A 136,579-nucleotide genomic window follows, 5' to 3' on the forward strand; every position below is an offset into this window, starting at 1 on the left:
AATGTTGTCGATTCTAATCTCATTGTGTGGAATACCAGCCATTTCAAATCACACATCAATAGAAATTTCATGACATGTCAGTAAGAGGTCCCACATCTTGCATCAAGAAGATCAGAATAAGAAGGTCCATAGCAGATGGAAACATGCCAAGAATGATCTTGATATATAAACTGATATTGTCTCTGAAATTGTTGTGTTAAATGTCAACCGTTTAAATATTAAATTATAATTTCCAGTACACTCTGCCAACTTATACAAGAATATAAGTTCATGTTTTTTTTGTTTTTTTTTTCATTGACAATAACACAAAGGATTCCATTTGGACATAGTCTGTTTTAATTATCTGAAGACATTTCATTAAGTATGTGATTTCGCTTTCTGTGCTTGAAATAAGAAATTTTTACTTATATAAAAAAAGTTCTAGACTTGAAGTTTGATAGGTAAATATTGATATTCTAGATTCTAGCACATATTTACTCATAATAAGTAATATTTTCTTAATATTAAGCTTTTATATCTTACTGAGATAATTAAGTACAAAAACACTTAAAATAAGAAAAATATTCTAACATAAATCCCTCTTGGTGAGAAAAATTATCTTGTCAGAAAGAAAACAAGAAAAATCTCCTTAATTTAAGATATTTAATCTTACTAAGATTTTAGTTTTTGCAGTGTATGGCCTGAATTTTCCCTCATCGTAATGCTTCATCAATAAGTCGTTAAAAATAAATTTGCATGGACTGGCACAATGTTTCTTTTAAATCAACTCAGACATTTTAACCCAGCTCATCACAGGAAAAGGCTTCTTAATAAGATTTATATTATTTTCTCTTGTACAGTATTGATCTGAGTTTTCAGCTTTGTGTCGAATTATGCCAAGCCCATTTGAGCTTCTTGGAAGTTTGAAACTCATCTATTTATCTTTTTACACCCAGCTAAGCAGCTGTTCTGGTTCATCTTCACTGCTTTATTCCCAGCCCAACCTGCAGCCAAGCATATAATCTCCTGGGCGAAACAATAACTTTTGCCTCCTGGGTGTACCTTCACGTTTCTCATCGTCCCTTTATAACCACAGCTTCATTTCCCCATCACTGAAAAAAGAAAACATTAATACATGAAAGTCAGAACCATAATAAACCTCAACAGCCTCTCAATGACTGCTTTTAAAATCCCATACGCTGTAATTTTAATAATAAAATCTTAGTTATTTACATTTGACTTCCTTACAGTAAAACACATATACAAACAATACAGAGTTTCTTCATACAAAATAAAATGTCCAGTTCATCCAGCTGCTCATCAGTGATCATTTACAGTCCAGTTTTGTCCAATAAAATCCGCATTTTAGCCATTTTTCTTCAAATGTGTTCATTTTTATCACAGTTCCTCCCTTTACGCTTTAGTTCCTGCAGGTAGCTGTTGATGTTTCACATGTAGTCACACCTGTGAGCCAAAACAATATGGCCACAGATAGTAACGTGAGTAACACTGCTTTTGTTCTGCAGGGGAAAATGCGTCCTGTACATAAATCAAGAGAGACATTTTAATGAGTAAAATTTGTCGAGCTGCAAAACCCGTTTGACCCGTAGAAAAACAATAAAGATCATATAAATCTAGCAAAATATGTACATTGAAAAATATAGTTTATGAAAGACTAAATATAGTAAACTCTTCTATAGGCTTGGGCCAGCATGAGATTATCATATCTGAATATTTACACAAAAATTTAAAATATTGTCTCTGTTTTAGTTTAAAACAGGAAAGCAATAATTACTCCAACTTCTGCTAAAATTACTCTATTATTACATTATTTTTTACATACATCCCACCTATTTTTAATATTATTTTCATTTTGATGCAAAGACTGAAGTGAAAAATAGATTTAACCCAAGCTAAATATAATAGTTTTTAAGTGCTTATTGATTTTCAGCTTGATCTGGTTGGAAACATTGAACCAGTCAATGAACGGGGCAAAAAAATCAACCTACTTATAGAAAGTATAAGAAATCCCAAATATTGGCATAGAGGAACAGAATAATAAACCTAAAATGGTGTTTTAGCAAATCTTTAATCTGCGTAGAACAACCCAGCTCACGTTTGACCACTGACACAGTTCAGATTCTAGATCAGAGCAAATTAAATATTCCAGCGTCTTTGATAAATAGTTTAATAAACCTTTTAGCTTTTAGCCATTTAATCATCCACTTCTTGTGCTCGGCCATTTTGACTGCAGTGCCTTCATTGTGTAAAACATAAGAAAGAGCCCAATTCCCATTTACTAAACATGAAAATAACCAATAGAAAACTTGTTGGAGGTAAAACTGACAAAACTGTTTCTTTACTCTCTCTGGAGTGTCGGTGCTGCCCCATGGTGGATGACGCCCTGGTCAGAGAGCCATTTTGTTTACATAAACTACCACTGATGACAAGGTTAGTTCTTATTAGAAATACACACTAATATTGCATTTCAGGCACTAAGGCACTGCAAGGTTTCCCTTAGTGTATTATAAGCCTGGCAGGCCACCAGGCTTAACTTGCCCCCACCAGGCTAAACGTGGTTTGTTTATTTTAAATACGTTTTTTATGTACAAGTAACATTGACAGTACAGAGAAATTAAGCTAGGTTTATAGCTGGCGCATTGAACTGGACACCAGAGGATGCGCACCAAGGTTCCTACACCTCCTGGTCGGTCTCATGCTATTATTTCCAAATTATGATGCCCACTCATGGACCTCCAACTTTTTGTAATTAAAGATTTTTTTAACACAAAAACACGTTTGTTGATGGACTGCTCTAGTGCCCCTACCACCGTGATTAGCAAGTTTTCTAGGGAAAACCATGTTCATTGATGCAGGGTGTACAGTACAGTGAGTCAGTAAACATATAATAAATCTGTTTTAATAATCTTTTATCTCTGTAGAATAATCCAGTTAAACTAATGTAAAGTCAGTGAAACTAAAGTTTGTAAGATTATTTGATGACAGTGAGCGTTCTCATTCAGATGATCTGATGCTTAGTTAGAGGAAACGTCTCCAGTCTCTGAAGATCTTCCAAGATTCAACGATTCCAGAGTCGAGGAAGCTCTCTTCTTTTATTAAATGCACAAAAAATATCCCAAAGTATTTAAAAAGATCCCTGTTATTGCAAAGTAAGAATAGAAGTTTAGGAGGTCAAAAACAAATAAAATTGTCTTTGTTGGCGTTCTGTCCATAGTAGTTAAATATTTGTTTTTTTCAAAATAAAAGTCTCTGTCAGAGCAGAAATGCTGACAGGCTTTTCTCATTTCCAATTATGGAAGAAAGTCAGAGGTTTAGATAAGTTGTGGTTTGTAATAATTTTGGCTGGGCAGGAGAATGGCGTTGGGATTCTCTCTGGGCCTGAGGACCCCGTTGCTTTCATAAAACATTTTACTGAGAGTTCCCTGAAGATAATGCCGTCTTCTCCCTTCGTCATCATCGTGTTCCTCTGTTGTGGAGGATTCAACGACCGAGTCGTCGCCTGGGGAAGAGTCGCCTTCCTGTAGGTGACCCAGGTCCGACTCTTTATGACCGTTCCCATCGTCCTGCTGGACCTTCAGGGGAACCAGTGATGAAGGAAGGCCTGAATCCTGAAGGAAAAGGCAAAACAAGTTACATTATTTCTTCTGCTTAAAGGAAGTGATGAAAAGACACAGCTTAGTTTGGTCTGTGAAAATCAAAGTTCCTCATGCGAGGAATCCGTTATAACTGCTTGCATTTCTAGTTTCTTCTGCTTTTAGTTGTTCTCATTGCTAATGAATTAACTGTGATTTAGTCCCACTAGTCACACACCAGGCCTGACTACTGCCTGACCAGTGCAATTAAACTTTAATAGAGGTGTCGGGCAACATGAAAAAGGCTAAAGATCTCTAAAAGCAACACCATCATGCCCAGATAGGAAGAAATGCCACTCAAGTACTGAGGAAACTTTTAAAATGTCGCAAAAAAGAAAAAAATCAAAAGCACATTAGCAAGCAATGTCAATGAGACTTGAAAACCGCTGCAGCTCAATTTAATTTCTCCTAAAAAGAAAAGTGGACTCAGTTTCCTCCACAGCAAAAAAAATATAATAATAATCTGACTACCAGTTTTTGTTTCTGTGTTTCTCCTCCATCTCTATGAAACCACATTAGAAACATAAACAAACCATCACATTGCAAACAGAACTACATCGCGCCTAACCACTCGGGCGCTGACGCATACCAGCGACATGTTGCTGTTCTTCACAAACGACTCCACCCGTTTCCTGCGCTCCTCCTTCTCCCTGTTCATCTCTGCGGCTCTCAGGCACTCTCTGTCTTCGGTCCAGACGACGGGACGCCCGTATTCGTCCCGTGGCACCTCTACTGTGGGTCCCCACCTCCCACCCAGAGTGGACTGGCTGCCCTGATAGTGGGGGGGCTCCTGCAAAACAGGGAGGTGGACGTTTTAGTAAACACCCAGCAACCTGGAGAAGAATTCATTTGTCTTGACATTTTGTCATGTTAAAGCCACAAATTTTAATGTATTTTATTAATATTTAGTAAATTAGACCAACACAAATATAGTGCATATTTACAAATGGTTAAAACCTGCTTTAAATATTCCCACTGTTGTGTTTCAGGCTGATTTACTGTATTCATGATGCTGTTTGCACTACAAAAACACAGAATCTTACCAAATATTTTTGGTCTACAAATATCTTTACAAATATCATTCTACACATAAATTAAGATAAAACTAATCTAAAAGTAACTTCTTAGCATGATATACTGGTTTGTTTTATAAGTCAATAATTCCTTAATATTAATTAAAACTTCTAGTCCCAATGGCAGATTTTTCACTTAAAACAAGACATTTTCCCCATTTTATAAGTGAAAATAATCTTCCAGTGGAATTGTACTTTTGATTTAGCATTTTTAAAAATAATTTCATAATTTTCTCTCCATCTTAAATAGATTTTTAGATTCTTTTCTCCTCCTTCCTCCTGTGTGTTTGTCTTTGCATTTTCTGTGAAGTGTAATTATTTAATTATTAAGTGATTTACAAATCATTTCATTCTCATTTCATTCTGTAAAACGTAACTAATTCATAGGAAACTAATATAAAACATCTTTTTTGAGTCCTGCTAATCCAGGATTTAATTCCTTCTCATCCAATCAAGAATTTTTCAAACTCACCAGAGTCATTTGGCTGTATTTAGTGCAGCTGTCTACTCTGAGTAAGGCATAATCTTCAGACTGCAAAATATGGAGAAAATATTTAACAGATATATGAACATTTGTGAACATAAGTGCAGAAAATTAAAGCAATTCACTCTGAGTTTCATGTACAGCAGAACTCCATCATGGTTTGTGTGAAGCTGCAGCAAACTGTAATTGCGGACTTGCACAGCTCCACCCAAACCGGACCCGAGTGCCAACCTGCGGTTCGTCTCTGATCTCTGAGGCATCAGGTGGATATTTTATACCTGAATTCGTGAAACTGAGCCGGTTGAGTTCAGTCTCCTGAAGGAGGCTTGTCTTGAGAGACTGTTAATTTCGTCCCTAGAAAAGAAAACAAACAAAACGAGCCTATTTAGAGGATTTATGGAACAAAACGTGTCTGAGAATGTGACAAGTTAAGCACTCGAAACCAAACGTTTAACAGCCAATCTGTCATCTGTCAATGAAAGCCTCATTTAGTTTCTCGCTCTGCTAAAGAAAACCTGGCACAGCTTACTTTGTTTCCTGGAGCTCCATCTTCAGCTTTTTGGTTTTTCTCAGGTGGCGCCGTTTGACGACCAGAAACACGACGAGCAGCAGCAGAAGCAAAGCGCCGGCTGCCGCGCAAACGATAATCAGCACCAGGCTTTGCTGCGACAGATTCTGCAGCGGCAGGTTCCGCGGCTCTGCCAGGAGAAAGTTAAAGCCGTTAACACCCTGAACGCGTTGTGAAAGGTGTGTGTATATACACATTTAAATGATTTAATATTGTACATGTGTACAGTGACAAACAATAAATTAAAATTCAAAACAGGCTTCAGATTAATGTTTCTCTGAAAAACTGTACATATTAAAGACAAATAAGTGTCACATATTTTTAACTAAATTAATTTCGTACCAATAGGTGTTAGTCTCAATCTGTTAAATAACTATTGCCCCATTTCTAAACTCTACATCCAACCTGAAATGCTTGAGTAGTTTATAAATAATCAATTTAAATAATATTTTTTACTGGATAACATTCTGTCTCCTCATTCATTTTGGTTTCAGGGCGTTGCATAACATTACTGCTTTCACTGCAGCTTTTTAAATGGTTTTGTTGGTGTTGAGCGACATGGATTAACATGCTCCACTACTTACAAGTTTGTCAAAATCCTTTAACCCACTAGATCATGACAAGTTTTGCCTTCGTTTCTGCTCATAAGCAGAGAGTTCACCTCCGTAATCTGTACTGTGGGCAGAGTGTGTTGTAGTGGTTGATCTTTTTCATATTTCCTCACATTGGAGCCACATAATTAAATGTATTTTATCAGGATTGTAGATGGACGGAGCAACACATGTGAACAGGAAGGAAAATAATACGTGAACTTAGAAATGTGTTCCTAAAAAATCAGAAAAATGTGGCAAACATTTGTTTCTAGCCTCCCTCAACGCTTTGTAGAACCGCCTTGTGTCTTTGGTATCATCTGTGAACGGATTCTTAGTTGGATTTATTTCTAGACTTCAATTGTAAATTCAATTGTTTATAAATTCAATTGGTAAAAAGAGTGGAGCTCCTTCAATCAGTGCTCCTCCGCAGCACTGATTAGCTAAGCAATGTAACGTGATCCTCTGCAGCAAGTGATGGCAAAGCGGGGCGTCATCACGACTTTACACAAGTGTGTCTTTACCTCCGCGGCAGAGGCTCCGCAGAACCCCTGAGACCGACTCACCGAACCCCTGGGGTTCAATCGAACCCAGGTTAAGAACCACTGTTCTGCAGCTCTGACTGGAAGTTTAGGATCCTTACAAGTTTCAAGTCTTTTTGCCTCATGTTTTCTTTGCTCCAACCATTTCCCCCCTGCATGATGCTGCCATTTTCCCTCCACTTTTTGCTGTTGCTACACTTGATGTTCCATATAATCGTGCAATTTGACTAAATTAATTTGCTAAATAGAAACATGCAAATTCAGAAAAAAAAAGCTATTTTGCCAAAAGGATTTTGGATTTTGCAGTATTTTTTTAGGTATTCTTTTCAAATTTGGTTTATTTTGCACACAAGTCACATGATCAACAACCAGATGTTGCTACTGGTGCTAACCATGAAAAAGAAATCGACAGGAAGTGGGAGGAGGATGATGGGGCTGGATTTTTTTTAACGTCTTATCATGTAAACACAGTCATTCAGATATGATTTTAATTGTGTTTCTTATTTAAATGAAACACTGTAACTGCAAAATTGTGGGTTTTTTTACATTATCAAAATACTGACAAGCTTTTGTGCACATTTGTAACAGAAACTCAGTTACTGATGTTGCAGGTTTTACCTGCTTTAGTTGTGTAACGTCAAATGATATGGATCTTCAGCTGCTCAGTCATTCACATTCACAGTGCTAAAAGTATGAACTACTTTCTGCTGTGACTGCGGTTCATTTACCCTCCAAAAAACAAATCCAAACTTTAAATAATCATGTTATACTTCCTTCTTTTTTTATTTTGCTTGGTCAGACATATAACCTGAATATGACCTTGTAACTTGTAAAACCTCTCACAAATTTTTTCCCTTGCCTGTCTGATGTGTTACTTTAGTTTCATGATGATTTTTATTCATTTATGTTCTCTAATAAACCTCAGACACTTTCAGCAAATAGATAAATTCACACAAAATTTTAAATAAAGTTTAGTAATTTGGAGATTTCTGAAGGCAATTGATCACACTTGATTTCATTAACAGGTATCAGAATAAAAAGGCTTGAATACAAATGCATGCCACACTTTTCAGATTTTTATTTGCAAAAATAAATTGAAAACCTTGTTTTATTTCTTTCTGACGTATTGGAAATTTTTTTGCCTGAATATATTGCAATCTTATGGAGCCCCTAAGGGGATATGGAGAAAAAAAAAAAAGGAAAGAAATCCCAACTTATTATCTCGAGATCCTGACTTTTTTTTCTCAAGATCCCGACTTATTATCTCGAGATCCCGACTTTTTTTTCTCGAGATCCCGACTTATTATCTCAAGATCCCGACTTTTTTTTCTCGAGATCCTGACTTATTATCTCGAGATCCCGACTTTCGAGATAATAAGTCGGGATCTCGAGATCTCGACTTAGTTTCTCGGGATCTCGAGATAATAAGTCGGGATTTCTTTTCTTTTTTTTTTCTCCATGTCCCCTAAGGGGCTCCGTACTACCTTGTATGTACTTTTCTTTAAAGGTGAAAAAACACATAATACTTTAAATCTTATGCAACTATATCTGTAGATACTACAGATTCACCACAAGGGGGCAGCGATTCCCAGGTCTTACCTGATATATGCAATCTAAACTCTGTTTTTCCAGATCCCACGGTGTTCTTGACCGCGCACTCATACGTCCCACTGTCATTCAACTGGACGGGCCGTCCGAAAACGAGCTTTTCTCCAACCACAGACACCCCATCCGGCAGAGCTTGTCCTCTCCTGATGATAACCATAACAAGAAGAAAATGTCAGGCCAATTTGGAGAGATGTCAGCGAGGGGTGAACCACACATAATCCGTGAGTCACAACTTGAAACAACAAAAGGTGTGACTCGCTTCAGCAAATGGAAAATGAAGAAGGAGGCAGAGGGTAAACATGCATTCCAGTTTTGGCCTTTGTTGAGCAACAGCTTAAAACGTAACAATAGTTGGTTTATATCACGGAAGAAATCATTCCAAATAAACACAAACGATTATTTGGAGTAGTTTAGACTACCCCTAAACTATTGCTTTACATGCACCTGAACCAAAACCTGCAGCCCAGCCATCCAAACAGACTTTATAAAGACCAGTGGCTGCATGCAGACTGGATACTGTGCAGCTGAAGAGGCATCACAGTCACATAATGGAGCGCCAGTTTCTGATCAGGTCCACTGAGACGGTTCAGGTTGCTGAGTTGGTTTCCCTGAGCTGCAGTGGCTCTTTAACCACTCACTGCTTTACCCCCCGCTAAAACTGGAGCAGGCTCATGTTTCGCCCCTCAGAGCCCCACCTAGCTTCCCTGACCAGCCTTTTATGACAGAGCCACGCAAGAATATTTTATCTGACGAATAATCAGCAACTACCTGGCATCTGGACTCACAAAGTTCATCTTTGACAGCGACTTATCACCACATCGGGGTTGGAGTTTATTATTGTGCGCAGCCGCAAGTGAAACCAAGCGGTCAGTGGAGCATTACTACAGGATACGTAGCATTTCACATCAGCAAATTCACAGTAAGGGTCAGAAACTGTGAAGCTGTTGCATTTTCTGGGTTACAAGTCATTTCATGCTTCTATAAACCATTCAATAACTCAGTTTTTAAACATGCAACAACAAGATACTGGATTAAAATTTGACTGTAGCCTCTTTTTGTGGACTGTGCATGTTATATACTTGCATATTTTGTTTTTTTTGGATGATCTGTTTTCTTTGTATAGTTCTAAGCCTTGTGTATTACGGTAAATTGTCATTCTAAATATCTTTTATGTGTGCAGGAATGATTCTCCATCTGTGTGATGGAGAAATAAATCACTAATTGACCCCTGCAAGATTAAGCAGGTGTAGGAAATGGATAGATGGATGTTTTGCACATGTGAAATCTCATGTGCAACATGCATTTTTTTTAACTGCCTTAATAACTTTTATTAAAGTTAGATTTTTAAAGACGCAAAATAAAAACACTCCAGTCAAAGTTTTTGTAGAGAGCAAAAATGTGAAGCAACACAAACAAAAGGAGGAGGGAGGAAACTGTGGTGCTTCACTGCAGACCTGCAAAGCCAGACAACCAAGTTTGACAGAACATTTTCCAAATATTGCTTTACTTTGCAGTAGTTTCACTTTAAAGTTATGATACCAGAAGTTATACAGTGTTTATATATGAATGTAATAACAAATGGTTATGATTAATTTAGGAACATTCAGAGTTGATTCTGTCAGTAAAGTCAACTCCTTACACATGTCGTTGGTCTCCCTGCAGTCTGTGCAGCAAATCTTGTAAAATTACAGCATATTTATGTGTCTACAGCTTACAAAATAACCATAAACATTATTTTATTGAGTTTACAAATTAGGCAGGGTTTTTCAATCTTTATAAAGATTTTCCCATTGAAATAAAAGAGACTGTAGAAGCTACCTGAATGCTTCAGGTTCTTTTAAAAATTAGTTTCATCAATTTACAGACAATTATAATCAAAAAAATTGATAACAGATAAAAATTGTGGTTTTACAGTGTGGCCAGTTTGGAAATGGTGTACATTTGTACACCATTCGGTCCTGATGGTCTGTGGGGTGATGTCTCTCTGGACTGCCCTCGTTTCTCCACCAGTCTGACACCAGATGCCTTCACAGACGGTTTTGAAGGCCTTGTGAAAATCCCAAACCACTTTTGTCTTCTTAAAGCATTTCTTAAGAAACCCAAAGCAGTTTTGTTCAGAAAAACTGTTACAGTGACAACTTTGGCTGGACTTTAGGAAGGGCTTACGGGTTTTGTAAAGAATGCATGTTTCAATATTTAATATAAAACTCCAATATTTTAAAATTCTGAACTTGTAGTTCATCTTTTTTGGGACCAACATGGAGCCATCTCACATGGGACATTTTAAAGTGCTTGTACATTTTTCTTTGTGTTTGATTTTGTAATTACATATTTTTTTGGCTACAGAACCAAAACTGGCTCTAGTCCAGACGTCACAAAGCTCATCTGACTGTATGTCACAATAATAAAAACATTAACCCATAGGCTAAAGTAAATTTCTGTGGATCTGGAGGATTGTGACAGAAAGAAAAAGGCCAAACGTTTTTCCTCATTCCAAAACGAAAGAGTAGCGACATAAATATTCTTCCTGCATCTGCTAAACAAAGAGCCTCAGTTATTCGGCTGCAGCCTTAGATAAATGTAGTACTCCAGTAATCAGACAGATGAATGACCATGTAGATAAAAGCTAGCTGGATGACACGGAGGTCAGTGAATCATTTTGTTGAACTAGCTAAACAAATTTAATGGGTTTCACCCTAACAAAGTTCTTACTGTGCTGGCTGCTGCAGCTCTGTGTCTGTTTCTGTTCACTAACTGGAATCTACAAGAAAATGGATATGAAGCAGGAGAACAACTTTTTTTTGTATATTTTGTCCTCAGTTAACTGGAACTGCACTGAAAACAGAGTAGCATTAGCTTAGCTCTTCAGCTAACTGCACAACATGAAAACAATCATTAGAAGGAGGAAAGAAATGAATTTATTAGGCAATGAAGTTGTATGTGTTGCATCAAATATATCTAAAGAAGGGCATTTAAAAGGTTTGTGTGTTTTCCGGGATGAGTTGCAGGAACAAACAAAGAGAATATTTTGAGATGTCCAACTCTGTGTTGGAGCTGCATTGAAGCTAGCTTACAAAGCTCTGTTTATGTTGAAATATCAGGATTTCTGCAGGGTTACAAAATTATTTAATTCATAAATTTCATTTCAGAGTCTTAAGAAGTCTTAAATAATTCCAGGTTTTATATGCTTTTATGTGTTTAATATTAAATTAAGCATGTCACAAATGCATGTTGCACCTGTTTTCTTTTTACTTTTAAAAATGTTTAAATAAGCAAGTTTATGCTCCTAAAAAAATATTGTGCATTTAGGCGATTAAAAGCAAAATTGTTTTGTTACATTATCCTCTCTGTCATTAAGAAAAGTGTGCATTTAATGAATGTCAAAATTTTCTACTGTAAGTTGCAGGACAAAAACAGAATAGTGGCTTTGACAGTGTTGGAAACATCCATGAAGAGAGACTTAGGTGGGATATAATCACTATTCTTATGTAAACGACACTGAAATGCCCCAATTTTATTAAACTTTAAAACCACAGAGTTCTCAAACACATCCAGTACCATTCCTTTATTAAGATTTGTGCATGATCTGATTAGGACTCAATATCTGCAAATGTCAAATCTTAAATCACTCAGATCTTGACTGGAACATCTTCACTTTGTAATTTCTGAAGTGTGATAGATTTTTTGCAAAGATAAGGTTTTTCAAGCTTATGAAATCTAAAATAAATAAAAAAATATACTACGTAAAACATTTAGTTACCTATAAAAATTACTGTAGAGGAGTGAATAACGCACAAAAAATTAACCTAAATGGAAGACGAGTCAGAAAAGCTGACAGTCTGCAGTCCTTCCTTCAGCAACAGGTTTAAAAATATAGAATTGTAAACTTAATGTCTGCAGCCTAATACAACGTTAAGCTGCACCTTTTCAGATAAATGTACTCATTTTAAATAGAAAGCAGGATGTGCAAGTTCAATATTGCATAAGCTTTAACATTATTATCTCATTTTAGACTAACTTCCTCATAAACAACGACATATTTTCTTCTTGAAACACATCGGATTAAATCTTAAAGGTGGAGTTTGGCAGACCTCTCTGCACTGGTTATGTAAGAAGACTGATAATATTTTTATATCTGATTACTGATGGGCAAGTTGGGACGTTTGCATCTGATTATGTCATTCTTTTTTAGTATCTAAAGGTTGTCTCTTGTTTAAAGATTTTACTGCATTCGACTGCTCTGCGCACATGCAGAGATGTAATGGCTGGTGCGGTGTCTCTAATTAAAGCACAGACCCTGTGTTTTTACCAGACATTAGAGTGATATTTAAAGCATCGCTCTGTGATTAAGTGCTTAGTTTGCGTCTCCTGCTCTTCCCCATGTCGCTGGTTCCATCCCTCGTGTGAAAACGTCTCCTGCCCCAGAAAGTCTCACTTCACGTTTCGCAACTCGACACCAACGGCTTTTGATTTCCGCAGCGAATCGAGCAGAAAAAGTCGTCCCACTTTAAACTCGAGCGCTTTGTTTTGTACCAGTGTGTAACATATAATTGTTTTCAGCCGCATTCCAGCAGCACGTAAAGAGCAATTTAGCACTGCAGTGTGCTAAATTAACATGTAATTGGCAGAGGTAAAATGTAGGTTTGTGTGATATGATGATGGTACCGAGTCCAGATGACGTTCTCTGGTGTTGGGTTCCCCCTGCCTTCGCACACCAGCTCGGCCTTCTGCAAACCAACCTGCCAGTCACTGGGGGAACTGGAGATGATGGGATCTGGGGGGTCTGAAACAAAGAAGCAAGCATTGTAGCTTTAAAAAATTAAACTGCAACTTCTTTCTAAGAGAGAAAGAATTTTCAGCAACTGAGTGAAATGAAACTGAAACAGTTGTTGAAGTAAAACCAACTAAAAGAAAACAAAAGTAAGGAATTATAGAAAAAAAGCTAAACTTTGTGAACCTTTAGGAGAGGACAAGTTTTAAAGTTGCAGTGTGTAACTTTAAAAAAAATCTGTTTTTTACGTGTTTGTTAAAACTGTCACCATGTCAAGACAGTGTAATATGAGACAGGTAATCTGTGAAAAGATCGATCTACTCCACCTTCTCCCTGAGCTGCTAATGACGTCTCAAGAAATGCACAAAAACAACCAAACAGAGCCAGGAGGCGGGTCTCAGTGTCGTCAATCAATCTCATGTACTCGCTGCTGAATGTGTTAATGAAAGAGAAACGACTTATCGTTACAGAAAAACCATCTATCGACTAGCTTAGCATTCACAACATGCTGTGCTAGCTGCAGAGAGCAAAGGGATGAGAGACAGAGAGCAGCGCCACACTTTGGAGTGATTGACAGCACTGAGATATCCTCGTTGTTTGTGTGTCTTTCTGGTTTATATTTAATTTGTACTTCATATTTTAAATAAGAAAAATAATCATTTGCAACCAGTTTTTACATTCCATAGTGAAATATTTCATTTTCATCGCTTCATTTGAATTCCCTCCTATTTACTGATTCTGCTTAGACTGGAGAACTTGATCTCATCCTTCTCTCATAAACCACCACTGCAGCTTTACCTGCAGCCAACTCTTAAAATAGATCCTTGAAGGAAGTTTTCATGATGACTACCTGTTAACACCAAGCCTTTCCTGCGGCTGCGACAATACGGGAAGATCTGTTCTGCAACATTTTTAAACATTCAGTCATGCAAAGTTACAATATCATGTAGTTTATGAACTGAATCTTGCTGTTAAATCCCAAGTGAAGATCAAATCTTAAGCATAGTGGAGGAAAATCACAATACAAATGCTCAAATTCTGCTTTCATCCAATCCGCACTGCAGTTTGCCAGTCTGGAAAATCTTTGTTCAGGTAGAAATCCAGGAAAACTGGATGTTTGATTTTGATATACACTGCTAAAAAAAATAAAGGGAACACTTTAACATTTAAGTGAACACTGAAGTGTTCCCTTTATTTTTTTGAGCAGTATATTTTACCAGTTCATGCTAATTTCTGGCGAACCAGAGTGGGAAACTCCAAAGACATCGAGTTCATGAGTCACGTCCACACCTTTAAAGTTGCCAGTCACATCAAATCCAAAAACCAAACACTAACTATGACACAAAGATGCTAAAAAGTTAGCATGGCTACACACACAAAAAAGAGTCAAGGTCGGAGCATGGTCCACATTTTCCCTGGACATAATCTGATCTGTCATTACCGGCTAACGTTTAGTTCTCACTTACTTCCACAGACCGACAACCGAGGCTGAATAAACACGATTCAAGGACAGAGGGTGATCTTTTTTCAGAACAGGAAGATCTGAACAAAGCTGGCTCAGAGCCTAAAGAAAGGTTTGAACAGTCGCTCAGTCATTTCAGACTCATTTTCCACCCTTAGGTTTCGCTAAAGGAAGAAAACACCCAATTTGATGCCGGCTGCAGCCAGATTAGTACGTTAACGCAGTCAGTGTGAAGGCTGAAGCCTCTATAAGCTGCTGATGCTCCAGACTTGATCATCACTGAGGGTTCAGCAGGCAGGATTCAGTTCAGGAACTACAGCTGGGAAAAAAACTGAGACACTGAACCACATTATAAACCTCCTGGTTTCTCCACCAAATATTGATTCCTGAACTCTTCCTGAGTTAAAACATCAGTGCTGTCGTTTCTAAATTAATACGAACTTGTTTTCTTTGCACCATTTGAGGTCTGAGAGCTCTGCATCTCTTCCATTTCTCATTTCCTGCAAATAAATACAAAATTTTTGCTTGAAATTTAAGAGACACGTTGTCAGTAGTTCATAGAATAAAGGAACAATGTTCCTTTTACTCAAACATAAACCTATAAAAAGTAAAATCAGAGAAACTGATCATTTTAAGTGGTCTCTTCATTTTTTTCCAGAGCTGTAAATGATATTCGTTGCATAACATGTAAAAATGTAGCGGAACAAATCTTCTCACTTTGCTGTGACAACAGAAAAAGTTTGGGCATATTTGCTAAAAGCAATAAAAAATTCCTTCTAGGACTCCGGCTGTGAACTCTAGTTAATCTAAATGCCAACAAAGAGGCAGAAAAACATAATTTGCTGTTTTGTTTTGAGAGACAACAGCAGGTAAAACGACACACTGAATCACGCGATGGTCACAACTTTACGAGAGAAAGATGGATCTCGATCTCAAGTCTAACATGAATCAGGGTTGAAACAATTAATGGGATTAATTTAGTAATTTATTAATAGTTTACAGATTCTAAAAATGCCAATTTCTGAAAAACAACGTACTGAAAGCAATAATTAAACTTAAAAATGTAAATGCATGACCTTTGTCTGTGAATACAAAGGTAAGGACTCGGCCTGGTTTTAGCTTCTCCTATTAAGCACCTTTTATCCAATTATTAATCGATTAATTAAAAAAATAATCAACTGATCAGTCTTGAACCGTATTGATAAGTCAAGCAGGAAGGGTTGAGATTTTCCCAATACTGGAAGGTTTTTCCACTGCAGATGCATCCTTTGCTACAAACGATCAAACATTCACTAGAAGAATGATGTTATTTCATTTTAGGGAATAAAATGTTTATTGTATTATAGAAATAGGATTTAGTTATTTCTTTATTTGCATTTTTTCAATGTATTTATAATATTGCATAAGATAGTTTATGCCCACTGATTGACTTAACAATTGGGAGGTTCTTAAAATCGCTCATTTTCCAGACACCAAAAACGTTTTTGCCAAAAAAACATCCTGTTGTTTTTTTTAAGCACTTTGCTGTTTTAGAAGCAGTAGAAACTCAAATATAAAAACATATCAAATGTTAATTGTTCATAATGGACCCCCTTTAAGTGATTCATGTTTAACGATTTGACTTTGTAGCCACTTCTCCGTAGCATGGAAGTCCTAACTGGACTGGTTCATCGGTTCTGTACTCACACTCGACCACCAGGGGGTTTGCGATCCTGCGCGGCTCCTTCAGGCTGGGATGCCACACCAAGCAGTCCAGCTTCTTGCCGTTCATGCTGCGCAGCGGGTGGAGCGAGTATTGGATGAACGTTTTCCCGTCTTCCCCGGTGTGGTTCCTGGAGTAGCCGGGCAGCTCGGTGTCCCAGGACAGCCCGGGTCTGGGGTAGCCCACGGCCCGACAGGTGGCGACAACGCCGAACGCCTGGCCTTCCACCAGGTTCTCCTGTTCCACAGAGGAGATGGGCAGCACTAAGGAGAGCAGGGAGATGTTTGCTGGTTAGTATTTTTAAGCTCATGTTTGTTTTCTAAGCTTTAAGTGATACTGCAGGGCGACACTGACCAGAAACACGTTTTGTTCTATTTTAGGGTTTGTCCACAGATGATGCATACAAATGGTATTCCTGGCTTTTCAGCCAACATAAGGAGGTTACTGTTCACATTTTAGCCCCATAGATCGTTTTCAGTGCAGACACAATGGCTGCTGTTCACCTAAAGGAAGTTCAGCTTTAGGAAACAATGCCCAGTTTGCAATAACACACCTGCACCTGCCCTACTTTACCACAGTCAAATGTCTGCAGTGGAAACTGAAATATTATATTAATGGAGGGTTTTTTATTGGTGTTTTAACTACTTTACTTATTTCTTTACTTTATTTTCATTACAATGTCTTTATTTTACTTATTACTTTTTATTATTTGTTTTCAGAATTATTGTAATTATTTTTTTTTTGAAGTAATTTTCATTATTTTTTGTTAGTATGTTAAGTAGTTTTTATTGTTATTTTTTTCTTTATTATTGTTTTTTTTCATCTTTTTTTCCATTATCGTAATTTTTTATTATAATTTTTTGTTCTCATTATTTTTTTAATCATTATTCTTACAATTTTTCATTATTATTATTATATTATTATTATTATTATTATTATTATTATTATTATTATTATTATTATTATTATTATTATTATTATTATTCACCTATACAAAATAAAAACCCAACACATCACATCACAAAAAGAACCCAGATACTTCAGTGAGGCATGGTGGAGGCAGCATCATGCTATGGGGTTACCTCTAATGAGATAAAACTCATGAGATTTTATTCACTTTAAGTTTCACTTAAAGTAAATAAAATCTTTAAGTAAACGATTTTATTTTTACTTAAATAAATCTTTTACTTAAAGTAAAACTTACTTGAAGTAAGTTTTACTTACTTTAAGTAAGTAAAATTTATTTAAGTTGTACTTAAAGTGAATAAAATAAAGACTAAATATCAGCCAGTTTTGACACAAAACCTGCAGTTGTCTGCTAGACATATTCTATAAAAAATTTATTTAATGCTTTAATTACTGAAACATTAAATCTTTGCTTTGAGTCCAAGCAAAACGTCCAAATCAACGTTGACTGGAATGTTTCTCAGTCAAAATGTTGTCGGTCTCTTACCAGAGAAGACTGAATGCTGAATGTATTTTAAAATGTGCTTCTAAAAATGAGGATGTTCACACTAATTAGTAGTTTTGTTGTGCAAAGTGTTTGTCACATCAATATGAAATGATTCTCCTTTTTTTAGGTCACAACACTTTAAATGTCCACAAGAATGGGGACAAAAATCCTTTAAAGGCAATTAAACAAGAAAAGAGACAGTAAAGGATTCATCTTGTGTCTTCACTATGAATAAAAATAGTTGGGTTTCATGATGGTTTTTATTTACATTTCACACAGATTTTAGGCTTGTAATCTGAACGAGTAACACCAGGATTTAATTACAAAGGTTTCTGTGAGGTTTAGGATTGAGTTTCGTCTCATTTCAGCAGTTTCAACAGAAACTCGTTCACTTTTTCCTAAAAGCTCATCAGATTGAACTCTGGGCAGGATTTTGCAGCATAACCAGATGTATTTACACGTAAATACTTTTGTTTTTATTTTGAATCCAGCCAGCTGTGACTCACAGGAAAGTCATGATCATCTGATCAATCTCTGCACATGCCTTTGGATTATTTAAAAAAAAAAAAAAGCAATAACAACAAAGGCTGTTATGGTTCAATCTCTTAAAACCCAAAATAAATCACGTCACATCTGCAAAATAAACCCGCAGCCAGCAGACTGGTAGAGATCACGTGTCAAACTCGAGGCCCAGGGGCCAAATCTGGTCCACCGTAGCTTTTTATGTGGCCCTCAAGACTCCAAATTACATCAATAAGTCCCTCCAGTTTTTCACAAATCCTCAAAATTCACATAAAATTATCAGATCCCCACATTTTTTATGATTTTACTGCAATTTTTTCTCAAAATTAGTCAAAAACATTGGGTTTAATTGACTGCTGCTTCAGCCGGTAAGTAATAAGTAACATTTAACATCATATATGTAACTTTGATTACAAAAAAAAAACAGTCACAGAATCCTGGAGGGACAGCTATTTATTAATATTTTAACAGTTTAACTGGTTTTATAAATACATCATGACGCAACCGGCCCTTTAAGAAAATTCTGATTTTTGATATGGTCCAAAATGACATCTGTGGTATAGATCAAAGGTTTGACTGCAGAAAAAAAACATGTAAATTCATACATTAGCCTAAATTAAAGTGATGGTGTTTATATTCTACGGTCTGCTTGAGCAGGTTGGTTCAGTTCCAGGTTGTTATAACGTCTTCGTCGGACGTTTTACATGCAAATTATCGAATGTTTCAACTCTCAGGCATGTTGTTCAGGACTTGAGGTTGTCAGTTACTGGTCTGTGTGGATTCGTGATGCGAGGCGTGCCAAAACAAGCCCTTAAGCTCGGAGCATCGCTGCCGACGATGACTGGCAGCAGAAGTGATAACATCGCGTTCCCACAGCTGCTGTGATGATTCAAATGTTACCTCATGTGATCCACTCAGGAAGTGGAAACGAGCCACAAAAAATGTGACACCAGGTGAAAAAAACAGTAAAATCACCTTTATAAATTAGTTTTCCTAAAGAAAACACTGGGGCACAATGGCAAAGCCTTGCCAAAGAAAACCAGTTTCCTCCACATGATTTTTTCTTTTCTGTAAATGTTTTTATTCTTTCAAGTTGCTTCAGCAGCAATAATATTTCAGTAAAGGGCGCAGAGGTTGGATTTTATGTGAAATGTTTGAAAATGACTGATTAAACCAGAATCCCACCGCTGTTTTAAACACTGTCCTCCACGTTTGCAAGCTGTTTACTCCAGATTTTCACCTGGCAAAAGTTTTTCTTTCATTTGTTTCCTATTGCTTCATGTTACAATAAGCTAAAATAAAAACTTAGAAGTGTGGCACGCATTTGTATTTACTCCCCTTTACTCTGAAACCCCTAAATAACACCCAGAAGAAGTTTCCTAGTTCATCCCAGTATAAATCCAGTTGGTTTGTGAAGGTCAAAGACAGAGTTGGGTGTTAACTAGTTACATTTACTTGAGTAATTTTTGGAACTAATGTCCTTTTTGGACTATTTTTTCTTGAGTAATTTTATCATGAAGTATCGCTAATCTTGTTTGTATGAAATTTCTGGATCCTTTCCTCACTGTGAGTAATTTTACTGAATGAAGAACAAGATCGATTTATCAATTATTGCTCCCAGAAGTTTGAATTATTAACAATAATGGATATTAACTGAATTCCCAGGTAGGGCCATTAAGACATAAAGGTACCGTAATTTTTAGACTACAAGTCACACAGGAAAAAAAAAACACATATAAGACAAACTTTGGAAAATGTGTCTTATTGTCCAGAAAATACAGTAACTGTAGAAAATATGTATACTTAATGTTTTGATTTGAAGGAGGGCTGCATCCAAATGCATGCCACACATTTCAGATTTTTATTTTTATATTTTTAGGATAAATTCTGCAGTTCACCAATAAATAAAATCATGCCTCAAAGATGCCCGTTATTATAAACCATCCAACACGTCTTTCTTGGAAATTAGATGAGATCGTAGATATTTCTCACAGTTTTTTCTCAGGCAACATTTTGCAATCATTCCAGACTTTTTTTTCACACACTGTAGCAATGAATTATATAAAAATAGAATAAATGCTTCTAGTAATTTATGGCCCTGATTGTGAAATTATCAAACCGCACTAGTTCTTCTCTTTATGGTTTTATCAAACAACCCAAACATGATTAGCAAGATGCCTCAGAGAAATGGAGGGTGTGAAACTTACTCCACACGGTGAGCTTGATGGTCCTGTCGAAGTTTCCCAGGGGGTAGGTGACGATGTGGCACCGGTAGATGCCGGCGTCCGACACCTTTGTGACTTTGATGAGCAGAGCTGAGCTCTCAGAAATCGGGCTGTAGGTCTCAAACGTCACCCGATCAGAGTTCTCAGCCGCTGGAGGAAAAAAGGATAAAAACAAGTCAAACTGAGTAACTTCAGCCTTTACAGGACAAAGCGAATCTTATTTTACACCGTTAGTGAAAGAGTTTAACTCTTAAAAAATAAATAAAGGGTTAAACCTTAAGAGTTTGAGTTTAATTAATGAACACACAAAGATTAAGTGAACTTTTCGCCTTATTTCAAAAATTCCTTTTTACACAACAATAAAAGCCGTTAAAGAAGAAAATTCTGGAGTTTTTTGTTCATTTTTATGTTTCAGATTTGCAATAATTTGCAGATTTCTCTTCTACAGAAATCAGACTTCGTTTGGTCAAAATATTGTGCCTAAAGTTCATTGTTGGGCAGGCAAAAAAAGAAATGTTTCAATATTTTTTTTACATTTTTAATTTTAAAAAATTGACACGTATGCATTAAATGAGGGGCTGCACAGTGGCGCAGTTGGTAGTGCTGTTGCCTTGCAGCAAGAAGGTTCTGGATTCAATTCCCGGCCCGGGTCTTTCTGCATGGAGTTTGCATGTTCTCCCTGTGCATGGTGGGTTCTCTCCAGGTACTCCGGCTTCCTCCCACAGTCCAAAAGCATGGCTGTCAGGTTAATTGGTTTTTCAGGAGTGCTACTCCTGAGTCTCTGCAGAAATGCTTCTGCTACATTTATTTTTTGGGGGAATATTAGGGATGCTAGTAATGGTGACATACCTTTAATCCCTTCAGTAAAGTGGGCCGTGATGATTTGCTTGCTGGTGCCGTTTGGGAACACCTTTTCCCAGGTGACCTGCACCATCCTCTGGTCCGCCTCCGGCTGGTACCAGCAGGGGAGTCTGGTCTGTGCGTCAGTGAACCCCTGGAGGTCGGTGTTGGGCTGCGGAGGCTCCTTGAAGTCCCCTTGAACACATCCTGCTGAGGACAAAACAGAAACGGGGCATTGATCAGAGATAAAGGTGTTACGTGTTGATAGGAGGAATGCTTGAACTAGGACATCTAGACAAACCGAAAGATAAAACCAGGTGTAGCAAAATTCAGATAACTGAACTTATTTAAAAGGGAAAGGTGGCTGCAGTTTCAGAACTGTGGAAATTTAATGTTTTTTGAATAATATTTATTTATTTCATTCATTTACTGATTAAACTGAATATGTCACATGAAGATATAAACAAAAGTTTGAAGAAAAAAAAGTAGCCATACTTTCAAAAATCATTTCACAAAACCATAAACAACCAACACAAGCAAAGTGTGTATATATAAAGGTAATATTAAGAATACATATATTTTATATTTGCAATAATACAGAACTCTAATGAATCATTATACCTTGATAGAATATTATATTTCATTATTTTCTTAACAGTAAAAATTGGCATATTGTTCCTTAAACTGAAATAAAATGTTCAATTTGTCTACATCTGATTTGGGTTTTTAAAAAGCATCTCTTCCTCTCAGATCATAAATGCTGTCTCTCTTAATAAATCTTTTTTGCAAACTGATAAAATGATGTTTCATATTCTAAATATAACTTGCAGAACATAATAGTCCTCCAAGTCATGAAATTTCATTCAATTTAAGTTGAAGAACGATGAATTTGTTGGATCTCTGCAGCGTTTTCCGCTTATAAATCTAATGCCTGTTTTCTGCAAAATAAAAGCAGAATTTGTAAATGCTGTACAGGCATTACCCAAAACTTCTGCACAAATAGAAAACAGGAAAGATCAGAGAATTGCATAATATCGAAAATGCTTCGTCACTCAGTGAGTTTTTCACTTTATATCAATGCAAATCACAGAAATGTAACATCTACTATAAAACAAAGAAAACTTGATCTGTTAAGAGTCACTTTCTCCTTCAGTGCTTTACAAAGGAAGTGATGCAAAGGCTCAACAGATTTGTTTACAGACAAACACTCCCAAAGGCCACGGCTGAAGCTTCGCCCAACCTGCTTGACTTTGACCTCAGCATCATGGAGAAAACACGCAGGATCCTACAACAAAGGAAGGGAAGGTCTGCACGAGCGCCAAGACTGAAGCACGGCTCTTCAAATGGAGTTGAGTCTTTTATTTTAAGACGTTTTAAGGTTTTCCTGCTTGAAACCGAACAATACTGCAGAATGTTTACTGCTAATCCTGATTTCCTCATCCATAAGTGACTGCTGTGGTTTTATCTCTGCAGGGTTTATTACAGTAAAAACATTTTATATTGCAGAGTTTGGCTTTTTTTGGTGATTTTTTTCAGTATTTAGTCAATTATCACTTTAGGGAAACAATTTATGAACCTTTCAATCACCTGTTGCACAATTTTCCCCATATTTGACATTAATCTTCATCGAACGGATTGCTTCCTTCCCATTTAAACCGTCTGCAAATCTGTCAAACAGGAAGTGAGGTCGATTCTCAGAATCTAAACGATCTTGGCGCACCGCCTCAGGATCAGGATGTTTTGTACCAGCTAATGTTTTTCTCAATAATTACTGAGACTCATAAGTGTCTTAATGTTTTTACTTAAATGAAAAGTTTCCTGGTGTCTAGATATTGTCTCTTCTGCTGAACTTTGCAGCTCCATCAGCTGCATCCAAGCTGCACAACGGAGCGTCAACAGAGATCCTTCCCCTTCCAGCAGCTGGTAAAACCCAACAACAGCCACTGCTCCCAAAAGAGTCAATAATCTTCATATCCTTGTTGGTATTTGTGCAGTTTTACTCATTTTGAAAAACATTTCTGCTCTTATTTGTCGGAAACGTTTTATCGTCACATGTTGTTACCTGGGCTGCAACTAATAATTACGTTAGTTGATTATTATGATAATTAATCAAATAAAACTTGGCACATTTTGCACTTTAAGTCTTAGTTATGCAATATTAGAAATAAATTGAAAAACAAACAATTCAAGTCATTTTTAAGTAAGAAAATAAACATTTTATTGCTGAGAATGCAGTAACAGCATTCCTTGATGATTTGTAGCAAATGATGAATCTGCAGCCAATAAATATTTAATACTTTACATCATCATGTGAAAAGCTCAGCGCTTTCTGCTTGACTTAACATTAATAAGTCAGGGATGATCTGTTGTTTATATTTTGGATTAACTGATTAATAAATGGATAGTAAAAGGTGATTAATAGAAGTGTTTTTTCATTTTGTTTGTTTTTTTTACACCTCCCTCTTGAAAATGAGATCTGGATCTCAATACGGTTTTACCTGGATAAATAAAGGAAATAAAACAAAAATAAAATACTTCAACCAGGTGAAGCTAAGCTTGTGTAGCTCCTGGTTGAACTTTTTTTACAGATTTTCTCTGGTTTTGTCTTAATTACTGCCGTTATTCTCACAGAAATTTGCCTATTTTGAGTTTCCATAGCCTAGTCAACGATTAATTGATTACTGAATTAGTTAATTATTTAAATAATCAATTCATCAGATTAATCCTTTTAGCCCTTATTGTAAATAGTCTGTTTTTAATGTACAAATATACCTGGCATTTTAATCATTTAAAAAAATTATCCAACAGATGTGCTAAGAAGAAACTTCCTGCGTTGTGATGATTTTGTGATTTCACATCATAAATGTTCAACCTGAATGAATACGCTTGTAGTTTTCTTTAGTATTCACTGCATAGACATGACATTTGTCTCCTTTGTGCTTTTCAGAAGGTCTTTTGCAGGTTCTACTCAGTGTTTTACATACTCAAATTTATTTATATGAATTCCTTTTTTAACTTTGCATTTTCAGTAAAGCTGCACAAACAGATCAAATGTTGAACCCAATAACTAAAACACAATCATTTAACTTGATTTTATATATTTTCAGTATTTCAACCCAAATTTGAAGCTCTGGTGACATTTTCAGGCAAGTTGCAGCTTTATTTCTTCTTTCAATTTTTTTAAAACTGACGGAAACTCAGCTCAGTTGCTCATTAGTGGCTTTTACCAGTTAAAGGTTGCATTTCACCGTGAGAGCGGTGAATCAGAAACTCAGACCGGAAACACCAAACAAATGAACTTTGATTTCTAGGACGAACACGTTTATTTCTTCTCTGGTTACTGATTCACAAACCCGATAAATGATTACAAAGTTGCCAATATTGGGCACAAAATCCCACGGATCCTGCAAGGACACAACCGTCCAGATGTCCCACAGAGAGACGAAACGTTAGTCTGCACTGCAAAAACACAAAATATTACCAGGGATGTTTGTCTAGTTTCTAGAGCATTTAAAATAAGACAAAAACTAACTTATAAATACGTTTTCAACAGGAAGTAGCTGCTTGATTTACATCAGTAATTCCTTAACATTGATGAAAACATTCTAGATCTATAGGTAGATTATTTCACTAATAATATGAGAAAAATGTCAAGTTATAAGTGAAAAAATTATATTCCAGTGAAACTAAACTACATTTTCATCAATGTTAAGAAATTAGTGATGTAAAACAAGCCGCTATATCTTGCTGAAAACTTACTTATTAGTTAGTTTTTTTTCTTATTTTAAGTGTACCAACATATTTTCACTAGAAACTAAACCAGAGTTGGTTGTAACTAGTTATATTTACTCAATTACATTTACTTGAGTAACTTTTTGAAAAATATTACTTTTGGGAGTATTTTTACTACACCGTACGTATTACTTTTACTTGAGTAACTTTATTATGAAGTATTTTTACTCTTACTTGAGTAAAACTTCTGGATTTTCTACCCACTGAATGAAAAACAAACATTTTTTAACCAGAAATTCACCAAACACAGAACTGCAGTTTTTGTTAAAGTTTCATCAGTTTTTTATTGAAAGAAACTGATTTGGAAACATTTTCTTTTGCTATTTTTTATCATTTATATTAATTATATCCTTGAAATACCAACATTTCCTCTTAACTTTATATTTTGTTCCATCTGATTATGTATTTTTTAAATATTAACTGATGATTTGATCAGCTACTCAGAAGTTGAGTAAATACTTTTTGACTCTTACTTGAGTCATTTCTTGGACGGCTACTTTTTACTTTTACTTGACTAAAAATATGTTAAAGTAGTACTACTCTTACTTGAGTACATCTTGTGGGTACTCTGTCCTCCCCCGACCAAATTACTTGGTTAGATTTTGTGTTTTTGCAGTGCAGGAGAGAGAGAGACCTTGGATGGACAGACTCAGATTAAACGAGGTTTTAGAGGAAGCCAAAGACGAGATAAAAAGATAAACAGCAAACAGAGAGAAAGAGTTAACCCCTGTTCACACACTCTAGACAAACACGACTTCACAAAGCTGCCCTTCAGGCTTTCCCAGTTCCCTCAGAGTGACAGCAACTCCATCACACCTGAGATTATCACACCTGTTGAAACCAAGCGCCTGATAAGAGTATTTTTTCTTCTAAATGGAGCGAGAGTCTCGGACCTCGTTTCTGTTGGTGGCTTTACGCCACACAGAGGAGGGAAACAAAAGAGGCGAGCAACAGAATTAGTCATGAAAACAGGAAGATGCCGGTTGCACAACAACCTCTGATTCATGTTTAGAAGAAGGAATGCGCCCGAGCCGCATTCTGTCGTACCTTCAGACAATTTCCATCGTCTGAACTACGTGGACATGCACCACTTTACAAGTAGGCGTCTGAGTTCAGACAGCTTCAGCTCAACTCACAGTTTGATGGAGCGCGTTTACGCTGATCTGAGTAGAAAACCGTGTTTTATTAACAGCGCTTGCTTTAAAGCAAGTGAACAAAATGTCTTGTAATATCTTCTCATAAAACAGCTGAGTGAGTTTTCTTTAGTCATTTTCATCAAAACCGCAAAACTAAAGAAGCTTTGGGGTTATCATGATAACATATTTAAGCCAATCAAAGAAAAAACTTCTTATGAAGAAAAAAAATTATTCTAGATACAGAATTTAACATTTTATCTGGAAAAAAAAATTATAAAACATCTTCATGTAAATTCAGTTTTTATAGCAGGAAGTTATTTTGTCATTGAAAGATTTCTATCTAGTTTCTAGTGTAAATATCTTAGTGAACTTTAAATGAAACAAAACTCACTTCCAAGAAACTTTTTAACAAGATATAAGTCTTGCTTTAATGTCAATAACTCCTTAATATTGATGAAAAAATACAGATTATGTCACTTATACCTAGTACTTTTCATCAATATTCAGAAATTATTGACGTTAAAGCGACATCTATTTCTTGTTGAGAAGTTTCTTCCATTTGGGTTTTTGCTGCTTCCAAAAACATCCAGATGTTTTTTGGTGTCTGGAAAATCAGCCATTTCCAAAACCTCCCGATTGTAAAGTCACATCCTACGGGGACTGTGCCGTTTCCTAGAGACTCAGAAGAGTTTTGACTTTTGGTCAGCTGGTTTTGCTGCTGTATGCACTGTACAATGGCTGCTGGAAAAGACAAGTTTGGAATTTGCTTACCATCCAGAAACTACTAGCTGCATTTTTATTGGTTAGAGTAGGAGGCTCCACTTTTGCTTTTCGGTTGTAAAATTGTGCATCTGTTTGCAGACATTATCATGTATGAATGTAAACGTTCTCATTATCTAAGAATGGTTTTGTGTAAAGTGTAATGAACATGTTTTCTGCAGCCCACAGACCTATTCTGACCTGTTCTTAATAGGTCACCTTTAAGTTGAAGACAAAAACGCCATAGGAATGCAGTGGGAGTAACAAAGCAGGAATGACCAACTTCAACAAAATAAAGCACTGATTCTTTCAGCGTCGATCCATCATCCTGTCAACAAGGGTTGATTTCTCAACAAAACATTCAGAGTGATGTTACCTTAAGAGGACATTCTGCGTTTTAAAGTCTGTTTTAGGTAAACAGCTCAGAGTCTCACAGCCTTTCAAATTCAACTCAAACGTCTCAGATATTTCAGATCCTCCTGAGCTGGTGTAAAATTTAAGGGCTGATCCTTGAGGTTTTGAAGCACCTCGGCTCAGTCTCCATCAAACAGAAGTCAAAACGTCCTACTAAACATCTCCACTGGAAGCATGAGCTTACTGAACTGCAACACCAACATTTCTGCGTTCAGAACCTCTTCAGGACACGAAATATCAGGAGAAACAGCAGATTAACCCTGCTGATAAATATCCCTGTGTTGAAACTACACTAGCTACTAGAATATAAATGAAAACACAACACAGAAAAATCCCACCAACCTGCACACAATCAGCTGCTACATCTCAACACTGACAAACACATTTTTAACCTCCCTGTTGATTTTACTTCATGTCAGGGTGGGAAATGTCAGCAAGAGGACGTCTGCATTCTTCAACGCCTCCCACACAATGCAACATTAGGACATTTCAGCAGCGAGCGCTGAGAAAAAAAAAAACTAAAACAAAGTTTCTCCAACAGTCTGCTGCTTGGTTTTCACCTTTTTGATCCCACAAAATTAAACATATTCCCCTAATTCTAACCGGTGTTTATTTTCTCTGATTCATCTTTACATTCACTGAAAAAAGAGAACAGATGATTCAACTTAAATATGCTGCATTAATTGGTTACAAGTAACCAAAATACCTTTATCCAAGTTACTTTAGTTGCCTAGTTAAACAAAAACAAAGTAAGTTTGATGAATTTTATGTAATTACTTGGGACCAATTAACATACATTTTTTAGGTTGAAGCTCCGTTTATCCATGATTTTGTCTTTGCTGCCCTCTGAACTCTCAACCAGCCATAAAAACATGGCCGCTCACATTTAGCCCAGCTGCTCCTGGAGGTTTCTACCCGTTTAATGTTAGTTGTTTCTCTCCCCTTTCACCACATGCTTGCTCAGTGGAAGAGAATAACTTAATGCAACAGGCATTCACATTAAATAATCCTCTGAATTAAAAGGTAATATTTTATCACTTGGGTTGAACTGGACAGTCTGGGCTGATTTACATCGGCTCTAAATTAATTTGACTTATTATTTAAGTGCACTGAGATCATTGTTCTGAAATGGTGCAGTAAAAATGCAGTTATTCGGAAACATTTGCATTGTTTTTAATGTAAATTTGCATTAAAAATATACTTATTTGACATTTTGAAAACATATTGTTAAAGGTTTTAAGCTAAATTCCCGTTTTATTTATTATTTTTGCTCAAATTCTGAGCGAAAGAATTAAAAAACAACATGCAAATCCCAACTACGAAATATTAAAATTTCCTTAAAAATTCAGAAATACTCTGACCATTTATAATGCAGAAGATATCTGTGCATATTACAGTAAAATAAACATTTTTTTAAAGAGAACTGGTTATGAAATGCAAAAGAAAAAGAGCAAGTCCAAACTTCGCTCTAAAATATCTCCAAGATGTTTTTGCTCCCTGAGGTAATTATGATCTCTGTGCAGCCACACCTGAACAAATGCGGGATTTCTTACGTTCTCACCGCAAAAATAGAGAATATGCAGAATTTCCTGAACAAGAACAACTCACAACAAACGTCACAGCCTGGAAAGAGCTGAAGATTAACATAATAACTATAATAAGAGCTCGAAACAGGCAGGGAACTGCTTCAGACAATACAAGCAGAAAGCTTTTTACAATACTTTCTTTCTCTTCGATCATAAAAAGTTGGCAGGTACGTCAGATGCAAGAATAAAATAATAAGTTAGGAGGAAACAAACCTCCCAAACTGGAACAGAAAGCCTTTCAGTAGCAGCAGCAGCAGCTTTTTATGAGCTGCAAAAGTTGTCAAACAGGCTGAGAGTTTGTTTCTCTACAAAAATAGATGCGATTCTAAAACAAAGCAACTGAAAACATGTAAGTTTAACTTTAAAATTCCTTCAAATGAAGATTTAAAACATCCCCAGAAGCCTTTAGACTTAACTTTATCTGAATAAAATGCGTGCAAATCAAAATTAAAAACCATAATTAAAGAAAACATGTCAAGTTGAACTAAAATTAATTTAGAATGAACTTTTCAAACTTCACTAACAGCCAGACTTAACCAGAATAAAATGCGCTGAAACCTAAATTAAAACCAAAGTAAAATGAAATTGAGTTCTTATCTTAATAGCTTTACACGCCACGCAGCGAGTGGCGCAACTTTAACCCCCACAGCGCTGTTTTCTCCTGAAATGACCGCAGTCTGCGTGTTTTTTTATTATATGAAAAGTTGTTTCTGCTGAATATTTGCACTAAAATCAGATGAAATCTAAATCCTTTCCAGTGGATTTAGATTTAGAAACAGGACTACATGGCTCAGAACCGGTTTAATCAGATTTCCAAAGAAAACTCACCGATAAGGAGAAGCAGAAGAAGCAGAACTCCAGTCATCGACTCCATCTGTACCCCGAACTCTAACTTTTAGTTTCTCTTTTTTGGGCTGTTTAAATGATCATGTTAAGCTTTCATAACGTGCCCAGGACGTTCTCCCTCTTCCTCAGCTCCTCTTCGGGGTTTTCAAGTCTAAAGATCCACATTTGCCCACGCGTGGACGGGAATGTCGTTCCTTTGGAGCCGCGCTGACTGCATTACAGGTGAATGCAAATGGCAGCAGGAGCGGAATAAAACTGTTATAACAGCAGAAAGGAACACGGTGCGTATTTGTCTAACAAAAACCTGTCCGCTCGTCACGCAGAGGCGCACCGCAACCTGCGCAGGTTGGAGCCGCCGCTACACCTGTCGGGATAAGCCCCGCCCACCTGGAAGGATACTTCACGCCTACAGATATGACGCGTTCAAGTGTCTGTGAAAATTGAAGTGTTTCTTACAATGAGGAGATTCGCTACATAAAAGCCGAGTGGTTAATTTTAAATATGAATGAAAAAATATTTTCAGTATTGATTATTTTATCAGTTATTCATCAGAATGGTGAAATGTCACTTAAATGCAGAGTTGGGTAGTAACTAGTTACATTTACTCAATTACTTGAGTGACCTGTTTGAAAAAAATTACTTTGAGTTTTGTTTTTTTTTTACTTTTCTGTACTCTTTACTTTCACTTGAGTACTTTTATTACAAAGTATTTTTACTCTTGCTTGAGTAAAATTTCTGGATTTTCTACCCACTAAATGAAAAACAAACATGTTTTAACCAAAAATTCACCAGACACACACCTGCAGTTTTTGCGAAAGTTTCATAAGTTTAAAAAAAAAAAAAACATTTAGAAAAAAAAATGTTTCAACTGATGTTAATTTCTTGTTACTTATATAATTATTGTCTTTTTCATCCTTAAAACACTAAAATTTCCATTTAACTTCATTTTTTGCTTTGTGATGATGGAATTTTTGAATTGATTGATGACTTGATCAGTTATTCAGTATTTGAGTAAACTTTTCACCAAATACTTTTCTACTTCTATTTAATAAAAATACATTGAAGTAGTGCTACTCTTGAGTACAATTTTGAGTACTCTGTATATTTTTTAAGAAATGCATGTAAATAGTAAAGAAAAAAAGTTTGAACTGCACAAAGTTTCATCTCATATAAAGTTTCTATCTTCTTGGATGGAAACTTTTTGAACTGCTTTGAATAATTAACTGAGTTTATTGTACTGCTTGATAACTAACTGGAATATGAATGATTGAATTAAATTATTATCATTATTATTTTGTAAATTGTCAAGATTATATTTTTGCGAATTGGCACAAATTGATGCAGATAATATCTTCCCATCTTGAAGAATATAGCTTCTATATATCATTTTTATTTAAAGCATAAATGTGAATTAAAAGTGATGCCACTGACATGAACAAACTGTTATTTTACATAAAATGAAGATTTTTGCTCACTAAATGTCTGCATTTCTTACCTAAATACATTATTTTATGCCTCATTTTATCAATTTCTTAAATGTTGGATTCATGTTCAGGTGTATTTAAAGACATACATTTGATTTTTTTTTTTTTTTTAATATATACAAAAAATGTTTAATCAGAAATCTTCTAAGAGAAACCTAAATTTCCCAGGGGCAGTGAATGCATCATGATTTGGTTTTGCCAAAGCATCAGTTGCTTTGTGTTGTTTCAGTGGCTTATCTGTTGCTTCAGGGGTTGCATGCAATAAATAGGCGTCTTCATTTATTCATACAGATGTTTTGCAGCACGTGACGCTTTGTTTTGTCCCAGATTAAATAAATACAAACTGACTGTGATGTTGATTCACTCGCTCCGTAGTAACAACAACCGCAATGAAACATGCTGCTTCACCGATTAAGAAATGTTCATGTTCCACCAACACACTCCGGTTATCCTGTTGCATTAAGCAACTCTTTTGTTGCACAGCTTAATACACACATGCATCATAAAGTGGTTTCAAAGTGAGGAGCCTGGAGGCAAACTGTCAGCTGCTGCTTTTATGCGTTTTGAACATGTTTCCAGTTATGTTTATGCAAATCCATCAGAAGGAATGAATGAGAAAATCACATCCCAGAAACGTGGATGCTCAGAAATATTCCTGCTGATGATCTGCAGAAATGTTCAACAGCAAATTATGATGACCATTTGGACAAAGAGAGGAAGAGTAAAAATCTTCTTCTGAGTTTTAAAAGTTGGAACATTTGCTAGAAAAAAATTCAGGAATATTTCTAGGAATAAAACCCCTGAAATTTTAAAGAGTTAAAAAAAAAAACATGAACATTTCAACTTTTGGAAATTTTTGGTCTTAAAAGTAAAGTTTGAAAAGTTTAAAATTTGCCAGAAAAAAATGAAATTTTGAGATTAATCTCAGAAATGCTCTAGAAAAAACCTGAACATTTTTGAGGTTCAAAAGATTACAAATTTCAAGTCTCAAAAGTAGAAAATTCCTGTTTTAAAAGCTTAACATTTTCCTGAAAAAAAGTGAAATTTCGAGATTAACATCAGATAAATTATTTAAAATAAAATGAAATAAAAATAAACATTTCAGATTTTTGGTAAATTAATCTAAGAAATTTTCTAGAAAAAAAACATGAAAATTTATTTTAGGTTCAAAGTAAAAAAAAAAAATTCAACTTGGACATTTTCTTAAAAAAATGTCTTTTTTTTTCCAAGCAAATTTTCTATTTTTCAAATTCAGATATTTTTCTAGAAAATCTCCCAGATGAAGCTAAAAATGTCTGGTAGGAAAACATGAGGTTTAAGTGATGCCAACTCTCACCTGCAGGTGGCAGCATTTCTAACTTCCACTACAGCGTTGTTGAAGCCTCAGCGATGATTGAAGTCAAGTAAAAAAAAGTAATTACCGTCATGCATGACCGTAAATATGTTTTTGCAAATATCTAAACTAAAAGTTCAAAGGGTGTGACTCCTCTCAGCATCGCTCTGTAGAGAGAAAACAACCTGTTGATTCACATTTAATTAATGAAGAAGTTAAAGTTTGAATAAACCGTCTTTGGGTAAGGTAAGGTAGGTAATTTTATTTATACAGCACATTTTCAGCAACAAGGCAATTGAAAGTGCTTTACATGAATTTAAAGGAAATACAAACGAAATATCAAATGTAATTTAATGTCATAAATATTTCAACATGAAACTTTACTCAGTTTTATTGAAAACTGAGTAAAGTTTTATCACAAGAATAGCTTCAGAACTGTCAAATGATTAATATTTATTGAAAGTCAGTTTCTCAACTCTCTTTCAAACTTTAAAATACCACAAATAGAAACAAGCAGATGTCATCAAACCACAGGCAGAGTGAAGCAGTTCAGATCGACCGAGATAAATGACGACCAAAAACTGATAGATGGCTCTGGCAGGAAATTAAACACTTCAGACCACTGAAAAATGTTTAAGAAAGAACTAAAATAACAATAGATCAACACTGTGATACATAAAAACACAAATAGGATTGATAACCGTCGCTTTAGTAAAGTAGAATAAAATTGTAAGACTTAATTTAAGACTTGAAGAAGTGGGAACAGAAAATATGTTGAAACTTCTGCTTTTTCCGACTGAAACCAGCTGGGAAGCACAGAAACACTCAGAAAAGAATCAAACACTGTTAAATTAATTTATTAGTTGTAATATTTTGTGCAGAAACAAATTAGACAAGGAGTATTTTACAAAAGGAAAAAGGAGCAAAAGTAATTTAAAAAGTACATATAACCAGAGTATAAAGCTACATTTATATATGTATATGTTTATTTCCGCTGCACAGAAGGCGTGCAGGTCAGACGATGGGCTTCTTGTCCATCTTGATCGTCTCGTAGGTGTCGGTGGTTCTGGACGTCAGACCCTGCAGGACACAAACGTTGAAATACTCACAGATGCAAGTTAAAAACAGCTTTACGCAAGCGCTTCCTGCAACCAGTCCGGGCGTAAAACAGCGACAGCCTCCTGCTTTATTCAACAAAAACTAAAACTAAAAAGTGACTGGCTCTCACTTTTCCCTCCAGTGCCTTTTGAAAAGTACTTTTTAGCATTAAAATAAGAAATCTTACCGCATAGATGCCTCCGCCTGCGGGCTGCTTCTGTAGGACGGAAACAAAACTATCATCAGGAGGATTCAGGATTTGGAAATAAATGTCCTGAATCTCTATACCCCCCCCTCTTTGAGCTGCATTTTCATTTAATTTCATCTGAAAAGTTTAAGACTGCAAAACAAAAACATCAGCAGGAAGCAGGATCTGACACCAGAGTGACAAGTGGAAACTCTTGAGTGTGAAAATAAATAATGTAGGTTGGTGGTCAGCTCGAGCTCACAGGAAACGATTGAGCTCTGAAGAAGAGCTACCGCAGAAGTCACATAAATAAAATGCCCCCCCCGATTCTTCAACACAAACACACAGACAGGTTCTTACCTCCGGGTGGCTGCCGGATGCTTTATTTGATGGACGCATCTGAGAAAAAAAATCAAACCAGAAAGTGGGGAAAAATCTTGATTTTTAAGCAAAAATAAACTGAAATCAGCTGCATTTTTAAACAAAACGATGACACCTGCACGAAAACTTTGTTATTTTTAACGGGTCTTACCCTCAGCCTGCAGTACAGGACGGTGAGAATGATGCCGTACAGGATCAGAACCCCATCCAGGATGTAACACACGTTCATGTCTCCAGCTGCTTCTACAAACATCGTCAGCGAATAAACAAACTCCCGATTCAGTAAAGACGGATCAACAGAGGGCTGGAACGTACCGGAGAAGATGGCGAAGGAACCGCTTTGTTCGCTCCGATCGACAGAGAAACGTCGACGCGTCTGAAGAGCCTCGACTGAGCGACTGAGAACAGGAAGTGAAGGGCTCTCTGTCCGTTTTGAAGCTACGAAACCACACGCCTACCACATCAGCCATCTTCCTTCTCAGAAGTTCCTCTTGAAGGTGTTTTTTCAAGAAGCCCTCTGTCTCTCTTTAGGGAGAAATTCCTGTTAGGAAACATTCTCGGCTCAGAAAACAGCTGACAAGACGGGACTTATTAGGAATAGATGGTTTAATAATAGAAACGATGTCTAAAGCACTTTACAAGCTACTGTTACCAAAAGGAGAAAACACAAATCTACTTTTTTTTTTTCTCTACAAGTTTTTTTTTTTTTCAATTTAAGTAAAAACATTCTGAAAATTGCATCATCATAATTTAGGCACCTTAAAATGATACAAAAGTAAATTTTTCAAAATAAAAAAATGGAGCCTGAAATAATTCTTTGCATGCTTTCCTTAGAAAATAAAAAAAAAAAAAATCAGGATTGTTCATGTGAAACAGTTTATATAAGAGGAGCTGAAAAAGGCAGTCGGGCTGCAGATCCTCCACGTCTGCAGAGAAAAGGTTGGAATAAAGCGGCACAAGGCGAGGCGGTGATCAGAGGAGTTACAATCGCTCGTCCGCTTTGGGACATTTATCCGTTTTTACATCAAATACAAAAACCGTGTGGTGGTAGATGCATAAAAGCAGCTTGAGCAGAACAGGTTTCACCCTCAATAAGTGACTCCTGTAACCGGCTCCATTATGAGAAGCTTACAGTGTAAGCAGGTAAAAAACAGTCACAATTTTGAAAATGTAAAAAAAAAAAAAAAAAAATTACTGGTACCCGTTTAAAATATAAAATTCAAACTCTTAATGTTTTTGCTTCAACACTTAATCTCATCTCCCTGGATTTATTTAGTTTTTCTGCCATTTACTGCTTCCATCTTTAATAAAATGCTAAAAAAAAAAAAGAACTCGGCATTTTCAGAAAAGCTTGATTTTATCACATATGAACACTGAAAATATGGTTTGATGAGTGAAAACGTCCAATTATGAATTGCCTCTGCTTTTAGAAAAGCATTCATTCTGAATAATTCTCAGAATTAACGCACCGGATTTAGAATTTTCTTTACCTTCAAGTCTAAATTCACGTCTGTGTCATAAGTGACAAAGTTGAACTGCTGAGAAACTCTGCTAAAAATATCTTTTTATATTTCATGCGAGGACAGTCTGAGAGCTGCAGGCACCAAGGTGGTTCATGCATGTACTGACCACTAAACCAAACGTGAACAAAAAACATTTAGTTGTTGAATTACAAACTTTTTCTTCTACTTTTGCGACTCGGATTGGAATCAGGGAATCTGCAGCCAAATATTGTTGCACAGCTTAAGCACAACAGAGAGGAATTCTGATGATTTTATGCTCATCTTATCTTATTTTTAATAATAAAATCAGCTGGAAAACCAACAAGCTCGGTTAATTCTTTTCTAAATCAATCCGTTTTGATTCTGTTTGTTCAATTTGGCGCCAAATTGACCAAAATGAGCTCGTAAAGGCTGAAAACAGTTAATTTTATGATTTAAATTACTTGCATTTAGAATAATGTGATTAAAAATAGCACTGAGTCAGACTCTTCGGTTAATTTTGGGTGAGTTTCACCTACAGCCAGGAATGTTTCTGAGCTTTAGTCATCAACTTCAAACAGCCTTTAGTCGTTTAGCACATTTAGAACGACAGATTAATGGATTTTGGTATTTCTGTTGGACCACCGCCAGACTCATGCATCCTAATAAGCTGCAAAATTAGGATGAAAATGTTATACACTGCAAAAACACAAAATATTACCAAGTATTTTGGTTTAGTTTGTAGTGCAAATATCTTAGTAGACTCAAAATAAGACAAAAAGAATATACATTTAACTTTTTGACAAGATATAGGAGCTTGTTTTAAGTCGATAATTACTTAATATTCATGTAAAAGTACTAGATCCACTAGTAGATTATTTCATGGGAAAAATATATTTTTATAAATGAAATAATCTGCTTGTGGAAAAAGTATTTTTTCATCAATATTAAGGAATTATTTACTTAAAACAAACGTAAAAGTTACTTGTAGGTTAACTTTGTCTTATTTCATGTTTGCACAGGAAACCAAAAATACTTGGTAATACTTTGTGTTTTTGCAGTGCATCATGGGAAAAAAAGAATAAAAAAAGCTGCATTATGTAGATCCGCTCTTCTTTACATAAAAACAATCAACTCAGCATGTAATGCTACATTCTGCAGGTTAAAACAGTAAAAGCCACTCCCTCTCGTATAAAAGCAGGTCCATGCGCTATCGGAGAAAACATCACCAGCGTGACTGACAGGAAGTGACATAATCTCCTCCTTCCTCTTGCGTGCGTGTGTTGAGTCACTGCTCCTCTGTGGTTCAGTGGTTAAAGAGAAATAAACCTTTTTAGAGAGAAAACACCAGCGGCGAAAAGGCCTCAGTTCGTTTTTTTTTTTTTTTTGAACAATCATTGAGCCGATCACAGTTTGTTGATCAAAAAAAAAAAAAAAAGTTGCATTCCTCCTTCTGATTGGTTTCTGTCACAGAAGGGCGTGAGAGAAGGCTGATTGCTGATTGGATAATGAAGCGTGTCCGTGTCACGTACGGGAGGAGCGGCGCCGCTCACACCGACGTCTCCGACTGAAGCCGCATCACGAACTTGTGGCTCTTCGGGTCGATGAACTCCTCGCCGAGCCGCAGGAAGGGAAGCGGCGTTACCGTGACGACCAGGGAGAAGTCCAGGCGCCGCAGGGAGAAGACCAGCCCCTGCCGGAGGCCCGAGATGACGGGGTCCTCGCTCACCAAAGTCCACTGGCGCCCCCTGCCGCTCTGCTGCTGGTACTGCATGGTGGGGCCCGGGGTGAGGTATCGCTCCAGGAAGGCCTGACAAGCAGAAAGAGACAGAAAATGTTGGACATTAATACATTTATCCTTTCACAGAAATTCACCTTCCATCATAAAAATATAAAACGAAATCATTCTCTGTGGATTTATGGTAAAAATGTTCAGCAGGAAGGATGAAAAAAGGAAGAGCACAAGGAAGAAAAGAGTAAAAATTAAAATATAAAGTGGGAGTGGAAAAAATAAACATTGAAGGAGAGAATGAAGGAGGAAAATTAAAGAAACAGAAGAAGAAATGAAAGGAGGAAGGGAAAATTGATAAAGATTAATTGAGGAATGCAAGAAAAGATGGAAGGAATGGAAAATGGAAGGACAATGAACAAATAAAGAAGGGAAGACGGTAAGAAAAAAGGTAATGACAAAAAGACAGGAATGAAGGACAAAAAAAGTATGAAAGGAAATAAGGAAGGAGTGGAAAAAGGCAAGGAGTCAAGGAAGAAAAGAGTAAAAAATAAAATAAAGGAGAGGAAGGAAGTAAGAACACATGAAAGAAAAAGCCTGAAAACATAAGGAACGAATAAAAACAGGAAGAATACAGAAAGACAGAAGGGAAGAAGAAAGAACATGAGGATAGAAAAAGGAAAAATAAAGACATGAGAATTTAAAAAATCAAGCAAGGAAAAAGAAAGAATGGAGAAATAACGATGTAAAGAAGGGAAAGAGGGAGGAAGTAGGGAAGGAAAAAAGAAAGGAAGGAAAGACAAGAATGAAAAAACAAACAAGAAATAAAGAAAGAATAGAAAATCAGACACAAAGAAAGAGAAGGAGCAGCATCTTTTTCTACTCGGACGTTGACCCCAATCCGATCGATTACAGTCGATGAAACTCTTTCACAGCGGCCTGAGTCACCTGGTCGCTATGGAAACGCCGTGTTCTCACCTTGGGCGTCATGTTGTGAGTGATGCAGAACTGCAGGTGCGTGAGGATGCTCTCCATGCTGTGGAAGGCCTGCTGCCGCGTCGTCCTCAGGTACTTCTGCATGGCGCGCGCCATCGGCGCGAAGATGGCCTGCGCCGCCTCCCGGGGGTCCATCACCTCCCGGGGGTGCTTGGGAGACGCCGCCGCCTCGTCCTCGTGCAGCCGCTTGATGTGCGTGAAGGCCTCCTCGACCGCCACGACCAGCCTGAACGGGTAACCATGACAACGACCGAACATGGGATACAATTAGGCCTGTCGCAATAAACGACAAATCAATTAATCACACGGCAAATTGGATTCAGTCTGGTGCTTTGGTTTCAAGTTGACCTTTTATTTATTTTTCTGTTGCTTTTCTTTCTTTATTTTTAATATTTAAAATGTCTTAAATGTTTATTAGAATTTATTGATCTTTGAGAATGTGTTCTTGTATTATTATGACTGTTATATTACTGGAGAATTACCTCAAAACAACCATATTATTTATTGCAATAACTTCTGGGACCATGACAGGTTTAGAAATAATTACAGTTAATTGTAGATAAATGGTTTATTATGCGTGTGAAACTCGATGTTCATCGTAGCTTTTTAAGACATTTGTGTGTTTATATATTATTGTATTAATCAAATCAAAGCAGTTTTTATCCGTTTGCTGCCGTATTACATCAATCCGTTTGTTTTAATTCCACGTGAAAATCAACAGGCCCCTGCAGGATCGTGAGTTTATTGCAGATTTTCGCATACATAGTCAAAAACATTTAAGTGACTTCTAACTCCCACCTGCAGGTGGCAGCATTTCTTATTTCTACTCCACTGCTGCCTCAGCCTCATTTTATCTGAAGTCTGTGATTAATATGGCTAAAAAAGTCATATTTACCATGATAAACATGAATTTATCATATTGATATGATTTATGGTAAAAATGTTCAGCAGGAAGGATGAAAAAAATGAAGAGTACAAGGAAGAAAAGAGTAAAAATGAAAATAGAAAGAGGGAGAGAAGGAAGGAGTAGAAAAAATAAACACTGAAGGAGAGAATGAAGGAGGAAAAATAAAGAAACAGAAGAAGAAATGAAAGGAGGAAGGGAAAATTGATAAAGACATTAATTAATTAATGCAAGAAAAGACGGAAGGGAAGTGTATGAAAAAAGTATGAAAGGAAATAAGGAAGGATTGGAAAAAGGTAAGGAGTCAAGGACGAAAAGAGTAAAAAATAAAATAAAATGAAATAAAGGAGATGTAGATATTGGTAGATATCTACATCTGTGAAATATTGCACAAAATTCCTTGTAAATATTAAATTAGCACCACAGAATCTGTGAGTTTGATTGGGGAAAAAGTCATGAAAGCAATCCCAGAATCCTGGAGGGACTCATCAATGTGGAAAGATGTTATTTAATTTAAACAAGTACTTATTGAATGTTCTTAATATTTTAACAGTTTGTTAATGGCTTTTATCAATACACAATCAGGAAAATGTCTCTCCAGAGATCATATTTTTTCAGAATCCTGTAATTAGAGCTTCAGATATTTTTGGATTTCCTACCAGCTTTGCACATCTAGAAATGTTTTTTATCCCTTTGCTATTTGCAGAAAAGCTGAAACTCAGTCAGACTGGATGGAGAACATCTGCAAACATCAGTTATTGGCACAGATCTGCAGCTGGATCTATGTCTGAACTTTTCACTTAGGTCTAAGACATTCTGCAGTAGCTCTGGCTTTATGTTTACAGTTGTTGCACGGACTGAAAACAGATTTTTATTTATTTACCTCTGTAGCTCTTCTAGAGTCACTGTGGATCTGTTGGCTGCTTCTCTTGATTGCTGTTCACTAATATTCTCTAACAAACCTCTGAGGTGTTAATTTTTACTGAAACTAAATGATTTACTTATAAAGGAAATTTGTTGCACTAAAGTTTATATAGGGGTATTCCAGCGAAGGGTGCTGAATGCAAACCTTCCTCTTAATAATTATCCACTCCTAATACATATAATTAAATTAAGTACCCGATATATAAGGTTTTTTGTGACAAAGTGTGAAAAATTCAAGGGTTATAAACACGTTCTGAAGACACTATGCCTACAGATCAAGCCATTTATATTTCTGAGTATAATTATTTGTTTTTAGTTGCATTTTTAGACTTTCTGCACCTTCCAGTGAGATAATATGTATTAGAAGTTATGAAACCCTAATAGTCAAGTTAACCAGTTCATCTGAGGCTAGCAAAACTGAAACTATGTGTTCCTCTGAAATGAAGGCCTCGGCTCTAAGTAAACAGAATAAACTCATCGTTCTGGACTGTTGGGACATAAGCTAGCATGGCTCCTCAAGGCGGCAGACTGCCAATTAATCAGGCTTTTCTCCAAAAGAAAGGAAAAAAGCCTGGATCGGAAAACCGTCTGATTTTTACAGCAGCCGTAGCAACCAGAACATGTGAGGACAGGACGACCATGACTCATTTAAATAAGGCTTAAGTCAGATTGTGGGAGTTTACATGATGGAAAGGCCTTAATGATATCCACAGCAGCCTCCATGATTGCTCTCTCGTCACTACATGCCCGTTTACTTTGAACAGGAGCAGACCGCGGTTCTGTTCTCAGGCTTCTCGCCGTTGCTCACGGTATCTAACCTGGCCTTGCGTTTGCGGATCCGGCGCTCCATCTCGGCCTCCTCGTAGTAATACTCGTTGTGGGAGTTGTCCCTCCTCCTGGCTGCCGCTGCGATCATGGCGCGCGATTGGCCCGTCGAGTTATTGGTGGTGTTTTCTGCAAGACGACACACGCAGAGGGAGGGTTTAGAGGTTTGCACGACAGGTTTTCATCTCTACTCAAAGCGAGAACAAAAGGGGAATAACGTCGTGTGTGGGAGAATCACAAGCAGTCTGAGGTGATAATCTCTCACCATCCAGGGAGTAAACCTTGAATCCGGTCATCTTCTTAGACAGGATGGACTTGGGAAGGTTGACCACAGCAGGGTTGTAGACGGAGAAGTCGTTGTAATATCGGTCCAGCACCCAGACGGCCGCTCGCTGGATGCTGCAAACGAATCAGAGGGCAAAACCACTCAAATATCCGCTGCTAAGTGCTTCTGCATCCTTTTAGGAAATAAAAAAATACTTTAATTGCAGCCCATTCCAAAGAGACATGAAGATAAAACGTCATTATCAGGATCAGAGAGGTGGAGGCTTCTCCTCTGGGGTAGAAAACAGCAGAAAAATAAATTGACTGAGGCTCAAAATGTTTCCTGGAACATTAAAATACATTTAGACCAAACAAACTGTAGCAGTGCAAACTTAAGCTTCGCATGCAAGCTTTGAGAATTGATTTTATATTCTTGTGAGTTTCAGAGTTTATATCAAGCTTTTAGCAAAAAAAAAAAAAATCTATTGGTTATACAAAACTTTTATTACCAAAATAAAATCCGTCAGTCAGGAAAAATAAACATCTTCAGGCATGTTTCCACTTCCTGTTTCTTACCAAGATAGTTTATGATACAAAAATGTCAAAGAAAAATCAGGATGCATGGAAAGAAAATCAAAAGATGCTCAACAATGACTGGAAACCCGCACAGCATCCCAATTAATCTAAATATAGATTAATTGGACACCCCTGCTTCAGAGCAGGGGTGTCCAAACGTTTTGTCACTTCGGCTGAAATCATTTAGCGAAAAGGACTGCAGGGGGAAAAAAAAAAAGTTTTTCCGCTCTCAACAGTAAAATAAACATAAAATACTTAAACAAACAAAGAAGTCAGATTTGTTCTAGGTCCAAAACTTAAAAAGATTTCTGGATATTTGCCTTATTGAAAATAACTTAGCAAATTCTCTAAGCATCAGTTGGAGAAAAATAAAACACAATTGAATCAGTTGTGATTAATAAAATCAGGATTTAGGTCAAACTGTCGGAAAACGCTCGCCGTGTTTAGCCAAGTTTATTAAATTAATAAAAAACAGATTTGGGTGAAGCAAAGTTTGCTTTTCAGTGAAAGTCACCAGTTCTAGAAAAGACAAAAACAAAATTGTGACTATTTAGAGATGACTCCTTTGTGTTATGGAGAATATTTTATTTTGTAAGAAGATTTTACTCATTTGTGGTAACTTTGTCCTAATTAAAGATAGAAAGTCTCCATTTATAGCTCTGGAAAACATAAGAGACCATTTAAAATGATCAGTTCTCTGATTTTATAAATGTTTGAGTAAAATGAACATTGTTCTTTTATTCTATGAACTACTGACAACATGTCTCTGAAATCCCAAGCAAAGATTTAGTATTTATTTGCAGAAAATGAGAAATGGTTAAAATAACAAAAAGATGAGAAGCTTTCAGAGCTCAAATAACGCAAAAGAAACAAATTTAAGAAACAATATTAATGTTTTAACTCAGGAAAAGCACTTTGGACGCCCCTCACATGGAGTATTTTGAGCTAGTCGTATTGTGAATGTGTTTCCAGAATCAGTCACTCACCTGAGATGACCCACGTTGTAAAACTTGCTGGCTCCATCCGTGCTGCGGACCACCTTAAGGCAAAAAGCCGGCTGCAGGTGTCGGACCTCCAGCAGCACCAGAGCCAGGTACTGGATGAAGAGCAGGGCGTCCACCAGCGAGGCGGCGTACTCCACGATGCCCCGGTAGTCCTCCTCTTTGGGCTCCAGCACCCGCACGCCGTAGAAGAGCCAGTAGGACGCCACGAACAGGAACACCAGCACCATCAGCAGGCAGCGGAAGACAAAGAACCGCGGCAGCGTGGCTCTGGGCGGGCGGAGGAACAGCGCCCACGAGGAGATGAGCAGGACCAGGAGCTTGAAGGCGAGCGAGACGTACAGGCCTTCGCAGGGCGTCCCGCAGGGCTTCAGGGCGTCTCGCCACAGCACCTGAGGGAGGATGAGGAAGGCCAGCGGCGTGATGAGAGCGAAGAAGCTCAGGCAGCCTCCGAGCGCCGGGCCGATGAAGCGCTTGCACTCCAGCGGCGTCGACTCCTCCAGATCTTTGGTGACGCGGGTGAGGTCCTCGTTTGAGATGCTGTGCTCGGAGGTTCCCGTGACGACGGTGGTGGTCTCGCCCCAGTTATCATCCTGCAGGAAACGGGATCAGACGTTTTTTAGAGTTATTAAAGCTGGAAACTACTGATCAGGCCTGAAATTTGACCTGAACTTTCAAAAACACATAAAGATGGTTACAAAGTCGGCCTTCCATCACCTGAAGAACTAAAGACTAACATCTCAGCAAGATTTAGAGAAACTGAATACATATCAAGTGTTGAGCTATCTTTTATCTTTAGTTGCTTTAATTATTGTAACAGTGTCTTCATATACTTTAAAATGCTTCTGTTAGTCCATAAATCACTGAATACTTGGCACCAAAATACATTAAGGATGCTGTTGTTTTATCATGTTTCCAGACTACTCAGGTCTTCTGGTTCTGCTCTGCATCCACAGAACCAGAACCAAAACATGGGGAATTATTTCACTTTTTATGCTGTTCTAATCTGGAACAAACTTCCAAACAAACAGCAAAACTGCTGAAACACTGAGTTTTCCTTGATGATTTTGATGGTGGCGTTTGACAAAATGAAACGTTTATTGCTTGTTTCGTATGATGTTTTTATGATGTAAAGCACTTTGAATTGCCTTGTTGCTGAAATGTGCAATACAAATAAACGTTATTTTTTATCATGCTTGAGTTGAGTTTGCAGGCCGAACAAAATCTTTCAGAAGGCACCGACTGCCCACGCTCCACATGTTGGACACTCTGTTTTTAAAGAGGTCATATTACACAAAATCAACTTTTTTTGTTCACTTGGGAGCCTGTAAGAGTGCAGAAAAGCTTAATTTTGTCTTTCTGGTGATGCGTAGATAAACCCTCCAGTTTCTCTATACATTATTACGTGTTTTTTTGTTGTTGTTATTTATTACGTCAAAGTGTTTTTTGTTGTTTTTTTTTTTTTTAAGAACTGCTAAAAAAAAAACTGGAAACAAATATGTGATTAAGAAAATTACATTTCCATCCTTATTTTTAATCAAAAAGGAAGGAAAAACGAAGCCTCCTTTTCTGTCTGTCCAGAAACAAACATCCCCCTCCTTCACTGGAAACACACCTTTAAACTCAAAGTAATTCATCTTCTGCATTTCGAGGCTCTGTTGGGCAAATGTCAACACCTGCCTCTTCCCTGCTGACAGCGACTGAAACCAAATGAGCGACTGCTCCAACAAAACACAATCAGCCGCTGATGGAGTTCAAGAGCCACTCCTGAGGCCCACTCGGCCGTCAACAAGTCTTTGTTATGAAGGCAGACAGCTGTGAGCGCCGCTTCACTCAGAAGCAGTGATAATAAGTCTGCAGCGTCGCCCACAACTGTGTTTACACTCAGATAAACATCTATCCAGGCTGGAAATGTATGATTAATCTGCATGGATAATTCCTGAGGTTAAACATTAATCACCGCAGACGTAGAGATTTAAAAACAGAAAGGTCGGTGAGGCTGACCCTGTCATCTCCTCGGGTCGACTCTGCGTCCAGCAGCGGCTCTCCGGGCGTCTGAATGGTGACTGATTTGTCTCCACGGCTGCTGCTGTCTCTGCTTTTGGAGCGGTGCCGCTCCCTCCGGTCCCTGAAGCCCAAAACACAAACATTAAGAGAGAAACTCAGCGCTCAGCAATGTGGCTTTCCCTCTTTTTGCGTCTCAATTGCATCATAATGTCAGAGCCAGAAAAGGAAAGCAGACAGTGATTTGAAACAGTTGTTACTCATAAACATTAAGTTTGAAAATAGATTAAGAAAAACATTTTCTGTTTTTGTTTGATTCAGTGTAAAAATAATCTCCAGCTTTTGATTTTTATATGTTCTTCTGGTGGCTTCAACATCCTTATTTTGATAGCAAATACATCAAATTTCTGTAAAACTTTCTACTCAGCATGCCGTCCATTTATTATTTAAAGGGATGGAGTTATTTTCCAGGCACATAGTTACTCAATTGTGCTAAAAAAAATAGCACTATGTTACCTTGGAGTGTTATAAAAATAATGCATATAACCAACATGACTTCAAAGAAATTTGACACTTTGAAATTGAGCATCTGTCTCTTTAAGAAGCACCGCCTCCTCCTGACACTTTCATCACAATGTTTCTCCATTATGCCGTTTCTCTTCTGTCTGTTTTATTATGTTCCTGTATGTTTCTACTTTCAAGTAAAGTTAAAGAAAAAAGAGGGAATAAGAGGAGAGGAAACAGATTTGCTGTGTAAAAAGTCTTTCACCACTTCAAAATAAGAGCATGAATATAAAAATAACTGGTTGAAGAGTCGATAATCAAAACTTCAACACAGATGTTGAAAATTATTCAACTGAAAGCTTATAAACAGCAAAGAATATTAGCAATTTATCTGGAATAATTAACTTAGGGAAGGCTAAAATGTTTGCTAAAAGTAAAAAATTAGCTCCGTTCTTTTAGCATTAGTGGAAATGTGTCCAATACTTTTAGCTGCATGATTTCTCTTTCAGGTAACTATTGATTATTTAAAATTAAAGGTTTGGCTTATGAATTTTAGGAGAAAGTAAATACTAATTATTCAGCTGATTTACTTTGTGGTTAGATAGAAGAAACTAGAATTACTAGTTATTATGTAATCTTTTCCAAAAATCATCTTTAACAAAACAATACCTTGTTCATCATTTATTGTGGTACATTTTTTATCACAATAAGAATTTTGATTTGTCGTTATCAATTCCAATTAAGGATGTTTAAAAAATACTGACCTTATAGACAGGATTGATAGTTTTACTATTTTCTCCACCGTTTGTTCAATGAAAGCATCAATAAATACCAATAAGTATGAAAATACCGTTAATGTGTTCAGTTTAATGATGCAAATCACACGTCTTTATGTGACTGGTGTCCTAAAAACGCATTTTATAGAAGCGTTATGTTTTTCAAGAGAATCATTTGTGTTTGTGGGAATTTAATAACTGTGACACACAGTCACAGTCATATTTAGTTACCTAAATAAGACGTAATAAATAGTTGTTATCACTTGGTACAGCAAAATATCACGATAAATCTTTCAGTCCATATCTTTGACCCTTTAAACTTAATACATATCAAGTGTTGAACCATCTTTAAATTGTAGCATTTTGTTTAAAAACTGTTTGTTTTGACACCGCAGCCTTTTAATGTACGTAGATGTAGTGAGACTCTTCTTCTTTATTCATTCCTAATTGATGTCAACCAATTTTTAGATTTACATTTGTATCAAAACACCTCAAATACTGATCATTTTTACACAAATTACCTTTGAAATCCCATGTTTTTAAGAACAAAACTGTTTTCTATAAATTTACCAAGGAAAAACCGAATATGTGCTTCGACGTTTGAGTCGTCGTACCCACCTGTGCTTCCGGGAGCTTCGAGAGTGAGACGACTTGTACGAGTATCCCGAGTACTGCGACTCGTTGTCCATGTCTCGGGTCGGCGGTGAGCGGGCTGTACGAGCCCCGCCTCCTCCCCCCGCGCTGCGCCGCTCGCCGGCGCCTCCCAGCTGGCTCTTACGTTCAGAGATGGACTTGGCGGAGAGAGCCAGAGGCAGCTTGAGCAGATCAACCTTGCTCCTGAGGGAATCTATCTTGGAGGCTGATGAAGATGGGGGACGGAGAAGCGGGGAGGCGGGAGAGCAAGGGGGAGAAGGGGCTGGGAGAGGATGATGGGTAGGAGAGTCACAGCGGGGGGAGAGATGATGTGGATCAGATCTGAAAACAAGAAAAACAAGATTAAAATCTTACTTGAATCTTGTGGTTTTAAATGAACATTTAACAAAAACCAGATGGACCAAACGAAGAAACGACCACCTTCTAATTTCCACTGAACTTCCTGCCTTCATTATGATTAATGCTGACAGCTTGTTTTCCCATCGTCTCCACAGAGCTGTTTACATTCACGCTGCCAGAAGAAAATCAGTGTTCATGTAAAAAATACGACTTTCAAACTGTAACAGCCTACGAAGTCCAGCGTCTCAGTTTCCATATTTCAAAATCTTTAACTTACAGCACAATTCAAAATATAAAAGTGGGATTCTTGTTTTTTTCCCTCAATATTAATTTACAAGTAGAAAAAGAAACAAGAGAAACAAGAAACAGTTAAAACCAAAATTAACAAATAATTTTGCTGACTTTTTAAGTATAGGAATTAAATAAGTGACAGGTTGCAAAACAAATGGAGCTTTAAACAGTATACACTTAACAATAACTGAATTTTTCCATTTACTAACTCAAAACAAACAATTACATATGAGGGAAAAATGCAACAAATACTGGAGGAATAATTCTCCCAATAGTTAGTGCAATAAGTGATCATTTTGCTGTTTTGAGAACATTTTCAAGTAATATATTGCTTAGAGCTTGATACAGCAAGACTAATAAATTTGTAAATCAAAGTTTATTTGTAAAACACATTTCAGCAACAAGGCATTTCAAAATCCTTTACGTCACAAAAACACACAAAGTCCCAGAAGACACTACATAGTCGACAACTGAGAAAACTAGTAAAATTACATTTTGACTCAAAATATAAATATTTTAAATAAAACTGTAAAAAATCAAACCTCACTTGCAACCAAAACTATAAATAAATGGATTACAATGTCCCTGTAAACAAAACTACCTTTCAAAAAGTATCATCAGAACAGAAATGATCAATTTCTTCTCAATTTACCATGAAATTAATTAATTCCATTTAATTCACAACAGATTTCAAGAGGGTTGGTCAGAATATGACTCATTTTAATTATGCAGCTCTGCGGTGAAATGACCCTCTAAGAATCTGTGTTTTTATACCCACAGTGGGACTCAGAGGTCTCACCCTGCAGACGGAGCCCTGTGTCCTCCATGGACGCTTACACCCATTAACCCCCTGAACCCAGGTTCTGGTTTCTCCGTTCCCGCTCAGATCCCGTCCTCCCGGCCTCTGCTGAGGTTAATCATTACACCACTGTATCTCCCCTCCAAGACGTCGGCTCCAGCCTCAGTTAGCCGCGGCACAATGGCAGCCATATTGGATTACGGTGTTTGCACTAAACTTGTTTGCCCTCGCTCCGGCTCACATTCCCTCCCTCGCGCCCCTGGTCCCCGGGGAAACGGGGCCTCTCTCCGCTGCCATGGGGATGAAACAGGGTGCTCAGATGAAGACAGTTGCCGTGGAGACCTGACCTCGCGCCGGCCTCTGTCGGCCTGTTCTTCACACTGGAGGAAGGTCACCGGAATAAAAGTGGAGGCTTGATGGATGTCGGCCTGTCAGACTGTGGTTAACTGAGAAACGGAGGGCGTGGCTTTGACTGGCCTCTGTGACAAACGGATGGATCACACAAGTCCTGGTCCGGTTTGGTGAAATGTTTCTTTGTGCAAAATCCACATTTTGCAGATTTTTGTATCTCCATTTGAGTCTCAAATACTTCTAAAAAAAAAACCCAACGCTTAAAGTATATATAAAAAAAAGAAGCAACCATCTATTTTTTTTTTTTGGCAATAAGTTAATATTTTTTTGGTGTTTGGAAAATTAGTCGTTTCAAATACGTACAGAATGTAACGTCACAAACTTTCAGGCACTGCGCGTTACCTAGCAACCCCGGCGAAGTTCTTCCCGTCACCTAGCAACCCAAGCCAGTACTTTTGGTCAACTGGTTTTACCATTGTACAATGGCTGCTGGACAGGACAAGCATTTTGTTGTTTCCTTACCATCCAGAAACTACTTGCTGAATTCTTGTTGGTTGCGCAGGAGGCTCTACTTCTGCTTTTCAAAGATGTGTAAAATTGCACATCTGTTTGCAGCTAGGGTGTGGCCAGCAGCAGCTTGTTTGGGTTTAAAGTGACAGAGGCCCAAAAACAGCTCGAAATAGGCAGAACTGAGCAGACTAAAATCTCCTTATCTAAGAGTGATTTTGAGCAAAAAAATTAATAATGATGTTTAGTACAGCCTATCGATCCTTCCTAACATGTTCAGTGAAGCCCAACAGGTCACTCTAAAAATCCACTTTTTTGCCAGCCATCAGTGGGATTCCTTTAGGTTTCCCAGTCTTCAATTAAAGGGGGCAGATTCCCCAAACTCAGGGGTGGGCAATCCTGGTCCTGGAGGGCCGGTGTCCTGCAACTCTTAGATGTCTCCCTGGTCCAGCACACTTGAAGCCAACAGCTGAATCACCTCCTAAGTGCAGTCAGGTTCTCCAGRKTCCTGCTAACGACCTCATTATTTGACTCAGGTGTGTTGAAGTAGAGACACATCTAAAAGTTGCAGGAGACCGGCCCTCGAGGCCTGGAGTTGCCCAGCCCTTAAGGCCTGGAGTTGCCCAGCCCTCGAGGCCTGGAGTTGCCCAGCCCTGCCCAAACTAGTCTAAAAACTACTGATGAAGCACTTACATCAACCAGTCCTACTCTGTATTCTCCAGTTAAGGGTTAATTGATTTCCAAATTAGTTGGCAATTAATCGGTTCAGCCGTATGCATCTCCCACGAGTCTGAACTGAACAAATATTAATAAATTGAGAAAAGAGGGGAGAAAGGTTTTGATTGGCCTCTGTGACAATCCGATCCGTCTCCCACAGTCCTGGTTCAGCTTGGTGAGGTTTCTCCTTTCCATCAGTCTTTAAAATCCACTTCTCTGCCAGCCAAATGACGTACAAATCCTTCTGTGGGATTCCTTTAGGTTTCCCAGTCTTCCATTAAAGGGGGCAGATTCCCTCATCCGAGACTGGAATCCTTCTCCAGGACGGAGACGGTTCTGAAACCCTGCAGCTCTAAGCAAAACCTCAACACCATGTTTATTCCAAACCGCAAAACTCAAATGACTAACAGCCTGCTCCTCGAATGTAATGACCGGCTTTTATCTCCAGTAATCGCAGAGGAAGCAGCGGAGTCGTGTTGTGCTTTTAAAGGAGATTAGCGGCAAAGAATGTGGACACAATACATCCAGAACCGCATGAAAGCTACTCTCTGATCGTCACAGTTAGAGAGGGCATTCTGACTTTTGGATTACGCTCAAATATGTGACGTAACAAATAAAAAAAAAAAAATTAAATAAGAAAGCAAAGATTCAACGCCGCTTTGCTTTGAATCACTGTATTGTAGTTATTTCCATCATTCCTAAAAATCGGATTTCAGTTTCAGAGAAAACATAAATATGTTGATTCCTGGAGAAAAACCACAAATCTACACACTTACCAAGTATTTCGTTTTTTGTCTAGTTTGAAGTGCACTTGAAATAAAGAACTAAATCATAATTTCTTAATATTGATTAAAAAATTACTAGTTTCATTTTTTCCCACGTTATAGGTCAAATAATCTGCTAGTAAAACTAGTATTTGATTCATCAATATTAAGAAATTATTTACTTAAAACAAGCTCCTATAACTTGTTGAAAAGTTACATTTGTCTTATTTTTGATGTACTAAGATATTTTGACAAAAAGTAGACAAAAAAATACTTTTTTGTGCGTTGTACATTATGATGTTTCTCAGGGATTGATTTGTTTTTTCCAAGAACCAACATGAGAAGATCTTTTAACGTGATTTAAGAAAAGATTTTGTAAGAACAAATTAAATGTAAACACCGTTTTAATCAAAGGGAAGTTCAGCTGGAAGGTTTTCTTCTAGTGGCTGAAATAGGCTCCATGTCCGGGATCCCTGTTTATCCTGCAGACTGGTGAAAATAATAATTAGGTAATAATTGCAGAAGCTGTGGCTGTGATTCAAAGCAGTGAAACATGAAGATGTAACACCTGTGTTATTCCAGCAGCATATTTACCTGTAAACATCTGAAATTCCTGCATTAAACAGCTAACGACAGATAACTTGTGTCTAATGGGAAACTATTTCAGCGTCATGGTGCCACAGAATGAAAGACGGTACTGTTTATTTGGTTTTATTTTTTTATGATCGCACGTTATCTTTATTTTCTGGCATCACTAATGCAAGAAAAAACATTAGCCAATTACTGATGTTTGCTCTGTAAGACGCCAGAAGACAAAATCTCAAAATCCACATTTGCAACTGGCCTTAATTATATTATGAATACTTCTAATTTAGTTACAGCTGCACTGACATTACCCAGAAACCCAGTTTCATAGTAATAATATTGAGGGTCATTTTCAACTAATATAACAATAAAGGCATAAAAAGCCAAGTGCATCTTCTCAAAAAATTTTATAAACTTTAATTTCCAAAGAATATTAAAACACTGGAACCAGAAAACACATTAAATATCCAAAATAGATAAACGAAACGAGCAAAACAGCAAACAAAATGGATTATGCACTCTTAACAAAACAAAATTGTTCTTCAAAAGGCATTAGTCATTAGTCTCAGACAGGAAAAACAGGAAAAAATACCAGTTAAGACTTTTGAAAAAATAAATAAATACATGCAAGTGCAAACTAACCAACTACTTTGTAATGGGTGTCAAATGTTTGCAGCATTTTTCAAAATGATGGGTTTTGAATGATACTAAAAATGCAGCATCTCTTTAAAGATTGTGGAAATGATCGTGTTCATTTTAATTTACCATGTGCGTAATTGACTATTATTTATTAATACAGAACTAAAGCAGAAATGTCTGCTTTTTCAGTTCTAAACATGTTTAAAAACAACAACATCCTGATACCTTGCTCAACAAATTTAAACAATACTCCTAACTTCCCTTTAATACACATCCACAAAGAGTGAAACGGTCTTCAAATAGACTGCTTGGCGCATTTGTTAGGCTACGTTCATTCAGACAGCAGGCCTTAATGCTCCCTTTCGATGTGGTCGTTCACGCTTCCAAATATATGCGACTTGTATGTGATCTTGTGTGAACTGAATACGACCTGAAAGTGACCCACAGGCGCACTAATAACGTCACAGCTAGAGAGCCTACTCAATGTTTTGCCAGCCGCCATAAAAGAGAAGAAGAAGAAGAAGCAGCTGCACAGTGATTGCGGAAGTAAACATGGATGCTAATGGTGTAGCATTTCTTACGATTTTGAAGTTGATCTTGTATGTTGATTGTTTGCAATAAAAAAAACAAAAACATTTTGAAGTTGTTATCTGACTGGAGCTAATGTATTAACAACTTAATCCTCATTATCGTCCGCAGTGGTTATTGTTTTTCTTTCCGTTTACGCCCGTCAGGACGCACAATGGTGACGTTTGTCCAGGATCAGTGACGTTCAGGTCAGATGAACGTGAACTTACTACAGTGTACAGACTCGGGTCACATTTGAAAAGATTTAATTCTTATCAGCTTTAAAGCCATAAGTGACCTGCGTCGCACTAAAAAATCCAATCTGTATTGTTCAGACTGTCATGAAAAGATCAAATACGAGTCGCTTTAAGACAAATAAAAAAATAAATAAAAATCGTATTTGTGTCACTTCGGGCTGTAGTGTGAAGGTGGCGTCATTCACCGAGCTGGTTTGATGCATGTTATCGCTGCTTTTTAAGAGAAATAAACCCCACTTCCTGTAAAAGTTGCGTCACAACATCCACATTTGACTCGCTGTTGACTTTAACGAGCCACAGATGCTGCAGAAAGCTCAGCAGAGAGGGGTCCGTCTTTGTAACCGGGGTCCGTCTTTGTAACCGGAGCCCGTCTCCAGCTTACACGCTCTCCAAAACAACAAAGGCAGCACTAAACAAAAGAAACTGGTTTGAAGAAACAAAAAGAGCAGAGCATTACGCTATTTCGATCAGAAATGCTTAAAGGGCTGTAAATTCGGGCAGCTTAAAGTAAACAGCCACATACTTAGCTTGGTCTTAAATAAGCTGAGTTACATGTTTATGCTGAGTTCACCTGTCTGCCACCTTTCTGGAAGCCTGTAAGTGAGAATATGACACAGCACTTGATCTACAAAAGGTGTGGTCCACTGCTGGGAAGTATAAGGTTTCCTATTCATCTGTTGTTTGGCCCAGTTTAAGGAACTCACTGGAAATCCTCTTTTAGGGTGCATTCACACCAGTCCTGTTTAGTCCGTTTAATAGAACTCTGCTTCATTTTCCGAAAAAGACTTATTAGTTTGGGAAAGGAGTGAATGGGAAATAAAACCCTGATGTGGACCAAAAATTTCTAATGTAAATATCTTAGTACACTTACAATAAGACAAAACTAGCTTGCAAGTAACTTTTCAGCAAGATGTACGACCTTCTTTTAGGTGAATATTGCCTTAATATTGATGAGAAGTACCATTTCCACTGGCAGATTATTTCATTTATTAAAATAAGTTTTTATCATGTTACAAATTTAAAAATCTGCCAGTGGAAATTGCTTTTTAAAATTGATATTAAGGAAGTATTTACCTAAAACAAGCATCTATAACGTGTTGAAGAGTTACTTTTAATAGAGGTATGTCTTATTTAAAGTGTGCCAAGATATTTGGACTAGAAACTAAGTAAAAGTACTTGGTGAGATTTTGAGCCATCACCTTCCTAAGATAATAGCATTAATCATTTTTTGTTTTGGCTAAATCATCTTTTGGCAGTGAAGATAACTTTTGGTAAAAAATAAATAAATAAATAAATAAAAATGCTTGAGTCGTTATTTTAGGAAGGTGAATATATATGAACACCAAGCGGAGGGTGATTTTTCCAAAAGCAGGAAGCGGACTATAGCACAATGCATTCTGGGTAAATACAACCAAAGCAAACACACATGTCTAGCTCTAGCAGGAGAAATGTCACAAAACACAAAAAAGAAGTCCTGCAACCGCTGAAATCTGACACTACTTGATTTTGGTTTACATTTTGTGAAAAGAGAAGTTGCACTCAGAAGTTTCCTTCAGTGGTACGTTGAGCAGCGCCCCCACAGGCAAGGAGAGGAACTACTTTTTTAAAGGTATTGTTCATTTGACTGAGTGAAAATGTAATAAATGTTGCGATTTTGATCCCCAGTTGAAACAAGACCACCTGAATATCAGGTGTGAAAACACCTTTACACTTAAAGCTCCAACAAAAAGTTTGCCCTCTATGCCCACAAGCTGGCCTGAATGCACCAGTTTGTCCAGTAAAACAAAAAACCTCCCTCCTGTTACATGTACTTTTTTCTCCTTCCACACAAAGTTTCACGTGGCTTCACCACATCATTAGCCAATCAGAGGTGTGCGTTTGCAGTTCAGCTGAGTTTTTCTGCTGTGTGAAAATCCAGAGTGGATTCACTGCAGTGATCTGTGTGTGTGGTCCACAGGCGGCTTCCGGCCTGCTTGGTGACACGGCTGAGTAGCTTTATAGCTCAGACCAAAGGGTTTGCATACAGTGTAAACAGAGGAGCACAACAGTCTCTCAAAACAGATCTCAATATAAAAAACACAGAACCTCATCAAAATGTCCCCTTAACTTACATTCCAGTTTTAACCCTAAAGTAGCAGCCGAGGCAGAAAATTTGACAACAAATTCAAACGGCACAACTAGCAGAAAAACAATGAACTGTATCAAAAATCCCACGGGGAAAATACACGCCGCTTCAAAACCAGCAATTTACTAATTATAATGTTTCTACAGCTGAATGTTCCTTCAATGAGAAGCCCTAGTAACCACACTGCAAAAAATCTTACCAAGTACTTCTGGTCTAGTTTCTCGTGAGAATATCTTACTACACTTGAAGTAAGACAAAACTAACTTACAAGTAACTTTTCAGCAAGACATAGGAGATTATCTTAAGTAAATAATTCCTTAAAATTGATTTTGGGTAACTGTACAGCTGTGACTGCATGACACAAATACTGCTCTTGAAAAACATTCCCATTTCTAAAACGTTTCTTTAGGACACCAGTCGCATAAAGAAATGTGATTTTTTTTATCACTAAACTGCACACTGTAACTGCACATTTGTTTTGATATTCATCAATGCGCTCATTAAATAAACTGTTCTGGATCAGCTGCAGTTGTCTGTTTTTTTTAGGCTGACCTGTGAAGACACAGTTGCAGTAATCAAAATCTAAAGATAAACACATGTGACTTTCTCTAGATATTTCTGAGATATTAGTCTTTTTCCTGTGATATTAGTCTTTTAACCCTGGAAATATTCCGCCTGTGATAGGAGGCCGACTTTGTAACTGTCTCTATGTGACTCCAAAGGTTCGGGTCAGAGTCCATTAATAAAATAGATAACAATCCCAACAGATTTATTAAGACAACGATAAATCTAAAGTTTTCCAAGAAATTTATCACAATAAATGACAAACTATACGATAACTAATCACCCCTAATCAGAAGTGGAGATTTAATGGACATTATTATTACCATGTTTGATGTCAACAGAAAAAAAAGCTGCAAGATTTTGAATAAAAACACCCTAGAAAACATAAGAAACTGCATCGCTCAGCACTTGTTGCATTCCATTTAAACAGATGCATTTTTTACAGCCTCGTTTGTCCCTGAAGGCAAAAAGAAATGAAGCCGTCATGAAAACGCTGGGAGCTGCTGGCACGGGGACAGCAGCTGTCAGGGAGGAACATCTCTGAAATGACCGGCCCTGCTCGGCAGCCAACTGTGAAAATAAGCGTGTACACACACCCAGGCTCCATCAGAGGAAGAGGCTCATCAGCGCAGGCCACACACACACACACACACACACACACACACACACACACACACACACACACACACACACACACACACACACACACACACACACACGCAGCCTATCGACCACCACCCACGCTCGGCTGGGACAACATCAGTGAAAACCAGAGATAAACTGGGCAACTGCTGCTGTCAGCTTTAAAGCTTTTAGGTTTAGAAAACTTCAGCAGGTGTGCCGGTGACTAAACCCGTCACATTAAGCAATAAATCAATTCATCGCGTAATAAATTAAAACTACAGCCATCATGTCCATTAAAGAGTTGCTTGGTTTTAATTGTTGAGAAACAAACATTTGAAACTCAAAACAAAATGGTAGAGTTTGCAATACCTGCCCCTTTTGCCTGTTTTCCCGGTCTAAGCTGAATGATTGTTATTTGAAATGCGATTTCAGTTACCGAGACTTCATAATACATTTTAATTACTATTGTTTTGTTTATTTGGGATATTTGGAATTTTTTCCAGTTCCAGTGTTAAATGTTTTTTCAGAAATTAGGAGTGAGTGATACTTAGAATCTTATCACAATATTTTGAAGTACTATTGTGATAACCGTAAAAATTATGACAAAAAAAACCAAACTATATATTCGTTCTTTTTAGGTAACTGCACAGAATTCATGGCACCAGAGGCAGAAATGCTGCTCCTGAAAATCATTCCTATCTAAAATAAGCTTCTTGAAGTCGTCACTTTACTGAAAGAAATGTGATTTATACCATTAATCTGCATATGGACACCTCATTGAATCATATTTTCTAATTTACTGATACTATTGTGGAGAAAATTGTAAAAAAATAAATAAATTTTAGACAGTTCTTGACTGTCTAAAATGTAATTTTATTGTTGTCGGAATTTATCACAACAATAAATCATGTCTTATCATATAAAATTTTTCACTATAAATGATAAACAGTACAATAAATGCTCACCCCTATTAGAAATTAAAATGTACTTGCATTAATATGTCATAATTATTATTATAATCGTTGAAAATGGTTTCAAAATGACAATATTATAATTCATCACAACAATTTCTGGGCCAACATATCATCCAGCAGAACTCCTACAGTGAGATTTATTCCACACTGGTGTCTCGTTTTAAAAGTTCCCCCATGCATTTATCTACAAATCCCAGTAAATTACTGCACAGAGAGACAGGAAGTGGCTCAGAGAGACAGGAAGTGGCTCAGAGAGACGAGATGGATGTGGTTCAGGCGAATCTCAAACGCCACTGACTGACTGATATCATCCGATGGAGGCATTAGGTTTGCTCCACATGAATTAGAAGTGCAATAAAAATGATATATAGTTTTAAAACTTTTTTTCACATAAAACTTTGTATACCATATAGTTCATTTGCATTTATTCCCCTTTACTCTGACACCTCTAAGTAAAATCATGGGGAACCAAATTTGTATAGAAGCCACATAACTTAATAGTGTTATAATGTTTTATTCAATCTGACAATAAATAAAGCAGCATCATGCAAACTAGTGCTGACAATTAGTTTAGTAATGAATTAATCTACTGGCTACTCTGACAATTAATCAATTAATTTGATCAACATAATTTCAGTTAACCACTTAAATCTTTTTACACAATATTAGAAATACATAAAAATATGCAAGAAAAATAAATTATTGTTTCTAAATAATAAAATAATGCCTGAAATACAATATCACAGCATTCCTTTAGCGAACACTTAACCATTTTTTTAGATTAAGTGATTAGTAATCATAAAATGGGATTAATAGGGATATTTTTAAAAGAATTTGAACCAGGTGAAGCTAAAACTCACCCGCTTGAGGAGTTCTGGGTTGAACATATTTACAGGTAAAGGTTTGTTGTTGATCTTAAATTCAAAATGTATGTATTTTTTTATAAGTTTGGTTTAATTACTGCTCTGACTGTGTTGTTATTTCAACAAAATTGCATTTTCGAGTCTGCATACTTCAGTTAATCAATTACTGAATTAGTTGACTAGTATTTCAATAATCGATTAGTCACGATTAATCTGATTAATCGTTTCAGCTCTACAGTAGCCTGGCACAAGTCATGTAGCAAATATGTTGAGGAAGATGCTGACAGACCAAAATATAAGGTTGTTTTGTTTTGTTTTTGCAAATATATATGAAGTGAACATTGTAAATTTTCTAGAAAACACAATTTCCACTGTGAAACACGGTGATGGCAGCATCATGCAGTGGGAATCCTTTTCTTCAGATGGGGAAAGTCAGTGGTAAACCTTTCACAACTTTTAATCTGATTTATGTTATTTATAAAGAACAGACAAAAAAAAATCTGTTTTTTGTCAAGAAAAACACTTGCAGCCGTTTTCAGAGTGACAAACGATTCTAGAAAGTTCTGACTGGGCTGAATCCAAATGTGTGGCATTTATTTTTTCCAACTTTAGTAAAAATGTTGACACGCATCACCTTCCTTCCACTTCATAGTTACCTAGTGCTGAGCTGACACATAAAATCCCAGAAGAATACACTGAAGTGTTTGGTTGTAATGTGAAAATATGTAGGAAATTTAAGGGAATAAGCTTTTAAGCAAGGTATTGCACCACAATAATTTATCACAGAATTCCTAATTAAGTGAAACATATTTTCCTCCATTAATGTAGATTCATAAAAATATATTTGTTGTTAAATACAGGAATGAAATAAGTGCCAGTAATGATGATGAACTCCATTTCCTGCCTTAAATGCGCCACATCTTCATCTTCCAGAGTGTAAATTTGTATTCCTTGGACAAACAAATGTAAATATAAAATATAAATATAAATAAAAAAACATATTTTAAATAGTAAGTTAGTTTATTTTTGATTTATGCATGCAATATCTTTACCTTTTAAAAATCCTAGGTTCATATTGCTCAGTAGGAGTTAATACTTCTGTATTGATATTTTCTGCACCTCTACACACAAGCAGGCCTGTTGCAATAAGCAATAAATCAATTAATCACATGATAAATGAAAACGAGCTCAATAATCTCCATTTGCATGATTTATTGTTTTTCTCTTTTCTCTCTCTTTGTATCAAAAACTGGATGACAAAACTCTCCAGCTTGGTGTTTTTGAAGGACAGAGATTTCATAATTGATTTTATTTATTGTTCTGTTTACGATAATTTCCACTTGGACAACAATTTTTATCATTGAAAACGCATCATTTTGAAAAATGCTGCAAACATTCGACACCATAAGAAGTTGTTCGTTTGCACTTTAACTCATTATTTTTTACAAAAGTCCTAACTGGCAGTTTTGCCTGTTTTCCCTGTCTGAAACTAATGATCCATGTGTTTTGAAGGACAATTTTAATTAGTTGAGAGTTCATAATCCATTTTATTTACTGTTTCGGTTGCTTTACTTATTTACTTTGGATTTTTAAAATATATTCTAGTTCCAGTGTTAAATGTTCATCTGAATTTAAAGTTTATTGATATTTGATCATGTGTTCTTGCCATTGCTGCGCCATTACCATCATATTACTTGAAAATGAAATCAAGACAACAACCTTATCGTTTATCGCAATAATTTCTCGGACAATTTATCGTCCAGGCCGACATGCACGTATTCAACCAATACAGATGCAGACGATATTTTGAATATTTCGGATCGATTAGTCCTCCTCTACTCATTGAAGCTGGGCCTGTCTCTCTTTAGCAGCAAAATTATCTCGTTTCGGTTTGAATTTCAGACCCATGATAACAAAAAAAGAGACAGAAGAAGAAGAAGGAGGTTTCTGGAGGTATTTAGCTCCTCTAACCTGCATCATTCATTCAGCACACATGCACAAAGGGAGAACTTACTGGGAACCAGCAACAGCATTTAGCCCAGTATCAAGAGTTGTAGCCGCTATAAAATGCGGGACAATGGGAGGTTCTTTCAGTCCCCTTGATCCAAAAACGTCCGGTCCGTTTCTCTCCGGAGTCCAGACCGGGACGCCCTCCTGAAATGAATGGACGCACCGGAGGAAAATTCAAACCCTTCGGCCTACAACCGGAGCGGACGCGCTCATTCCCTCCAGGCGCATCTTCGTTTCTGATCCCAGGAAACCCGAACTCGCGTCTGCCGGGACCAGAACCAGCACCGCGGAGCTAGAGCAACAATAGGGGGGCCGACGAGGGTCCTAAACTTCCCTGCGGTTTGGGAGGAAGAAAGGGGGGGAAAAAGGCGACCATCGCGTCCTGCAGACTATTGTTTGTGGGGGTGAAACCGGAGATCTCCAGCGCCACACAATCCTCCCCGATTCCCCACTCCGCGGAAACACGGAACACAATCCCACATCCACCGAACCTCCTCACACATTTTCCACAGCAAGAAAAAAAAAAAGTACAAATACTACTTACTTATTCCAGATCGTCCATTCAGGTATTTTTCCCCCCTCACTTTCCACTTTCTCTCTCCCACTCAACCGAAGCTCCGTGGGGCCCCGCCTCCGCTCCGGATCGGCCCCTCCTCTGGTTCCCCCCCAGGGGACAAACTGGGTCCAGGAAACGGTGCTGCTCCACCGCAACGCGTTAAATTCCTCATTTGAAAGGAATGCGTAGTTTGACGTCATAAAATACAATTAATATCTGCATAAAGTTTAGGGAGTGGGGGCCCCAATGACCCACTTAACGCAACATATGACGTTATATTGGCTAGATATTAGTTTATATCCATAAAAATATTTATCCCAATATTTGTTTTAAAACAAAATAGATCTTTTTTCGGAAAATATTGAATTGAATTATTTTAACTAAACTACTTTGTTTTTCTTTAGTCAATTTTAGAAAAGAACTTCAAAGTTTTAGCATAATTAATGTATTTTCAACTTTTCCTCTAAATTTATTTTTAATAAAAATATTTAGAAAATATTGAAGATCGTTATACTTTCACACATGTATTAGACAAAAAATATTTTCCTTAAGTGAAATTTAATAGAGCTTCAAAGCTTTAGCTTAAAAGCATAATTTATAACTTTCAGAATTTTATTTTTTTCATTATTTAATTACAATCTTTAGAAAATATTCCAACATTAAAAAAGGCATAAATGCATATCAGCCAGAAAATATGTATTTTTCATTTATTTATATTCACATTAGTCAATTATATATGGTTGGTAGTTTCTAAATAAAAGAGCAGCTGCATTTATTTATTAATTTTTATAGTAAATCATGTGCTAGACTCAACTAAGTAAACATGCTGCGTTATCTTCAGACCAAAATGAATCTCATTACTGTTTGATATGAATTTTAAAAAGTTTGCTAGCATTAATTTTTTATTCATGTAATGTATTGCAATCATGAATGAACTGCAACATTTATTTATGTAGGAGGGTCAAACTTCAATTGTGATTTTGACACAAAGTTTCCCATTAACATGCTGTAATTTAGACCTACTGTGTAGTTTAATGTCAAAAACTTAAAATAATCTTACTAAAAGTAGAAATGTAAAGTAGGGACCCCATCAAAAATAAATTCTCATTCTCAAAAATTAGATTAAAAAAAATCAGCAGAAAAAACTTCAGAAAGCCTGAAAAACTGTTGATCCGGATCAAATCTGACAGTTTGTAAACAAAATATTAAGACGTTTTGGAGAGGAAATGGTTAAAAAAAAACATTAATGCTGTGCAAGAAAGTTTCTAAACACGATGATCCAAGTATCAAGTGAGTCTGTTGTTGAATCGTTAGCCAACCTGGGCAGCGTTGTGTCGTCATGGTGACCGTTTCCCTGCAGAACATCAACACTGCCGCCTTGTTCTCGCTAAATATTAATCCTATTAAAGCAAGCAGGTGTCGCCGAAAGCTGCTAACTAACGAGCCGCTTTGGATGTGGCTGCGGGAATCCTGTGTCCACATAAGGTCATAAAGGAAGCTGGAAAACATGCGAGTTCTAATAAAACGACACGGATCCAAACCAGCTTTTATGGGTTATGTGGTAAAACAGAAGCCACAGTATTATTACAGCAGTTTATAAAGCTCCACTATCAGCGTAAAGCATTTGTTTCAAATAGCTGCAACATGTAAGACATTAAAAACACACCAAAGCCTTGGAGTTAAAAATTAAAAAAAGAAGAAGCAAATGTTTGTTTATTTTTTTTTGTCTTCAAGATCTCACAATGCATGTTTTATTCCAGCCATTTCATCTACAAAATGGTCAAAATCTCCAAAAAGTTATTCTAAGATTGTTGGAAAACAAAAAAGAGGATTTCAAGGGAGTGCAGAGCAAAAGTACCAGGAACATCTTCAGTATTAAAACTCAAAATTTCCAGATTTTTTCCAGCTGGATCAAGATCTTCTCCCCTCCGAATGTTAAAAGAAATAAAACACTACACCTACATGTAGTGGCATAAACAGTATAAATGTCCTAACATCATCCTTTCTAGGTCAGTTTAAAGCATAAATTTGATTTTTACTAACCAATCATTGGCTCAAGAAGTGGTTTTTGAATCATTACAGCTGATAATTTAACTACATTTACACAGAAGACGGCTACAGTATTGCACATACCATTGCAATCCCCAAAGTTCACACACACACACGCACGCAGACGCGCGCACACACACACACACACACACACACACACACACACACACAAAATTACTCTAAATCAATCAGGCAGCTTCTCACACGCTCACTGCTTAGTGCCGGTCCCGTGACACAGTAAACAAAAACATTCCTCGACATTAAAAAGGTGAAAACCAAAACAAAAAAATCCAGAGAAATATAAACATCTTGTCCACTGACAGGGCGCCGCTGGTGCCCAACCAGTGTTTCCTGTTCCTGAAGAGTCCAGATCCATCCGGTCCACTCCGGTCCTGACGTCAAACCTCACCTAAGCGAGTCCATGAACACGGAGTCAGAACCGGCGCCCCGAGTTCAGCCGAGGTTTGTGTACCTTCGCTTGCTGAGTTTTAAAGTCTGCGTGGGACAGAAGTAGTACTAGCGGTTATTGAAGTAGTAGGAGGAGGAGTGTAGTGGTGGCGGGCCGGAGACGACTCCCTGCAGATCAGTAGGTGGCGCTGGTGGGCTCCCTGCCCGAGCTGAAGAGGATGTCGGCCTTGGAGCTCATGATGTAGGTCAGCAGGAGGGAGGAGAGCAGCACGCCGATCCCCACGCCGAGCGTCAGCATCTGCAGGAGAAAGAGCTTAAGTTGAAGGGCCAGAATGCAGAAGTCTGAACAGGAAGAAGTGATCCACGCCATTTTGGTAGGCAAACGCAGATGAACCAACAAAAGGAAAGCATATTGACACTCTTCACCAAAGTGCAAGAAAAAGGTATATCAACAAAATGGCTGCTGTCAGGATTAACCCATATGAAGAATGAAAACATGTCTGACGATGTGAACAATCTGCCTCTGATCTTCTACTACTGAACAGGAAGAGTGTTTCCACCATGGAGGAGCTTCCAGGGCCTGAAATCCATGTCTCATCAGATTTGTAAAGGAACTACGAACTCTCCATGTGAATAACAAGCTTCTGGTGACTGGCAGAGTAAGAACAAGTGGTAAAAAACATGTAGGCTACATGTCCGTCTTAGCTAGCACATAAAAGCTACAATAGCTAAGCTAATGTTGCTAGTTCTGGAGGAAGTACTACAGTGAATACCATTGATATTTATGTACTTGTATTGTTTATGTCATCAAACATTATACAACTGCTTTAGATAAATAAAAGAGGCATATTTTAACTAAAAATTTCAAGCATAACTTTTGCCAAGTCACATAACTAAAAAAGGCACCGAAATATATATTTTCCAACATCGGAGTTAAAAAAATTGGTACGAAGCAGCCAGGCTTTAGCACTAGCATTTTGGAAACCCTTTTTAAAATAAGGGGTTTCCAAAAAACACCTTATTTTTGGAAACTTAAAAATAAGTGAAAGCAAGTTACCTGCTGATCAAAATCACTTTAATAGATTAAAAGAAAGTCTGGCTGCTTGGATGAAAAATATAAACAACAAAAGATTGAAGATGTTTGGACTGGACTGCACTGTGTAGTCATCCTATTACTGTCATTTTACATAAATCCGTCACCGTTCTCTTGTCATCTCTAATCGTTTTCGGTCGAAGCTAAAGACTAAAGCTAACTGTGAGCAGGGTAACCGCTTTCTGTTCTCTGCTCTGAGGGGGAAAAGTTTGGATCCATTAAATTTAACCGACACGTTGTGCAAGGAGTCCCTATTTAAAATTCCACCTGAAGTGAGGAGGTGATAGCAGATGAGGGGCCCTGATTCTGTTCGGCCCGATGCTGCGGTGAGCGTGCAGAGACTTGAAACGCCTTCAAGAAATACGATCCGGCTCTGTCACATCTGGACAGATTTATGTTTATTGCATGGAGCTGCATTATCGCTGGTAGTTCAGGTATGTTCTGCTGCAAAACGTCAAGACTCAAGACAGAAAATGTTTGGAGTTTCAGGTGATTCTGACAGACTCCTGCATAAAAAGGTGACATGAAACAGACTCATACGCCCAGGATTCCTACAAATACTTCTACTGAGACATTTCAAATGTATATTTCTAGATTTTTCTAGAACTTTCCGAATAGAAGACATTAGATGAGTTTCATCTATAAGCTCCAGAAAGCTAGCCTCTTTGTCAGCAGTGTTGGACTTAAAAATCAGGCTAAAATTTAAAAAATGAAACATATGAACAAATGACAGCAATGGACTGTCTCTTTCTGCTCATTTTGCTTTGTTTCTGTGTCTGTTCACCTGATTTGTTTACATCAGAATAAATAATTTTAAAAATCAATAACTGATTTACCTCCAGGTCATGGCTGGCCACCAGGAATATGCGTCCTTTGATTTCCTTCCACCTGGACTCCGTCCATGTCGAATACTCGCTGGTAGTGTAGTTCTCCAGCTCGAAGGCCGGGGACATGGCTCTGGACAAATGCACCGTGGAGCGGACGCAGAATCCGTCCCGCTCCGTACTGTTAGGGAGCGCTGCGCCCTGAACCCAGATGTAGTTGTACAACTAAGGGAAGAAGAAGAAGAAGTTTGGAGGAGGTAAATAAATGTGTTATGGTTGTTTAACAGAAAAAACTAAGAAATTACATTAAATTGTTATTCCTAAGAACTACATGTTTTCCTTTCTTGTCATTCTAATTTTACTGCAACCTTTAAATTTGCTTGATTTCTGCAGAATTATCAGAATTAAGTCAAAGTTTGTGCATAAAAGCAGCTGTTAATCTCACATGCTTGCTGTCCTTGTCGTCTTCGCTCTCTTTCTGGTTCCTGCAGTTTTCCTGCGTCACGTTGACGACGCTCCCAGTCAGGTTAGCCAACAGGTACTTGGCCAGAATAGTCGGTAAGCTGGCCTGCTGCTCCACACTGATGTAGAAGTTCACCGTGTTGTTGTCTGAGAGAAAAGTCTGTTTTAATCACCATAAATATCCAAAGTACTTTAACTCAGTGGCTTGGAAAATGATTACTTAACCCCTGAATTTGCACATTTTCTCACATCGTAACCCAGAAAGTTAATTATTTACTAATCTGGTGACTTTTAAAGGAAAAGGGCTCCACTGGATTTTATTCAGAATTCCTTTAAATGTCATTGAGCACAAATGAAGAAAAAAAAAACCTAAAATCTCAAAGAAACTCAGAACAACTGGGATGTTAAGACTAAGTAAGTAAATATAGTAATTAATAAATAAATTAAAAATATGATAAATAAATAGGTAAAAAGGTCTCAACCATTTTCATTCTATGTCATAATTTTTATGGCATCACATTCCTGCCAAAAACCCTGAGGAGCCTGTGAAGCGATCAAAACGGCGCATACTCTTCTGATTGCATTTATTCACAGAAACGCAGCACTTCGTACATTTATATTGTATATTTATGTTGTAAGTGACTGAGGATCCAAATTAGCTTCTGCTGCCATCTGGTACAGCAGATGAAATTGTGTTGTTCATGTTTGAGTTGTACGCTGTCTGCTTTTAAAAGACGTATATTGTTATTATTATTGTGCTGATTCAAAGAAAAGAAGAAGAACAAGGAGGTAAGGAAACAAAAAGTTTGTAAATTTTTCTTTCATTTTCCTTAATTTCTTGTTATCCTTCATCCTCCTCTGGTTGCAGAGTTGGCCAGTAGCTAGTTACATTTACTCAATTACATTTACTTGAGTAGCTTTTTTTGGAAAAATGTACATTTTATTAAGAAGCATCTCTACTCTTACTCGAGTCAAATTTCTGGATTTTCTACCCACTGAATGAAAAACAAAATTTCACCAGATACAGAGACACACCTGCAATTTCCCAAGTTTTTTATAGAAAGAAACTTATTTGGAAACATTTTCTTTTGCCTGACTTTGTTATTTTTTGTTACTTATATGAATTATTCACATTTTTATTTAAAAAAAAAAAAAAAAAAAATTTCCACTTACCGTATTTTCCGCACTATAAGGTGCACCTAAAAACCTTCAATTTTCCAAAAAACCGACAATGTGTCTTATAACCCGGTGCGCCTTATATATGGACCGAAAATACGGTAATGAATATTTTTGGTCCGTCTGATGAAGTAATTTTTAAATATTAAATGACTGATAATTTGATCAGTTACTAAACACTTTTTTTTACTCTTATTTGAGTTCATGTGCACACAAATAAATGGAAACGACTGTATTAACAAATGTGCATTTGTGATTGCTTAAAAAAACTGCACATCCTCAGGGTTTATGGCAGCAATGTTATGCCATAAAGTTTGCACTATTTTGTGCTGGTCGCAGCAAAATAATTATGAAAAAGTTGGTGGTTATAATGAGACAAAACGTGAAAAGATCCAGGAGCGTTATTACATTGAGGCACTTTGATCAAGAAGAGAAAAATGTTTATTTTTTGTTTAAAAAAAAACAAAACACAAACAAAGCTAACTTACTGAGATGAACAATGTCCTTCGGGGCTATGATCTCTTGTGTCCAGGAGTTATTCGACGATATGAGGAAACTGTACAGCATTCGGCTCACCTGGGACAAAATAACAACATTTCTGATAAACGACAAAAGCCTTCATGAGAATATCCAACATCATTTTATATCAACAAAACTTTTTGTATTCATTGTGCGTCTACTTGTCGGATACCAGAGTTAGTTTGATGTGATAAAACGGTAAAAAAAAAAATCAATCTTTCAGAATGGAAAAGTTTGTGAAAAAAAAAAAAAATTAAAATCAATATAAACTAAACCTAGAATTTAAAATATAGTGTATCTTATTTTCATCACAACTAATAAATCAACTTTCAATGACGACCTAGTTTTTGTTTTAGATGCATAAGCTATGAAAAGGTGAATAAAATAAACAGTAAACGTGTAAAAGAATGAATTTACCTTGTACTGCAGTATTGAGTATTTTAATTCATTAAAGCAGTTCACAGTCTTACCGTGAGTTCGTCCGCATTAATGCTGCTGATCTGCGTTTTCTCTCCTCCAGCCTGAAGAAACAGAGCGCGAGCCACCATGGTGGCCACTTCAGCCAGAGACTGAGAAGAAACAGAAACTAAGATTATAGATGCAGCTCAACCACAGCTGGTATGAATGGATAAATGAATGAATGATTGATTGAAAAAACATATGAAAGAATGAACAGCAATTTTTCTCCTTAAACTGTTGTTCCACCAGTTACTCAGTAGGTTGTTGCTAGGTAACACCAGTTACTCAGCAGGTTGTTGCTAGGTAACCAAAGAGTGAGTGAGCTGATTCCTCGAACAGCGAGCTCAATTTTTTGAGCAGCTAAAACCTTTCGGTTCTGGATCGCAGTTCAGTGAATATTATAAATAATGAATTTTATCTATTAATATTGATCACAGGTTTATCATGATATAATGTTATTGATTTAATGTCCAACTTGGGTGTTTTATTGAACTACAGCGAGTCATAAACCTTCTGACCTTTGCGGTGTCCGTGACGTGGTTCAGCTGCTCCTCTGGCGTCAGGTTCGGAGGGTACAAGACGTTCAAACTGTCTGCGTTGTCAAACATGCTCTGGAAGTACCTGCACACAGACACAAATCAGCATCCGACGCCACCAAACCCAGCAGCAGCAACATGCCCCAAAGAGAGAGAGAGAGAGAGAGAGAGTGCTCTAAATGAAAACAGTAATACTTGTTGGAGAAGCTGGAGTTGTAGTCCTCAATGACGACGCCGGGGAACGGCCGGGCTCGCAGGAACCTCTGGAAGGACGAAGGCGGCAGCGGCTGGGTGACGCCGGGTTCCTTCACAGAGACGTTTAAACCTGCAGCGGCCGAGTTCAGGTTGGCGATCAGGTTCTTCACCTGAGGCGGAGCAACAAAGAGGAATCCAACTGTGATCTCTGCATCTACACATTTACTGACAGCAACACTTTATTTGAAGGGTTGTGCATAAGACCAACATGAAAAGAAGGAGTCTTCATAAATGTTTATAACTGTTGTCATTAAGTGTTATTTGGTAAATAATTACTCTTATCGCAAATTTATACTAAAAGTTGCATTAAAAGTCCATTAAACTTGTCAACTTTGTATCACTCTGTAAATAATTACACTTTTAAATCAAAGTTCCATTAAAATTTGCATGAAAAGTTCTTGAAAAGTGTAAACGTTGCATTAAAAGTGTCATTATTTACCAAATCACACTTTATTCAACCATTATAAACGTTTATAAAGATTCCTTCATGTTAATAACAGGTGTTATGTCATGTTTATAACAGTGTCATGTCAGTCTTATGCACACTCAGTCAAATAAAGAGTCACCTTGCTTTCTAAAGCAGGGGTGTCTAAACTTTTTGTCATGTGGGCAAAATCAGTGATTTGCCAGCCAAAAAAAAAAGAAAACTAAAATCAACCAAGTAATCCAATTTTTTGGTTTTAGAAAAAAGATGTTATGCATATTAAATCCAGAACGTAAAAAGAATTTAGCATTTTCAGAAAGGCGTTTAGTTTTCATAACATTTTGGGGTCAATTTAACACATTTATTATCAGTTATAAGGACCAGACTGTGCAAAAGCAGCATGAAAGAAACCTCAGTGAAACAGCAGAGCTGCTGCAGACTGACTCACCGGATGAGTCTAAACCCGTCAATAACTATAAATATGAGGAGCGACTCTTTTCTGTCGCTGTCTGCGAGTTTCTCTTCTGCTGTCAGAAAGAATCTCTGGTTTCCATGATGGACTATTAGGGGAATTGAGAAAAACTAAACAAAATATGAGAATAAAGTCATAATAATACTCGAATAAAGCTGTAATATAACTCAACCAAAGCTTTTCTCTCTTTAGAGGAGAAAGAAAATGTGTTTTTATTTGGAGTCTGTAAACTTCTGGTTTTATGCAGAACAAACCTCTTCCTGAACGATGCTGTTCCTCATAGAGACCGGATCCGTGTGGAGCCAGAGGTTGGAGCTGGAATGAAATCCCACCTGGAAAAGACGATTAAACATAATTAATCACTGCAGATAAATTCACTTCACTTACTTTATATACAAGGAAAAATAAAGCCGCTCAAGTAATATAACATGAAGGTAACATCACAAACAGACAGGAGAAAATGTAAATGGTGAAAAACTATTTGATTATTACAAAAAAGAATTAATTTTGCTATCAGAATAACACAGTTTGCACAAGAGCATAAGCTGTGATTCTTAAAAATCTAAAACCCTGATAGAGCTGCACAATAAAACTATAAAAATATATTAACTATTTAAAATTTATATCTGAATGCAAATATTTTTATTTTGAATAAGTAAAAGAATTTGAGCCAATATTGTCTGGGATTCTCTTGCGAGAGAGATTTTTAAACTCAACTGGATTTTCAGATGACATAAAGGTTAATAATAATAATAATAATAATAATAATAATAATAATAATAATAATAATAATAATAATAATAAATAATGTCTATTTTCATTATGAGTTCATATTTTAGTTTAAAAATAATATGTCTATTTTATTTATCCAAAGCAGTTGAATGAAGTTTGATCACAATAACCTTCTAAAATCAAAAACAACCTTCTAATATCTTTACATATCATCTAATAACTTTAGAGACATTAAATACTGACAAAAATAGTTATTCGTATAATATTGCGATAGATATTGATATCGAACTTCAGATTAATTAATTGATTACTGAAATAATTGTCAACTAATTTAGTAATCTGTTCATCTTCAACTGGAGAACAAACTCAAAACAGGCCATCTGCTGTAAAAAAAAAAAAACATTTTCAGAGCATTTAAGTCAAAACTGTAGAAAAATAAATGCATTTTATATTCAAAATAAAAACAACTTTTTCTATCAACTGGTTTTAGCCAAAACTCCTCAAGTCTCAGTTCAGACTTACAAAAGGAAAGCTCAGTTATTGTGTTTTATGCAATAAAATGTTCATTTTCTTACTCAAAAACAGTTACTTGCATCTTTTAATGTGTTTCTAATATTGTATAAAAAAGGCTTATATGGTTAAATGAATGTCTCTAGATTTTTTTTCCCGATTAATAGATTAATCGTTACAATAATAATAATAATATCCCCCAGCACTAAGCACCGATATTGATGTCTTGGATCAATATTGCACGAAACATGCAGAATTGGAAACTGGTTTATTTTGCCTCACAACTTATAAAGAAGGACAAAACAGCAAGTTTTCCAAAACGCACCTGTCCAATCTCCAGCACAGAGTGAACGTTGTCCAGATCTATCGGGAACTGATTTTTCTCCATATCGTAAACCATTTTCGAACTGCCGATGTAGTCGAACGTTTCCTGGGTTTAAAGTAAAACGGCGGTTTAACATGCAGAAAGTAAATCAAACTTGGTGCTTGTTAAAGACGGGGAGTGAACAAACCCCGTGGAAGAAAGTGTAGAAGATGGTCCGGTCCAGCTGAGCGTCCTGCGTGGCGTTTCGCAGAGCGTGAGCCGCCGCCAGCAGGGTGACGAGGCCCGAGGCCGCGCTCTCCGCCCCGGGGCCGATCTCAGAGAAAAAGGACCTGCTGTCGAGCTGCAGACACGAAAGAGGAGGAAAATCAGGTGGTTCATTTATTTATTCTACAACTTGTCAGCTGATAACGTGGCTATAAACTCCCACATGAAAAGTTCAAAAATGGAGGAAATCTTCTAGATATGAGGAAGACATATGAAGACATAAATGTTTCTGTTTTACATAAATGTGTAGTTTATGTAAAAGCGACAAAAAAAGCACACGCAACATGATTAGATGCTGAGAAAATTAGATATTTTCCGCCACGTTTATTTAAAAAATACTCCAAGCTGCTATCAGTTGCATTCTGGGAAATGTAGGACAAAGTGTAGGACTTTGACTAGCTTGAATTTTAAAAGAACATATATTTCTTTTAAGAAGGTAATTTCTCATCAGTGCAGACAGACGTCGCTTCTGGGATACCTCAAGGTTATTTGTTTAAATTAGCTTTTATTCCAATTTTTTAACTTCATTTCTTTGTTTTGCTTCTGCAATTAAATCTTTTTTGTTTATCGTTTTACATTTTCATCATTTAAAGCACTTTGATTTGTCTTGTTACTGAAATGCGCTACAGAAATAAATCTACCTTGCTTTGCTGTAATGCAAGATTCAATCACAATTTTTTTGTTTTTAACTTTTATTTTCCCCTTTTGGAATAAAATAAAATACATTTCCAGACCATCGGGTGTTTTCAAAGGTGAATTCAACAACACATTCGCAGAAAATTCTGTCTTTTCAGGAGAAAAATGTACAGAAATGAAGCTGGATCAACCGTATTCACTAGCTTACGCTTGCAGTCATGTGACAGCAGCTGCTTCCCTCACATGAGAATCAGCAGGCAGCTTCAGAGAAAGTAAAAGTCTTTCTTATTGTGTTTCAGACTCACCCTGGCTGATACGATGATCACACTCTCATTTGCCTTGTGGCCGTTTTGTGTGGTGTTCAGAGGTTTACTAGGGGCCCAGATATTCTGGTCACTCAAAGGATCACACACCATGTCTAACGGGAGAAGCAAGCAAAAATAATAGATTAGAAGCAATAATCACCAATAAATCGAGTTTATGAAATGTTTTCACCGTATCACAGCATTTAGGATGAATAAATAATCCAGGAAATGCCCAGTAAAGTTCAAAACAACCACGCATCGGTACTGGAAGAGTACTTAAGTCATTGTTTTGACTTTTGCGATGCTGTGGGATTACCAGGCTGACCATTACTCATGCTAAAGCTGATGCTGTTTCTCCTCATGCAGGTGGGCGTGTTGGTGACGGCGGACATGTGGGAGGAGAGCTGCATGGCGCAGAGAGGGTACTGAGGGTGGCTGCCGTTCACGGGACGGTTGTGGTCCATGTAGCACTGAGAACGGAGAGAAGCAAACACAATCACCAAACTGTGGCTTTGCGTCCAAAGAAGCAGAGAGAAAACACAGCTTCTTTGTAGTTTCTCACACAGAAGGGAAATACGATGCAAATCTGACTTTGGTGTAGCTCCTAGTGCAAATATCTGAGCACGGTTGAAATAAGACAAAACTAACTTATAGGTAATTTTTCAGCAAAAATAGGAGCTTCATTTAAGGAAATACTTCCTTGATATTGATGAAAAACATCTTGTTCCACTGGCAGTTTATTTCACTTAGAACTAATATTTTTTTCCATCAATATTAAGGAATTATTGACTTAAAACAAGCTTTTATTTTTGCTGAAAAGTTATTTCTAAGTTAGTTTTGTCTTATTTCAAGCATACTAAAACATTTGCACAAGAAACTACATCAAAACTATTTGGATTTTGTTGTTTTTCATAAACAATCTGCTGCTGTGCAACATCTGCATTTTTTCTTTGTGCTAAAAATTGTCCTAATTCCTAAAACCAGCCAATAAAAAAGAAACATCTTCACATCGATTTCACGTGTTTCTAACCTGTTAACAACTGATTTATACTCTCATGTCACTAAACAGTGAAACATATTAAAGGTCAAAGTCATTTTGTGCAGCAACATTGGAATAGCTATGAACTGAATAAAAAAATAAGTTACTTGTTGGAGCCTTTACCTGCCGTATGAGCTGTGTGTCGTTGTCGTCTTTCATAGAGAAGATGGGAAAGTCGAACTCCTCGTAGGATAAACCGTTGCCCAGGGGATTCCACTTTGTGGTGTTGCAGTGGGCCAAACCCGGACCGTAGTTCTCCGAGTACACACCTGGGAGGAGAGGGGGAAAAGTGAATAAAATCATCCAGATTATCCTAACTGTGTCTGCACCTGGTGAGTTTTTGGTCAAAACATGTTTGGTTTTCATTCAGTGGGTAGAAAATCCAGAAATTTTACTCAAGTAAGAGGAGAAATACTTCATAATAAAATTACTCAAGTAAACGTAACCAGTTACTACCAAACTCTGCAAAGGAGTAATGTCTTAACTTACATTAAGCAAAGTATTGGAACTCCATCTCTTCTGAACTTTAGCTACAAAAAACAAAACGATCCCAAGAACTCAACCTAAAGTAATCGGTTTTACTTTGACGCTTTGCCTTTTCCGTTTCCATGGCAACACGTCCAACCCACCTGTGTTCTCGTTGGGACAGCGAGTGTGAGGGGAGAAGCCCTCCGGTGGGTTGGAGGTGGGCTCCACCACAGCGACGCCGGCCACCCTGCCGGAGCCGTTCTTCAGCTTCATCATGACGGATCTGACGGACGACAGTTCAACACAGGAACTAAATTATATATACAGGATTCGTCTCGTTCGGTTTTTATTCCTAAAACATGTTTGGAAATGTTTTTCTACTGCAAAGTTTACTAAATAAGTTCACTAAAATTTGTTCTGGAGGAGAACTAGTGGATGTTTGCGCTCGTATTCACTATAAAACTGAATAAAAGTGGCAGACATGGTTGATAAAAGATGAATACTTTGTGTTTTACCTTCCACTTTTAGACTTAGTTTTTTTTCAGTATACATAAGATTAGTTTGGTAACACTTTATTTGAAGGGGTGTGCATAAGACTGACATGACTGTCATACACATGAAGGAGTTTTCATGAATGTTTCTTAATGTTAATTGGTAAATAATGACACTATTAATTTACTTTTAGCGCAAGATTTAATGCAACTTTGCATTAAAATGTCATTATTCACAGAATAATGCAAAGCTGACACGTTTAATTCACTTTTAATTAGACCTGTCACAATAACTCATTTTGCAGGGTGATAAATTGTCTCGAAATTATAGCAATAAATGATAATATTGTTTTTTCAGGCCATTTTCAGGCAATATAATGGCAAAATAATGCAAGAAAATATTCTCCAAAATTCATAAACTTCAAATTCTAATGAACATTTAACACTGGAAAACATTTTAAATATCCAAAATAAATCAATACAACAACAGAAACAAAAAATAAAGTGAATTATGAAGTCTTTGTAAACAACATGATCCTTTAGGAAAAAGGACCAATTGAGACCAAAACACCAGACTGAATATTTTTATCATCCAGTTTTTGGTAGAAAAGAGAAAAAAGAGAAAAGCAATAAATCATCCATCCATCCATTTTCTTTACACCCTTGTCCCTTAGTGGGGTCATGAGGGTTGCTTGTTCCTCTCCAGGTAACGTTCTGGGTGAGAGGCAGGTTCACCCTGGACAGGTCCAGTCTGTTGCAGGGCAACACAGAGACACACAGGACACACAACCATGCACACACACACTCACACCTAGGGACAATTTGGAGAGGCCAATTAACCTGACAGTCATGTTTTTGGACTGTGGGAGGAAACCGGAGTACCCGGAGAAAATCCACCATGAACAGGGAGAACATGCAAACTCCATGCAGAAAGACCGGGGCCAGGAATCAAACCCAGAACCTTCTTGCTGCAAGGCAACAGCTCTACCAAATGCGCCACCGTGCAGCCCCGCAATAAATCATGCAAGTAGAAATTATTGAGCTTGTTTTAATTTATCATACAATTAAGTGATTTATTTCTTATTGTGTCATTACTTTCAATGCAACTTTGCATTAAAAGCAGTCATGTCATGAACATTCACGAAGACTCCTTCATGTTTATCATAGTGTCATGTCAGTTTCTTTTATAAATGTTTTAAAGCTCCAACCTTGAACTGGAAAACCAAGTTTGCGCAATTTTCAGTTTTAATAATGAATCATTTTCATATACAGACAAATATTCTACGTTTTACTAAACCTCTGCCCTCTGGCGACGGGTCACCGACGAACCGTACCTGTTAAAGAGTGAAGACTCCATGATGACCATGTAAGGAGGATTGCGGCCAGTACGAAGCACAAAGTCCAGGTTTTCTTCTGACTCAAGCACATGGAGCACCCCAACATCGCCTGACAAAGATGCTAAACAGACAGAATTAAATATTAGTAAGAGCAATAAAACAAAAACACAACAATAATCATCCTGAAAACTGACTTTATCTTCAACTACATCAAATAATTTACTATAAAAATCAATAAAATGCATCAATTCTCGGGATGTTTTTGTCACAGAAAGAACAGTTTATCAGATTATGATCCTTGAGTATTTATATCGCAGGAATGTGTTTTACTATGACCTTTAACCTTTACAGCACTCTCTCTATCCACAACAGTCACACGGTTGTTGGTGTCAAAGAGCAAAACCATAAAGAAAATGAAATAGCAGTGATTACCTCTATAATTACTGGCACTCATCATAAGGAGGTGGACAAAACACCTTTAAAATAAACTGCAACAACTTTATGTGGTGTAAAAATAAAAAGCTGCCTATATTTTGAATGTCAGAAGCAGCTGTAGCCACATATTTGTGCCGCTATACTCACACTGACAGCCTATTTGATGGGTTGAATTAAGAAGTCGCACACACGGCACAGTGTAGTTGAGCTTGACGTAAATTTTGTTTTCCACTGAATTACAACTGACACCTGCAAAGAGAAAAAACACAAAGTGATCATTAGAAAACCAATAAAATTAAGTTTACATTTATATGTATTGAAGAAGACTATTTTCAGAGGTTTTTTGATATTTAACACAGATAACTCCCTTTTCCAGACATTATCATTGAAATAACCAGTTGTGTAAAATGTATAAACCAAATGATAAACTAACATGCTCTATTATACATTTGTTAAAATGTCATTGTTTTACTACAATGATCAAAGTTAAAGATACAATGCAAATTTATGGCAGATTTTGCTTTAAATATGGAGCCAGAAACAGCATCTGGATGTAAAGACGGATGAATATTTTCAACAATAAGTGACAAATAATATCTGGAATTGAAAACTAATTCCAGATTAGAATAAGACATTACTTTCCTCCTATTTCCCCTCAAAACGATTAAACGGATAAATCCACATTAGCTTTGTTAACTACTTTTGAAGAAATAGCTTCAAAACTACAGTTGTTCTAAAAATATTGACTATTTATTTACATTTAAGACGATGTCTGTCCAGATATAAATCCATTTTGCATCACAGCAACAAAATAAAATGTCCTTTTAAAATCTAAAGGAGATTTTTACTAATAAAAATTGTCCTCAAGAACTCAAGATTAAATTAATCTGGATAAGAAATGGCAGCCAGTTCAGAAATGTATGTTATGTTTCTCCATTAATAACAAAGTGCATTCATTCAGCAGGCGTAAAACTGCGTAATGACGTCCATATCTAAGATAAAAGCTTAAGCAAAGTTTATAACCTTAAAAAAATTAAAGAGGCAGTAAAATGACTTTTGCTCAACATTTAGTGATTTGTTTTCATTTTTATTATTTTACATCTTGTAAATTGAAAATATGGAATTGCTTCTTCGCAACACTACACTCCTTGACTCTCTGAAAGTGATGTTTGTATTTTAAAATAAAATAAAAAATAAATAAGTTTAGTTTGATATCGTGGAAGTGAATCTCAACTCTGCGGAAAATCACGAGCCGTCACGCTGATGCCAAGTCACCATGGCGAAGTTGGCTTCTGATTCGGCGCTTCTGTTAAAGGATTTTACTATCTTTGAACAACTAATGTTCAAAATATATGTAGAAATAAAATCACAAAATGGTCAAACCTGAACTGAATTATTTTAAATTGTATATAGTTTAAAATAATTCAAAATAGTTTGTTTTGTTAGCAATGCCAAGAAGAAGAACCTGCATTAATGTTGAAAAAATAAAAATATACAAGATTGTGAGTTTACGATGCAGAACTTTTCAGCGAAGAAATCATATTTTTAAATAATTTAATTAAAGTAGTCGCTAATCAGGACGTTTTTACTTTTACATGTATTCATGTCATAATTAACATGAACACATGTTTTAACACGTATTCCTTGCAATCCACATTTTATGAATCTAAGTACTTTATTTAAGATTCAAACTTCACAAACTGTGTTTAAATAAATGTTTTCTGTTCTATATAGAATAAACATCCTTAAGTTATAAGACTAGCCTCGATCAAAGGCCCTTTTGAGTTTTCTTAAACAGATTAAAAAGGTTTCCCAGATCACAAACGGTACGGTACTCGCCGGAATGTGATTGTTTACTGCAGAATTACATAAATCCGGTATAAATACTCTACGTTCTTTAGGGCACTGAATTAGAGCCAGTTAAAAGGTGGTTCTGATTTCTTAAAAACGGCCAAACAATCTCTTGCCGGTGTGCCAAAACAAAAGCTAGCTTCAGCGTTATTTCTGATTGACATAAAAGTCAACTCTGACTTTTGACAAGACAAAATACGGTCATTTTTCAGTCTTCTGTGAATGCAACTGTACTAAAATTACCCCCATCCCTCAACGCAATTTCTAAACTTGCATAAAACGGAGATTTGAAAGACAAACAGTGCAGCAGTTGCTACGGCTAACTAGCCTAGCATCCAGCTAGCTACGGCACAAGGAACTTTACCAAGCTAATCTAATAAAAGACAAGCATCTTCAGCTAATGCTAGACATAAAGCGCCACAAACTCGACAGTCTAACAATTCAACTTACCAGCGACAAACAGACATAATGCCAAATATACAATCCATTTGTTCGACAACAAATCCATCTTCCTGGTTTGAAAGGCAGAAAAACACAACAGGAAGTGAAGATCTGGGAAACACCCGGGTTCCGGTTTTTTGGTTCCGCTTTTCTTAAGGACCTCCAACACGTAGACGACGTCAGGTCGCCGCCATCTTGAAAGTGGCAGTGGAGCGCGTATTCATGTCTCAGGAATACGGCTCCATAGGAAGTACTGGATTAGTATTTGTTCCCTTTGCTTTGGAAAACTTAAAAATAAACTGAACAGCATCAAATTTATTTATTTATTTACTTGTTACTTCAGACTTGGTGAACTTGGATTTTATAAATCCCTCGCAAAAATGGAGTAACCTCAGTTCAATTGACATCTTCAGTCTCCTAGCGTTGTGGTCCATCAAGGTGAATCCAGATCCACATTCAAGAAATAAAAACCTAAGGTAGAGCTGTTTTATGTATCACCAGAGAAAGCAAAACACAACAGGAATATGCCAAACAATGCGGTTTTCATCAATATCAGGTATTTTATTATAGTTTCAGATGAAAGGACCAGTGCCACACACTTTGAATTATTAATTTTGTGCTCAGACAAAATTAACAGTAATATTTCTATACGCTTAAAGAGAAGAGAAGACAAGGAAAAGCAGTGTTTATACTCATTTAAAAGTCATGGAGTAAAGACAAGACTGAAGCGGTTAGCATTTGTTCAGCTAGTAGATGGTATGTTGGATTTGTTTCGCAGAACGTTTTCTCTTCTTAGCGGAACTGGAGTGGGCTCACACGCAAACCGATCACATCCTTGCCAATCTCCGTCACCTGGAATATAAAATTATACATTAGAAGATAAAAGAAAACAGCAAGGAACCCTACTTCCTCCCATTGGTTAATAATTGTTCCTATTCTATAGATAAAAATAGCCAAAATAAACTGCATGGAATCTTGACAACACTTAAGTTACGTTATGCATTTTACTAATTCACATTTAACAGAATGAAAACCAAATTTACAATTACAAGCAATGAAAATAAAAAAATTGATGGAAAAATAGTAAGTATTGAAACCCATGCACGTGAAGTTTATACTAATAAGTTTGTGAATTTTTTTTACCTTAACCATTTTACTTTTGATTAACATAATTGTGATTACACAACTTAGTTTAAAATTTTAAATGTTTGCTATGAAAAATAATGTAAGCAGAACACATTTTATTTCATGTAGCCATTTCTAAAAGTAGCTTGTGCATCATACAATCTTGAGGTTTCTGCTGATAAAAGGACTATAACAACCTAGCTGATTGGCATTTTTCCACAGGGTTTAACATAAGCTAAAATACTTTAATTAACCCAGACTTTTAGCTTTTAAATGCTCCATTAGTACTAATTTCTAGCCTTAAACATGATTTGTATAATTAGAAATGCATTTAAAATTTAAAAAAAGGGGACATATAATGCAAAACTCCACTTTTTAAAGCCTTTAAGTAGTTTTTGGCGCATATTTTGAGTTTCTAGGAGAGGAAAAAGTTCAATTTAGTCTCTCTCCATGTTGCGTGGATATCAGTATATTCTGTTCAGCTCATATTTTTTCAATCTGTTCAGTTTTCTCTATTCCCTATTATGTTTTCTTATCCATTACATCAAAATGTTTGCTGCAAAATTAGGATGGCTGTAAAAAAAAAAAAAAAGCTTCATGTGAACTTTTTATTGAATTTTTCTCTTAAAAACAGTAAACAGAACAGCTGTAAAGGTTAAACTTTTGATATTTTTTCATGGCAACTGTGTTTTTCTATAGCTAGTTTGGTGATTTGCTAACAAATTTGCAATCCTCTCTTTACCTGAGTGACCCTGCAGATCTGGCCTTTGTATGGGGGGCAGTAGCAGGCTCCAGAGAGGGGGCACTTCTCCACGGGACGCCCTCGGTAGAGGGGAACAAAGGAGGCAGCGCACAGATCAAACGGATTGTGGGGGTCGTAGTTCAGCTGGTGGGTGTCGGTCAGGGTCTTCTCACAAGCCGCCAGGATTTTACGGGTCTAAATCACGGGAGAGGGAAGTGATCACTGAATGAGTACGAGTCATTTACGGCAACATGATGAAAAAAAAATGTAAAAAGAAAGAATTGGTGACAACCTGCTGTGCAACATCTGGCTTCGGGCCGAGCTCCAGGAGGCGCCGCGCAAATCCTGCAGCTGTTTTAAAGTTGCGAAGTTTAAAGAAGAGGTTCAGAGCTGTGCGCAGCACCAGAACCATGTGGACCGGCTGCAGGTTGCAGTGGGTGAAATACGCAGCCATCTGCAGGAAAATACAGAAACAGTTAAAAAACAAAAACAATCATTTCTGAATATTTAGAAGAAAAAAACAAATCAGGTATGATCACAACATCTTTACCTCACAAATCCTCTTCTGTTGATCCAAAGTTTCTTTAGGCAATTTCTTCCTCTCGACCTCCATGGTCAGACCCACGATGTACTCTCTGCATATCGTGATGAGCTGCTGAGCCTAAAACACAAAGTTATACATTTTAAAATATAAATAGATGGAAATATAAAACTATGATAAAACAATACAAATAAACTAAAAAAAGTGTTTAAATTCACTATTAAGTAAAATATAACAAAATCTTATGTTTGAAACACACACCTGGTCTGAGAGCTAAACGATAATTGAACAAAAAATAAATAAATCCTCTTATTTCCATAATTTTAATATACAAAATGTAAGATTATCAATAAGCAACTGAAAAGTTACAAATACATTTCTAGAAATATTTGCCAAGTTTTCTAGCATTTAGAAAACACAGATAATTTTTATAATTCCAACTGATCTAAAACCAAAAAAGTTAAATCTGATTTATCTTCAGAGGCTAACAACAAATATGTGTCTTTTTATTAGCTGTATGAAAATATCTGGTTTAACTGCAAATATCATTTTACATCTGTAGGCTTTTAATAAAATGTGAAATTGCACTTAACTATAAAACTGCAGTTTGAAAATGAAGCCATTTCCATTGAAATTGAAGCATGTTCAGGTATTTCCAGCACCAACATAAGAACCGACAGGCTCACCTCTGCGATCTCCTGCTTGTTATCGACCACCAGCAGAGGAACAGAAAGCAGGATGGCTCTGAAGCGCTCGACGGCTTCCTCGAACCTCCCAGCCGTGGTCAGCTGGTAGCACTGCTGGAGGCGAGAGATCAGGTCGGAGAGGCGCAGCCCCACAGCAGGCAGTCCCTGCTTCGCCCCGCAGTCCTACAGAAACACACCTGGGTCAGCAGGAGGAACCTGAATCTACAGCGGACGGCTGAAATACAGCGCAGCCAGCAGACGCACCTTCCAGTTCCTCTGAGGGTGACCGCGCAGACAAGGCAGAGACGGCAGCCCCAGGTAAGAGGTTCGGCCTCTAGACAGAGTCTGCATGAACAGCGACTTGTAGGGATCAAAGTTCACAACTCCAACCTGGTCGTGGAGCAGCTGTGAAAAGAAGAGAGGCCAGTCCGATATTAATATCTGTATCGGTCCTAATACTGAAAACATGTTTACATCATGACTAGTTTAGTGAGAATTATTGCAAATGTAGAGTTCATGTTAGGATTTGTTGCACATTAAGCTAGCAGGACAGAAAATGCAAACATACTCTCATAGCAGTTTCAAAGGATCCAGCTAGGATGTGGTCGACTGGCAGCTGCGAGTTGTTGCACCACATTTGGGTTGGACTCATGCCCTTGGTTGGCGGCACGAAGAATCCATCTTCTGTTGACCCTCCTGCTCCCAGAGGAACGTCCTGATGGGTGGAAGAGAAATTCAGGGTTACTTTTTACTAAAATGGATCAAAGTATAAAGGAGCTTCAGGGTAAAACAACATTTCTATTGATCAGGCCTGGAACGATTAATCAAATTAATCGTGATCAATCGATTACTGGAATAATAGTCAACTAACTTGGTAATCAATTAATCATTAAATGAAGTATACAGAATTTAAAAATGGCCATTTGATGCAATAACCTCTCACTTGGAGCAGCAATTAAGCCAGAAATGTACAAAAATAATAAAATGTACATTTTCATTTATGGTGGAAAAACTTTCTTTGCTGTAAAAATGTTTTACCCAGAACTCAGGAAATGGTCTAGTTTTAGATTCACCTGGTCCAAATTCTGTGAAATATGTACATTTTATTAATCAAAATCTTAAAATAGAGGGCAGTAATTTTTAGCATCCTTTGCTACAAATGACCAACCCTACACTGAAGGAATGCTATTTTGTTGCATTTTAGGCAATTAAAATAGTTTATTTTCTCATTTATAAAAGGAACTAAATAATTTATTTGTGTTTTTTGTGCTTGTCCAATATGTGTCTAAATGAAAAATCTGGAGAATGTGCAGATATTTTTGATCAGAATAATTGTTAGAATAAATTTATTACTAAATTAATCGTTAGTTGCAACCCTAGTATTGATAAAATGATGTAGAATTTCAGCTTTAAAAGCTTAGAAAAAAAACATTTAAAACATTTGATGATTTTTGCTTCCAATTACATTTCTCCTCTCACCAGCTCTGGAGGAAGTTCCACTTCTTCGTCGATATCCCAGCCTCCTCCTTCCTCTTTGCCCAACCCTTCATCTCCTAATCCATCCTGGGCATCAATGAAGCCGTCTGAGAAAAATGGGAAAATATATTTAGTAAATATAGAGGAACAAAATATTTAAATCAACTAAAAGAAGCTTTAGAGAAACGGTTTCTGTTTTACCTTCATCCATGGCGAGCTCAGCATCGTCTCCCCAGCCCTCGCCTCCTGCTGCCTCCATGTCCAAATCTGCAGCCATCTGAACGGCTTTTCCTACAACAAAAACATCACCGGCTTCATGTTTGCATAATTAACTGAAAGGTTTGGTTAATTTACACATTCAATGTTAAGGACATTACTGCACTCTCTACTTTGGTACAGATTCGTCTAGCAGTTTTATAGATTTTAGCTACAAAAACATGAAAATAAAACTTTTTTGTTCTTAATTCAAGAAGGGACGAAAACGAATGAGTGAAATCTTTCAACATTTTTATCATCCGATTAACATATGGATGCAGGGCAGGAACTGTAGGTTTGGTAGGTCTTTCCATTTTAATCAGAAGTATTGAACGAGACCTTTCAGAGTTTGAGATTTGGTTTTATAAGCCAACCCTTCTTTAAATCTTCCCCACAGCTTCCTCCCTAACTGGTCTGCAGAGTTCCTTGATCTTCATGTTGTTGTTTGTTCAATAATATTCTCTAACAAATCTATTTATGTTGATCCATCACATAAAATCGTAAAATGTGGTTGTAATGCAACAAAATGTGAAAAAGTCCCACTGTCATTGATTCTTTTCGTCAACGCAGCGTATCTAGAGAATAAAATCTGTGAATAACTCACCCTTTGCTGCAATGGCTCCCTCAAAGAAGCCCTTGGATACGGTGAGCAGGGGCCAGTTGGTGTCCAGGGGGTTGATGGGAGGCGGCGCCTGCAGCAGCTGTGCATTAGGGTCGACCTCTGGCACCTGCATGGCACAAAATCAACCATCAAGTTTCTTATAATCTAGGAATTTTCTCATTTGAAACAAAGTTTTCCAAACAAATAGTGTAAGGTTGAAAGTTTTAAGATAAAGATTGTGCTTTGCCGACTCACCGTCTCCTTTTCTGGGTCAAAGGTCTCCTTCAGTGCCTCAGCCTCTTCATCCAGCCCATGAGTGGCTGCAGTGAGGTAAGCCAGAGACTCTGCAGACAGTGATTAAAGAGGCAAAAAGAGAATACATATAAAAATGTTTTGTTGTTAAAATTGAAAATAAAGAAGCATAGAGTATAAATTTTTATGATTCTACAACTGTCAGCCATTTTTACTGGTCCTAATTATCCGCAAGGCAAAAATTAAACTATTGTGCATCTGTAAAAATATGTTGTTTCACGTAATTATGTTTGCTTTACATCAAAACTAACTATTAAGTTAGTAAACCAAAAGAAATGTACATTTCTGCATTTTGAATGTAAGCACTGCAACATAATTAATAAAAGGAAGTTTTAGAATATTGTGTGTAAGAAAAATAACTAAATATAAATGCAAATAAACTATTTTACTGCAAATATCACAGAGTTTAATACATAAATTGTGTTCAACCGATCAAACTGTATCAGTGGATATGAAAAAGAAGATTGTTTTTAAAGATATAAACTTTTACAATAGCTCTGAATGAACCATCTGATGTTTAATGTTTTTCTTTGTGTACTAGACTTTGTAAGCTGTATCCTTAAAAGCATTACATGAATTTAAATTTTACTTACTGAGAAACATCAGGTTGTAATAAGACATTAATAAAATTTAATATTTGGAAAATATATTTACTGCTGTGGAATTTGCAAAATAAAGTTTGAAACCCATTGGTTTATCAGATTATTATTATTATTATAATAAAATATTTTATTATATTACACACCTAAATAACAAAAAAATTTTTCCAAAATTTAACAGATTTGATTAATCTTTAGTCAAATACTTATTTTAAGTACAAATTACAAACCAAACTCAAACTTTACCCGTTTTTAATATTTCGCTGCTTAAACTGGAACAAAGGGCAGTTAAGGCTGCATGCCATTAAATTAATTAAATTAAACATGAAAAGTCAAATAGTGAGGTGGAACCGTTTTGTATCTCCATCTAGAAAAACAACACAGGAAGACAAACTAATTTACTGTAATTAAACTTGACAATCTAGTTTAATTCAGGTATATTTAGGTTAATCTGAGGTTCTTGAAATTTGAGTCACTTTCTAGATGTGAATATAAATAAATTGGAGGAATAACATGTAAAACTATGAGCAAATATTTGCACAAAAGGGTTGAGTTTATGCTTAAAACTCAGTGAGAGAAATGAACTGACTCTGTCCGCAGTTCTTCAGGATTCGGACTCTCTCACTGACGTCCCCCAGATACAGAGCCGCCTGGTAGTGACCGCTCATGTCCTTCCTGATCTCAGCTGCACATAAATCAGCCGACATGTTAGAAAATTAATCACATTGTAACAAAATTACCAGACAACTGAGCAGCAAACTTGTCAGTACTCACCAATCTTCATCATCTTGCGCAGCTTGGCCAGATTACCAGTGATGAGGTAGAGGAAGGTGAGCTTGTCGAAGTTCTTGGTCCTCTGGTAGCACATCTCAACAACCTGGTGGTGTCCCTGCAGCAGCGCCGCCTCGCCCAGACGCTCCCAGCAGCTGCGCTCATCCAGGGCCTTGGCTGCCTCCAGCGCCACCTGAAATCACAGCAGGAGGAAAATGATTTAGGCTTCATCTTCTCCAGAGACTCATTAACTTTTGCCCAATCTTTTCACCTCAATGTTTCCGCATTCCAGAGCAAGGCTGAAACGAGTCTTCTCATCTTTCACAAAGTGGAGCGCTACCTCAGGGTAGCCCTTTTTCTGAAGGTAGGCGATGATCGACTGACCCACCAGTTTGGCGTTTCGCACCATGTGGAGCACCTAAAAGAGCAGCAGTAAAAGGAACAGAAGTCAATAAACTGATGTGCTAAAACTTTCACCTGCTGAACAGAAACAAAACTGAAGTTATCATCTTTTGACCTAAAGAAGAACGATCTAGAGTCAACGCACAGCTTCAGTTATTGCAACTAAAAAACAGCAATCAGGTCCAAAATCTGACCTGAACCTTCAGGGCCACATAAAGACAGCTACAAAGTCAGCCTTCTATCACCTGAAGAACATTTCCAGGATTAGAGGACTAATGGCTCAGCAAGATCTAGAGAAACTCATCCATACGTTGATCTTTAGCAACAGTATCTTCACAGGACTGACAAACTGATCCAAAACGCTGCTGGTGGTGTTCTGACTAAAACCAGGAAGTTAAAGCTCATCACCCAGTTCTAAACATCTTCACTCACTCCCTGTAACTCAGAGAATAGACTTTAAAATACTGCTGCTAGTTTATAAATAACTGAACGGTTTAGTACTACAATACATTAAAGATCTGCTGTTGTCATAGCAACCTTCCAGACTCTCATGTCTTCTGATTCTGCATCCCCAGAACCGAACATGGAAAAGCAGCATTCATTTTCTATGTTCAACAAATCTGGAACAAACTTCCAGAAAACTGCAAAACAGTCAAAACACAGAGATCCTTTAGATCAAGACTGCTTAAAGCTGCTTTTGAACCATAATTAGTGAAACATTGACCAACATATCTGATGTATGTTGATAATTTTAATGATGGTACTTGACAAAATGTAACGGTTATTGGTTTTCACAACTGTTGACTGTATGATGAGTTTATAATGTCTTATGTTTTCATGATGCAAAGCACTTTGAACTGCCTTGTTGCTGAAATGTGATAAGCAAATAAACTTGGTAGAAATATTCAGGGAAAGTAATTAGAAATAAAACAACTCAAAGCAAAACTTTAAAAAAAAAGCAAACCTCATCATATTTCCGATTGACCAGAGCCAACTTGAAGCGGTACTCAGTCGGGTCGATGGTGAGAACGCGAGGCCTGCACTCCCTGTCCAGACAGTAAACACTGTTGCCTCTGACCCGGGTCACATAGATGGGCAGGTCCAGGGTCCGGATGATGCCATGATCACTACAGAAACATTAAACCGCAACGTTACAGAGTCCCGATACATTTTCAGATCAATATATTACATTTGGAAATATGACAAGTATTTTCTGGACTATAAGTTTCACATTTTTCATAGTTTTGTTGGTCCTGCAACTCGTTTTTTTCTTCTTCGTGTTGCTTTTTTTAAACCTTGCAACTTATACTCCACAGCAGCTTATAGTCCAGGAAATACGGTAGTCTCTTTTGAGCTTAGCTCAAAGATCTCACTGACAATTAATGGCAGATATTTCTACAAAAGTAAGGTTTTAAATTTGAAACCTGAAAGATAACACCGACTGTGAGGAAGACATGGAAAAGAATAGACCACAATGTCCAGAAATAAAAATATTCTTTCCTAGGTTTTCCTCCCTCTTCTTGAAAACATTTCAATCAAATTTCTTTTTCCAAACAGAATAGAAACCCTGATGTTCTCTCAAAAGAGTTAAAAAAACCAGTGCTATAATTTATACCTTGGGTTCATTTTACAAATTGTTTGCAAATTTAAAATAGATTAAACACCTAAATTACAATTTAATATGCTTAACCAATGCAATATAACTAAACTGTAACGGAACAAACATTTTTTCAACCAAATCTGCCCATGACAGGCAAAAAAAGGACAACTTTTCAGCTTTACTGAATAAAATGTGCTTCCAGTGTTAAAATATCTCAACTTTTAGAAAACCTAAAAAGCACAAATTAAAAAAAACCTCACCCTGAAGTGAGGGCATATTTGATGTGGTTGGAGGTGGTATAAATGAAGACGCCGGTCTCATCCCAGGCTCCACTCTTCACTCTGATGTTCTCATGAATGTTGCAGAGACTTTCCAGCTTACGGTTGCAGATCATAATAGCTAAAAGAGATTTCCAGACAATAAAACAAAATGGCTTCCATCTCAGCAATAAAAACTCAGAGGGGTTAGTGGAGGCTTCAGATATTTACCGTGTTTCGCCAGCAGAGCCACGTGGGAAGTGTCGGAGCTCCACACCACATACTTGACCTTGGCGATTTTGACCGTGGCCAGAGAGCGTTTCTGCTGCACGTCAAACAGCGTGACGCCGTCGGCGTCGCGCAGCAGCAGCGAGCCGGTTCCTGCGTAGAAGATTTCCTCGCAGCTCGGCACCTGGACCTTCTTCACTATTTCATTTTTCAGGTTTTTAATCAGAAGCTGCAGGGAAGAAACAAATAATCTGATTAAAACAAGCACTTAAGACACAAAGATAAACACTTTTTAAAATAAAAAATACACATTTCTTCACTAAAATGTCATGAATTCAGAAACAGTATTTTTACTTCGCATAGAGCATTACAAAAACAATTACAACAAGGGTCATAAAACTAGGCTGAATATTAAGTTTATTTTTTTTAAACATGTATTTTCAGATTTTATACAGTTAATTTTTTATGGAAACAGACGTTTAAATAGTTAAGAAAAAAAGACAACTAAACTGGAAAAGCTAACTAATCACAGATAATATATCATATCTGTGTCAATATATCACAGATATATTGACACTTTATAATAATAAAGTGTCAATTTCACTATTCAGCAGGATTTCACTGCATATTTATGCAAGTTATAGAACTAGACAAAATACAAAAATAAAAACAAACATTTGGCTAAATTTTTCTAAAATCCTCTCTTGAAATTTTGGCAATATTTTTTCTGAACATTTTTCAGCAGGACTCACAGAGTGCATCCGGTCAAGGACTGCAAATCGGTTTCTTGCCACCCACACTGCAGTCAGGCCAGATGATCGTTTTCCCTCCGGCGCTTTAAATAAAAGTACAAAATGTTTACATTAAACACAAAATTAGAACAAGACAATGAATGAAAATTATTTGCTTAGAAACATGATATAGTTTTTGCCACAAGGGGGCATGTATTATTGAATTACCGTCAGGGTTCTGGGAGTCGCTTTCTTTGGGAATTGAGTAGAGGTCGTATGTACTGTTCTCCAGGTTGGTCGCTCTCTAAAGAAAGTGCAAATCATAAAGCAAAAATATGGAAAAACAATTGTGCTGACCAGGAAGGCGTTCTCAGAGAGGGACACGTACCGTACAGAGCAGGACGGCGTTCTCAGCAGGATTATAAGACATGCTGAACACCGGGAACTTAGAACCACTGGGAAGAAGAAAAACAAGTCTATTATTTAATATCTGACTAAACTCCCTTAAAAAGCTGCACTGGGAAGATTTAAAGTAAAATGGCCGACCTGCGGAGCTGCATGACGGCAGTGTCCTTGCTGCTGTTGAAGTCCAGCTGGCGGAGGAAGCGATCTTTGACGTAGTACAGCATGTTGCCATGCACAGCGTAAGCAGGACGTTCCCGTTCCAGCTTGAAGACGATCATACCGCTGTCATGACCTGAAGGAAACGAGTCACACGTTCAAGAAAACAAAAAAACATTTAAACTTAATGAGTCCGGACAGAAGTTGCTGTCACTGCCTACCAGCTGCAAACAGGTTAAGGTTCGGGTGGGCTCCCAGCACCCAGAAGCGATCGTGATCACGGCGAAAGGTCTGAACTCCGGTACGCTTGGACATGTCCCACACCCGGATGCTCTTGTCCTCAGAGTTGGACAGGATGAGCTCCTGGCGCGGATGGAAGACGGCGCAGGAAACGTTGTTGTAGTGGCCGCGGCACGTATCGAGCTCCCACGCCTTGGACTCTGAGCGGGAAAAAAAACAAAAAGAGGGAAGGGTTTTATTTCTATGTAAACAAAGCTGGATCATTGGTTTAAAAAAAAAACTTTATTTGACCACCGAGTATCAGAAAAACATCTGCAGATGATTCAGTGTTTTACCTTGATAAAACATCTTCCATCCCTGGAAAATCCAAAAATCTAATTTTTAGTTTTTGGAGATTTAATTTTTGGAAAATCTGGATTTTTTCTTTTCCCACCAATGCTCTCGTTTGGTTTCCATACTTCAGAGTGATGTCAGCACTTCCGGGGCGGCCATTTTGTTTAACCAGCATGTTTTTACAGCTTCTTTTAATTTGGACTTTGAATTCAGGTTATCTCTACGGTGGAATGAATTTCAATTTCTTTTCTTTAAATTATGAGGATAAAATCATACAACAGAATCAAAATAATACGACAATAAAGTCATAATGTTACCAGGATAAAATCACATTAGGAGGATGAAGTTTTGAAAACACCTACATGAAAACAACATTTTAAAATAAGGAATGTTGAGCGTTTTGTGAGTTTTACAGATAAGAAAATACTTTAACTTTTAAAACATCAGAATCATATTATTATCAGTAACAGGAATTTGAAACGGTCGTGTGAACAATTGTCTATTTTGAAGAAAGAACTACGTCACGTCAGATCACAATAATTCTGCTTCTGGTAAAATTGTGACTTTAGTTTGTTAATATTATGAGTTTAATCTCATAATTAAAACTAAAATTTTCATAGCCCAGCCCTGATTCTTTGTAGAACAACTCACAGAAGGGATACTGGTTTATGAAAATATTTTCTGTCATTTGTAATTTCTTACTTGGAAAAGAAAGAAAGAGAAAAAATACTCGGATCTGGTATGAAAAAAATCTGAGATTTTGTTTATAAGCCATATCACCTGGTTCTAAGATTCACTGATTTTTTTATATATTTCCACAAATCTCATGCATTACAGATTAAGTAGTTGGGCAGCAGACGTTATATATACTAGTGTCAAACGGCTCACCGTTCATTCTCCAGATCTTGACCTGCCTGTCGTCGGCTCCAGACACGATGAGCGGCATGGTGGGATGGAAAGCAGCCCAGTTGACCCCACGGTCATGTCCCTGCACACAGACGCACAAATCAGATCTTCCTCCAATAAGAGAATCAGAAAGACACTAAACTGCACAAGCTTAAGATATTTCTCTACTTTCAGGGAATCTGGACTAACAGATCAGCTTCCTCTCAAAATCTGCATCACTTAGGCTGGATTATCCTACACTAACTTCATCTTTTAATGAACAGTTTGTGAACTGATACTCTTATCTTGTTTGTGAAATTAGTTTTAACATTTGTTTCAACACTTTGGACCCGAGATATGGATACAAAAATTATCTAGGGGAGGTAAGAGGACAGAAAAAACTGAAACGTCTTTGCAGAATGGCACTATTTGTGGTTTCTATGTAAGCAACAAAAACACTAAAATTATTTTTTAATATAGACAAATACTCAAGTTGACATGCAGGCATTTTGCGATCAATAAAGTATTTCTGAATTTTAATTTGAATTAAAGACAAAAGACCATTTAAATACATTTAATTCTGAATTTTATCTTTTAGTCTGTGGAAAAAGGAACAAAATCTGCAACCTTTTTTTCTATTCTCTGATACCTCACCATAAATACTACTAAATAAAAAATAATTTAACTACATACTTTTCATGACTACAAAGAATAAAAACTATAAAAATGTCCAGATAAAATCTAAAACTTTCCAGGAAATCTTAAGAAATTTAATTATTAAAAGTAAAAAACATTTTTAAAAAGCAGACAAAACAACATTTAAGAAAAAACTGTTTTGTTAAAGCATTGGAACAATAAATGAGGTTAAGTTATAGCTTCAGTACAAGTTTTAAATAAAATCAGAGTCTCTGTAAATTGAAATATAATAAAAACATCTGAAATATTTAGCTCTGTATAATAAAAGTCATTACAATGATTAATTTTTTCTAATTTGTTACACATTAATCCAGTGGGTGAAAGTCGCTGCGTACCTCCAGTACGTGCTTCACCACCGCATCAGAGGCACCAAACAGGTCAACCCCGGTGATGCCGCGCACGTCCGTCTCCACGGCGCCCGGAGACAGGTTCTTCTTCCTCAAACCTGGAACCATCATTCAGAGCATCGCGTGCAAAGAAGGAAACGCCATTTTCACATTAACCACAGCAAATCACAGTACATGGGAGGAAGGGAGACAAACACACTAAATGGAAATGATACAACAAGATTAAAAAAAAAAAAAAAAGCAAACTGTTGGACTACCGAACACACACAGGGTTGAAACGCACCAACACAACCAGACCACCAACAACACTACTGATTGGGTTATTAATCTCTGATTTGATTGGACAGCATCACAAAGATTGTATTACTGATTTCAGCCCGTTAATATAACGTGGTGAACAGGTAGCTCAACAGTGTTGATAGAGGAAGGAATGGCAGTAGGAACCAATGTGCAAGTGTGGATGTTTCCTGAGAAGAGCATGGGACGAGGCTGAATGGGGTGGGGTTGGGTGGGCGGATGGGTGGTGGACAAGATGTGCTCTGATTGGGCACTGAATGCCAGAATGGGAGGATGATAGTTGGTCGGGTAGAAAGGCACATGCATGTATCAGTCTGGGTTTTTCAGCCCCATGCAGGGTTGTTAGATATTGAGAGCAAAAACACAAAATCTTACAGAGTATTTGTTGTCTAGCTTCTAATGCAAATATTTTACAACACTTGAAATAAGACAAAACTAACTTACAAAGTAACTTTTGGCTATATACAGAAACTTGTTTTAAGTCAATAGTCCGTCAACACTGATAAAAAAAGTAAATAAATCAACAGGTATGTGGTCAATATCAATAAATAATATATCTGAAAGTATATGCATTATTTATTTCACTGTGTGGTTCTGATCCAGAACATTCTGGGAGATGTAGGCAGAGGAAAAGCTTTAGCTACTCAAAATTTCGCAGCCAGCTAAGACAGGTTGGTGGAATCAACTGACTCGCTCGCTCTTTGGTTACCTAGCAACTCACTCATTCTTTGGTTACCTAGCAACAACCTGCCCAGTAACTTGAGCAGCAGCAGTTTAAGGTTCCACCATAACTGCTTAAAAATAAAAAGCAATGGCGTGGAGTGAAAACTGTGGATCAAACAGGAAAGGTCACCACACGAGTTTGGCAATATTTCAGATGTTTAAAACTAATCAATATTTATCTATATCAGCAATTATTGATGGACTAACATGAAATGCTTATATGACAGGTTTTTCAGCCATATTCACTAGCAGATCTTTTCACTTTATGACATGGATTTGTTAAAATTGTAATTATTAACTTGTTGAAAAGTCAGTTTCCTAACTAAAGTTAACCTTATTTCAAGTGTACCAAGATATTTACACTACAAACTAGGCAAAACGATTTTGTGTTTTTGCAGTGATGTTATTATGTATTAGTAGTAATGGTAACATTGTAAGATTACAAATTTAGAGGAGGAGAAAATCGTGCAAGTTTCTTTGGAGTTGGAATATTTATGTATTAGTTAAAGAAATTAGATAGTTTAATCTAATTAGTAGTCGTAGCTGAAAATTAACTCATAGCGGTTTGAGCTGGTGCAACATAAGCTAATCAGTGAGATGAGTTTGGATGCAAAGTTAGTCTTCCTTGAAGCTAAATCTGGCTGCACATTCAGCTTCTGCTGCAACATCATGCAGTTTATAGCTCAGTAACAAAACATGAATGCAGTGATGCCAAGTACACACATACACAAAAGTACATAAGACACCAACATGTTAGAGCCACAGATCCACATCTTTACATGGTTAGAAATAAAAGATGAGAGTCAAGAGCTTCTTCAGTTAGTGCAAACACAAGAAACAAGAACAAAGTTAAACATTAAAAGTCTGAGAAGCATGCAAAGCCACAGAAACACTTCTCCAAGCTGAGGTTTGTTGAAATTATTTTTACGTCACTAAGTCACTACTTCAAAAGTACTGCACAAATGAAGGTCAAAGAGAATCTTTTATTCATAAATAAACAATTTTAGATTGGAATCCAATATAGTTTTCTTTTCTCTGTGCTGAAAGGAAAAGTGTTTCTGCTGAAAGTCCACGAGAAAGAAAGCACTCAGGACTGGACATTCATCCTGATCCTGCCTTCTTTCTCCTCCACTGAGCCCCACATCCCCGAAACCGGGCCCACTGCCCACTCTGCTCCACTCCTCCCAAACCCTCACCGGAGATATCCCACACTCGCACTGTCTGGTCCAGACTGGCGGACACCACCAAGTCTTCTGATGGGTGGAACTGGGCGCACATCACGTAGTGGTTGTGTCCCGTCAGCACGCTGATGGAGACATAGAGCAGAAAAAAATCATCACATTTGTTTAATTCTTATGAAATTGCAAGCTTTCTAAATATCTTATGTTAATGCAAAGTCTCCGTTCTTTTCAGGACCATCGAGGAACACAGATTTGTGTACAAGTTTGCTTACCATACACAGGTCCTCGACTGCCAGTTCCAGATGCGGATGGTCTGATCATCTGAGGCACTCAGAATCCACGGATATTCCTGCAAGTAATGTTCACAATTCACTCAAAAAGACTTTATATGAGCCTCAGAATCACAGTTTTATTGTCAAACAGCCTCACTAAAGCAGCTGACAGGACTCTATTTTTCTTCTCTCTCTCTCATTTTTATATTTTCTGTTATTACTTTAGGTCTTATAAATGTCTACGTTGTTTTCATGTGATGATCAGGTCTGAAATTGGGGAGTATTTTAGAAACTTTACTTTTTCAGTGTCATAATTATATGGCAAAGCATCAGGGCCAAGCTAATAAAAATAAATAAATGACAAAATATAAAAAAAAAATGTAAAACTATGAGAAAATAATTACATTAGAATTGAGTTGAAATCATATGAGGAAAAAAGTCATAAGAGAAAATATTTGTAGTAATACAAAAATAAAGTCAACAGGAATGCAATTTTATTGTATTTTAGGCAATAAAGTGTTTATTTTTTATTTAAAAGAGGAATTTCATTGTTTGCATTTTGTAATGTATTTCTAAATTATGATGTACCCAAAAGGCTTGGTGATTACATGTCAACTCTACAGAATGTACCACTTTTTACAAAATAATAGTTGCAGCCCTAGTATTTTCTTTTGCCCCTAAAGTAGAGTCTGTTATTATTACTTCTATTTGTGTGTACGTCTACATACAATAAACGTATTGTCACTTTGCTGCTGTCATACCTTAAATTACACACTGAGGGACAAATAAATTCAATTTCTACTCTACGCTAAGAATGAGAATGTGTGGAACAACTCACATGGTGAAAGAACGTAGTTCTGATGTAGTCCAGGTGTCCCAAAAGGGTAAAGAGACAGCGTCTCAGCTTGTAGTTCCACACCTGGTTGAACAGATATAATGTTAAATATTTTCAGAGATAACAGCACAATGAAAGATCCAAACATTGCTTAAATCATGTGTTTCAGGGTCATACGTGTGTTGCTGGTCATGCAAAACAGAAGCAGTGATCACCTTGATTTTGTAATCATCTCCTCCAGACACAAAAAGAGGCTGCTGCTTGTGGAAATCAATTCCTCTGACAGGACCTGTAGGGAACAAAACAAGTTTGTATGGAAAACGATGCGAAACTTCAACTAAAGCAGACATTTAAAAGTAGCTAATATACCATCGTGTTCATCAAATTTGTCGATCAGTGTGCACATCCGATAGTCCCACAGCTGGATGACACCATTGTGCAAACTTGCAAGAACCCATGGCCTTTTTGGGTGAAAACTCAAACCTGAAATATAAACACAATTTCAACTATAACCATGAATCCGTTAAAAATCTGGATAGCAACATTAGCGATACCTACGTAGATTTTCAAGTCGTGTCATTTTAACATTAAAAGAGATATTAAATACAAGATAATGGCAACGCTGTAAAGCATATACAAAACTAAAGCAACAAATACTTTATTTCTTAACCGTTACACCTTATGGAATAAATAGTTGGTAAAAGCATCGCCCGCTAGCTGGAGTTAGCATCGATGCTAACTGCTATTAGCAAACTCTTACCTTTCACACGCGCAGACTTGGTTTCAAATTTTGTTAGCATCGTCGCTGCTCAAATCTTCAGGACAAATTATTAAAAACTATTCTTAAATCGTCTCAATCCTTACAAAAGGAACCACTCAAATGTTGCAGAAAGATTGTTTCAGACGACCTGGTCGCCTTCGCCCATTTAGCCGACTTCTCTTTTCCTGACACGTAGTCGCTTCTGACTTCCGACGCAAATCTGACGCAGAAAGCTCCACGGCAGAGGCGCATAGAAATACAACACACAGAACGGCAATGCCTATCGTCTGTGAGCACAATCTATGAGCACAACGGCTAAAATTCAGTCATGACAACTCTAGAAGACCGATTTCTTTACGGATTTACAGCGACGATAAACCATAACAAATTATCTTTATAAAACTTTTGCTAAGAGTTGCCTATGGTTCAGAGGCGGCTAGAATAGCTAAATATGTTACTTAAATGAGAGTAGCATTATTTTAATATTACATGAGCCGAAGTAAAAGTAATCGTAAAACATAGTCAAGTAAAAGTGAAAAAATAGGGCTATTTGGCACTAAATGTTTGATGAACTGGTTGATAAACGCATCTTATGTTGTGAAAATGATGTAATCCGACAGACAAAAATATAAAGTTATGTGCAATTTTTCTAAGGAATTAAGTACAAATTTACCAAAGAAAATAAAAAACATTCCAGAAGAACAGAGGTGGGTTGAACACCCAGAATTTGAACTCAAGTATGAGTAGCACTATTTTAATACCCTTTTACTATACTTCAAAAGTAAAAAGTAGCTTGCCTAGAAATATATCCAGTAAAAAATAAAAGTAATTTGTAAGACTACCGAAGTACTGATCTACCGATGCAGATGGAGAAAACTATAGTTATGTGGAAGTTTTGGCATTTAAAATAATATTTTAAAAAATCATACAAATAATACTAAAATAAATTCAGGCAGGAAAAAACATTAAAATTACTTCAATATAAACTTATGAAACTAAATTTAAAGTATATAATTTATATGTATGTCAAAACAAGGTAAATTACTTACAGTGACAATATGTAGTGCTTACTGTGTCTTTTTTGTCTCCAAATGGTTCAACAGAAAATAACATTAGAACATCATAGTGTTTAAACAATTCGTGTGTGGATTTTTTTGTTAATTTAAAACATACTTTTTTTTCATACAGTGGTTAGTATATCCAGAAACTATACTTGAATGAAAGTAGTGTTACTTTAATAACTTCAGTAAAATAAAAAACAGTAAAACTTACTGTAACTAGTTACTAATCACCTGATATTGTCCTCTGAGATGATATAGAAAATCTGCAATATATTCACATTAAGGACTTTGGTATTTTTCCTTTGCAAAAGGTAAACACATTAGAATAAAATGGTTAAGATTTCATAACGTGCCTTTAATTGTGACACAAATGAAACTAACATATACGAATGATAAATTGTGGTTGCATGTTGGAAAACTTTTTGAACATTTTATGTCTTTATTTACTCTCAAAAATGGTCAAATTTATGTCTTACGTTTTATATGGAGATGTTTCTTTTTATGTTTTTTTAAGGCCGCTTTGAGTCTGAAGTAGTAAAAAAATTTAACATACAAATTTTGTTTCAACAACTTCTTATAAAAAGAAAACCAACTGAGTAAAAACACAGACTAAAAACACATTTCTATACACATATCAATGTTTATTATATTTACAAAACACAGTAGTGTCATAACAGGTTGCATTTTGTTTATTTTCAGGGTGCCGGGTCGGCCCTGAGAGCTGATTAGCTTCATCTCCATGTGACCAAACCTCCGCAGCCGCTTCTCATTCAGCTGCTTCTGATGGACCTCTGATGTCTGTTCAGTGCATAGCTAAATCCTTTGACAGTACCCCTTTATTGTGCCGTTACAGATGGGCCGATGGCCGTGTTATTTCTAGACCTCTCTCTATTGTTAAAAGGAAAAGTGTTGTCTACGAGGCAGAGTTGCTGACGAAAAGTGGGTCGCTGGAATAAACAAACCAAAAAGTGCTAACATCAGGGCGTTGATGCGTTACCGAACAGTCCACCTGCACACGTTACACATTTATCCCTCCTCATGTGACACAATGTGATGCTTCTCCTCTCACCTTTTCTAGAAAGACATCTTACATGTGATTATCGCTCTAAAAACCAACTGTGGTCGTTTTGTTCTTTTTTCCTGCATGTTTAAAAACACCGGGAATCATACAGGAAGCACATAGTACAGTAATTGAACACTAATGATCACTGTAATCACAGCAAAGCCATTCAGGAATCGGGTCCGTCACTTCACCTCAAAACCTGGGGATGGGGATAACAGGAGCGGAATGGATCTTGTTTAGATCCTTGCAGGTTAATTATTTTAAAGTTTTAAACAAAAAAAAAAAACATTTTGTTGATCAAAACTACCACATCGTTATCTCGTTATTAAAACTATGACTGAATTAGCCAGCAGAAAAGCAGCAGAAGAGCTAAAAACTGAACTCCAGCTGCTTGTGAAAAGGCACCATTCCAACCTGCGAGTTGTCAGGAGAGAATTCACCACGAGGCTAAACAGTCAGTAAAATCAACACGGAGAACAGCTGAGCTCAATTCTTCTCCAGAAAATCCTGTTCAAATTAATCGCGGAGGAGTTTCTGCAACCGCTAGCTATCACAAATATCTTTGATGGTGTTAGAGAGTGTTTGGGTTTTCTTTTGGGTTTCTCCCTCCAGTTCTTTTTACACACACCCACACCTTTCTATGAACAGAACCTGCGTTCTGATCTCACTTCTTCCTGACCCACGTTTCACTCTCTAAAGTCCTCCCTGCTGCTGAAACACACACAGAGGAACCGTTTGGATTCAGATCTTGATGTACCGCCGCACCACCTCATCACATGACGGAGCACTGCTCCGCTGCCCCGGCGCCGCCCACTCCCGGCAGGTTGAGGGCGTCCATGTCAAAGTTAAAGCCGGGAGGCTGCAAAGGAAGCAGAAACAGGAACCTTTCATGAGTAAATGCATCTGACGAAGACGCCTTTCATCACAAGATCTAACACAAAGTTCATATTTTTGGCTATTTTTATGTATATTGCCACCTTCCTAAAATAATGGCTCAAGTCATTATTTGACAAAAAGTGATTTTTTTTCCCCTAAATTATCTTTTTTGGCAAAAACAATAAATAAATAAATAAATCACTTTGACAAAAAGTTTTTTTTTGTTGCCTAGATCATCTGTTATGGCACAAAAAAGAAAGAAAGAAAGAAAGAAAGAAAAATTTTAATCCACTTCAGGAAACCTTTAAGGAGAGTTAAATTTATTACACACAGAACAAACAGATGCTGTAAACCAGCTTACCGTGTCGCCTGCCAACTCCTTAGGTGGCTGGCCAAGATCCTGCAGCTGTAAAATCAAATAAATATGATTAGCATTCATTATTACTGTCTACATTCAGAAAAAGAAACAATCTCACCAACCTTCTTTCAACCAAAAAGCCGACACTTAGCATGTGTTTCTTTAGAAAACATGTCTAGTCCAGCAGCCTGCCGTGTTTTTGAGTTAAATATTAAAGTTGACTGGAAATTTGAAAATATCGCTGGGTAATTATGTGGTATTGGGAGAGATTATTAACAATACCAATGATAGTGTTTAACATTCGTATATAAAAAAAATACAATTAAAATGAATATAATGTTTCATCCTAATTAAAATGTCCAAAATGTTTGGATCTTGTATCCATGTCTGTTTATTTGCTGAAGTTGTAGCGTGTAGACCGGTAAAGACAGGCAGTGGTTCCGCTGAATAATAAACAAACAAAGCCCAAGTAAAGCCTGGGGACCCGCCAGGCTTATGATACACTGAGCCCTAACAACAGATCTAACCATTTCAAATACATAAATAGGCTGGTAAATTATAATTTCAGCTTGTTTCTTTAGCATGTGTAACATGAGTAGCGGCTGCATCACCTTTTGCATCAGATCCATGATGCTCTCGAACGTCCGCTCTTTATCCTCCGCCTCCTCTTCCTCGTTCTCAAAGAGCTTACAGATGTCTCCCATGATCTTCGCCTGCTGCTGGTACCGCTGGTGATCCTCAGCACTGAGGGTTGACTTGTTTGTTTCCAGCCACTCTGGATACTGCTCAGGAAACAACAGCTACCATCAATACAGAGCAGCATGGTGAAGATTTTCCTCATCCGTTTGTTAGAAATGAGGCAGACCTTGGAGGTGATCTCTTTGAGAGATGGATAGAGGACGTCTTTAGAGAGGAGATTCTGCATGATGGACTGCATGATGGGGAGGATGTTTCCATCTTCACCGCCTCCGTCGCCGCCTTCTTCAAGCCCCAAACCCTCCAGAGTTTTCACCAGGTCGTCTCCAGCCAAACCAGACGACTGAAACAAAACACATTGCCTATAAACTGCTGATTATTTCCAGAGCTGTTATTTATTTTCTCTGACTCCACTCACCTGCAGGTTGTCTGCATTCTTGGCCAGGCCACGAAGAGTTTCTTTAAGGCAGGAGGTGAACTCTTGCTGGGAGGCAGTATCGGTGCCTGGAGAGAACAAACAGAACAAACCATGGAGACCAGTAGAGGCAGCTTTGTCAAAATGTTGATGGTTTACATTTTGTTACCTTCCAACCCCGATGTCAAGGTATTTTTTATTTGGATTTTATATGATAGACAAATGCAAAGTAGTACATAATCATGAAGGGGATTTTTATTCATAAAATGTGAACAGTACTTCTGATACTTTGCAGAACATTTTGGGGTTTGTCTCTACCAGCTTTGCACATCTAGTGACTGAAATTTTGCCTCTTCTTCTTTGTAAAACTCATTGAAGTGCAGTAAAACTGGATGGAGATCCAGATTATCAGATGGATTTAGATTTAGACCTTCACCATATTCAGGCAGCAGATAAATACGACCCATATCAGATTTTTTGGATCAGAACAGTCTGAACCAATTCTGATCTTGTCACCCAAAAACAATCTGATCTGTGCCACTTCCATATGTGGTACTAAATTGAATACATATCTGATTGTTTTCAAAATATCTGCAGTCAGAACGGTCATGTCGACTTTTATTTGGTGTAACATCCATCATAATTCTGGACCAGAAGAAGCCAGACACTGTAGATCCTGACGTAAACAACGGATGAAAATTACAATTTTGAAATTATGAAAGAAATCTATGTCAGTGGAGTGCATTACATCACCAATCCCGCCTCTCCTGGTCCGACTATGCCTCCAGAAAGACTTTTATGACTTCTAATAAAATATTTAAAAGCAGATTTCACTGGATCGAAGTCTGCAATTGAGTAAAAATCTTTGGTTCTATTTATAAATAAAGAGAATGCAAAAACAAAAGTACCTTCGGTTCCACCTAAGATTCTAGCAAGGTTTTAATTAATCTCCAATAATTTTGCCATAATTAATAAAATATAAAGACTATCTCCATTAACCATCTGTTCTGGCAGGTCAATTCTGTATCATTGTTGAATTAAGAGTTATGGTCCGCACAAGAGAGATGAGATGAACTCTGTTCCAAGAAACTAAATAAACTCTGTTCAGAGAGCGCTTACCAACTTTTCCTGCAGCCTCTGAGAGTTTGTGGAAGTGCTGCAGGAGTTCTGATTCCTCCTGGGCGAGCTCGGACATGGCCTTCTCAAACTCCTCCTTGGCCTGGGCCGCCATGTCCCCCTCAAACAGGGTCTCGAAAAGTTTGCTGTCCTCTAATAGAGGGGGCTGAATAAAAAAGGAAACATTTAAATAAACATACAGGTTATTTTTACCTGCATTTACACTGCAGGTGAGAAACTTTAACCTTTTCACATTAGTTTAAAATCAGTGTTTAAGACTTTAAAGAACTGCAAAAATGTTTTGTCAAATAAACTGTCAAATGTTAAAAACCCGTAATAAAGTAAAAAATATTCTGCAGAAGGTAAGAAATAGATTGAGAATTAAAATTCTCTTTAAATTCCTCATTTTAAAAGTAAAATAGTTCCCTTGTAAGGGATCCAAAAGGGAAAAAAACTTCTCACAGTAGCAGCTTGAGCATAGTTTCTCATTAGCAGGAGGAGAAATCAACCTGCTGGAGAAAAGTGAGCATTAAGAAGTTAAAACAAACCTTTTCTGCCCCGCTGCTGGCAGAAGGTGAAGCAGCTGCAGGTTCCGGTGCTGAAGCTGCAGCTGCTTTATCAAAATCATCCAACGCACCTGAAGAGGCAAAATAACATCAGGTCAGACTAAGCTGGTCTCAAATCTAATGGTTATATATTTATTTTTAGGAATTAGAAGAGATGACAGAGAAGACATCTCAGGATATAAACAAAACTTTAAACAATTCCATAAATAAATGTCCATATGTTGCTAGAGAAATATAATAATATGGTAACTGACTTGCTGTTTAAAATAACCAATCATATTGTTGGGGTTTATTTGAAAAGTCGGGTTATTAGGGATGTTTACAAAGACGTAAGTAACTGATAAGTAATTTTCTGATCATGTTGTTCTGTGGAAGAAAAAAATTACCCGGAAGCATGAGAAGAATATGCAAATTCTGGGATTTGAACCCAAGTCTGGGTTTCTGCAAAGCACCAGCTCTAACATCTGCACCACCCAACACTAACCAACTGATTCAGTTCAACACAGGCTATCTAGCTGTTAAAATATTATTATATAAAGTCCTTCATATAACACTGATTATTTGGCTCAAATGTCGGAAGCTGCTGCTGCATCCGGCACATTACCCTCAAAGAGTGAACAAACTTACAGGTAAACGATTCAAAAAATCTGTATGATTATGATTCCAGGTAAAAACCAATAAACAGATGATAAAACTGATGCAAAAATTAAGACATTTCCTCAAATGCCTTGATTTATGATTCCAGTAGTAGCTATTGAGAAATAGATCATTTTACTTTGTGAAATCAGCTTTTTTGGGGGCTGGGGTGGGGTTCTAGAAAACGTACGAGTTTAATGACTCTAAAATATCCGAGTAATTATTTTTGGTTAGGGTTACTCTTTCAATAATAAAACAATACCAGTATGGATCTGCAGGGAAGGCATAATAATTAATTAACTAATAATTAATTAATGCAACAACATATTTCTAAACTAAAACCACGGTGATGCAACATTAAATATACAATATGTGTGTGTGTGTGTGTGTGTGTGTGTGTGTGTGTGTGTGTGTGTGTGTGTGTGTGTGTGCTTCGTGCGTGCATGTCTCTCTTTCACAGTTGCAAATTAGATCGTTGCATATTAAAATTGCATTAAACAATCGGATAACAACAAATTAAAGATTAAAATACGTATAATTTGTTTGCAGTAGTCCTGGCAGACTTTTTAGCAATCAATGTTCAAAGCCCGCTGCCTCCTAAAATGTACGTGAGTTAAAAAAAAATTACACATAATGCAATCAAGTTATGGCAAACACACCAGACAAAAGGTTAGTACACAGTAAAAGTACATACTCAGAGTAACTAAAGGCCGGCTTTTTTACGTTAAACAACCAAAGCTGCCAACTGGTTTCGGAGTTTAAGTATATAAAGGAAAGTTTTTTCCACTTTAAAAGCAGTTTGAAGGCCACTAAAGGCTGCTCCAACTGTCAGCGGTCATATGTTAGCTCATCAGACCTCTCCGACCACCTGAACCCCTGACACGGACACAAAAACAAATCACGGGTCCCAGTTGTGCTTTACAGGCGGTTTAACATCCCAGGGAAGACAGTCCGTCTGGACAAGCCTCCTGTCAACACTCACTGTCCAGTAATTCGTCCAATTCTGCATCGTGTCCGCCTGACGGATCTCCTGCTCCTGACGCCATGATGTTCAACAGCCCTCACGCAACCGGCGAACTCTTCCGAATGCTTCCGAACCGTCCCGAGAACTGCAACGTCACAACATAACCTCTGACGTAGCCGTTCAGTTGCTCACTCGTTACATCTGGCAGCACCACCTAGAGGTTTGCTAGCCAACCGGCCCCCAGAACCAGAGTACTAAAATTATAAAAAAAAATTGTTTAGAGACAGATACACTATATTTTGCTGTGGTTGCCAGTTAATACAAATCGTTTTATTTTGGACCGTGTATTTTCAGTGACATTACTGTTGTTATATATGTGTTAACCTTTTTGTTTGTCTCAGGTCAGTGGGTTGACTTCAGCGTAAGGAGTACATTATAGCCATCCCCCCGCCCCCCCCCCAAAAAAATTGTAAAACAAAAAAGAAAATGTGAAAATTTCTGAGTTTCAAAATTAAAAAATGTGCAAGAAACAAGCTCAGAAATTTTGAGGTTAATCTTAGAAATTTACCAGAAAACACTTGGAGTTTCAAACGTTAAAAAAAAAACTGACCTTTGGAAAATTTTCAGTTTCAAAAGTCAAACATTAATCTCCTTTTTTTTTTTTTTTTCAAGAAAGTTTCTGAAAGAAAGTTTCAGGTGGCAACAGAAAAAACAATTACTGGTTGCTATAGTAACCACCAGCTGTCAAGCGCAATTAGTCAGGAGAAAATAACCTTTTGACTTAAGTGAATTTGAAGAATAAATAAACCAGTTTTGACAAGCTTTACACCCATACTTTACACAGTATGATCAATTTTAAAGAGTAAGTTATAGTAATATTTCAGAAATACTTACTATAAAGTTTATAATGACTGCAACCTGTGGATTTTATGATAAAACCATTATTTCTTAACATGGATTTTACCCAAAATAAAAAAAATAAAAAGTTGACTTTTTAGAGATTTCACTGAGAGATAAAGCTGAAAATATGAATCGAATCTATGTAATAAAAACAAGTTTTACACATTTTTATTATATGACAAAAGTTGTGACGAATGCTCTAAGGGTGTTTTCTTTAATGACTAATTTCAGATATAATAGTGGCTAATGTCATTCGGCGGATACTTTATCTCCCTTATGAAATTGAAAGTGCACTGAAATATTTCCCCTCCTTTTTTTTTTTGCATTTGGTCGGTGAATTAACCATGTTGCCAGGCAACGCATACAAATAAACCAAAGCTGCAGATGTGCAGCATGGTGACATGGTTGATTTTTGTTTTCACAAACATCCGGCTTGTGGCTTTCAGAAAGTTAAAAATACAATCGTATTAATATTGCTTAACAGAGAATTATGCAAGTTTCACAATAAACACTTAGAATACTGATGAGATTTCCTGTGGAAACTTTTATTGAATGAGTGAAGTCGTGTTGTAGTTACTAACAGGAGACCTCAGCCAGTCAGCACGAATGTAAGTAACCATGGAAACGCAAGAGGCTGAACTTTTGCTCTGTGGGAGTTGAGCATCAGAGTCATTTCGTCGGAGGAGGAGGAGCAGGAGGAGTTCAGACAGATGTGAATAACGGCGCATATGTTCGCCGCCTAATTTGGTTTTCTGGGCGTGGAGCCGCTGTTCTGGGGGGTGGGTTGGAAAATCCAGCCAGAGGGCTGAAGAGTTACAATCTGCATCTTTCTACCTCTGCTTGCTCTGGAGAACAGAGACCAGCGTCAGGGAAAAAGGTAAGAAACGTCTCAATTTAACAGGAAAAACAAAATGCTGGGATTTTTGTGAACCCATTAAGATGAGATTTCTCAATGAAATAGTTTTTTTTTAATTAATGAGAATGCCACTTTTACGCTAGCTTATAAGATTTAAATGAACATAAAATATGTTAGAGAAAATGTGTTTGCAACTCAGAAAGAGTAGAAAAAGGTGAAAGTTAAGTTTACGTTGTTTAATGTTCCACATATTCAGCAACTTAATTGCTTACATTTTTTTTATTTCAGCTGATTTTTGTCATATATATGTGTCACTTTGTAGAGACTAATGTGCAGCATGGGAGAAGGGTGTGGCAGCCTGAGAGGAACCAAATGAGCGATTTTTAGTTCAACATGTGCAGTTCGACTAGCAGACAGATGAGCTATAAACTAAACAACATTTTCATAAAGCTGGAAATGAAAAATGTTTAACAAATAAATCAGTCTGGATGGTGGAAATGCAAGAACTTAAAAGTGTTGTTTTTTATTTTTAATTCTGCATATATTTTGCTGCACTGTTACAAATGGAATAAAGTGTTTTTGGCTGAATGAAAAATCCTCATTATTATTTCTTCTTAAGGTGTTTATATGCCTTTTATACCAAATGGAGCAACCTGTGTCCAATGTGCATTTTCTGCACCGTTGAATCCCATTCAAAAAGCTTTTTAAGCATTTCACAATTACTGTTCCTTTTATATTTATTTTTTCCATTCCTTCTTTCAGTTAAACATAATTTATGAGTCCCAAAGAACTACAGTGGGCCAGAAATTGAACATTTTATTGTTTTTCACCTGGAGAACTTTTTCAGGTTCTCTTGACTTTTTTACGACTTTGACACTAAAAAAACTGTTTTTAAAACATTTTCATTTGGGATAATAAATAAAATAAACTTTTTAAGGCTAAAAGTCCTACAACTGCAATTTAAGGGGTTTAAAATTTAGAAAACACCAGAATTTTTGTAACGTATAAAGAGGACTGGTGTTGATAATGACATTCACGAAATAAAGAAGATGGTGACAAAATATTTATTTTAAAATATGATTATGTGTCTAAATGATATTTATTTTGAATCTACTGCTGGGTTTTATAAGTGGTTCTATAATGCCAGGAGCTTCACCTTCTCATTGTAAGGAGAGAAAAATGATTCTAAATTTAGATTGGTGAATATTTTTTCCTTACAGTTTGTCTTGCTTAATTATGCAGCTGTCCCAGTCAACCCTGGGGGGGTCCAGGCTCAGGAAGGCCTTATCCAGCTATAAATAGAGGAGGAACTATTTTTATTCTTTCAGAAAAACAAAAAATCTGCTACATTTAAAATTTGAAATCCATTTGTTGGTTTATCACAAAACCCTGGATCCAGGTTATTTTGAAGTTCTTTCCCCCCCTTCTATTAGGTACAAACTTTATTAATAAGATGCAGACATTATGCTTTTCATATCAGTTATACAGAATAACAGCACCACAGTTTCATTTTAAACTGCAGCTAAATGTCTCACGATTCACTACTTAGCTGTAAAATGCAGCTTAAATGAAATGTGAGTTTTAATGTGCATGTTTGTTGGCTGCATGTTGAGGTGCAGGAAGCAGGGCGTGGCAGGCAGCAAACCCACCTTAAATGTCAGGGCCTGAACTTCACTAAAAGCCTGGAGCAGATCCATACCCTGCAATTAGATAGAAACTACCTCCCCTCTAATATTCTGTCTCCAAATTAATTATTTTCTTATCGATGAAGGAATTTGCTCCAACCTCTCCTCTTTTCATTTTTTATGTGCTGTGAGTCAGTTTGACTCAAATAATCAGATTTTTTTGCCCTTTCTGACTCACTGTCACTGGGATCGTTTCCCAACAGAGGCCCGTCTTGTGTTTCGACCCATCAGGCATTTAGCTGTAAACGGATTACAGGTCAAATTGAGTAAGTGATGTTGCGTCCTGACAACGAAACAAACAGTGCGCCTGACCTCTCGGAAAGTTGCTTCCTGAACGTCTCGTTCCTGCTTGCTGTCACGTTCTTTTTTTTAAAGTGTGAACTTGTAATGTTTTCCGTACTGCGCTGCAAAAAACAACACTTATTCCACACTTTTCCTTTTTCTCCTATATGTCATTTCTTTCCTAACTGGACGCAGCAGGCGGGAAGGAGTGGTGGTGGCAGGAATGGGGGTGGATTTTTCCATGCTGAACCCTCATGTATGTTTTGAATGGTTTACTCGAGCTGGTAGCCACAACTATAAAGCTGGAGAGAGGAGGGAAAATAACACAAAGCCCTTATGGAAACCATGAGGGGAGCTGCTACTAAATAGCAGGGAAGGAGTGCAGATATGACAAAGTCGCCAGTTGTTCCGACAGCAACATCTGGATCGCATCAAGCAAGTTGGAAAATCTGACCAGAAATCAAGGAGGAGGTGCAGGGAGTGAGGGAGAGTGGTGAAAGCAACTAGGACCACCGCTGACTCACTCTGCAGCTATTTCAACCATCACTGTGTTTACACGCCGAGTGATTCTGCGGCCGAGTGCAGGGCTTCCCCCGTCTCCCTCCCGCCTCCCCACTCATCCTCAGGGGGGTTTTCACACATCCACTCTCCATTTCCTCCTCTCTTTGTTAGCTTTTTTTTGTCTTCTCACCTCCAATGTTAACTGTACAGCCATGAAACGTGTGCAGGGATTTAACAGGCCCAACATAAACAGGAATTTTCTCTTTGTTTATAGCTGTCTCCCTGTGTAAACTGGGAATTAGGAATGCACCGCTTGTGGAGCCAAATGGGCGATGAGTGTCACTAGGGGAGTAGGAGTGAAAGGCCAGCGCAGAATAATCAGACTGCCTTTAAACTTTAAAATTTTCCACTGAAATGGAAATTTAACGTTAAATTACCCAGATTAAATAAGTTTAGGTTTCGCAAACTGGTCGGTAAGTTTTGGTTTTTAGTGTTTCTTTTTTCAACTTCATGTTAGAAACAAAACAGCACTGAAAAAACACAAATCTTACCAAGTATTTTGTCTCATTTATAGTGAAAATAGTTTAGTACACTTGAAATAAGACGACAGTAACTCACAAGTAACTTTCAGGAAGATATAAGAATTTATTTTAAGTCAACAATTCATGAATATTGACAATAAAGTACGAGTTCCACTGGAAGACGATTTTACCTTTTACATGGAAAAAATGTCTTCTTATAATTGTCTATCTGCCAGTAGAACTTGTACGTTTGATCAATATTCAAGAATTAGTGACTTAAAACAAGCTCCTATATCTTGCTGAAAAGTTACTTGTAAATTAAGACTTGTCTTTCAAGTGTACTAAAATATTTTCACTGCAAACGAGACCAAATATTTGGGAAAATTTAGTGTCTTTGTGTCCTTTCCCAAATTGGGGACTGATTTATAATCTAATGGCAAATCACACAGAGTTGTATCGCGGTAAGGATGGGCATTTATTGCATCATTTGCAACATAGTGCACTTATTCTGTTCTAATCTATTTTACTTTTGGAGCTTGGAAATTTTCTTGTTTTTATTCTGAATTTGGTGAAAATTTTTTTCAATCTACAATGGCATGAGGGAGGCCGTGTTTAGAACATGACGACAGACAGACATGCTGAAGGGAGCTGGTGGAGTTTACGATGTCGGTCCATCATGGAGGACGTGAGCATGGAGGCTCGAAATGGAGGAACGTCAGAGTTCAACATTCAGTGTTCAGTTCCACAAACACCTAAAAGAAGAAATGTTCCTCAGCTGTAAATGTACTGTGACAATTGCAACCACAGTGGAGTCTTTATTTGTGGTTTTGAATTGGGTTTTCATGCTCCGAATTGTTGTGTCTGCCATTCATGAAAACAATAAGAACATTGTGCGCCTGGGAAAACGGCGTGTAGGAGAACTGGGCAGAGCCCACATGGTTTTATCTAAATACTTGTTTTTCTCTTTTGTTTCTTACAGCTTACCATCTTGCTGAAGGTTGGCAGTGAAAGTCTGCTTCAGGAAGAAAACCTTTGGATAAATCTCACCATGCCTGTCGTCCTGAAATCCAGTCCTCTGCTCTGGACGCGGCTGGCTGCGCTGGTCTTCACCTGTGTGGCCTTCTCTTTGGGTTTGCATGGGGCCAAACTCTACCTCCGCACTGGAGACTTTTGCATCTTCTGCTGGGCCTTCAGCTTCGCCGGGACTCTTCTCGTCATCCTGGTGGAGCTTTTCGGCCTGCAGACTAGAGCCCCCGTTTCCTGGAAGAACTTCCCCATCACCTTTGCGTGCTACGCCGCCCTGCTCTGCCTGTCGGCCTCCATCATCTTTCCCATCTACTTCCTGAGGGGTTCTGGAGAACAAAGCGAGGTCCGCGACTTCCGCATCGTGTGCACCGTTTTCTCCTGCCTGGCCACCATTGCCTACATGAGTGAGGTCATCCTCACCAAGGCTCGGCCGGGCGAGGTCGCCGGCTACATGGCCACCGCTCCGGGACTGCTCAAAGTCCTGGAAACCTTCGTGGCCTGCGTCATCTTCGTCTTCATCAGCGAACCCGTTTTGTACGACCGTCACCATTCGGTGAAGTACTGCATGTCGGTGTACTGCATCTGCTTCATCCTGACTGCGGTCATCATCCTGCTCTGCATCGGCGAGTGCACCGGGTTCCTCCCTTTTCCATTCGCCCGCTTCCTGTCCGCCTACTCACTGCTGGCTGTCGTCCTCTATCTGTCAGCAACCATCATCTGGCCGATCTTCAACTTTGACCCCCATAATGGCGGCCAGAAACAGAGACCATACAACTGCAGCAGCGCGGTTGGCTTGTGCACCTGGGACAAGTGCCTGGCGGTGGCCGTGCTCACCGGGGTCAACTTTATCCTCTACCTGGCCGACCTTATCTACTCCACCCGCCTGGTGTTTGTCAGCGCCTGATTGTAGGAGAAGGAAGTTGAGCTGAAAGTTACGATGGCATATTAGGACCACGTAGATAGACAATAACAGAGGAGTAAATTTCTGCCAAAACACTCAGAAATTTTCTAGAAAAACTTGGAAATTTCTGAGTTTGGAAAGTTACAATTTTGCTATGCGAAACTGAAATTTTGAGATTAATCTCAGAAATTCTTCAGAAAAAACGTGGAAATTTCTGCCTTTGAAAAGTCAAATATTTGCGAGAAAACAACTCACACTTTGAGATTAATCTCTGAAATTTTCTAGAAAAAACTTGGAGATTTTTAAGTTTCAAAAGTTGAAAATATTTTAATTTTGTCATTTTTTGCAATGAAAATTACTGATTTGTGGAACTAACTTAGAAATATTTGCAAAACATTTTGCGATATTTGTGGTTATGTATGACGACAAATGTGACTTTTTGTCACTGTTCGCATCAATGAAAGAATATTGGTGTGTTTACCTAGGAGATAAAACTTTTCTTAGCTCCAAAGGTAGCAAATTTTCAACTTCTGAGACTTAGAAAATAATACATTTTTTCTAGAAAATTTCTGAGATCAATCTCAAAATTTCTGAGTTTTGTCTTGCAAATTTTTTACTTTGGAGCCCAGACATTTCTTTGTTTTTTCTAGAAAATTTCTGAGATTAATGTCAACATTTCTGAGTTTTTTCTTGCAAATTTACTCTTCTTTTCATTCTACAATGCACTAATATGCCGTTGTAGGCAGTGTACTCCAAAGGAAATTGAATTTGGTCTCCTGATTCAGGGCTGTAAAACTGCTGTCGAACTTACTGCTGCAAGAAAACGTCTGTTTCCTATGACTGTATTAGTTCTGCTCATAACAAGGAGAAGTGACCCAAAATAACTCTTTGGTTGTTAAACAGGAATGAATTGTTTCAAAAAGGCAGTGGAAAAGAGCGTTTTGAAACGGTATATTAACCTCAAAGTAGGATTTAAATCTTGTTTTCTTCCAGACTCCATGGCCAAATTTAATTTAGTTGAAGTATACTGCAGTAGTGAGGATTTTAGACGAGAAAGGTTTAAAGTCAGTGGTCTAGTTTACATCTATACATTTCTTTAAAAACCCCAAAAAGTTCAGAATTTGATTTGTTTTGTTTTTTTTTAGTGTCTCTAATCATCTTCTGTGTTTCTCTTTATGTTTTGCTCCCACCAACCTGAATTTTAAGCAACCACAGCAGGTTTGCTTATTTGAAAAAGCGTACAAATAAGCAACGCTGATTGAATTAACTGCATGAATAATCATGTCTTAGCTGCATACTGAAAATAAAACAGAAAGTAGTTTGATGTACAAAGAAATAGGGCAATTTTTTGTCTTTCTCCCAAGGTTAATGACACTGATTGCAAATGGCGTCATACTACTAATTTTAGAACGGAACACAGCGCGGCCATTTTAGCTTCGATAAACCAGAGAGGCATAAGCTGTTTGAGGGAAAACGTCTGTACCCAAGAACAGCTGATTTTGTTTCTGATCGACTGATTTAGGTTACTAAGATGTACAATTTTAAGTTCACCAATAGCTGTTTGTCAACTGCAGATAACCTACACCGATTGCAAATGAACTTAAATGTAACTTAGTGTTAGCAAATGTTAGCTACCACACTTTTGGTAGTCAGAAAAAAGGCTACCTTTCAACCAATGCTGCCTTTTCCCCGCTCACTTTGAGTCCTCTGCGTTTCAACCATCATTTAAGTTTCTCCACATGCTTCTGTATTGAAAAAAATATTGAAACGAAACTCAACTGACGCCGCCATTCTATGTGTTTCGTTTGTCCCAACATCCGGGCAACAGTGACGTCATTTGCGATCGGTCCCATTTCCCACAAAAAATATTAAAAATTACAAACGTAAAGATACTTGATTGTTTTAATATAAGAATGAATGCTTGGAGAAATAATAACAAAAAAACAGTAAAATATATATTTTTAAACTCACGTGATCTAAAAAATCATCGTTTGAATCTGTGCAACTCAAAATGCAAATCACAGTTTTCGTATGTCGATATTTTTTCCTTCATTTACCTATTTTTTAAAAGTGTTTTATGATTTCTGTTTTGTAAGACTGTCATGCTTTATGTTTCTTCTAATCCAGAAAGATATTTTTCCCATTAAACTGGTTTTCTTTACTTATTATGATATTGTGTTCTGTGGGCCTGGCTGAGTTGTCTGAATTGATGGATTTCTCTAATAACAACATGAGGAAAAATGTCTTTCAGTTAAAGTAGTCTGAAAGAAAACTATAATCTAGTTTCTTATTGCATGATGTGTGTTGGTCAAATGTCAAATATCTTATTGTGTAAGCTGCAAATAGACAAAATGATCATTTTTAAAAGTCTGAAGTCACACTTAAAAGCAATTTGAAGTCTTTATGTGTACACTTTTTGAAGCTTATTTTTGTTGACAGTTTTCCAAAAATAAAAGTTGTTAATTTCTCACACAACCTTTAAAAAAAACAATATGTTTAGCGATAGTTAATGAAGAGTCAAATGAAATTAATTTTCAACTTTTTAACATAGGTTCTGGGCTGGTTTTTGCTTCCCATATAGTTGCATTGCAAGCTGGAATATAAAAATCACAACAATTATACCTTCCTAATACTTGTATGCGTTACAAGTATACTTGTAACTTGTATACAAGTATACAAGTTACAAGTATACTTGTATACAATAAATAGATTTATTGTCTGTATGGAAAACATGTTTTAATCGGTTACCAATAAATGAATTGTTAATTTGCTCCATTGGTTCTGGACTGCTGAGAAAATGAAGGTTATAAAAGTAGCACCTATTTTCCGGTTGGTGATTTTATATGTTTTTATATTTCACAAGACCGCGTCAGTGTTACAAGAAAATTATGTAATCATGACAATAAAATCACAAAACAGAAAAAAAATGTCTTTGGGCTCGCTCTGATGGATGGATGGATGGATGGATGGATGGATGGATGGATGGATGGATGGATGGATGGATGGATGGATGGATGGATGGATGGATGGATGATAATCAAATAACTTATACTTGATTCTGCAATTTCACTTTTCATTGCGTTTAATCTTCCATTGTTTTGTTTATTCATCTGTTGATTTGATGTTTGTGAGATCAGGTTTATTCTACACAGCGCCACCATGTGGCCGTTATGTGAATGTAAACTATTCAGTTGAATTAATTATTAATAAATAAGGAATATGACTGTGTGGACAGACAAACAAAGGCCAGTAAATCACCTAAATACTATTAATACCTCTCTGTTAACTTTGTTAAGTCACCTCCTTCCGTTCCCTCCATTCCCATCCCAGAAATAGAACTGGTCCCAGTATAAGTGTTTTTATTTTTAGCAACTTACTGAAGAGCTTTCAGTCTAATGTAAACCTATTGACACGAAAGGAGCAGACAATGCCAGCATTTTCTCAAACAACATCACTATCCACCATGAAATGTGTTAAGAACAATCGGTTGATATTAATAAAAAAAAAAAGTACAACTTAAACTGACATATTTTCTCTTATGACATGGGGGAAAAAATCTTTATTATAATTGAAAAAAATCTGCCGTTGGAACTAGTATCGACAATCAACAATTATTGACTTATAACAAGATTATTGGCATATTGCAACGTGAAACTGCGCGTAAAGATCCCCGCAAAAAAAAAAAAGAAATGCTCGCTAATGATGACCACCATTGATTTTTACGACGGTTCTTGTAGATAAAAAAAGTAAATGTCAGAAAAGTTCTTGTTCCACAGGCAGATTATTTCACTTGTAACTAGACATTTTTCTCATATTATGAGTGAAATAGCCAAAAATGTGTCTTCAACGTTTTGCTAAGTACAAATAAAAGAAGTTTTGCGTGGTGGTGCCGCTGCCTGATGTTTGAAGCTATACCGCCCCCTAGTGGAACTTGAAGTTATTTCATGCAAATCCGATGGAAAAAGCCAGGAATTTTCCCAAAATAAAAATGTAAAACGTCTTATTTGTTTTCATGCAGACAGACATTCTTGTAATCCAGGTTGGTATTTTTTTTGTATGTTTATTAAATGCAATTTACAAAGATTATACAAAAGTCTGGTTGCTTGGGGGCAAAAGTGATGATAGGTGGTGCTGTGGCTCTATTTTTGCTGTTTTCTAACTCTAATTATGACACAAGATATTAAAAAGCTATACAGATGTTTGAGCCTTTTACATAAAAAATAGAATTACAGAACAAATAAATCAATGAGGAAATAATCAGTTGCAGTATAAGATATCTAAAAATATAATTAAAATCAGGACATAAAAAGAGAATCAAAAATAAACATGAGGATACTTCTGTAAGATGCTATCATTAAAAAACAAAATTCTTCAAATGAGTTTAGCTATCTCTCTATCAAGTTTCAGCTTTATGTGTTTTTCTTTGGTCATTTTTACATCTTCATAAAATAGATTTTTTAAAAAGTGCAGAAAATGTACAAGTTGGGTTTTCCATCTCACTCCAGGCGACGCACTGAAACAGACACTGGGCGTGTGTGTAACCTTTGAACTCTCCAGCAGGCGACAGGCCTTATATAGTCATACTGGATCTGGATTATGCCAGAAACGCATCGTCTCTCAACACAATCCGCTGCTAAATCCTCCTAACCTGACACTGTTTTACAAGAGTCCACTGCAAAAACACAACATTTTACAAAACACCAAGATTCAGCACAATATAGAAATTCATTTTATGTCAATAAGTCCATAATATTGATGAAAATGTACTAGATTATTTCATTTTTAACATGGGAAAATGTCTTGTTACAAGTGAAATAATCTGCCAGTACCTTTTCATCGTATCAAGTACCAATTATTGATTAAAAAGAAGCTCCAATATTTCACTGAAAAGTTACTTATAGGGTAGTTGTGTCTTATTTCAAATGTACTAAGATGTTTGCACTAGAAACTAGACCAAACATACATGGTAAGATTTTGTGTTTTGCAGTGTAGAATGGCTCAGACTCATAAAAAGACAGATAATCCAATTTCTAGGTCACATCAGTACAAGTAATAATCTTAATTTGAATTTAAGGTCATCTGAAGGCAAAAACATGGAGGGTCCATGATGTTGCTCAAATGTAAGGCAACACTTTACTATACTATACTTATTTTATTTGCAAAAAAATGTTGATCTCAGTTACACTTTGATAAATAAAAAAACAAAATTAAAATGCTTTTTGACGTCAGTCTGAAAACTTCTCTTTACACATAATGGACTCAGAAACCTACAAAAAATCCAGATAAATTAAAAGAAAAAGGATTCATTTTAAACATTATTTGAGTGTTGTTGACACCAAATCACATTTTCATGTTTTCTAAATACACCAAACCTGCTAATTAATGAAAGTCAAAACATGTCCTTCGTCGTGGACTTGTGAAATTATATTTCAAATATATTACTGCTTACAATTTTATTTTTCCCCTTTTATCCTCCTTCTTTTTTCTTTTAAAGAAACTTGAAAATGAGAGAGGAAAATGATGCGTATCGTAAGAAAAATCAAGACAGGATTTTGTTTTTCCATTAAATCTGGTTATTGAAAACATTTCAAGCACTCCTTTACAGCCGAGTAGAGACTGAAATTTAGTTTGCTTTGATTTAATGTCAGACTGACCGTGCTTGGATATTTTTAAACTGGGAAAGTATGTCTAAAAAGACAAACAAAGTGTAAAATTGATGCAAGTAGTCAGGATGTGTTCTTTTACAAACCCCCTGCCCAAAAAACTGCATCACAGTTTATGTTCAAACATAAGGGTGCTTTTACATTTTTAACATTTTAGTTTAGTTTTTACTCTTATTTAGCTCCTTAAGCTAAAGAGAAGCATCATACTGGAAAACCGTTTTTGTTTTTTTGTACTGGAAATTGCGAGTGTAGTGTCTTGACCAAGAATATTACAACTGAGACAGACAGTTCATATTTTCATAGTGTTGGTCAGGACCCAAGCTGCAGCATTTGGATGCAAAAAAAGATGAGCCAAAGTTTTTAAGCCAGTCAGTGGGTAGTTATAATTTCAGTTTGGTTATGATGAAAAAGTTAATTATTGAAAAGTACTCCCCACTGAAACCAAAAAAGTGCAACTAAATTTCTTTCTAATTGATTTTTACAATCCCAATTAGATTTTACAGGCTTTAAACATTTGCATCCATCTTTGTTTCAGCAGTTGCTTTTTTATTTTTATTTTTTTAAAGTAGACAACAGAACATAGGGCTTTTAGTCTGACTGTAGATTTGTAAAATTTGGAAAGTAATAATTTTTTTGAAAGCCTTTTCAGCTTCTTCACTTCAACTTTCTGAACAGAAACAAGCTACGGTTTTAACATCTTGAGGCACATTTGGAGACTGATTTAGAGAATTAGTTCATGTTACTGGTTAACTTAATGATCAAACCTTAAAATAAAACATAAAAAGAATATGTAGTTTACAGCAGCTATTAACTGCACAACAACCTTGCACTGACTGCTATTTGGCGACATTGGATCTTAAATTGTGCAACTGAGAAAAAAATCTCCTGAATAGTCATCTTTGGTTAATTAAAAGGTTTTTGTGCAGTTAATAGCCGCTATAAACTTTGTGGTCCCAATATAATTAATTCATGAAACTTTTTTCAACAATAATTATTTCTGCTTTCATTCTTTTAAGTCTGTTTGTTTCAGGCTACAAATAAACATCCAAAAGAGACACCAGACTCACACAGCGTAGTTTCTTATATAATTTATTTTGGCAGATATTTTAAAACATCAGTTTCCCTTTTATAAAACAGTGGTTGGAATAAAATTGCATACATTTCCCACCAGATTCCCCTGTCAGTTATGTGCTACTGCAGTTATCCCAACTTAATACCAAGTGCAAAGGGAATTTAAAAAGATGCTGAACGTCAAACCGGGTTCATCACAGGCTGGACTAGTTGTTCATGTGCGAGCCTGACTGGTAGGCCTGGATGTCCTCCCCGATGAACTCTGACACTACGGAGGAGACAGAATAAGAGAGGAAAATTAGAATCTGAATTGTGTGTAACAAATGTTGCACTTTTGGTTCCTAATCAAACCGAGTCTAACTGACTATCGGGTGATAAAACGTCCCAAAACAGGAATGTCAAACTAATTTTCGTTTTGGGCAAAAACAAGATGTTCCAAAGGGTGGGTTGAGCCAGAATGTACAGAGAAGACCCATTAAAAAACTGTTAAAATAGAAATAAATAGCTGTGTCTGCATCTAACGAGTATAACGGTGAATTAGGCTCATTGATGATAAAGGGGGAAAAATAGGAGTGAATTTTTATCAAAAAGTTAGGCAAAAATCTCTGTAATTTTAGTTCTGTTTGTTTTCTGTGTGTTCTGAAAACATTATGGTACCTTTTTGAGTTTATATTAATAATAAAAAAACCTACATACAATCTAGTATGGAGCCCCCTAGTGGACATGGAGGATTTTTTTTTTCTTTTGCGTTCCCTCAAAGAACTGATCAGTTCATGCGGCATAATTGAATACTGAAAGTCTTTCTAACGGTGTCCACCATATTTTCTGCTATAATATAGGGTATAATATAGTAGGTTTTTTCCATGCATGTTAATATCTTGTTTGTGAACTATGTGAAGTTTTATGCACCACAAACCTATGTGCAAAATGCAAAAGCAGTTTCTGTTTATTACCCCGTCTGTACGGGGTAATAATGTCATGTCTGACTGTTTTGATTGTGTCTTTTTGCGTTGGCAGTCTGAATGGTTAATAAAGATGTGCAGTTCCATCTCAACTTTACGCAAACAAACATAAACATGCAGTGAATAAATTTATTTTCAATCAGTTTTTTGCATCAAAGAGGCTGCGGCTCTTTAAGTGTGTATATATTTGCAATTTTAAATCGACATTTGTGACTGTATATAAAACAGATTAGGGCGTATTGGCTAATTTATTGTGGGATAACGCAAAATGTTTTTTTTCCCCATGTCCACTAGGTGGCTCTGTAATCTAGTGACCAAACATATATTTTAGCTAATTTTTCCTGTATTAGCTGCATTTAGCTGAATGGACTACATCCATGTAGTGATGCTACAGATGCTAGTCACTACATTTGGTTTAAATTTAGCATTGTTGCTAATTTTCAGCAGCAGCACCCCTGATTCTGGTCTGATCTTCATAAATGTTCTTGTCTCTTATAGCTGCCTCACCTTCTTCAAAGGTAATGTGGTGCATAGAGGCCGAGCTGGTGAACTCCAGTGGACACTCCTGGTTCTTGGCGTCCCCGTCTCCCCCGTGACTTGTACCCAGCATTCTTCCCTGAGGTTCCCAGCCCTCGTAGTGGGAGTACGGCGCCGGACAGGCGTCCTGGTAAGGGTTGGACGGAGGCGAGGGACACAGCTCCTGAGGATAGGCGGAGTACTGCGGGAAAGGCGAGGTGGGGATTGGGGGCAGCGGGGAGTTGGCCAGGGGGCTTTCAGTGGGGAACGGGCTGAGAGAGGAGGAGTGGGACGGAGAGGGCGAAGAGGACAGGTAGGGGGAGTCCAGCCACGGGGAAGGAGACGGGGACGGAGGTTGAGGACCGCGGGGATAAAGAGGGGGGAGCAGTTCGGTGAAGCCCAGCTCCAGGTTCTCAAAGCTGGGGTTACGCTCGGACAGGGGCGCCCTGGACCCGCCTGGCTCCTCCACAGCACTGTCGGGTTTGGGGCAGTACTCCTCTTGGTAGCTCATGGCCGGGCAGGGAGGGGAGTAGGTGGAAGGGTAGGGGGGAAGGTGGAAGCCGAGGCCGCGGTCGTCCGACACGTGGAAGCCTCTGTCCATTCTGGGCGGACACACAGTTCCCCCGTCCAGAGGGGGAACAGAGGGACGGGACAGCAAGGGATCCTCTTCTTTAAACATAACTGAGGGGAAAACAGACGGAAATGATCTAATTCACATAACATTTCTATTTATCCTGGGTTTTTCATGATTAGCAGGTTTAAGCTAGAGCTATCTGTATCAGTCCCAATATTGATAACAACAGATCGGGTATCGGTGACAATGCGCTCGATCTATTTAGATCTATTCAGTCTAATTCTATACTTTCAGCTCTGATCAAAGTAAAGCTTTATTATTTATTTTACTTTATATTTAGAAGTCCTAACGGCAATTTCTGAACCATCTGAAAGAAGATTTGCTGTACTTTATTTTTTACAGGTTTAACCAGGGTAGTCAACCTATTGCTTTGTCAATTTCAGTTTGTTTATTAATTATTTTACATTGGCTGTTAAACTCCTAATTGCACTAATTGAAGAAATTAAAGTTGTAAATGGCTGCAAACAGATGCCCAGTTATACAACTTTACATCTTTGAGAAGCAGAAGTGGAGCCTCCTGCACAGCCAACAGGAATGCAAGAAGTGGTTACTGGATGGTAAGTCAACAACAAAACACTTGTCTTTTCCAGCAGCCATTGGACGGCACATAAAGTTGTAAAACCAGCTGAGCAAAGGTGCTGGAGCTCTGCTCTGGTTGCTAGGTAACGGGGGTGGGCTTAGCTGTGGTTGCTAGGTAACGGCACAGTGGCTGTCAAATGTGGCTCAACATTAGAGAGGTGTTTGAAAAGACTAATTTTCCAGACACCAAAAATCATTAACCTATTGCCAAAAATCGGCTCTGTCTTTTTTTAAAGCATTTTTAAAAGCAGTTGTGTAGAAAAACATGCAAAAAGTGAATTTTACATAATAACTTCCCTTTAACCTTTAGTAAAATATATGCTTTTATTAACCTGGTTTGATAGTAAATGTAAAATATAAGACATAAAGTTAACACATACTTTATTAATCCACATGGCTGCAAATAAATCTCAAATATGCAGAATGAGGTAAAGATTGTAACCATTAAACTTGTAAAACTCAAATTTCTACTGCACAGAAACAGGAAAAGCAAAGCATGATGACTGCCTTGTATGTTGTCACAAACATACAAATTATAATGAGAGAAAACAGGAATATAAAAGTTACTGATTTAGCTATTTTCTGCAAAATCCACACAAACATACTGTTTTTGTTTGTTTTTTTCACCAACAAACAAACAAACTTATTTTTACCCCTAGTTAAAGTGTGTTAAAAGTCTTGATGTAAATTCATCTTTTGTTAAAATATATATATACATATTATTAAATTAGCATTACTTTGCACTCCTAACCACTCCTGCAGCAACTTTTTTAATACATTTTAATATTCCAAGAACTTTTAACAAAGTAAATCAACCATAGAAAAAGACCTCATTTTGTCTTGCCAGCACACATTAAGCAGAAGGCAGCGTTCCTACAAATCTCCCACTTTAAAACTCCAGACTTTTCCTGCCAACATCTGGACAAATTTAAATCAGGAAACATCTTTAACAGTTGGAGATATCTGGGCTGGTTCATCCTAAATTTAAAACAGATTCTTCTAATGAATTGATGCTTTGGCATCTACTTGAACCCAGTTCAAGGACTTTGAGTGCAGCTGATGTAAAAGGATCTGGAGCCCAGAAAGGAAGTGGCGTGACGTTTGAGTGAGTGCGACTCAAGAACAAACAAGATCAATTAGTTGGAGAAAAAAAATAAAGTTTTGATGTGACTTAAAATAAAGATCATCATGTAAAAAGTCGAAAAAGTTTCAGCTGTTGTAGGGCTTCATGTCACTTTAAATTCAAATAAACTGCTGGCCAGGCCCACCAACTCAAAATTTAGACTTGCATGTGAAAATGGATGCAAACAGATACACAATTACACAACCATACATCTTTGAAAAGCAGAAGTGGGGCCTTCTGGACAACCAATGATAATACAATAAGTGGTTTCTGCATATTAAGTGAAAAACAAACACTCATCTATTCCAGCAGCCATTGTACAGCAGAAAAAATAATAAATAAACCAAGACTAACAGAAACAAACTGCAACGAACCGTCACTCATACGGTTCAGAAAGTGCAATTAGGAGTTTTAAATGTAACGTAAAAAGGACAAAGCACAGAATTAGACTGAATAGATCGGCCCTTATGGATCGGACGCATTGTCACCGATATGAATATCGGATCAGTGCGTCTCTACATGCAAACATCAGGAGTGTTAATGAAGTTGGGATGAGGTAATAAAGCTGCGAGTCGCTCACCAGGAAGGTACTTGAAGCAGTGCGTGCTGCTGCGCTTCCTCTTCCCGTTGGAGACGTACAGACTGACGGACACGGGCCGACTGACGGAGACGTCGCTGTAGGCAGGAACCCTCACACACAGCAAACACTGCAGCAACAAATACACGCACATTTAGCTACGCATTATGATTCGCTGTTCAAATATATAACTAACACAGAGAATAAACCTTAAACATATTGAATGAAAGTTTTACCTGAAGACAGTTGAAACCAGATAAAAAGACAAACACATTTTTTTCTCTCCGTCTGAAGTTAAATTAAACCAAACTTTTTTTATTTTAGCTTATTAAGTATTACCAAAGTTATTTCTATTTGCTCATTTTAAAAATTTTTGAGAATTTTTTTCAGAGATATTTTCTTGGAAGTTTTCACAAATTCAAAAGTTGACCTACATTTGTATACAATTACCTTCAGTTTATTCAGTGAATGTAAACATCTGGTTTAAACTGTATGTATGTATATAACTGATATTTACACACACTGAATAAACTGGAGTTAAGTGTATCTATACAAATATATATATATCAATCTTGAGTCTATAATTAAAAATGAACTAAATATTAAAAAAAGGTATAAACGTTTTTGGACATGTGCACATCCTTTCTGTCTTCTTGGTACATTTTCATTAGAGGGAAAATAATGGACTGAAATGCGAGTGACTAATTTTTAAACAACATTTTATTAATAGTTTTGCCTTTTTTATCCCTTTAGTTCCTACAGATGTGGCGCTTTCAGCAAACAAAAGAACAATTTTAACAAGCTAATCTGGGCACATTAGACTCCATCTTGGCAGAGTCTCAACCACTGAGGCTGTGATTTAGTTTTATGGATCTGATTTCATGCTTTTCTACATACTGCTTAATAGTTGAACCATTGTTTCAGACACAAATTTGCTGCTAAAAACCGGTATGGGCACATGAAGAACTGAACCAGTAAAGAATGCATTTACACTCGCTGTTAAAAGTAGCATGTGGCGTGGATTTTCTGCTAAATGTGGGCGGATCGATACAGATTACCAATAATATCGATACCAGATCAGTATCAGTATTAGATCAATGCTTTAGTGTCAGATTCCCTCTTGACATTTTAATTTATTTTTGTATTGTAGTTTCTCAATTCAACCTCATTATTTATTTATGTATTAGTTCTCAAATTATAGTTTCTTGCACTTAATTAAAAATAATGCACACAAATCATGTAATTGTTTTATTAAAAATGTTTTGGAGACACTTTTAAGTTTTGTCCAAATTCTCTCAAGGTAATTCAAATTAAAAACCACCAAAACACCCAAACGTCCGAAGTTTGATGATATACCATATAAACCACAAATAACAGCACAACCATTTTCATACTGATGATTATTATTTTTAGAGGAATTTTGTTTATAGAGACATTAAAATCAATCTGGTTTTGGTTGTATTTGGTTTCTATTTTCTTTTTATTTATTGTTTTGGTTGTTGATTTTTTAATTTGGATATATAAAATATTTTCCAGTAACAGTGTTTTTGTCACAAAACTAAAGATTATTGGTCTGGAACTTGCATTATAATGCCATTATCTATATACTACTTGAAAATGATCACAAAACAACAATATTATCATTTATTGTAATAATTACTGGGTCAATTTATCACCATTAATGCACTGCAAAATGGTGTAAAGTGGTGGCATTGCTGCCTTGGAGCAAGAAAGTCCTGAGTTCACCGCCCAGTCTGCAATTTTTCTGCAAAATGTTGCAAGCTAGCAATCAAGATGGCAAACCTGATGGTATCCGATTGTCTTTTATTTAATATATCCACATTTCTGTTGCTTATATTCAAATCTATAACAACATAAATATAAAAGTATTCCCTGGGTGGATCATCAACAGACATTTAAACTGAGAGGGGGTCGTAAAATTACCTCGTTGCTGTTGTCCCGGTCCACATGTGCCTCCTCCTCCCACTGTAGTTTCCCATCTGATGTGCCAGAGCAAAGACAAACTTTATATTTGGTGAAATAATTTTAATTAAAAAAGCTTGGCATTGATGAAAAAACAACAAAAATAACTTAGAGGCCTGAAACATAAAGATTTTTAATTCAATAAACATCTCACTGAGTATATCTGTAGTTTTAACATCAACAAACATAGCAAGTAATATTTTTAGTCTGTCTTTAGAATAAAATATTAAGTCTACATTTTTGGGATCATAAATTCACAAAAAATATGCTGTAATGCCAAAGGAAAAGATGATTGTTTTTTTTATTTATTTATTTACATTTTTTTTATTTGTTTCACGGATAAACCTTTAAATGTAGCATCTCGTTTTTGAGGGGTTCTTACAAATATAAATGTAAACAACAATAGTACAATTGTAATAAATCCAAAATATAATAAAAGACATTTAAAGAATAACTTACTAGCAGAAGTAGGAGTATTTTTAAATGGTTTGTCAAAAGTTATATTCCCTCCAGTTATTATTTAAATTAAAAAACAAAGGCTAAGATTGTTTTTTTTTTTCAGAAACATAAAGTAGCTTTGCATCATTACTACTCATATTGATGTCCAGATATATCTACCAATGAGATCTAACACAAGTGTCACGTTCAGCTTGAGTGACATCAAATCCAGTATGATGAGGATGAATATACAATAATTGCAGAAATTCTAATTATTGAGAACTTTAAATAAATTATTTCAGGGTTCCTGCAGGTCTCACAAATATTTTTAAAGATATTTCTATAACCACTATAAATTAAATTGAACACCTGCTTTACAAAAAAAAGAAAAGAAAAAGAAAGAAATAAGGAAAATAGAATATTTTGTAGAGCTGAAGTGCCAAGCTTTTTAGCTCAGATTGCACGTAGCATCGTACAGGATAGCAACAGAAGTGAGCAAAGTCAAATGTCCAGTCAATAAAGTGATAATTTACACCTAGCCAGCTAGCTAAGGATTAGCAGCTAATTAGCGGTAGCCTCAATAAGCTTGAACCGCAGAACGTAACGAAGATGTCTGGGTGCGACTGAAACTTTTGCCTGACAGAAAAGTCCGGAAAGAAAAAAAAATCTACATCGAATATTTGAGATTAAATAGTCCAGCCACGACAAAATTTAAGTTACGTGATTACCTTATTTAAGGCCAGCTCAACATTTGACTGTATACAAAATAGACCAGGGTGTATTTGCTTATTTATTTAATTTAATTTCATAATATTTTCTGACTACGCCATTTTGGGTTGGTGTCAAACTCATACCGGTGCCTCTCTCCATGAAGAGGACTCTGGAGATCGGCAGGAAGTTGGTGCCGCTCAGCAGCAGCTCCTCGCCTCCCTCCACCGAGCAGGACGTGACGCTGACGGACTCGATGACAGGAAGCTCCTGGGCCGACCGCTGAGCTGAAGCGGCAAAAACGGACAAACGTTGGCCTCTCGTGGAATTACAACAAAGTTTTAAATTCAGTTGAATTTTGTGCAGCGTCTTACAGCATTCAATAGGCAAAGAGGCGACCTGCAGAGCCAGGACGCGCCCAGGAGGGCCCACAGGGGGCGCTACAGGGAGGTGAGTACGAAACACCAGACGCACGCGAGTGTTTTTCCTCCCGACGTCCGTTTCGCCTTTACGCAGCTCGATGTCGGAGTTTCTCAGTTTCAGAATCCCAGCGCAGTCGATGCTGAACATCAAAGTTGTTAAATGTTTTTTGAAGTAGAAGAAACTTCAATCCTTCATAAACGATCTTATGTTTATTTTCATCGTGATAAAAATATATCGACAGCATCTTCACATAAATTGAAAAAATAAAACAAATAAATTTAAAAAAAGACAATTTTCTTCTTTCATAGGTAAGGAAATTCAGACATAAGAGAACAAATAGGATTTAAACTTTTACAATCATCTTTCTTCAAATGTGGACAATTAATGTTTTGGAATATCTTAAAAGAAATGCAGAAAACATTCTTTGAGTGCAGTCTTTAGAGAAAGATATACGTTTAAAAAAAAACTCAGAAGCAGCAGATTAAGTCTAAATGTTGAGCAGCAACACAAAAATCAGGCCCTAAAATTTTGCTAAATTTGAGCAAATCAAAGCAGATATAAATATTTTTTTTAAGTCTCAGAAGCTAAATGCAGTTTTAAATTTGAAGTGAGAAGAAAAGTCTATCCACAACAACTTAGCCCTACGTGGAAAAGTAATTGCACCTTTATTAAACAATAAATTAGCTTTGATTAACCAGATTTCATCTGAAAAGCTTAACTTAATTTCAGCTTTTGGTTGGTTTCCGACAGATAGTTGTGGGCACGCTTCAGCTAATGCGCTAATACCGTAGCTAATTTTTCATTTAGCGCTTTAGCTAACTGTGAAAACACTTAGCGCACTTATTTCCCCTATGTAACTGTTTTTTTTCTAAATAAACTCTGAAGTGACACCATAGTTGGCTGTTTTGGAAGCTTTCAATAGAATAAAATTCAACATATATGTTGAGGTTTTGGTTAAGTAGTTAGATGTTTATATTCATGCTCTTAGTTTGAAGTGGGAGAAGAATGTTTACGCAGTGGTTCCTTCTCTTCTCCTCACGTTGTCCACCTGTGGTGCAGTGCAGATATTTATTCTGTATTAAAGATGTAGTAAACAGTTTAAAATCTACCGATATGCTCTGTGACCGAAGGCCTGCTGCTGTGTTCAGTTAAGCAAAATCAGCAACAGTTGGCAAAACTCAACAACTAAAAACTGAAACCAAAAGTGAAAAATCTGCTCCAAAGAATCACTTTCTGTGCAGATAGACATGCAATAACAGTTTTTATCCTATTTAGGGCAATATGCTGTTGTAACAGATGGTGAGTTGGGTATTGGCATTAGCTTCTGCTAAATACCATACTGGAAAAGCACTTTAGCTTTAGCATAACTAATGCTAATGATTAGGGCTTTTGGGTTAGAGCAACTAACTTTTTAGTAATCAATGTGCACCACTGCTGACAGACATGAAGAATAAAGAAATAATAAACATAACCTGCCTGACAACATGAAGTAGGCTAAAAGATTTGAAATAGTAACACAAACCAGATTTAAAGGCTTCAATTCGTACTCACAGGGCGGTCATGTTGTTCTCTGGGTTGAGGGGGATGTCCAACAGTTTGGTCCCTGCCTGGACGCTTTCATGGCTGGCGGTTCCGACCATCTTCCCGGTCACCCTACACAATGAGAAACATTTAAAATTAAGAGTCCAAAAAGTCCAAAAAGAAGTCGGGTACCTCACCTTACCCAAGATATTTCAATTACCTGTTTGCCTTTCAACATTCATTTGACAAATATCTACAAAACAAATGAAAATACTCTCTTTTTTTTTACATGTTAGAGGGGGGAAATCACTGCAAAAACACAACATTTTAAGAGACAAGACAAATATTTTTGGTCTTGTTTTTAGCACGAATGTGTTATTACACTTGAAATAAAACAAAACTAACTTACAAATAACTTTTCAGCAAGATAAAAGAGCTTGTTTTAAGTCAATAATTCCTTAATATTTAGTCCTTAAAAACATACTAGTCTCATAGACAGATTATTTCACTGATAACAAGGCAATTTTCTCATGTTACATATAATCTGCCAGTGAAATTTTCAAAAATTTGTCTTAAACATCTCGCAAAATACAACCCATGAAGTTTACATTCTCTTCTTTAGTCTTTTAAACTAAATGACATCACTGCTAAAATACATATTTTACCAAGTATTTTTGGTCTAGTTTCTAGTGCAAATATCTTAGTACACTTGAAATAAGACAAAACTAATTTGCAAGTAACTTTTCATAATGATAAAGGAGATTAATTTAAGTCAACTAGTGCTGGTTCCACTGGCAGATTATTTAACTTATAACATGGTAAAAATGTCTTGATAAAAGTGAAATTATTTGCCATTAGAACTAGAAGTTTTTCATCAATATTAAGGATTAATTTACTTAAAACAAGCTCCTTTATCTTGCTGAAAAGTTACTTGTAAGTTAGTTTTGTCTTTTTCCAAATCTACTAATATATTTTCACTAGAAATTAGACCAAAATACCTTTTAATCTTTTGTTGCAGTTGAATGTATATTTTCCTGTAACATTTCTAGACTAACTTGCACCAGAATTATGACAGATGTCCTGATAAAATGTGACGTAAACGTGTAGTATCACATATTCGTTAAAAAGTAAATTTCTTCTTCATTACTTTAACGCCTGGATCCATAAATGATCATTAATTTAATTATTTCTGCAGCAAAGCCTCAGGTACTTCATTACAGTTTACATGTTTATTCTGGCTTTCTAAATATTTGTACCCCAACCAAAAAGTAAGTAAAAGTTTATTTATTAAAAACAACCAGTAGTTGTCCTACTGAGATGTTTTAAAAAATCTCAAATGAGCTTGAATTGTAGCTGTGATGCCCTGAATTCATCCTGATATTATTTGTCCGAGTCTGATGTTTGTATTCAGAGCTGAGAGAAATGGGAGGAGATATTTCCTGGCGGCAGAAAACGATTCGTTACGCTGCATTTAAAGCCGCAGTCAGATGATGCATCTTGTGAGGAGTTTTAGATTTAATTAATTGAAAAAGAGGCATGGAGATAAATTTGTTCTCTCTGCACCAGGGTGAAAATAGTTTTGGGTTTTTCATCATAGTTAAGTTTAATTTCATTGTGACTTTTTGTTTGTCAAACTCAGTTAGTTTTTAGAGTGTGTTTGCTAGTTTTTAGTAGTTGAATATTGTTTGATTGTTTAGGTTTAGCTTAGTTTTTATTATAGTTTTTCATACCTTGGTTCATTTTTATTAATTATTGTGATTATGTTAATGAATACCATTTTCAAAAAATAGATTTAATTTAATAGATTTAACAAATTGTGTTTGCCGTTTTCTCCCAGCTTCTGCTGTTGCCATTTTGCGATATAGCGAGATCTAGGAGGAGAACGGAGTGGTGTTGAAATTGTTATAAATCAATTTCACGTCTAATATATGGATTCATAAAACATAATATAACTTCAGTATGCTTTAGTTTTATAAATACATTATATATTTCCAGTTAGTTGTAGTTTTTCTCCATCAAACACTGTTTTTGTTTATTTCAGCTAATAAAAAATGTTTATTTCAGTTTTAGTACCGTATTTTCTGCACTATAAGGTGGACCTTCAATGAATGGTCTATTTTAAAACTTTTTTCATATATAAGGCATTATAAGGTATTATAAGGCGCATAGAATAGACGCTACAGTAGAGGCGGGAGTTACGTTATGCATCCACTAGATGGAGCTGCACTAAAAGGGAATGTCAACAAAACAGTCTGACTCCGGTCGGTGAGGAGAACCTTCTGCGACTGGGCCGGGGCGTGGCCGGACGATGGTCACCCTTCTCCATTCGCGCACAGCATGTTGGTGGAGAACGTGGTGCTAAATGACCTGCATCCAGACAACCTGATTCTAGACGGTCGGTAGGTAGATAGGTCAGTCAAACTTTATTAATAAACCAGCGTTCTGACAACTATCCCAGCATGCAATGCTGCCGCCGACTTCTATGGGGAAAATGAAGTCGGCGGCTGCTTACCGTAATTGTTAGACCTGTTGTGGCTCAATATTGGTCCATATATAAGGCGCACCGGATTATAAGGCGCACTGTCGGCTTTTGAGGAAGTTGAAGGTTTTTAGGTGCGCCTTATAGTGCGAAAAATACTGTAATTTGTTTGGTTGTAGTTAAGTACGCTGACGGTCTGGTCTGTACCTGTGTATCTGGTAGAAGGGATGAGGCCTGATCGAGCGGTCGTCAGCCGTCCCGACGAAGACCTGCAGCGACAGCGGCTTCCTCTCTGCGTATCCGCACAGCTGGACACACAAACAAACCACACAGTGACGAGAGCAGCAGGAGACACACGTCTGCTTAAATCACAGGTGGCCAAAGTGCGGCCTGGGGGCCGTTTACGGTCCTCTGGATAATTCTGTGTGGCCCCCTGCCACAGTTTAAATCAAATACAACGATTTTTCATTTATTTTAGTTTGACAAATTTTGGTGGCAAATAAAATCCTAAATTTACAAGAAGAAGGAAATGTTTGATAATACATAAGTTTCTTATTCATTCAAAGTCTAAAGTTTGAATTTATCGTTATTTTGTATAATTATAGGATTACAAACTCAGACAATTTTTATGATTTGCATCTTAAAAACCTTTTTTTAGATGCAAAAATTAGAGTTGTTGGTATTTTGGGGAAAAATATGAAAATATGAAAAATGTAAAAAAAAAAAAATGATTCTAGAAAATAAAAAGTTGACTTTTTAGATGAAAAATAGATTTTTCAATCTAAAAAATGCAAAAAATACTATTTTTTGCTATTTCTAAAAAATATGAATATATAAAAATATTTTTTATTCTAAAAAATATAAGCTAAAAGTAAGTTTTTTGCTTCTAAAGACCTTTTTAAATATTCAAATGTCTTTTATTTAAAGTAAACAAATGTACATAATAAGATAAAAAATAATTTATCACATTTAATAAAGTTTATTAAATGTACTTTATAAGATTTAATAAAGTAAACAAATTTTAATAAATTATATATGAAATTCAAAGTTAATTATTTACTTTATTAAGGTAAATAATTACTTTATTATTTGAGCAGATAAAACAATAAAAGCCACATGAATTTCTGCATTGAATAGAGGAAAATTACTTGAGTTCTTTGAACTTTCATTTGGACCCTTCTGGTTTAAATAAAACAAATCTGGAGTAAAATCCTGGTTAGATGTATTTCCTGTGAGAAACGTCGGTCGCACCTTGACGACAGGATGTCCAGTTGGTGCGGCTTTGACGGCGCCTCTGCTGCCCTCCGTCTCGTAGTGGGCTCGATGGTGTGGCCGGGGTTGCACCTCGATGCGCAGCTCATACTGGTCAAACTGGGACGGGAGCGGCCAGTCAAGTGGAGGCAAAGCATTAGACCTAAAGGACAAAAGATTAATGTTTTACAGCTGAGAAAAACATAGACAACAGCACAACAGACACCCAGTGTGAGATATAAAGCAAATAAAAAGATTTAAATTAGCACTGGTTGTTTCTGACTGAGTGGTGTATATCTGCAGTTAGAACTGGGAGTACTGGGAGAAGGCACAGGAGCTCAATCTTTTGTCTTGAACTGTCACACATTTAAAAAAAAATAAAAGTTACTAGGGGTGCAGTGATTACATACTTTAACATATTTTTACTCAAGTAAAAGTAAAAAGTAGACGTCCAAGAAATTTTGGGTTTTGGTTAAAAACGTCTCCTCAAGCAGTGAGATCAAATTATCAATCACTTAATACTTAAAAATGACATAATCAGATGGACCAAAATGTAAAGTTAAGTGGAAATCTTGGTATTTTAAGGACAAAAATGATAATAATTCATATCAGTAACAAAATAAATAAAATCAGGCTAAACAAAATGTTTCCAAATGAGTTTGTTTCAATAAAAAATTCATGAAACTTTAACAAAAACTGCACATGTGTGTCTGTGTCTGGTGAATTTTTGGTTAAAACATGTTTGTTTTTCACTCAATGGGTAGAAAATCCAGAAATTTTACTCAAGTAAGAGTAGAAGTAAATTTTTCCCAAAAAGTTACTCAAATGCAAGTGAGTAAATGTAAGTAGTTACCAAGTAAAAGGTTGAGAGGTTTGACTGACAGACTGGCCCACCAGGTCATTTAGCGTAATTTCAGACAAAAAAAATGCTATTGGCCAAAAATCTGAATCTTCAAGTGAGGTTTTTTAGAGATTGGGCAGAAATCTGCAATCTGCGCACCTCTAAAACTTGCGTACTGCAGCTTTAAGAGTGAGAACATGTACATAATTGTTTGTCTCTTTGTTGCCCTCTGATGGACTGGCGACCTTTCCAGGGCGGCGGCGCAGGATTCACGGTCTGATTTTGACTATTTGAGATCAGATTTTAACAACTCTGGAAACTCTACGCTGAAACAGGGTGGACACACTTCTCAAGTGTCTTTTGGTTGTTTTTCAGTTTGAACAGAGAACATTAGAACCCCTCACACTGGTTTTTATATAAAATGTGTTCCTGCCTGAAGAGAGGACTGTGGGCGCTGGCTCTGGTTCTGCCCCAGGCCAGGGCAGGGGGAACCGGGAGGTAGTCCATTCCCAGAGACGGGGGCTCTCTCCTGGGGTGCTGGGTCTCCGGCAGCGGACAGGGGGAGCTTCGGCCCAGACCCGGCTCCTGGTCCACTTCTCTGGGAGACAACTGCAGCGAAGCAAGTCTCTGTTTAACAGCTGCTCTCATTGGCTGCATTTACATTACAAATATATTTGTTTATATTCTGCTAATGTAAAAAAGCAATTATGGTGTTTCCATTAAATAAATTAAAATCAAACAAAGTTTGTTTACACAATATGTCATTAAAAATAAGGGCAGATTTACAGTGACGTGAGATAAATTAATATTTCAGCTCTCTTCATTTACCAGCCAATCAGAGTTTGAGCCACAAATATTTCTGAATTTTTTCTAGCAAATTTCTTGACTTTTAATACTCACAGGGAGTTTTTTTTTTTAAATTGGCGCATTTCTGTTTTAATTTGTGCAATTTATCATTAAATGGAAACCCAGTTGCTTACTGTGGCATATTAGGACCATTGTGTTTACGAAGGAAATTAAAGGAGGAGTAAATTTCTGCCAAAAAGCTCAAAATTTTTTAGATCAATCTCAGAAATTCTCAAAGAAAAACAGGACATTTCTGAGTTTTAAAAGTGAAAAGTTTTCTACTTTTGATACTTTTCTCAAAAAAGTCTGAAATAAATTTGAGTATTTCAGATTTTTTTCAGGGAAATTTTTGATTTTTCAAGCTGAAGCATTTCCCTGAGTTTGAAAAAAACTGAAGTATAAGATTGATCTAAAAAAAAATTCTGAATTTTTTTTGGTGGAAATTTATTCCTCTTTTTTTCTCCATCTTTAGAGCAAAACCGTAAACATGTTATGTCAAAATTGACATGTTTGCATAAAGCAAATTTATTTTCATACTTTCAATTTGCACATTTTTATGGCTAATAGAAATGCGGCTAATTGTTTTCTCATAAAACAACAGAACTCCCACCTGCTCCAGGGACGTCTTCCTGGTTTTCTGCGGGATGTTGAGCTCACAGCTGCCGGGCAGCGCCTGCGACTGCGAGGAGGACTCTCCGCCCTCCAGGTTGCATCCCTGCAGGTCCTCTGAGTAGCTGCTCCTCCGTGAGATGCAGGGAGACGCCAGAGGAGAGTTCCTGCGCTTCTTTCCTCCCGGGGAAGTGGGCCTGGAGGACGGGGAGAGTCCGAAACCGACATTGGCCTCGTTGAGCTCCTCTTCCTCCACCAGCAGGGAGTCGCAGCTGGACGCGGGGCTGAGCCAGCCACGGGACGACGGGCTGGAGGCGGGGCTGGGGCTGAGGGAGCCGGGGAACCGGTCGCGGTAGGAGAAAGGGTCCAGCAGGGGGAGGTAGAGGCGCTCCCTGTCCCAGCCGCCGCCACTGCCCAGGTCCCAGTAGCTGGGGACGGGCGGCGCCGGGTCATCCTCCGGGGAAATGGTGGTGATCTGAATGCTGGGGCACTCAACCACACAGGACTCCGACACCTGGACAAATGTAAAAACATTTAAGTGTTTGTTTTTTAAAGAAATTTAATTTACATCAGAGTTCAAGATACATGGTACAGTACATTAGTGAAAAGACACACAAAACATAAAGAAAAAGACAGAAAATATTGTGTGTTAATCAATGAATATTATTAACGTGTGTGTGTGCGCGCGTGTGTGTGTGTGTGTGTGTGAGAGAGAGAGAGGGAGCGAGAGTGTGTAAGCAATGACGGCAGAGGCATGATACTATGCAACACAGGCCCTTGCAGAGGGCAGGGGCTAGGGGTGCTTGAGCACCTGCCCCTTTTGCTCCTTGCCCCCAAGTGCCCTTTTGGTCAAATAATAATTATTTTTTGTATTATTATTTCCTAAGCCCTCTTCTGACACATAAGAACATGTACTAAAATTATTAGTTTTTTTGTTGGGTTTTTTGTACAACATAATAAGCCGGTCACCTTGTTACCTTTGACCTTTTGCCCGTGACGCATGACGCAGTTGCCTCTCGCAGTGAGATGGAGCTGGAGCATTTATTTCTCAAACAACTCTTGATGACTTTTCCCTCACTTATATAAATATGTTGTTTTGATTCTTCTCTTATCCCACTAATAAAACAAAACATTTTTATATTATCAACCTAATTTTATTAGTCGCAAAATATCATATACATAAATCTAAATTCTCAAATCAGAAACCTCGCTTTTTAGCCTTTAAAGAGGAATTCAAACAATGTATTACATCTCTCCAGTATTCAAAAATAGAAAAGCCATTAAGACAATGGACATGTGCTCTCACTTTAACATCTTTTTGAGTTAACTTTTTATTAGTATACTTGCTCTTCATTTTGTTTGTGCTTCATATGTAACACCCTGGCATTATTATCCTCTCTGTTTTGTTACTTATTTGTATTAATTTTGCTATTTTGTAAACCACCTTATTGTCAATAAAAATACATTTAAAAAAAATTTCTCAGGTCGTTTACGGTGCAGCTCATAGCATTCTGAGGTAGCTGTTGTATCAGTTGTACTTCTAATGTATGTATTTGAATGTAAAACACGTCTGCAAGCTGCTCTGAGCTCATCCTGAGTTGTTTGTGTTTTGACAGTTTCACCCCATTTTACATGGAAATAAAGGAAGAACTAATAAAAAAAAATTTTTTAAAAAGATTGAGCTGGACGTAGCGAACGTTCCAGATTACAGAACAATTTTTGGTGAATTAAAAAAAACGTTTTTGGTGAATAAATTGGAGTAGACTTGCTCCTTGTCCAGTGGTGGAGAAAATACTCAGAAAATGTACTTAAGTAAAAGTACAAATACACAGACAAAAATGTACTCAAGTAAAAGTAAAACTACCACATTAACATTTGTACTTAAGTAAAAGTAAAAAAGTACTGGCTTTTAAAAATACTTAAGTATTAAAAGTAAAAGTATTTGCTGAACCTAATCGCTAATATCATTAAGTGAACCGATCGTATTTCATTTTAATACATTAGAAATGTGCCATTTTAATGGACAAGGCCACAGATAAAGCATGTTTTTATTGTGTTTACTATGTAACATAGTTTAGACTTAGATATGTGATTCTATGCATCATAATTTCAGGGATGGAAACATCGTCTCCTGTCCTAACATAACATGAACGTCACTTTTTTTGCCACTAGTGGCTTTTATTTTGAAAGAAATCCAACAGAAAGGGGATGGAAAGAAGGTGGGTGGGAGAGGACAGGCAACCAAGGAGCCAGTAGCAGAGTTGTAGTCAAGACCACCTACCCAAGACGAGTCAAGACTACGTGACACGTGACACACAAAAAATGTACTTTTACCCATCAAAATTGCTTCTCAAATTGATCTGAAAGATCCACATTCCCATAAAAAAGAAAACTAGATATTAAATACTTAGAGCTGAAATGAATTTAATCAGTAAAGATCCGTCCAGAAGAATCGGATCGTTCCTGAATATCATATCAATGCAGACTTTGGTCACAGCGTTGTCCCATATTTGCGTCACCTCAAGTCAACACCTCCACACAATAATTCAGCGCATGAGTGACAACTGTTTTTCATCGCAGATGCAACATGTGTCTCTGTACAGCTAGCTCTAGCTTTGCTAGCATCACGTCCACGGAGCTTACCTTTCTTTAAGCTTTCCTTCCAAGTGACGCTAAAAGTTGGACAAAGTCCCCACCGTCTGTGAAAGCGAAGCGCTGCTGATTTTACATGTCGCCATATCAATTTATGCAGCGCTATTATATTACTGACGATTAGACAGATATCGCCTCCAGCTCAGAGGAAACCACTGCGCATGTCTGGGAGCTCCGTGCGAGTAAAGGTGGAGCCGATGGGTGACAACAGACACTAAGTCACGTTATTGCTTGGATTTTACGGCGCCACCTTAAGACCCTGAACTTCACATTTTAACGGAAAAAAGTGCAATGCGGCTTGGATGTAACGAGTAACGAGACAGTTTTGTAGAAATGTAGTGAAGTAGAAAGTACAGATACTTACTGTAAAATGTAGTGGAGTAAAAGTAGAAAGTCCCCATTATTAAATCTACTTAAGTAAAGTACAGATACACGAAAACTGTACTTAAGTACAGTAACAAAGTACTTGTACTTCGTTACTTCCCACCACTGTACTTGTCAGATGACGGAAAACGTTGAAGTATCGTTTCTGCTTCAGCTCGGAGTCGCGGTTTAAGCAGAGAGGTAATGAAATACAACAGACACAGACAGGCCTCTGCGTCTGCCTTTCTCTGGAGAACTACTGAGCGGGAGGAGACAGCCAGGTGAGGAGAAACTGTTCTTATTGATCGATTCAGTATTTTTATCATACAGACATTAGGCTGCTGTTGTGCTATTAGCTAACTGTTAACTAGCAAACGTTATCTAGCAAAGCAAGATAACTAAAAAGCTTTCCTGTATCGTTAATGATGGTCATTCTAAAGTAGCAGTTCTCAACATGGGCGGTGCCGCCCTCCATGGGGCGTTCAGAGGACGGCAGGGGGCGCTGGCGGACATTTTTACAAAAGGCGGGCGAAGGGATGCTTTTCGGGGGCGTTTGGTCGAAGCTAAACTTTACACCTTAAATGCACAACAATGTCAGTTTAGACTTTGAGCAACTTGGTAAAACTGTATTGTGTAACATTAAAACATGCTTGGTTGCAACTGTATCGATGGCAGCTCTTCTTGTCTTCAGTGTTTGTTAGCTTCTGTTAGCTTCTTGGCGCAGCTYCGTTCTCCTGCTMCTGGTAGCTAAAATCACGATACCCTCACTGTGTATCCCTCTGAAAAATGAACCCAYTTAAATAAAGAAATCCCTCCATGGGTGATACCACGATAGAGAGCGTTCATTTTATAGCGTTAACACCGGTGCTGTAAGTGGTCCGGTATGAAACGGGGGTAATAGAACAACACAGCACTTTTAAATTGCAATAATCAGAATGCAGAAATTGTTTCCGTTGTTTTAAAAGGTTTATGTCAGCCTGCCTTTTCCCCACCGATACGCTTTGCTTCCCGAACAATGCGCATCATAGGGAGTTTAAAAAAAAGACGAGCACATTGCGCAAAACTCTGAAACAGGAAAAGCGGGACATAAAACGGACTAGATGTGAATAAAAACAGAGAATCCGATGCTGAACAGTGAAAAAAATCAACACGTGATGTGAAACACATCATGACGATTAGGTGGCGCAGCAGCTGGTGAGTGAAAATTACTGGTGGTCAATAAACGATCAAATAAATGTAGCAACAGGAAAGAAACTAAAGTGGACATAGCAATAAACCAAGAGAGGATAATA

The 136,579-nt window shown here is 37.0% G+C and overlaps 7 protein-coding genes across 14 annotated transcripts in view; 1 reads left to right on the forward strand and 6 right to left on the reverse strand.

Annotated features, from left to right (window-relative positions):
* Nucleotides 1–1,158: 1,158 nt before the first annotated feature.
* Nucleotides 1,159–30,359, reverse strand: nectin4b (nectin cell adhesion molecule 4b). 3 transcript variants are annotated; one of them, XM_008433993.2, is made up of 11 exons: nucleotides 29,988–30,359; nucleotides 21,482–21,679; nucleotides 20,615–20,782; nucleotides 16,417–16,695; nucleotides 13,163–13,280; nucleotides 8,489–8,640; nucleotides 5,719–5,887; nucleotides 5,468–5,543; nucleotides 5,178–5,237; nucleotides 4,222–4,422; nucleotides 1,159–3,608 (listed from the first exon to the last, which is right to left on the reverse strand). In XM_008433993.2, the coding sequence occupies exons 1-11, from the start codon at nucleotides 30,031–30,033 to the stop codon at nucleotides 3,312–3,314; spliced, it is 1,764 nt and encodes a 587-aa protein (XP_008432215.1). In that variant the 5' UTR covers nucleotides 30,034–30,359; the 3' UTR covers nucleotides 1,159–3,311. The 3 variants fall into 3 exon arrangements, with proteins under 3 accessions (XP_008432215.1, XP_008432214.1, XP_008432216.1); XM_008433992.2 differs by having other exon boundaries at nucleotides 21,482–21,682; XM_008433994.2 differs by lacking the exon at nucleotides 5,178–5,237 and having other exon boundaries at nucleotides 21,482–21,682.
* Nucleotides 30,360–34,841: 4,482 nt separating this feature from the next.
* On the reverse strand, nucleotides 34,842–60,757 carry LOC103479519 (vang-like protein 2). 4 transcript variants are annotated; one of them, XM_017310232.1, is made up of 9 exons: nucleotides 60,647–60,757; nucleotides 47,091–47,447; nucleotides 45,193–45,316; nucleotides 43,174–43,781; nucleotides 41,613–41,746; nucleotides 41,341–41,476; nucleotides 38,677–38,920; nucleotides 37,502–37,779; nucleotides 34,842–35,029 (listed from the first exon to the last, which is right to left on the reverse strand). In XM_017310232.1, exons 2-8 carry the CDS (start codon nucleotides 47,159–47,161, stop codon nucleotides 37,519–37,521), a joined length of 1,578 nt encoding a protein of 525 aa, XP_017165721.1. In that variant the 5' UTR covers nucleotides 47,162–47,447; nucleotides 60,647–60,757; the 3' UTR covers nucleotides 34,842–35,029; nucleotides 37,502–37,518. The 4 variants fall into 4 exon arrangements, with proteins under 4 accessions (XP_017165721.1, XP_008432224.1, XP_008432223.1 ...); XM_008434002.2 differs by lacking the exon at nucleotides 34,842–35,029 and having other exon boundaries at nucleotides 37,342–37,779; nucleotides 60,647–60,756; XM_008434001.2 differs by lacking the exons at nucleotides 34,842–35,029; nucleotides 60,647–60,757 and adding an exon at nucleotides 60,107–60,264 and having other exon boundaries at nucleotides 37,342–37,779.
* A 1,435-nt stretch (nucleotides 60,758–62,192) lies between these two features.
* Nucleotides 62,193–78,289, reverse strand: ncstn (nicastrin). Of its 3 annotated transcripts, none has more exons than XM_008434005.2 (17): nucleotides 78,179–78,289; nucleotides 76,025–76,126; nucleotides 75,440–75,563; nucleotides 73,776–73,897; nucleotides 73,270–73,415; nucleotides 72,439–72,577; nucleotides 72,108–72,220; nucleotides 71,090–71,242; nucleotides 70,903–71,007; nucleotides 69,590–69,667; nucleotides 68,380–68,549; nucleotides 68,167–68,269; nucleotides 67,660–67,758; nucleotides 67,159–67,246; nucleotides 65,478–65,641; nucleotides 65,045–65,257; nucleotides 62,193–63,413 (listed from the first exon to the last, which is right to left on the reverse strand). In XM_008434005.2, the coding sequence occupies exons 1-17, from the start codon at nucleotides 78,234–78,236 to the stop codon at nucleotides 63,291–63,293; spliced, it is 2,100 nt and encodes a 699-aa protein (XP_008432227.1). In that variant the 5' UTR covers nucleotides 78,237–78,289; the 3' UTR covers nucleotides 62,193–63,290. The 3 variants fall into 3 exon arrangements, with proteins under 3 accessions (XP_008432227.1, XP_008432226.1, XP_008432225.1); XM_008434004.2 differs by having other exon boundaries at nucleotides 72,433–72,577; XM_008434003.2 differs by having other exon boundaries at nucleotides 72,424–72,577.
* A 415-nt stretch (nucleotides 78,290–78,704) lies between these two features.
* On the reverse strand, nucleotides 78,705–95,836 carry copa (COPI coat complex subunit alpha). Its single transcript, XM_008434006.2, has 30 exons — nucleotides 95,626–95,836; nucleotides 95,235–95,348; nucleotides 95,081–95,154; nucleotides 94,869–94,949; nucleotides 94,031–94,107; nucleotides 93,774–93,883; nucleotides 91,546–91,655; nucleotides 90,518–90,617; nucleotides 89,278–89,496; nucleotides 89,042–89,192; nucleotides 88,884–88,950; nucleotides 88,724–88,799; nucleotides 88,517–88,599; nucleotides 87,768–87,993; nucleotides 87,540–87,678; nucleotides 86,644–86,806; nucleotides 85,549–85,695; nucleotides 85,281–85,470; nucleotides 85,096–85,191; nucleotides 83,851–83,939; nucleotides 83,599–83,722; nucleotides 82,941–83,030; nucleotides 82,743–82,846; nucleotides 81,832–81,978; nucleotides 81,528–81,668; nucleotides 81,264–81,446; nucleotides 80,587–80,697; nucleotides 80,329–80,490; nucleotides 80,037–80,231; nucleotides 78,705–79,021 (listed from the first exon to the last, which is right to left on the reverse strand). The coding sequence occupies exons 1-30, from the start codon at nucleotides 95,663–95,665 to the stop codon at nucleotides 78,962–78,964; spliced, it is 3,669 nt and encodes a 1,222-aa protein (XP_008432228.1). The 5' UTR covers nucleotides 95,666–95,836; the 3' UTR covers nucleotides 78,705–78,961.
* A 1,470-nt stretch (nucleotides 95,837–97,306) lies between these two features.
* On the reverse strand, nucleotides 97,307–103,511 carry pex19 (peroxisomal biogenesis factor 19). The gene is made up of 8 exons (XM_008434008.1): nucleotides 103,395–103,511; nucleotides 101,759–101,847; nucleotides 101,214–101,376; nucleotides 100,098–100,183; nucleotides 99,849–100,022; nucleotides 99,595–99,765; nucleotides 98,987–99,031; nucleotides 97,307–98,608 (listed from the first exon to the last, which is right to left on the reverse strand). Exons 1-8 carry the CDS (start codon nucleotides 103,456–103,458, stop codon nucleotides 98,522–98,524), a joined length of 879 nt encoding a protein of 292 aa, XP_008432230.1. The 5' UTR covers nucleotides 103,459–103,511; the 3' UTR covers nucleotides 97,307–98,521.
* Nucleotides 103,512–104,876: 1,365 nt separating this feature from the next.
* Nucleotides 104,877–110,284, forward strand: myadmb (myeloid associated differentiation marker b). Its single transcript, XM_008434009.2, has 2 exons — nucleotides 104,877–105,153; nucleotides 109,101–110,284. Exon 2 carries the CDS (start codon nucleotides 109,170–109,172, stop codon nucleotides 110,049–110,051), a length of 882 nt encoding a protein of 293 aa, XP_008432231.1. The 5' UTR covers nucleotides 104,877–105,153; nucleotides 109,101–109,169; the 3' UTR covers nucleotides 110,052–110,284.
* Nucleotides 110,285–116,783: 6,499 nt separating this feature from the next.
* Nucleotides 116,784–136,579, reverse strand: part of nfatc4 (nuclear factor of activated T cells 4) — a 40,338-nt gene continuing 20,542 nt past the window's right edge. The window contains exons 3-13 of the mRNA XM_008434010.2: nucleotides 132,274–132,786; nucleotides 131,251–131,426; nucleotides 129,977–130,139; nucleotides 128,933–129,033; nucleotides 126,277–126,378; nucleotides 124,677–124,864; nucleotides 124,449–124,589; nucleotides 123,118–123,173; nucleotides 121,177–121,303; nucleotides 118,252–118,941; nucleotides 116,784–117,050 (exon numbers count right to left, since the gene is read on the reverse strand). Of these exons, the coding sequence (XP_008432232.1) occupies nucleotides 116,989–117,050; nucleotides 118,252–118,941; nucleotides 121,177–121,303; nucleotides 123,118–123,173; nucleotides 124,449–124,589; nucleotides 124,677–124,864; nucleotides 126,277–126,378; nucleotides 128,933–129,033; nucleotides 129,977–130,139; nucleotides 131,251–131,426; nucleotides 132,274–132,786 (2,319 nt within the window). The 3' untranslated portion in view covers nucleotides 116,784–116,988. The remainder of the gene's footprint in view (nucleotides 117,051–118,251; nucleotides 118,942–121,176; nucleotides 121,304–123,117; nucleotides 123,174–124,448; nucleotides 124,590–124,676; nucleotides 124,865–126,276; nucleotides 126,379–128,932; nucleotides 129,034–129,976; nucleotides 130,140–131,250; nucleotides 131,427–132,273; nucleotides 132,787–136,579) is intronic.

Source organism: Poecilia reticulata, linkage group LG17 (assembly GCF_000633615.1).
Source record: "Poecilia reticulata strain Guanapo linkage group LG17, Guppy_female_1.0+MT, whole genome shotgun sequence".
NCBI classification, from domain to species: domain Eukaryota; kingdom Metazoa; phylum Chordata; class Actinopteri; order Cyprinodontiformes; family Poeciliidae; genus Poecilia; species Poecilia reticulata.

Excerpts from the sequence above, each read along its gene's own strand:
- nectin4b (XM_008433992.2), bottom strand. The coding sequence starts at position 30,033 with ATGGAGTCGATGACTGGAGTTCTGCTTCTTCTGCTTCTCCTTATCG. Across the intron at positions 16,696-20,614 it reads CATCAAGCTCACCGTGTGGA|TGCTGCCCATCTCCTCTGTG; the intron begins GTAAGTTTCACA and ends TGCTCTCCTTAG. Across the intron at positions 5,238-5,467 it reads GCTCAGTTTCACGAATTCAG|TCTGAAGATTATGCCTTACT; the intron begins GTATAAAATATC and ends CATATTTTGCAG.
- copa (XM_008434006.2), bottom strand. The coding sequence starts at position 95,665 with ATGCTAACAAAATTTGAAACCAAGTCTGCGCGTGTGAAAG. Across the intron at positions 93,884-94,030 it reads CAGTCGAGGACCTGTGTATG|CGTGCTGACGGGACACAACC; the intron begins GTAAGCAAACTT and ends TGTCTCCATCAG. Across the intron at positions 83,031-83,598 it reads GGGAGCCATTGCAGCAAAGG|GAAAAGCCGTTCAGATGGCT; the intron begins GTGAGTTATTCA and ends TTTTTGTTGTAG.
- pex19 (XM_008434008.1), bottom strand. The coding sequence starts at position 103,458 with ATGGCGTCAGGAGCAGGAGATCCGTCAGGCGGACACGATGCAGAATTG. Across the intron at positions 101,848-103,394 it reads ATTGGACGAATTACTGGACA|GTGCGTTGGATGATTTTGAT; the intron begins GTGAGTGTTGAC and ends TTGCCTCTTCAG. Across the intron at positions 99,032-99,594 it reads TCATGGATCTGATGCAAAAG|CTGCAGGATCTTGGCCAGCC; the intron begins GTGATGCAGCCG and ends TTGATTTTACAG.
- LOC103479519 (XM_008433997.2), bottom strand. The coding sequence starts at position 48,599 with ATGGGTGTAAGCGTCCATGGAGGACACAGGGCTCCGTCTGCAGG. Across the intron at positions 43,782-45,192 it reads CGACCCGAGGAGATGACAGG|GATGATAACTGGGGCGAGAC; the intron begins GTCAGCCTCACC and ends CGTTTCCTGCAG. Across the intron at positions 37,780-38,676 it reads CTCACAACATGACGCCCAAG|GCCTTCCTGGAGCGATACCT; the intron begins GTGAGAACACGG and ends TCTGCTTGTCAG.
- myadmb (XM_008434009.2), top strand. The coding sequence starts at position 109,170 with ATGCCTGTCGTCCTGAAATCCAGTCCTCTGCTCTGGACGCGGCTGGCT.
- ncstn (XM_008434003.2), bottom strand. The coding sequence starts at position 78,236 with ATGGATTTGTTGTCGAACAAATGGATTGTATATTTGGCATTATGTCTG. Across the intron at positions 75,564-76,024 it reads CCATCAAATAGGCTGTCAGT|CATCTTTGTCAGGCGATGTT; the intron begins GTGAGTATAGCG and ends CTGTCTGTTTAG. Across the intron at positions 72,221-72,423 it reads CATGAGTAATGGTCAGCCTG|ACATGGTGTGTGATCCTTTG; the intron begins GTAATCCCACAG and ends TTCTCCCGTTAG.